The 144,179-nt window shown below is 43.5% G+C and overlaps 7 protein-coding genes, 1 long non-coding RNA gene and 1 pseudogene across 9 annotated transcripts; 5 read left to right on the top strand and 4 right to left on the bottom strand.

Annotated features, from left to right (window-relative positions):
- The first annotated feature begins 48,810 nt into the window (after positions 1–48,810).
- On the top strand, positions 48,811–59,306 carry LOC115105681 (NF-kappa-B inhibitor alpha-like). The gene is made up of 6 exons (XM_029627969.2): positions 48,811–49,725; positions 49,812–49,929; positions 56,825–57,026; positions 57,153–57,241; positions 57,431–57,676; positions 57,815–59,306. Exons 1-6 carry the CDS (start codon positions 49,235–49,237, stop codon positions 57,857–57,859), a joined length of 1,191 nt encoding a protein of 396 aa, XP_029483829.1. The 5' UTR covers positions 48,811–49,234; the 3' UTR covers positions 57,860–59,306.
- A 14,837-nt stretch (positions 59,307–74,143) lies between these two features.
- On the bottom strand, positions 74,144–77,005 carry LOC115105679 (zinc finger protein with KRAB and SCAN domains 8-like). The gene is made up of 3 exons (XM_029627967.2): positions 76,916–77,005; positions 75,807–76,498; positions 74,144–75,666 (listed from the first exon to the last, which is right to left on the bottom strand). Exons 2-3 carry the CDS (start codon positions 76,466–76,468, stop codon positions 74,622–74,624), a joined length of 1,707 nt encoding a protein of 568 aa, XP_029483827.1. The 5' UTR covers positions 76,469–76,498; positions 76,916–77,005; the 3' UTR covers positions 74,144–74,621.
- Positions 77,006–77,042: 37 nt separating this feature from the next.
- Positions 77,043–83,036, top strand: LOC115105680 (zinc finger and SCAN domain-containing protein 21-like). 2 transcript variants are annotated; one of them, XM_029627968.2, is made up of 3 exons: positions 77,043–77,151; positions 77,379–78,141; positions 78,280–83,036. In XM_029627968.2, exons 2-3 carry the CDS (start codon positions 77,471–77,473, stop codon positions 79,163–79,165), a joined length of 1,557 nt encoding a protein of 518 aa, XP_029483828.1. In that variant the 5' UTR covers positions 77,043–77,151; positions 77,379–77,470; the 3' UTR covers positions 79,166–83,036. The 2 variants fall into 2 exon arrangements, with proteins under 2 accessions (XP_029483828.1, XP_064863460.1); XM_065007388.1 differs by having other exon boundaries at positions 77,043–78,141.
- Positions 82,784–85,890, bottom strand: LOC115104702 (tripartite motif-containing protein 16-like). Its single transcript, XM_029626052.2, has 7 exons — positions 85,231–85,890; positions 84,975–85,070; positions 84,515–84,748; positions 84,228–84,384; positions 84,076–84,132; positions 83,919–83,972; positions 82,784–83,832 (listed from the first exon to the last, which is right to left on the bottom strand). The coding sequence occupies exons 1-7, from the start codon at positions 85,801–85,803 to the stop codon at positions 83,291–83,293; spliced, it is 1,713 nt and encodes a 570-aa protein (XP_029481912.1). The 5' UTR covers positions 85,804–85,890; the 3' UTR covers positions 82,784–83,290.
- A 1,578-nt stretch (positions 85,891–87,468) lies between these two features.
- LOC115104701 (tubulin polymerization-promoting protein family member 3-like) lies at positions 87,469–93,791 on the top strand. The gene is made up of 4 exons (XM_029626051.2): positions 87,469–87,629; positions 90,444–90,640; positions 90,785–90,938; positions 91,118–93,791. The coding sequence occupies exons 2-4, from the start codon at positions 90,450–90,452 to the stop codon at positions 91,307–91,309; spliced, it is 537 nt and encodes a 178-aa protein (XP_029481911.1). The 5' UTR covers positions 87,469–87,629; positions 90,444–90,449; the 3' UTR covers positions 91,310–93,791.
- A 9,433-nt stretch (positions 93,792–103,224) lies between these two features.
- LOC115105678 (transgelin-2-like) lies at positions 103,225–118,844 on the top strand. Its single transcript, XM_029627966.2, has 5 exons — positions 103,225–103,408; positions 117,293–117,480; positions 117,564–117,735; positions 117,976–118,078; positions 118,213–118,844. The coding sequence occupies exons 2-5, from the start codon at positions 117,301–117,303 to the stop codon at positions 118,364–118,366; spliced, it is 609 nt and encodes a 202-aa protein (XP_029483826.2). The 5' UTR covers positions 103,225–103,408; positions 117,293–117,300; the 3' UTR covers positions 118,367–118,844.
- A 1,806-nt stretch (positions 118,845–120,650) lies between these two features.
- On the bottom strand, positions 120,651–124,826 carry LOC115104699 (uncharacterized). Its single transcript, XR_003859797.2, has 8 exons — positions 124,219–124,826; positions 123,279–123,368; positions 123,004–123,131; positions 122,789–122,907; positions 122,581–122,710; positions 122,206–122,294; positions 121,757–122,088; positions 120,651–121,627 (listed from the first exon to the last, which is right to left on the bottom strand). It is a non-coding gene; the product is annotated as an uncharacterized LOC115104699 (long non-coding RNA).
- Positions 124,827–127,903: 3,077 nt separating this feature from the next.
- LOC115104698 (RING finger protein 214-like) lies at positions 127,904–135,370 on the top strand. The gene is given in 17 exon segments (XM_029626049.2): positions 127,904–127,990; positions 128,103–128,165; positions 128,300–128,465; positions 128,554–128,613; positions 128,814–128,954; positions 129,072–129,205; positions 129,358–129,402; positions 129,404–129,424; positions 129,556–129,652; positions 129,809–129,897; positions 130,005–130,092; positions 130,196–130,291; positions 130,396–130,727; positions 130,868–130,985; positions 131,085–131,255; positions 131,365–131,466; positions 131,738–135,370. Coding segments are annotated over 16 exon segments (1,761 nt in total). The 5' UTR covers positions 127,904–127,990; positions 128,103–128,127; the 3' UTR covers positions 131,801–135,370.
- An 89-nt stretch (positions 135,371–135,459) lies between these two features.
- On the bottom strand, positions 135,460–139,222 carry LOC115104697 (apolipoprotein A-I-like; annotated as a pseudogene).
- Between the last annotated feature and the right edge of the window lie 4,957 nt (positions 139,223–144,179).

Here is a 144,179-nt window from a genome sequence, read left to right as displayed (position 1 = left end):
TGGTGAAGCGTGAGAAAGCGTTTCCATTGCTCCAGAGTCCAATGGCAGTGAGCTTGACACCAATCCAGCCAACTGTTGGCATTGCGCATTTTGATCTTAGGCTTGTGTGCTGCTGTTCGGACATGGAAACCCATTTCATGAAGCCCCCCGACACACAGTTGTGGTGCTGACATTGCTTCCAGAAAAAGGTTGTAACTGAGGACATGATTTTTACGCACTACACGCTTCAGCACTTGCCGGTCCCATTCTGTGAGCTTGTGTGACCTACAACTTCTTGGCTGAGTCGTTGCTGCTCCTAGATGTTTACACTTCACAATAACCGCACTTACAGTTGCCCAGGGCAGCTCTAGCAGGGCAGAAATTTGACAAACTGACTTATTGGAAAGGTGACATCCTATGACGGTGCCACGTTGAAAGTCACTGAGCTCTTCACTAAGGCCATTCTACTGCATTGCTGTGTGCTCAATTTTATACACCTGTCAGCAACGTGTGTGACTGAAATAGCCGAATCCACAAAATGTAAGGGGTATCCACATACTTTTGGCCATGTAATGTATATACCAGGATTAGACAATGACTTCATAAATCTTTGACAAGTCATCTGCACTGGTAACCAAATTACTGAAACGATTGGAACAGTTGGCTCCCATGTACACGTGTCTCCTTGTTGATCTAATTTATGAATATCTATATTAAACCAAGGTCTCCTCTATGACTTCCTCTCTGCCTGTCCCTGGTTTATATCACTCTAACCAGCGGGATACAGCTGTATGGTTCAGCTGTGGCTGGGTGACTGCCTACGGTAGGGGATGAGCCTTCCCCAATGTACAGATGCTAATTGTATTGAAAACAGTACAGCGCCAAAAAGCACACACACACACCCACAGGCACGCGCACACAAAAACACACAAACATGCCCAAACACACACAAGCATGTGCTACAACCCCCCTTTGGGTTGTGCCATGGCGGAGATCTTTGTGGGCTATACTCAGCCTTGTCTCAGGATGGTAAGTTGGTGGTTGAAGATATCCCTCTAGTGGTGTGGGGGCTGTGCTTTGGCAAAGTGGGTAGGGTTATATCCTTCCTGTTTGGCCCTGTCCGGGGGTGTCCTCGGATGGGGCCACAGTGTCTCCTGACCCTTCCTGTCTCAGCCTCCAGTATTTATGCTGCAGTAGTTTATGTGTCGGGGGCTAGGGTCAGTTTGTTATATCTGGAGTACTTCACCTGTCCTGTGTGAATCTAAGTGTGCGTTCTCTAATTCTCTCCTTCTCTCTTTCTTTCTCTCTCTCGGAGGACCTGAGCCCTAGGACCATGCCCCAGGACTACCTGACATGATGACTCCTTGCTGTCCCCAGTCCACCTGGCCGTGCTGCTGCTCCAGTTTCAACTGTTCTGCCTTATTATTATTCGACCATGCTGGTCATTTATGAACATTTGAACATCTTGGCCATGTTCTGTTATAATCTCCACCCGGCACAGCCAGAAGAGGACTGGCCACCCCACATATGCTCTCTCTAATTCTCTCTCTCTCGGAAGACCTGAGCCCTAGGACCATGCCCCAGGACTACCTGACATGATGACTCCTTGCTGTCCCCAGTCCACCTGACCATGCTGCTGCTCCAGTTTCAACTGTTCTGCCTTATTATTATTCGACCATGCTGGTCATTTATGAACATTTGAACATCTTGGCCATGTTCTGTTATAATCTCCACCCGGCACAGCCAGAAGAGGACTGGCCACCCCACATAGCCTGGTTCCTCTCTAGGTTTCTTCCTAGGTTTTGGCCTTTCTAGGGAGTTTTTCCTAGCCACCGTGCTTCTACACCTGCATTGCTTTCTGTTTGCGGTTTTAGGCTGGGTTTCTGTGCAGCACTTTGAGATATCAGCTGATGTACGAAGGGCTATATAAATAAATTTGATTTTGATTTGATTTGACACACACACACATACAAACAGACAAATACATAATAAACACATACTGCAAAAGTGTACCTTAGAAGTCCATATTACTACTAGCTTACTCATTAAAGCATGTAAGTCAATTATTTCTCCCAGTGTGCAGCCAGTGTGTTTATGCAACTGAAATGAAACATGATGGAAATTGCCTCAGCCAGGGAGATGAACATTTTGATTGCCACAAATTCAATGAGGTAGCCCTCAACTTTCCTCAATCAGAAGATCAATGAAGGGAGAGCAGATGGCAAATGTGTAATCTATTTTCTGCGTCTGTAATCTAGTCATGCATCACAGCCTGTGGAATAAGTCATTAAATAATTATCGCACATTGTTAACCCTTCTTGGTAAGGGTGCTGTCGTGTTACAAAGAGATAGGCTTTTGGGTCTGAATTCTCTAGTGTAAGTGTAAGTGTTGGGCAATCAAATCACATTTGTTTACATGAAATTAGAGTACAAAATGAACCTGAGCATTTGGGCCTGGGGCATTGATGGGAAATAGATTGGCACTAGCGATGTTATCAGATCCCTTCGCGAGAGGAGGAGAAGTAGAGTGGGAAGAGGGAGCAAGAACAAACAGATCAGAAGAGGAGAGGAACAGACAGAGTGCTGGAGGAGAGAGAAACAAAGCAGCAGAGCAGACGGTCTGTTTTACTTGGCTGCTCATGTTGCCTCCACATGAGAGAGTACGCTAGACTCACTACATTACTACAGGTCAGTCTGTGTCTCTCACACTCACTAAATTAGTACAGGTCAGTCTGCGTTTTACTCTCACTACAGGTCAGTCTGCGTCTTACTCTCACTACATTACTACAGGTCAGTCTGTGTCTCTCACACTCACTACATTACTACAGGTCAGTCTGTGTCTTACTCTCACTACAGGTCAGTCTGCGTCTTACTCTCACTACATTACTACAGGTCAGTCTGTGTCTTACTCTCACTACAAGTCAGTCTGTCTTACTCTCACTACAAGTCAGTCTGTGTCTCTTACGCTCACTACATTACTACAGGTCAGTCTGTGTCTTACTCTCACTACAAGTCAGTCTGTCTTACTCTCACTACATTACTACAGGTCAGTCTGCGTCTTACACTCACTACATTACTACAGGTCAGTCTGCGTCTTACTCTCACTACAAGTCAGTCTGTCTTACTCTCACTACAAGTCAGTCTGTGTCTCTTACTCTCATTACATTACTACAGGTCAGTCTGCGTCTTACTCTCACTACATTACTACAGGTCAGTCTGTGTCTTACTCTCACTACAAGTCAGTCTGTCTTACTCTCACTACATTACTACAGGTCAGTCTGCGTCTTACTCTCACTACATTACTACAGGTCAGTCTGTGTCTTACTCTCACTACAAGTCAGTCTTTTGTCTCTTACTCTCATTACATTACTACAGGTCAGTCTGCGTCTTACTCTCACTACATTACTACAGGTCAGTCTGTGTCTTACTCTCACTACAAGTCAGTCTTTTGTCTCTTACTCTCATTACATTACTACAGGTCAGTCTGCGTCTTACTCTCACTACAAGTCAGTCTGTCTTACTCTCACTACATTACTACAGTTCAGTCTGCGTCTTACTCTCACTACATTACTACAGGTCAGTCTGTGTCTTACTCTCACTACAAGTCAGTCTTTTGTCTCTTACTCTCATTACATTACTACAGGTCAGTCTGCGTCTTACTCTCACTACATTACTACAGGTCAGTCTGCGTCTTACTCTCACTACATTACTACAGGTCAGTCTGCGTCTTACTCTCATTACATTACTACAGGTCAGTCTGCGTCTTACTCTCATTACATTACTACAGGTCAGTCTGCGTCTTACTCTCACTACAAGTCAGTCTGTGTCTCTTACTCTCACTACATTACTACAGGTCAGTCTGTGTCTTACTCTCACTACATTACTACAGGTCAGTCTGTGTCTTACTCTCACTACAAGTCAGACTGTCTTACTCTCACTACAAGTCAGTCTGTGTCTCTTACTCTCACTACATTACTACAGGTCAGTCTGTGTCTTACTCTCACTACATTACTACAGGTCAGTCTGTGTCTTACTCTCACTACAAGTCAGTCTGTCTTACTCTCACTACAAGTCAGTCTGTGTCTCTTACTCTCATTACATTACTACAGGTCAGTCTGCGTCTTACTCTCACTACATTACTACAGGTCAGTCTGCGTCTTACTCTCATTACATTACGACAGGTCAGTCTGCGTCTTACTCTCATTACATTACTACAGGTCAGTCTGCGTCTTACTCTCATTACATTACGACAGGTCAGTCTGTGTCTTACTCTCACTACATTACTACAGGTCAGTCTGTGTCTTACTCTCACTACAAGTCAGTCTGTCTTACTCTCACTACAAGTCAGTCTGTGTCTCTTACTCTCATTACATTACTACAGGTCAGTCTGCGTCTTACTCTCACTACATTACTACAGGTCAGTCTGCGTCTTACTCTCACTACATTACTACAGGTCAGTCTGCGTCTTACTCTCATTACATTACGACAGGTCAGTCTGCGTCTTACTCTCATTACATTACTACAGGTCAGTCTGCGTCTTACTCTCACTACATTACTACAGGTCAGTCTGCGTCTTACTCTCACTACATTACTACAGGTCAGTCTGCGTCTTACTCTCACTACATTACTACAGGTCAGTCTGTGTCTTACTCTCACTACATTACTACAGGTCAGTCTGTGTCTCTTACACTCTACTATATTACTAGCTACAGGTCTGCAATATAGTCTGTAATGTTGCATAACTCAAATTGTATTTGACATTCAGATGTTGGATCTTAATTTGAGCCTGTCTCCTACAGCAGGAAAATAATCCTTCAGCAATGGGAAAGGTGAATTATGTGGATTATAATTAATTGACATTTGTGTAGGGGGGGATACAATTTTTGTAAGGGAAAGTCAAGTCAATGTGGAAATTACAAACTTTAGAAGCCTTTTTAAACCTTTAAATACATTACAAGTGTAAAATGTCCTGCATTGCAGGAAACATCTCTTGCAACAAGGTGATCAAATTAAGATCCCACATCAGTACAAACTGAGCGTAAAGGGCACATTTCTGGAACTAAACAGAAGTCATACCAGCATTATACAGCCCTGAGACAAGACATACTGTGACTAGTGGAGTATCCAGCTACAAGGATATTGCGAAGTTGTTTTAACCAAGATCTCACATGACTGTACATGAACTATAAAATCTGATTAACAGTGAAAGGAAGACATACAAGAAAAACACACACCATCTTGCCTTGCATCTTGCAAAATCTCCATTATGAAACAGACGGGCGCACGGCATGCTGCCTGATAGAATATGCATGGGCATGCAATGGTGAAATAAAACTGAGGAACCATATGTTGGCTTCAGCTCAGATGATTTCCACTGGGGTGGATTACTTAGCGGAGAACTTCATTAGCTCCAACAGGCCATGGGAGGTCAGGCCACCACCACCGCAACTATCCACAATCTATAGTAAGGAATACTGACTCAATGTTCACTGCAGTGTTGCTTGCTGAACTGGTACAGATTACAATGTTTCAAACATTAAAGTCTTTACCAGGTTTAGTGCTGACCGCACATACCCATGTACAGTAAATGGAGTACATTCACCGCATATAGCCCACATTTCAACAGTGCTGTCATAGCGGGGTGGTGGGGGGGGCACCTTAATTGGGGAGAACGGGCTCGTGGTAATGGCTGGAGTGGAATGAGTGCAATGGTATCAAATACATCAAACACATGGTTCCTTGTGTTTGATGCCATTCCATTCGCTCTGTTCCAGCCATTACAGTGCTTTGAACAAGAGTACTGATGTGATGGCATTGATTGCAGAATTCCATTTCAGTTAGGGAATTAAATGTCTGTGATATAACTTCTGAAATTAAATAAGAATGCTGGGGGGCCTCCCGGGTGGCGCAGTGGTCTTACTCTCACTCCTTACTCCGCAAGCAGCCGCCACCAGAGGCTCTGGCTCTGGCTCTGGCTCTGGCTCTGGCTCTGGCTCTGGCTCGGGCCGCGACCGGGAGGTCCGTGGGGCGACACACAACTGGCCTAGCGTCGTCCGGGTTAGAGAGGGTTTGGCCGGTAGGGATATCCTTGTCTCATCACGCACTGTGGCGGGCCGGGCGCAGTGCGCGCTAACCAAGGTTGCCAGGTGCACATGTTTCCTCCGACACATTGGTGCGGCTGGCTTCCGGGTTGGATGCGCGCTGTGTTAAGAAGCAGTGCGGCTTGGTTGGGTTGTGTATCGGAGGACGCATGACTTTCAACCTTCGTCTCTGCCGAGCCCGTACGGGAGTTGTAGCGATGAGACAAGGTAGTAGCTACTAAACAATTGGATACCACGAAATTGGGGAGAAAAAGGGGTAAAAGAAAAAAGAAGAAATAAGAATGCTGGCATGTTTTCACACAACTGAGTGCATTATATCATGTCCATCATACCATGACTCAAAGATGCATTATCTAATCCAATGCTGATTTAACGATGATCATATTATCTAATCATCAGTTTTAGGGTGTGGTCCTAACAAAATTAATTTTATTTTATAAATCCCTTTTTACATCAGCAGTTGTCACAAAGTGCTATACAGATACCGAGCCTAAAACCCCAAAGAGCAAGCAATGCAGATGCAGAAGCACAGTGACTGTCACGTTCTGACCTTTATGTCCTTTGTTTTGTCTTTATTTAGTATGGTCAGGGCGTGAGTTGGGGTGGGCAGTCTATGTTTGTTTTTCTATGTTTGGTTTCTGTTTCGGCCTAGTATGGTTGTCAATCAGAGGCAGGTGTCGTTAGTTGTCTCTGATTGAGAATCATACTTGGGTAGCCTGGGTTTCACTGTTGGTTTCTGCGTGTTTGTTTCCGTGTGTGTGTTTGTCGCCACACGGTACAGTTTCGGTTTTTGTAGATTTCACGTTATCGTTTATTGTTTTTGTTTGAGTGTTCATTTTGTCTTTATTAAAATATTGTCATGAACACTTACCACGCTGCATCTTGGTCCGATCCTTACTCCTCTTCAGACAAAGAGGAAATTGGCTGTTACAGAAACACCCACCAACCAAGGACCAAGCAGCGTGGTAACAGGCAGCAGCAGCAGTAGCAGGAGAGGCAGCGATACCTGGATAACTGGACTTGTGAGGAGATTCTGGACGGTAAAGGACCCTGGGAATAGCCAGGGGAATATCGCCGCCCCAAAGCAGAGCTGGAGGCAGCGAAAGCAGAGAGGCGGCATTATGAGGAGCTAGCACGGCAAAGCGGCTGGAAGCTCGAGAGGCAGCCCCAAAAATTTCTTGGGGGGGCCACACAGGGAGTGTGGCGAGTTCAGGTAGGAGACCTGCGCCAACTTCCCATGCTTACCAGAGAGAGAGGGACCGGGCAGGCACCGTGTTATGCGGTGGAGCGCACAGTTTCCCCAGTGTGTGTGCATAGCCCGGTGTGGTACATTCCAGCTCCTCGTATCGGCCCGGGCTAGAGTGGGCATCGAGCCAGGTGCCATGAAGCCTCGGGCCGGCGTACATGGCACGAGCCTTACGCATGGTGTCCCCGGTTCGCCAGCACGGCCCAGTGCGGGCTATTCCACCTCGCCGCACTGGCCTGGCTACGGGGAGCATTCAACCAGGTAAGGTTGGGCAGGCTCGGTGCTCAAGAGCTCCACTGCGCCTGCACGGTCCGGTCCACGCACCAGCCCTTCCGGTGGCATCCCCCCGCACCAGGCTGTCTCTCCGTCTTCTGCCTACAGGTGTTCCCGTCTGTCATGAGCCGCCAGAGTCTCCCGTCTGTCCTGAGCCACCAGAGTCCCCCGTCTGTCCTGAGCCACCAGAGCCGCCAGTCTGTCCTGAGCCGCCAGAGCCACCAGTCTGTCCTGAGCCGCCAGAGCCACCAGTCTGTCCTGAGCCGCCAGAGCCACCAGTCTGTCCGGAGCCGCCAGGAGCCGCCAGAGCCGCCAGCCAGGAGCCGCCAGAGCCGCCAGCCAGCCAGGAGCCGCCAGAGCCGTCAGCCAGCCAGGAGACACCAGAGCCGTGGCTAGGGTCCCCAGTCGGAGGTCGGCGGCGAGGGTCGCCGCTCATAAGAGGCCACGGGGGAGGTTGAGGAGGCGGAAAAAAACTGTGGTGAAGTGGGGTCCACGTCCCGCACCAGAGCCGCCACCACGGACAGACGCCCACCCAGACCCTCCCCTATAGGTTCAGGTTTTGCGGCCGGAGTCCGCACCTTTGGGGGGAGGGGGGTACTGTCACGTTCTGACCTTTATTTCCTTTGTTTTGTCTTTATTTAGTATGGTCAGGGCGTGAGTTGTGGTGGGCAGTCTATGTTTGTTTTTCTATGTTTGGTTTCTGTTTCGGCCTCAATAAATGATAACGTGAAATCTACAAAAACCGAAACTGTACTATGTGGCGACAAACACACACACGGAAACAAACACCCACAAACCAACAGTGAAAACCAGGCTCCCTAAGTATGATTCTCAATCAGAGACAACTAACGACACCTGCCTCTGATTGAGAATCATACTTAGGGAGCTTGGGTTTCATTGTTGGTTTGTGGGTGTTTGTTTCCGTGTGTGTGTTTGTCGCCACACGGTACAGTTTCGGTTTTTGTAGATTTCACGTTATCAATTATTGTTTTTTTTCGAGTGTTCATTTTGTCTTTATTAAAATATCGTCATGAACACTTACCACGCTGCATCTTGGTCCGATCCTTACCCCTCTTCAGACGAAGAGGAAATCGGCTGTTACAGTGACTAGGAAAAACTCCATAGAAAAGGAAGGAACCAGATGTAGGATCTTATTTTGAAGATAAGAAATGGAAAATGCAAACTTGCCGTGTATTTGAGTTTTAAAAACGCTTCTAAAATGTGTAATTTCCACTCTGAAATGTCAGAATTGATTTCCCCTAACGAAAAATGCATCATCCCCTACAACGATGTCCATGAATTATAATCCACATAATAATTCATATTTTATGTTGCTGCAGGATCATTTTCCTGCTGTAGCAAACTGTCTCAAATTAAGATCCTACATACGTAGGACGAAACCGAGATAGGAACCAGGCTCTGAGGGGTGGCCAGTCCTCTTCTGGCTGAGAGAGGGTAGAGAGTGATGATCATGGTTGTCAGTAATACTTTAGACAGTGAAGTGTTATTATTAGCCAAGATGTGTGACATTTAAAAAATGAGTAACGTTTGATATTTGAAATGGTACAGTGCACCTCCCCTTCTTCAAAAGAGAAGAGATATTCTCCATGGACCGCGGGATCAGTGAGCTCTCGCTCACCTTGGAGGATAATTGGACTTTAAAGCCAGCCAAAGACTGCATATAAGACCTGTCATTAACATCTAATGAGAGAATGAGATGGGAAAGAAAAGGAAAAGGAAAGAAAACTATAGTTTCGGTTTAGAAGGAAGGAGAGATGGAGGCACAGGCAGGGCAGAGGAGGAGCACAAGGCTGGTGTTTGAGGGACAGAGAGAGGGAGATAAGTGGAGAAAAATATTGAGAGAGAGGGGGGAGAGAGAGGGAGTGTTACAGAGAATGGCAGAGAGTGCCAGGGGTGTATTTTAACATTCATCACAGTGATGGTCTGTAGGAGGGCTTATCTATATTTTGTTTTTATTTTTTATTTTTTAGGGGCTAGATCACCTTTAATATTGCAGATAGAGTGTGGCTTCTACCAGTGTAATTGTCTGCATAATTTAGAAATCCCCCATATTTTTGGGAAAATATATACAGTGGGGAGAACAAGTATTTGATACACTGCCGATTTTGCAGGTTTTCCCACTTACAAAGCATGTAGAGGTCTGTAATTTTTATCATAGGTACACTTCAACTGTGAGAGACGGAATCTAAAACAAAAATCCAGAAAATCACATTGTATGATTTTTAAGTAATTAATTTGCATTTTATTGCATGACATAATTATTTGATACATCAAAAAAGCAGAATTAATATTTGGTACAGAAACCTTTGTTTGCAATTACAGAGATCAAACGTTTCCTGTAGTTCTTGACCAGGTTTGCACACACTGCAGCAGGGATTTTGGCCCACTCCTCCATACAGACCTTCTCCAGATCCTTCAGGTTTCGGGGCTGTCGCTGGGCAATACGGACTTTCAGGTCCCTCCAAAGATGTTCTATCGGGTTCAGGTCTGGAGACTGGCTAGGCCACTCCATGACCTTGAGATGCTTCTTACGGAGCCACTCCGTAGTTGCCCTGGCTGTGTGTTTCGGGTCGTTGTCATGCTGGAAGACCCAGCCACGACCCATCTTCAATGCTCTTACTGAGGGAAGGAGGTTGTTGGCCAAGATCTCGATACATGGCCCCATCCATCCTCCCCTCAATACGGTGCAGTCATCCTGTCCCCTTTGCAGAAAAGCATCCCCAAAGAATGATTTTTCCACCTCCATGCTTCACGGTTGGGATGGTGTTCTTGGGGTTGTACTCATCCTTCTTCTTCCTCAAAACACGGCGAGTGGAGTTTAGACCAAAAAGCTCTATTTTTGTCTCATCAGACCACATGACCTTCTCCCATTCCTCCTCTGGATCATCCAGATGGTCATTGACAAACTTCAGACGGGCCTGGACATGCGCTGGCTTGAGCAGGGGGACCTTGTCTGCGCTGCAGGATTTTAATCCATGACGGCGTAGTGTGTTACTAATGGTATTCTTTTCTTTCTGTGGGCCCAGCTCTCTTCAGGTCATTGACCAGGTCCTGCCGTGTAGTTCTGGACTGATCCCTCACCTTCCTCATGATCATTGATGCCCCATGAGGTGAGATCTTGCATGGAGCCCCAGACCGAGGGTGATTGACCGTCATCTTGAACTTCTTCCATTTTCTAATAATTGCGCCAACAGTTGTTGCCTTCTCACCAAGCTGCTTGCCTATTGTCCTGTAGCCCATCCCAGCCTTGTGCAAGTCTACAATTTTTTCCCTGATGTCCTTACACAGCTCTCTGGTCTTGGCCATTGTGGAGAGGTTGGAGTCTGTTTGATTGAGTGTGTGGACAGGTGTCTTTTATACAGGTAACGAGTTCAAACAGGTGCAGTTAATACAGGTAATGAGTGGAGAACAGGAGGGCTTCTTAAAGAAAAACTAACAGGTCTGTGAGAGCCGGAATTGTTACTGGTTGGTAGGTGATCAAATACTTATGTCATGCAATAAAATACAAATGAATTACTTAAATATCATACAATGTGATTTTCTGGATTTTTGTTTTAGATTCCATCTCTCACAGTTGAAGTGTACCTATGATAAAAATTACAGACCTCTACATGCTTTGTAAGTAGGAAAACCTGCAAAATCGGCAGTGTATCAAATACTTGTTCTCCCCACTGTACAGTACCAGTCAAACGTTTGGACACACCTACTCATTCAAGGGTTTTTCTTAATTTTTTTTACTATTTCCTACATTGTAGAATAATAGTGAAGACATGAATGACTACCTCATGACGTCGGTTGAGAGAATGCCAAGAGTGTGCAAAGCTATCATGGCTACTTTGAAGAATCTCAAATCTCAAATATATTTTAATTTGTTTAACACTTTTTTGGTTGCTACATGATTCCATATGTGTTATTTAATAGTTTTGATGGCTTTACAGTTATTCTACAATATAGAAAATAGTAAAAAATAAAGAAAAACCCATGAATGAGTAGGTGTGTCCAAACCTTTGACTGGTACTGTATATATTTTAACAAATATTTATTTTCAAGGCCTCCCTTGTGGCGCAGTAGTCTAAGGCTAGCTGTGCCACCAGAGATTCTGGGTTCAAGTCCTGGGTTCTGTTGCAGCCGGTCGCGACCGGGAGACCCATGGGGGGGTGCACAATTGGCCCAGTGTCGTCTGGGTTAGGGGAGTGTTTGGCCAGCAGGAATGTCTTGTCCCATCATGCACTAGTGACTCCTGTGGTGGGCCAGGTGCAGTGCATACTGACATGGTCACTAGGTGTACAGTGTTTCCTCCAATACATTGGTGTGGCTGGCTTCTGGGTTAACTGGGCATTGTGTCAAGAAGCAGTGTGGCTTGGTTGGGTTGTGTTTCGGAGGATGCACGGCTCTCGACCTTTACCTGACCCAAGTCCATACGGGAGTTGAGGGATGAGACAATACTGTAACTACCAATTGGATACCACGAAAAAGGGGTAAACATTTATTTCTTTTTTTATTATTTCCCCTGCCACCCTCCCCTAATTGGAGTAAACTAATGGACAACAATATTTAGGCTTCTACTTCCAGCTTATACATACTATATACATTTCACAGACAGTATGTTTTACATTAGTTATCCTTTGTTTGCTTTTAGTCACAGCCTTCAGCTACCCTCAACCCCTCCCATCTATCTGTGAAGACCATCCAGTTCTAGCTGCCATATATATTTCTACTGTGCTGTTTCACAAACGTTGTGAACCTTTATATTCTCATAGTTTCTACAGGTTGTAAATTAAATATAAACACATTTGCTAAGAGTATTATTATATTATTGATTGATTGACTATGACTTTTCAAGTCACCCAGCAGTGCTATTTGCAGAGTTAGCTCCAAGTGTAACAGTATAACTCTACGTCTGTCCCCTCGCCCATACCCATGGTGTGAACCAGGGACCCTCTGCACACATCAACAACAGTCACCCTCAAAGCATCGTTACCCATCGCTCTACAAAAGCCGCGGCCCATGCAGAGCAAGGGGAACTACTACTTCAAGGTCTCAGAGCAAGTGACGTCACCGATTGAAACGCTATTTAGCGCGCACCGCTAACTAAGCTAGCCGTTTCACATCCGTTACACTAGTAAATGTTGCAATTTTTCAGCCATTCCTGAACCTGGGACCAAAAACAAACTACATATAGGAAGTACCAGAACAAGTGATCTAATGATTCTGTCTCTTCACAGCAAAATCTGCAGAGTTGGGATGGTTGTATCCCCTATATAACATTCTATTTGTTGCAAGAATTGTGTATAATAATTTGACTCATTTTGTATATCAATTTATAAACCATGAAGAGGGCTTATCTTTATCACATTGTCCTGCACCACCACCTGACTGCATGGCTTCACATCACAGGGACTTCTGGACAGGCATGGATGATTTAACCTTTACTTAACAAGTCATTTAAGAACACATTCTAATTTACAATGACAGCCTACACCGGCCAATTGTGCACCTCCCCATGGGAGTCTCAATCACAGCTGCTTGTGATACAGCCGGGGATTAAACCAGGGTCTGTAGTGACGTCTCTAGCACTGTGCTGCAGTGCCTTAGACCATTGCGCCACTCAGGAGCTGCACATCCTTACTGTACATCTTGATGTATGGACTCCATTTAGTAAAACACAGCCCTACAATCTCATTTTGTAAACAAGGGCACCCTCATAGACGTCATCCTGACCAACTGGCCCTCCAAATACACCTCCGCTGTCTTCAACCAGGATCTCAGCGATCACTGCCTCATTGCCTGTATCCGCCACGGAGCCGCAGTCAAACGACCACCCCTCATCACTGTCAAACGCTCCCTAAAACACTTCTGTGAGCAGGCCTTTCTAATCGACCTGGCCCGGGTATCCTGGAAGGACATTGACCTCATCCCGTCAGTTGAGGATGCCTGGTCATTCTTTAAAAGTAACTTCCTCACCATTTTAGATAAGCATGCTCCGTTCAAAAAATGCAGAACCAAGAACAGATACAGCCCTTGGTTCACTCCAGACCTGACTGCCCTCGACCAGCACAAAAACATCCTGTGGCGGACTGCAATAGCATCGAATAGCCCCGTGATATGCAACTGTTCAGGGAAGTCAGGAACCAATACACGCAGTCAGTCAGGAAAGCTAAGGCCAGCTTCTTCAGGCAGAAGTTTGCATCCTGTAGCTCCAACTCCAAAAAGTTCTGGGACACTGTGAAGTCCATGGAGAACAAGAGCACCTCCTCCCAGCTGCCCACTGCACTGAGGCTAGGTAACACGGTCTCCACCGATAAATCCACGATTATCGAAAGCTTCAATAAGCACTTCTCAACGGCTGGCCATGCCTTCCGCCTGGCTACTCCAACCTCGGCCAACAGCTCCGCCCCCCGCAGCTCCTCGCCCAAGCCTCTCCAGGTTCTCCTTTACCCAAATCCAGATAGCAGATGTTCTGAAAGAGCTGCAAAACCTAGACCCGTACAAATCAGCTGGGCTTGACAATCTGGACCTTCTATTTCTGAAACTATCTGCCGCCATTGTCGCAACCCCTATTACCAGCCTGTTCAACCTCTCTTTCATATCGTCTGAGATCCCCAAGGATTGGAAAGCTGCCACAGTCATCCCCCTCTTCAAAGGCGGAGACACCCTGGACCCAAACTGCTATAGACCTATATCCATCCTGCCCTGCCTATCTAAGGTCTTCGAAAGCCAAGTCAACAAACAGGTCACTGACCATCTCGAATCCCACCGTACCTTCTCCGCTGTGCAATCTGGTTTCCGAGCCGGTCACGGGTGCACCTCAGCCACGCTCAAGGTACTAAACGATATCATAACCGCCATCGATAAAAGACAGTACTGTGCAGCCGTCTTCATCGACCTCGCCAAGGCTTTCGACTCTGTCAATCACCATATTCTTATCGGCAGACTCAATAGCCTCGGTTTCTCGGATGACTGCCTTGCCTGGTTCACCAATTACTTTGCAGACAGAGTTCAGTGTGTCAAATCGGAGGGCATGCTGTCCGGTCCTCTGGCAGTCTCTATGGGGGTGCCACAGGGTTCAATTCTCGGGCCGACTCTTTTCTCTGTATATATCAATGATGTTGCTCTTGCTGCGGGCGATTCCTGATCCACCTCTACGCAGACGACACCATTCTATATACTTTCGGCCCGTCATTGGACACTGTGCTATCTAACCTCCAAACGAGCTTCAATGCCATACAGCACTCCTTCCGTGGCCTCCAACTGCTCTTAAACGCGAGTAAAACCAAATGCATGCATTTCAACCGATCGCTGCCTGCACCCGCATGCCCGACTAGCATCACCACCCTGGATGGTTCCGACCTTGAATATGTGGACATCTATAAGTACCTAGGTGTCTGGCTAGACTGCAAACTCTCCTTCCAGACTCACATCAAACATCTCCAATCGAAAATCAAATCAAGAGTCGGCTTTCTATTCCGCAACAAAGCCTCCTTCACTCATGCCGCCAAGCTTACCCTAGTAAAACTGACTATCCTACCGATCCTCGATTTCGGCGATGTCATCTACAAAATGGCTTCCAACACTCTACTCAGCAAACTGGATGCAGTCTATCATAGTGCCATCCGTTTTGTCACCAAAGCACCTTATACCACCCACCACTGCGACTTGTATGCTCTAGTCGGCTGGCCCTCGCTACATATTCGTCGCCAGACCCACTGGCTCCAGGTCATCTACAAGTCCATGCTAGGTAAAGCTCCGCCTTATCTCAGTTCACTGGTCACGATGGCAACACCCATCCGTAGCACACGCTCCAGCAGGTGTATCTCACTGATCATCCCTAAAGCCAACACCTCATTTGGCCGCCTTTCGTTCCAGTACTCTGCTGCCTGTGACTGGAACGAACTGCAAAATCGCTGAAGTTGGAGACTTTTATCTCCTCACCAACTTCAAACATCAGCTATCCGAGCAGCTAACCGATCGCTGCAGCTGTACATAGTCTATTGGTAAATAGCCCACCCATTTTCACCTACCTCATTCCCATACTGTTTTTATACTGTTTTTTATTTTATTTATTTATTTACTTTTCTGCTCTTTTGCACACCAATATCTCTACCTGTACATGACCATCTGATCATTTATCACCCCAGTGTTAATCTGCAAAATTGTATTATTCGCCTACCTCCTCATGCCTTTTGCACACATTGTATATAGACTGCCCATTTTTTTTTCTACTGTGTTATTGACTTGTTAATTGTTTACGCCATGTGTAACTCTGTGTTGTCTGTTCACACTGCTATGCTTTATCTTGGCCAGGTCGCAGTTGCAAATGAGAACTTGTTCTCAACTAGCCTACCTGGTTAAATAAAGGTGAAATAAATAAAATAAAATAAATTTTACAGTTGTCAGATCTTAATTTGACCAGTTTCGTCGCAGGAAAAAAAATATCATGCATCAGGAGGATTTGAATAGCTGAAGAAATATTTACAATTACCACCAGAGGGCAGCTGGAATCGGTGTTTGTATACAATGCAGTACCATAGCTACCTGCATTGTAATCTAGACTGCAGGTTCACTCGGCACCAGTTCAAGTAGCCTATGGCTGCGTTTAGACAGGCAGACCAATTCTGATCTTTTTTTCACTAATTGGTATTTTGACCATTCAGATCAGCTCTGAAACAGATCTGATGTGAAAAGATCTAATGCGATTGGTGAAAAGTCCAAAAATATCAGAATTGGGTTTCCTGTGTAAATGCAGCCTATGTAGAGTACACGCAGGCTACGTTTATGCTACAGTGCATCTTGTGTGAATTCTTATGTGGATTATAATAAATTGTAGGGGGTAGATGTTTTTTCATTAGGGATATTTTTTATTTGTATTATTATTATTATATGTTCAAGGCAAGCAATATGCAGAATAATGTATTGATGTCGTCAGTAGCTGTGTGGTCCAGGGGTTACACCTGCTGACTCTGGCACACATATGCCAGAGTTGGCATGGGTTCAAATCACAGCTTAATGAAATTGTCTTTGGATAGGCTCCAATGCATTGACAGCTTTACGAAATGAAATATTAAAGTCACACAATACAGGTTTTGAAATCACAAGAAGGATGACTTCAAATAATGAAATCAAAGTACAGTAGGCCTATACTATTGTACCTGTAATATAACAGCTTAGCAATGGAAATCTCACCTATGTAAGGGCCATCCACACCAAAGACCATAACTATATTAACAAATTATACATAGCCTAACTATAAAATGTGGGCGAGCATCCACACGGGAGGAAAGTTTATCGTTCTACAGTAGGCCTACATCTGTCAAGCACCTGATGACCCAAATCAGCCAGGAAAACAGAAACAACAGCCTATTATCAATTTTCACACCTTCCATTATGTGACAATGGCTAGGCTAACAGGTAGCATACAGAAGGTACTGCAATATAATCAAATAACAAGGGGCCTATTGAAACGATCGGTGGCACTAGATTATCGCAATCTGATGTCTTGTTAAACCATCAATATGCTGTAAATTCACCCGCACAGCTGATCAACCATTATTGGTCACTTCATTGCTGCTCCCTAAAAGATGATGTCGGTGTTACCTTAGTCCTGTTAAGTCTTTCAAAATATGTTCACACTCTGGTGGGTATTATCAGGATAACTTAGTCCTTTTTGAACAGACTAAGAGAGATGTCTCTATTTGACAAGCATTCTGTACAATGTTAATTAAGTATTTCCTCATTTACCAAGCATATCTACTGTGGCAATTTACCCGACACTTTGTATAAATGTATAAATGAAAGTAAATGTTGATGTAGCCTACTGTTATTATTCCATTTGTTCCTGTTTATTTGAAATACAACTGATTTCTTATCAAGATCAGGGCTAAAATATCGCTGAACTGTGTAACTAAATCAAGTCAATCAGGGGAATTTAGTTATTTGTGTCAGAAGGGCGTGGGTGCCGGAACAGTGACACAGTAGGCCTATACTGTATGTGCGCAATGACGGAAGCGCCCCTTACCAGCAAGACCACTCCAGGCCACTGTTGATCTCGATTTTGACAGTTGCTTCGTTACCTTTGGTTCGCTAGAAATCCTTAAAGTGCCACTTTCTGTTGCTCATTAGAAAAACGAGATCCTGACCGAAGAACGAGATGCCACCGAAGAACATGGCTGACGTTTTACATTCTCCCAACCAATTGTGCAATTTTGTTATTTTTTTTTCGTAACTTACATTTTTACTTATTGTGTACATAATGTTGCTGCTACCATCTCTTATTACCAAAAATATAATCAGAAAAGCGATTACTGACCGTGGACTGAAATAAACTTTTTCCGTTAATGAGTCCGACGAGAAGGATATCCTGCTTTCACTGGAACAAGCCCAGATCCACACCTTTTGCGTGAAGAAAAGACGCCGGAAAAGGGGACGCAGATCGGTGATCCTTCTGAGAATTTGGAGGCGAGTGAACAAACTCCCAATGCCTTCCATTCTCCTTGCTAACGTGCAATTGTTGGAAAATAAAATTGATGACCTACTATTAAGATTATCCTACCAACGGAACATTAAAAACTCTAACATCTTATGTTTCACTAAGATGTGGCTGAAAGAAGAAACGGAGAAAATAGAGCTGGCGGGATCACGCAGAACAGAGACGCTACCTCTGGTAAGACGAGGGGTGGGGGTGTGTGTCTTTTTGTCAATAACAGCTGGTGCGCAATGTCGAATATTAAAGAAGTCTCGAGGTATTGCTCGCCTGAGGTAGAGTACCTTATGATAAGCTGTTGACCACACTATCTACCAAGAGAGTCCTCATCTCTATTATTCTTAGCCATCTATTTACCATTACAAAGAGAATCTGGCACTAAGACAGCTCTCAACCAACTCTATAAGGCCATAAGCAAAGAAGAAAATGCTCACCCAGAAGTGGAGCTCCTAGTGGCCGGGGACTTTAAAGCAGGCAAACTTAAATCAGTTTTACCAAAATTTTACGTGCAACCAGGGAAAAATGTGCAACCATGGAAAAAACTGCACTGAAGTATGCACGAGAGCACCAGCTGTTCTGGATGACTGTGTGATAACGCTCGCGGCAGCCAATGTGAACAAAACCTTTAAACAGGTCAACATTCACAAAGCCGTTGGGCCAGACGGATTACCAGGATTTGTACTCAAAACATGTGCGGACCAACTGTCAAATATCTTCACTGACATTTTCAACCTCTCCTTGACCGAGTCTGTAATACCTACATGTTTCAAGCAGACCAACATAGTCCCTGTGCCCAAGGAAGCGAAGGTAACCTCCTAAATGATTACTGCCCCGTGGCACTCACGTCGGTAGCCATGAAGTGCTTTGAAAGGCTGGTCATGGCTCACATCAACAGCATCCTCCCGGACACCCTAGACCCACTCCAATTCGCATACCGCCCCAAAAGATCCACAGATGACGTAATCTCAATCGCACTCCACACTGCCCTTTCTCACCTGGACAAAATGAACACCTATGTGAGAATGCTGTTCATTGACTACAGCTCAGCGTTCAAAACATTAGTGTCCGTGAAGCTCATCACTAAGGTAAGGATTCTGGGACTAAACACCTCCCTCTGCAACTGGATCCTGGACATCCTGATGGGCCACCCCCAGGTGGTAAGAGTAGGCAACAACACGTCTGCCATGCTGATCCTTAATACTGGGGCTCCACAGGGGTGTGTACTTAGTCCCCTCCTGTATTCCCTGTTCACCCACGACTGTTTGGGCAAGCACGATTCCAACACCATCATTAAGTTTGCTGATGACACAACAGTGGTAGGCCTGATCACAGACAACGATGAGACGGCCTATAGGGAGGAGGTCAGAGAACTGGCAGTGTGGTGCCAGGACAACAACCTCTCCCTCAATGTGAGCAAGACAAAGGAGCTGATCGTGGATGTAGTGTCTTAACACTTAGTACTTATTTAGGTAATAAGAAAGACTCGGAATACAAGCAATTGAACTGGAGCTTCACATTTACTCAAACGAGTTAGTACCAGAATAACATAGAACAACACTGCGCATGACCAAGGGTGCTCCATCCTTAAAGGGGACATCAGTAATTAACAGAACATAACATTCCTTCTCTTATACAATCAGAGTTACTTTTACCAAACCACAACTGAAACATTTCCCAGAACTTGTTGTAGTTATTTTGCATATTTTAATTTGAACTTGAACAGTTAGTTTTTGTTTGTTTGTTTATAAGTCTAGTCTGTCTGGTGGACGGTGCCTTCGTTCTGGGTAGCGCCTCGGATTGTCTGGAGGCTCCTGAACATCCTCAGTGTGTGCTTGTTCCATTATAGCTTCTGCTATAGCAGCACCTTCATCAACACGTTCCCTTCTTTCAGCCTGGGGTCTCTTAACTGCCCCACCGTCCTCTACAGTTCCCTGTGTGTCACTCTCAGGATCTCTCTGTGCCTGTTCTCTCTCGATTGTTGTGCTGTTTTCCGTGGAATGCATTTGGTTAATGTGACGCCGCCAGATTATGTCTGGCCTCACTTGAACCTGGTAAGTTCTGCGTCCCGTTTGTGTGTGTACGGCCCCTCTTGTCCATTTCCCTCCTCTTCTGTAGTCTCGCACCATCACTTCCTGTCCTGTTTGGAGATGGCGCTCCCGGCCACCGGAGAGCATCTTGGCTTGTTTGTTCAGCACTTCATTACGCCTGTTTGGCTTCATGATGTCCAGCTGTGTGCGGAGAGGCCTCCCGAACATCAGTGCGGCTGGGCTTTCATTTGTCGTGGCATGTGGGGTGTTTCAGTAGGAGGCCAGGAACTTGGCCAGTTTTGTTTGCAAAGTCCCTTCGTCTCGTTTTGCTGCACGGAGTCCTTGCTTTAGGGTTTGCACAAAGCGTTCTGCCAGCCCATTGGTGGCAGGGTGGTATGGAGCTGAGGTTGAGTGTTTGATTCCATTTACTGACATGAATCTTGTAAACTCGTCACTTACAAAAGCTTGCGCATTGTCACTTACCAGCTGCAGTGGCAAACCGAAGCGTGCAAACGTTGTTCTGAGACACTCTATCGTCTGAGCTGAGGTGGAGGAGTCAGTGCAAAACACCTCTGACCATTTGGAATGGGCATCCACTATAACCAGAAACATGTGCTTTTCAAAGGGACCAGCGTAGTCCACATGAATTCTCTGCCATGGCTCTGCGGGCCATTCCCATGGGTGGACTGGGACAGGAGCAGGCATGTGAAGGGTTTCCAAACATCCGCTACAGTTCTTCGCCATGTTTTCTATCTGTTGATCCAGACCTGGCCACCAGAAGTGGCTCCTTGCGAGCAGCTTCATTTTGACAATTCCAACATGACCTTCATGTAATTGCTGCAAAACTAGATGTTGGCATTTCTGGGGTATCATGACTCTCATTCCCCACATCAAACATCCTTGGTACGTTGTAATTTCGTTTCTCCGCTGGAAATACGGAGTCAGCTCCTTTCTGCCAGTAGCTGGCCATCCTGACATGGTGTAGGTGTACACTTGTGACAAGGTCACATCTTTCCTTGTCTCCTGTTTGATAACTGTGCTTGTGACCGGTAGTGCCTCGAGCTGAGCGGTATGGAACATGTCCACTGCATCCACCCTCCTTTGTCTTTCTCTTGTACACGGCAGTCTGGATAATCCATCTGCATTTGTGTGGAGGGATGACGGCTTAAACTCAATGTCATACATATGACTGGCAAGGAACAAGGCATATCGCTGTAACCTGGCTGCTGTCATTGCCGGAATGCCTTTCTTTGGACTGAAAATGGAAAGCAACGGCTGGTGATCTGTAACCAGTGTGAAACGCTTGCCATATAGGTATGGGTGGAATTTCTTGACGCCCTACACTAGTGCCAGTGCTTCTTTGTCGATTTGTGAGTAGTTTTTCTCTGCATCATTCAATGTTCGTGACGCGAATGCAACTGGCCTCTCTGACCCATCTTTTAGTGTGTGTGAAAGGACTGCCCCTAATCCATAAGGGGACGCATCACAAGCCAACTTCACTGGCATTTCAGGGTCGTAATGCATCAGGACCTGTTCAGATGTTATGAGCCGTTTTGCCTCCAAAAATGCATTTTCACACTGCTCTGTCCACCGCTATGTCCTATTCTTTTCCAGGAGCTGATTTAGAGGCTGGAGTACTGCTGAAAGGTTTGGGAGGAATCTTCTGTAGTAATTGATCAGTCCCGTGAAAGATCTCACTTCTGTGATATTTTGTGGTCGTGGTGCCTGTACCACTGCCTCGATTTTGTCCTGTGTTTTGTGCAATCCATTACAGTCAATCTCATGTCCACAGAAGACAATCTTGTCTTTGAAGAACTCACACTTCTTTAAGTTTGCCTGTAGACCATACTCTTTCAGTCTTTTCAGGACCTCTTCCAGGTTAGCCAGGTGCTCTTTGTCGGTGCGTCCTGTTATGAACATGTCATCCAGGATACACTGGGTTCCTGGGATTCCTTGGAAAATCTGGTCAATAGTTTGTTGCCAAATGGTTGGGGCTGATGCAATGCCAAAAACCAGGCGGTTATACCTGTATAGATCTTTGTGTGTGTTTATTGTCAGGTACTGTTTGGAACTCTCTTCAACCGGTAGCTGCAGGTAAGCCTGTTTCAGATCGATTTTACTGAAGTGTTTCCCACCAGCTAGTGCAGCAAAGATGTCATCCAGGCGTGGTAGGGGGTATTGGTCCACATGCAACATTGAATTCACAGTTACCTTGAAGTCCCCACACATTCTAACAGACCCGTCTTTCTTCACAATAGGAACTATGGGTGTGGCCCATTCGCTTCTGTCCACTTTCGTCAGGATCCCTGTATCCTGCAAGCGATCGATTTCCGCTTCCACCTTTGGTCTCAGGGAGTATGGAACAGATCTGGCTTTGCAGAATTTGGGGGTTGCATCATCTCTTAGTACAAGTTTTGCTGTGAAGCCTTTTACTGTTCCCATCTGATCACTGAAAACTGTGTTGTATTTCTTCCGCAAGTGTTCCAGTGTTTGGTCTGTACCATTCTCTTTGGACTGGAACATGTGGAGCATTTTCAAGTCACACCAGTTCAGCTTTATTTTTGAAAGCCATTCCCTGCCAAATAATGGGGGGCCAGTTCCAGGCACCACATACAGCTGTAACTGCTGTGTTTGCCCCCCATAATGCACTCTGACCTGCAACGCCCCCATTGGGCTCAATCTCTCTCCTGAGTATGTCTTCAGCAACACATTTGTGTTCTTCAGCTTGATAGCCTTAAAGTGCTCATTGTAGACGGTAGTGGAAATTATAGACACTGCAGATCCTGTGTCCAGCTCCATTTTGAGGGGTTTGCCTTCGATATCTGGTGTCACCCATATTATGCTACTGCTGGGAGAAGTCACTGTGTTTAACTCCATTGTACCAATTAATCGTTCATCTGAATCACTGCCACTGTTCTCTGCTAGTGCATTCACAGACCCTTTAATTTTCTCAGTTTTCCTGTTGTGACTGAATTTTGCTTTGCATGCTCTTTGAATGTGCCCCCTTCTACTGCATTTGTGACAAATTTCGTCTTTGAAATGGCAGTCCTCTGCTCTGTGACCATCTCTGTCACACCTGTTGCATTTTTCGGCCACACGGGGGCGCTGTCGACTGCGTGAAAACTTGTGCAGGGAAATTTGTGACAGGTCAGTACTTCTTTTACTTTGCAACTCAAATGCATCTTTAGTCGCGATTTCCATAGCCACAGCAATTTCAACAGCCTTTGCAAACGTGAGCTCTGATTCTGTGAGCAAACGTTTTTGAATGTGTTCATGTTTCAGTCCACAAACAAATCTATCCCTTAATGTGTCATTTAGGTTCTCTCCAAACTGGCAATGTTCAGACAGTTTCTTCAACACTGCTACATATGTGCTAACACCCTCCCCCTCATTCTGATCTGAGTGGTTTAGTTGATAGGTGATTTTGCAATATCTCCACAATCTCTGTGAATCTTTTATTTGAGGGCTTCAGAGGGGCAGTCAGATCTCTTAGCAAACTGTATGTTTTTGGGCCAATTAAACTCAACAACGCTGGTACTCTTTTGTTATCAGCAATGTCGTTTGCAATGAAGTACTGTTCCAGTCGTTCAATGTAAGTTGCCCAGTTTTCTTGCGTGTTATCAAACACATCTATTTTCCCGATGCTAGCCATTCTCTTTACCTCCGGCTCCACGGGTCTTTGATCTGCCGCCTCGTTCTCGTCAGCTCTCCCCTCGTCTTCACTGCTTGCTAGCTGTTGTGCTACAGGGTCAAAATCTTCCTCTCTTCCTACGAACTCCATCTGTATTCGTGATGCACACTGCAGGTAATCATCCTCGTCGCCATTGTAGTGTCTTAACACTTAGTACTTATTTAGGTAATAAGAAAGACTCGGAATACAAGCAATTGAACTGGAGCTTCACATTTACTCAAACGAGTTAGTACCAGAATAACATAGAACAACACTGCGCATGACCAAGGGTGCTCCATCCTTAAAGGGGACATCAGTAATTAACAGAACATAACAGTGGACTACAGGAAAAGGCGGGCCGAACAGGCCCCCATTAACATCGACGGGGCTGTAGTGGAGCGGGTCGAGAGTTTCAAGTTCCTTTGTGTCCACATCACCAACAAACTATCATGGTCCAAACATACCAAGACAGTCGTGAAGAAGGCACAAAAAATATGTTCCCCCTCAGGAGCCTGAAAAGATTTGGCATGGGTCCCCAGATCCTGAAAAGGTTCTACAGCTGCACCATCAAGAGCGGTTGCATCACCGCCTGGTATGGCAACTGCCCGGCATCTGATCGTAAGGCGCTACAGAGGGTAGTGCAAACGGCCCAGTATATCACTGTAGCCAAGCTTCCTGCCATCCAGGACCTATATAATAGGCAGTGTCAGATGAAATTCCATAAAATTGTCAGAGACTCCAGTTACCCAAGTTACAGACTGTGTTCTCTGCTACCGCACTTCAAGTGGTACCGGAGCACCAAGTCTAAGACCAAAAGGCTCCTCAACAACTTCTACCCCAAAGCCATTAGACAGCTGAAGAAATCATAAAATTCGCCACAGGACAATTTACATTGACCCCCCCTTTGTACACTGCTGCTACTTGCTGTTTGTTTGTTACCTATGCAGTCACTTCGCCCCCACCTACATGTACATATTACCTCAACTAGCCTGTACCCCTGCACACTGACTCGGTACCGAAGCGCCCGGTACAGTCGTGGCCAAAAGTTTAGAGAATGACACAAATATTAATTTTCACAAAGTCTGCTGCTTCAGTGTCTTTAGATATTTTTGTCAGATGTTACTATGGAATACTGAAGTATAATTACAAGCATTTCATAAGTGTCAAAGACTTTTATTGACAATTACATGAAGTTGATGCAAATATTTGCGGTGTTGTCCCTTCTTTTTCAAGACCTCTGCAATACTCCCTGGCATGCTGTCAATTAACTTCTGGGCCACATCCTGACTGATGGCAGCCCATTCTTGCATAATCAATGCTTGGAGTTTGTCAGAATTTGTGGGGTTTTGTTTGTCCACCCGCCTCTTGAGGATTGACCACAAGTTCTCAATCGAATTAAGGTCTGGGGAGTTTCCTGGCCATGGACCCAAAATATCGATGTTTTGTTCCCCGAGCCACTTAGATATCACTTTTGCCTTATGGCAAGGTGCTCCATCATGCTGGAAAATGCATTGTTCGTCACCAAACTGTTCCTGGATGGTTGGGAGAAGTTGCTCTCGGAGGATGTGTTGGTACCATTCTTTATTCGTGGCTGTGTTCTTGGGCAAAATTGTGAGTGAGCCCACTCCCTTTGCTGAGAAGCAAACCCACTCCCTTTGCTGAGAAGCAAACCCACACATGAATGGTCTCAGGATGCTTTACTGTTGGCATGACACGGGACTGATGGTAGTGCTCACTTTGTCTTCTCCGGACAAGCTTTTTTTCCGGATGCCCCAAACAATCGGAAAGGGGATTCATCAGAGAAAATGACTTTACCCCAGTCCTCAGCAGTGCAATCCCTGTACCTTTTGCAGAATATCAGTCTGTCCCTGATGTTTTTCCTGGAGAGAAGTGGCTTCTTTGCTGCCCTTCTTGACACCAGGCCATCCTCCAAAAGTCTTCGCCTCACTGTGCGTGCAGATGCACTCACACCTGCCTGCTGCCATTCCTGAGCAAGCTCTGTACTGGTGGTGCCCTGATCCCGCAGCTGAATCAACTTTAGGAAACGGTCCTGGCGCTTGCTGGACTTTCTTTGGCGCCCTGAAGCCTTCTTCACAACAATTGAACCGCTCTCCTTGAAGTTCTTGATGATCCGATAAATGGTTAATTAAGGTGCAATCTTACTGGCAGCAATATCCTTGCCTGTGAAGCCCTTTTTGTGTTTTGTTTTTTGGGGATTCAGTCCATTTGCATGGCAAAAAGGGACTTTGCAATTAATTGCAATTCATCTGATCACTCTTCATAACATTCTAGAGTATATGCAAATTGCCATCATACAAACTGAGGCAGCAGACTTTGTGAAAATTAATATTTGTGTCATTCTCAAAACTTTTGGCCACGACTGTATATAGCCTCGTTATTGTTATTCTTATTGTGTTACTTATATTTTACTACTTATTTTAGCCTACTTCGTGAATATTTTCACTGTTGGTTAAGGGCTTGTAAGCATTTCACTTTAAAGTCTGCACTTATTGTTGTCGGCGCATGTGGCAAATAAAGTTTGATTCGATTTTTTTATTTGATTTGAATCTGCGATTGGTTAAGGATGTTTATCTCCCATCAGACTCTGTCAATGTGGAAGCCTATTTCACTTCCTCAAAACCCCCCCAAATGAATCTAAGATAACTCAAGATATCTGTAATACATTTTAACGTTTTGGCCGAGGATGTTTTAGTTGCGCAATTTTACCTCTAAGGTGTTTGGTGCAGTATTTTCACGTAAAGAAAATGTGCAACGTGTTGTCACACTGTCTATGCTATTGGATAGAGTCCAATCACTGCAGCTTTTCACCCCATGTTAGTGGGCAAATGGACATCGTCAAATCAAAACCCAACCGTCATTTACCTGGTGTGATGCATAGATGTTCCATTTTAGACCAGACTGACTTTATGACCAAAACACTTTGTAGTCAATTTTGACACCAGAATAACTTTTTCTGACTCATACAGTATCAATGCCACATAGGCCCTTTCAAAGGGATCAGTATCTTTTTAAATGTAGTTGCTCTTTATATTTTTCGATAATATATACTGCAGATCTCAAAAACCATGGGCTGCATTTTTTGGATTTAAAAACAGTCTGACGCTTTTAGCATTTGAACAGCATGTGGTAGAACTGGTCTGTTTGACTTGACTGCCCTTGCATGGAGAGAAAGAGAACTGCAGATTTTCAGTCTCATTTGACTTTGTGCAGGAAAATGTTCCACAACAAAAGAGTGATCAAATTAAGGTCTAACATCTGTATACCTGCAGCACCAGCCATGCATTAGTGACTTCAATAACACAAGAAAACATCCAGTTATCCTCTGTAGGCCTAAACCCTTAGATCATCATTTCTGCTAAGATAACATATGGAATTGTTTTAAGATGGTTATGAAAATGATCATTTAGCAATTTGATTTAGAATTGTAGGACCCCTGTAAGTATAAAAAAAGTACATAAGCTATACTTACTTAAACCCAAAATGGTTCTCCAGTAGATTATTAAGAATGGCACATCCTTTGTTTTAAAATGGCCTTTTTGCCTACAACTTCTCATTTCCGACTAATTGAAAATGAAATTGTTTAAAGTATCGGCATTTCTTAACAAGCCATACAAAGCTGGTTACAATTTCAGTTTTACACTCCAGAAAAGGAAAGGTAGAATGAATATTACAACAAATGTTATGGTTAAACTCAAATATATTGATTAATAAAAAAACATTCTTTATAGATAAAAAATATATATACCCAACCGTTCAAAAGTTTAGGGTCACGTAGAAATGTCCTTGTTTTTGAAAGAAAAGCACATTTTTTGTCCATTAAAATAACATCAAATTAATCACAAAATACAGTGTAGACATGGTTAATGTTGTAAATGACTACTGTAGCTGAAAACGTCAGATTCTTTTATGGAATATCTACATAGGCGTACAGAGGCCCATTATCGGCAACCATCACTCCTGTGTTCCAATGGCACGTTGTGTTAGCTAATCCAAGTTTATCATTTTAAAAAGCTAATTGATCATTAGAAAACCCTTTTGCAATTATATTAGCACAGCTGAAAACTTGGCTTGTCATCTTCCTGATTAAATAAGCAATAAAACTGGGATTCTTTAGACTCGTTAAGTATCTGGAGCATCAGCATTTGTGGGTTTGATTACAGGCTCAAAATGGCCAGAAACAAAGTACTTTCTTCTGAAACTCGTCAGTCTATTCTTGTTCTGAGAAATGAAGGCTATTCCATGCAAAAAATTGCCAAGAAACTGAAGATCTCGTACAACGCTGTGTACTACTCCCTTCACAGAACAGTGCAAACTGTCTCTAACCAGAATAGAAAGAGGAGTGGGAGGCCCTAGTGCACAATTGAGCAAGAGGACAAGTACATTAGAGTGTCTAGTTTGAGAAACAAGTCCTCAACTGGCAGCTTCATTAAATAGTACCCGCAAAACACCAGTCTCAACATCAACAGTGGAGAGGTGACTCTGGGATGCTGGCCTTCTAGCTAGAGTTGCAAAGAAAAAGCCATATCTCAGACTAGCCAATAAAAATAAAATATTAAGATGGGCAAAAGAACACAGACACTGGACAGAGAAACTCTGCCTAGAAGACCAGCATCCCGGAGTCGCCTCTTCACTGTTGATGTTGAGACTGGTGTTTGCAGGCGACACTACAGTGGTAGGCCTGATTAGCAACAACGACGAGACAGTCTACAGGGAGGAGGTGAGTGCCCTCGGAGTGTGGTGTCAGGAAAATAACATCTCACTCAAGGTCAACAAAACAAAGGAGATGATCGTGGACTTCAGGACACCTACAGCTCCCGATATCACAGGAAGGTCAAAAAGATCATCAAGGACAACAACCACCCGAGCCACTGCCTGTTCACCCCGCTATCATCCAGAAGGAAAGGTCAGTACAGGTGCATCAAAGCTGGGACCGAGAGACTGAAAACAGCTTCTATCTCAAGGCCATCAGACTGTTAAACAGCCATCACTAACATAGAGAGGCTGCTGCCAACATACAGACTCAAATCTCTGGCCACTTAAATAAACTGACTTAATAAAGGTATCACTAGTCACTTTAAATAACGGCACTTTAATAAAGTTTTAATAGAGGTATCACTAGTCACTTTAAATAATGCCACTATAATCATGTTTACATATCCTACATTACTCATCTCATATGTATATACTGTATTCTACACCATCTACTGCATCTTGCCTATGCCTCACACCATCGCACATCCATATATTTATATGTTCATATTCTTAGTCATCCCTTTACATTTGTGTGTATTTGTGTGTGTATAAGGTAGTTGTTGTAATTTGTTAGATTACTTGTGAGATTTAACTGCATGGTCGGAACTAGAAGCACAAGCATTTCGCTACACTCGCATTAACATCTGCTAACCATGTGTATGTGACCAATAAAATTGGACGTGATTTTAATTTGTTTTGATGAGACAAAATCTGTCGGGAGAGGTTCTCTTCTGCACTGTTCAACCAATCTAGTAAATGTGGAGGAGGAGTTAAGATGGAGTGTCGCCTTGTTAACATCCAAAAGCGCCACAGGCTCTCTTTCCATTTCCCCTGAAAACCGGGACGTCTGGTTGTTGAGGGAACTCTACAAAGGCTAGGGGGCTTTTGACAGGTTAGCTCTCCTTCAAACATTCATTGGTCAATTCATAAAATGAAGACATCCGGCTGTTAAAACTCATTGGTTGCTTCTTCCTGAGCAGACATTGACCATCAGGTCATCGACATCTTCATTCACCTACCATAAACACACACACCATTCTATTGCCTAAGAATCGGTCATTCTAACACATTGTATAGCTAGAAGAATCCTAGAGCAAGTATGATTTTTGTCTTTATTTGCTGTCTAGTACTGTTTTTTGCTAGCTATGGCCATCTACTTTAAGTGCTGCATGTCTTCCCAGTAGCCTACTTGGTGTGTGAACTGCTGACTGCTCATAACTTGCAGATGATTGTGGACACATCAACCAGGATTAAGAGGCAGGGAAATTTCTGACTGTTGTGGTTTTCATAATCAGTGGCTGTATTGGAGGGGGAGTGGTTTCTCCTCGGCAATCAGCAATTAGTACCGGGTGATGTGTTCTTCACCTTTGCAAGGAAATGATTGTTAGTACTTCAGTGTCCCCTGTTTTCTTAGCCGTAGCTGTGTTAGCAACGGTCTCGTCGGCATAACCAAGACCATCACCGAAACAAAGACGGTTCTGCTGGAGGAGGCAAGTAGAAAGGAGAGAAGGAACTTGTCTGCATTAAAGACCAAAATTGGTTAAAGAAAATTGTGATAAATAAAAAAAGTATACCAGTTCTATTTAAGGACCAAAAAATGTACAGCTCCGCCATACATGTTGCAAAATTGTTGGGAGGAGATTTTTGATGTACCGATTACATTTATGAACTGGTTTATGAACTGATACACAAAATGACACCAGATTCAAAACGTAGTTTTTCAATTTAAATGATTATACATAATTATTGCAACCAATAGAATGATATATACATATATATATACAACCTGAAGAGACAGAATCATTAGATCACTTGTTTTGGAACTGCCCATATGTAGCTTGTTTTTGGTCGCAGGTTCAGGAATGGAAAAAAAAATCAACATTTACTTGGAGCTAACTCTACAAATAGCACTGCTGGGTGATTTTGAAAAGTCATAATCAATCTATCAATAATATAATAATACTCTTAGCAAAACATTTTTTCTTTAATTTACAATATGTATACAATATGAGAATAGAAAAGTTCTGAACTTTTGTGAAACACCACAGCACAGCAGAAAAGTATATGGCGGTATATGGTCTGAAAACAAACAAAACATAACTAATGTAAAATATACTGTTTGTAAAATGTACAGTGCATTCGGAAAGTATTCAGACCCCCTCCCCTTTTCCACATTTTGTTATGTTACAGACTTTCTTAAATTGATGAAATAAATTAAAAATCCTCATCTACACACAATACCCCATCATGACAAAGCAAAAACAGGTTTTTGGCAATTGTATATACTGAAATACCTCATTTACATAAGTGCTCAGACCCTTTGCTATGAGACTCAATTGAGCTCAGGTGCATCCTGTTTCCATTGATCATCCTTGATGTTTCTACAACTTGATTGGAGTCCACCAGTGGTAACTTCAATTGATTGAACATGATTTGGAAAGGCACACACCTGTCTATATCAGTGGCGATTTTAGCATGTAAATCTTGGTGGGGCACAAATAAAATGGGGGGGATGCATGCCAGCCAAGCCACTACACTACACAACACAACACTAAACAATACATTAATTGCACTATAACAGTGACAAATGGTGCCCACAAACTTGTAGGGCCTACATAAAGCTGTCACAACAGCAGAGTCCCAACAGCAGTCCCAACACCTTACCACTGCTACACTTGGCTATCAGTGGAGCCATGTCTGGCAGCGAAACAGTTCATTCAGACTTTTTTACTGCCTTTTAAAAAAACAGAGCTGAGATGGCTGACTTGCTTAAACAAATGTGGTTTCTGCTGACAATTGAGATATACAAACTATGGCATAAGGGGACGACAAGCGGATAAGTGGCAATCCGTAATCTTGATTAAGACTTTATGAGCGACGGACTTGGTCAATATAACTATTTGTTCAGCACTTTTGAAATGTATAAGCAGACAATGAAAGCTCTTGGCAACATGTGCACCACCAAGTCAGAACAGTAGGTGAAATTAGACCAAATTATTAGGGTGAGGCACATGGGCTACTAACAGCTTACTACACAACATACACTTAAGTATTACTTTCTTACCTACAGTATACATATCTCCCTGGCATATTACATTATTTATGCAGCAGCATACAGAACATTTTTGGACTCACCTTGTTGTGCTGTGCTCACTTGAACAGGAAGGTGGCGCAGCGGTCCTTCGTGGGCAAATTTTGTCATCAAACTTTGTCATTAAAGTCTGGTACTCTCTGGATTTATGGTGTTTTCAAGACAACTGGGAACTCTAAAAAAATCTGGGTCGAATCAGATTGCCTTCGGTGATCTTCAGGTCGTAGCTCTAGAAAGAGGCCCAATTTCCCAATTTACAATTCCGAGTTGGATGAAAGTTCAAAACATATTTCCTAGTCGTAGCTTGTTTTTCCCAGAGTTCTCAGTTGTCCTGAACTCACTAAAGTCATATTTTGCAGTTCTGAGTTAAATTGTTTTGATCATGGCACAAATCATGCTTCATTGACAGCATGGCCATGTTGAATGTTTATCATTTTAAACTAGGAAAAAATAACCTTAATCTTAGACTTGGCTAATGATTGCTTTGCAATGCTTGCAGTTAGCCACTGGTTCCTTCCAAACCACTCATTGTTGAATTTGCGATTTCCAACTTGTTGTGCAATGTTTGTCCAATGGCCGATAAGCACCGATATGTTTTATCTATAATTTCTCTTCATATGACAAGTATTAAAAAAAGGATTTGCCAGTAGATTGTTGACTTGATACATGACTGCTAGCTTAGATTTTGAAAGTATAATGTTGACATGATCAGTCCAATCAAAGGGACTGTAGATAACGTAATTTGACGTGATTTTCTGTGGTCAATGACCTTGAGCCTTCTTGGATGGTCACTTCTAATGTAACTCTTATGGCAGCACCCAAGGGGCTAGAATTGTCAAGCTCTATGGTTGGACTTGGCGGTGACGTAGTGTCCCCATAAGTGACAGAAACTGAACCAATCACAGCGCAATGCGCCATATTTTCTACTGGCTTGCCCCATCATCACTGAGCTAGGCTTACTCAAGAAAACAAAAGAGACCATGTTTGTATGCAGCTTTATTAACTCAACATATTTTTTACATTGTTTGCACGTTGATATGTGACACGTATTAATGCCAAAATAACATGCAAAACAGGCAAGCTCAAATGTTGGTCTCAATGAACATAATGGGAGACAGAGGGCTGGTTTCAATCGCAGGGTGCAGCCGGTGTTTATTTGCAAAGGACCACAGGAGGAGGCAGATAACTGGGTCCAGGGGCAGGCAGAAGGTCATACACAGGGGGTCCAAAAAGGCAACTGTACAGGCAGGGAATAGGCAAATGGCATCGTTAGTTTTGGCCTGCCTCACTATCATACACGGGAGGATTAAGTCACAGGAAAAACAGCTCCGAATAGAAGTGTGTCACAAAACAAACAATACCTCACAATGATGGGGTGCAAAGAACTGAACTAAATATTGTGTGATAATGACATACAGGTGTGTGAACAGGTGATCAGATTTCAGGTGATTGGGATCTAGAGAGTGAGCTGCGTTCAGGGGATCTACATGTTTGAGAGTGTGAGTTGGAAGCAGATGTTACAGTAGAATAATAGTGAAGACATCAAAACTATGAAATAACATATGTGGAATCATGTAGTAACCAAAAAAAGTGTTAAACATGTCAATATATTTTGGATTGTTTAAAGTAGCCCCCCTTTGCCTCGATGACAGCTTTGCAGAATCTTGGCATTCTCTCAATGATCTTCATGAGGTAGTCACCTGGAATCCTTGAAAGAATTCACATATGCTGAGCACGTGTTGGCTAATTTTCCTTCACTCTGCGGTCCAATTAATCCAAAACCATCTCAATTGGGTTAAGGTAGCGGGATTGTGGAGGCCAGGTCATCTGACACAGCACTCATCACTCTCCTTCTTGGGAAAATAGCCCTTACACAGCCTAGAGGTGTGTTGGTCATTGGCCTGTTGAAAAACAAATGATAGTCCCACTAAGTGCTAACCAGATGCGATAGCATATCACTGCAGAATGCTGTGGTAGCCATGCTGGTTAAGTGTGCTTTGAATTCTAAATTAATCACAGATAGTGTCACCAGCATAGCACCCCATCACCATCACACCTCCTCCATGCTTCACGGTGGGAACCACACATGCGTAGATCATCCGTTCACCTATTCTGCATCTTACAAAGACATCTTACAAAGACATCAGACCAAAGGACAGATTTCCCCCTATTTCACCGATTTCCATCGAATGTCCATTGCTTGTGTTTCTTGGCCCAAGCAAGTCTCTTATTTTTATTGGTGTCCTTTTAGTAGTGGTCTCTTCACAGAAATTCAACAATGAAGGCCTGATTCACAGTCTCCTCTGAACAGTTGATGTTGAGACGTGTCTGTTACTTGAAGTCTGTGAAGCATTTATTTGGGCTGCAATTTCTGAGGCTGGTAACTCTAATGAACTTATCCTCTGTAGCAGAGGTAACTCTGGGTCTTCCATTCCTGTGGCGGTACTCATGAGAGCCAGTTTCTTCATAGCGCTTGATGGATTTTGCGACTGCACCCCCCCACCTTGTTACAACTGATTGGCTTAAATGCATTCAGAAGGAAAGATATTCCACAAATTAACTTTTAAGAAGGCACACCTGTTAGTAATTGAAATGTATTCCAGGTGACTACCTCATGAAGCTGGTTGAGAGAATACTAAGAGTGTGCAAAGCTGTCATAAAGGCAAAGGGTGGCTACTTTGAAGAATCTCAAATATAAAGTATATTTTGATTTGTTTAACACTTTTTTTGTTTACTACATGATTCCATTTGTTATTTCATAGTTTGATATCTTCACTATTATTCTACAATGTAGAAAATAGTAAAAATAATGACAAACCTTTGAATGAGTAGGTGTGTCCAAGCTTTGACTGGTACTGTACACTATCTTTTTTTGCCCCACCAAGGTTTACATGCTAATATCGCATGCTGTGTCACTGTCACTTGTACACTCAAGCTTAACATATCTGACAACAATCGGCCACCAGGTGCCCTTAGAGTTCTTCAATGGGCTCGACACCTTGATAAGACCATTTCCAGATGATGGCTCGTGCTCTTCGTACTTAACGACTTCAACCTCCTGACGTCTGCCTTCGATTAATTTCTTTTTCCCCCTCCTTGCCTATTGTGACCTAACCTTTTTCCAGTCCCCTCCCAATCACAAAGCAGGCAATACCCTTTTCCAGTCCCCTCTATTTGCCTACTAATCTTACTGCTAATGCCCCCTCCCAGGTCTTTGATCACTACTTTGTTTCCTTTTCTGTCTCCCTTTCCTCCAACCCTAGCCACTCAGCCCCTACCCCGCAATCTTCACTCGCTCTCTCTCCACTTCTATCCTGTCAGCACTACCTTCTGCTAAATCCTTCGCCTCCCGTCTCCTGAATTCCTCTTCAACCCTACTCTCCTCCCTTTCTGGATCCTATGACTTGCACTGTCCCCTTTCCTCCCGGCCGGCTCGGCCCTCCCGTCCTGCTCCGTGGCTGAGTGAATCATTCCAAGCTTACAGAACAAGGCTGTGGGCAGCTGAGCGAAAAGTTGTGGAAAACTACACTTCCAGAGGACCTATCATCCTTTCACTCCCTCCTCTCTACCTTCTCTTCCTCTATATCCACTGCTAAAGCCACTTTCTGTCACTTTAAATTTCAATCTTCTGCCTCTAACCCTAGGAAACTCTTTTCCACCTTCTCCTGCGTCCATAATCCTACACCCCCTTCGTCCTCCCTCTCTGCGGACGACTTTGTCAACCACTTTGAAAAGGTTGGCGACATCCGCTCCTCATTCACTCAGTCTATTGCGTTCACTGGTCCCACTCACACACAACTGCTCTACAACTTGCCTTTTTCTCCCCTCTCTCTCCAAATGAAATCCTGTGACTAGTGAGGTCCAGCCATCTGACAACCTGCCCGCCCGACCCCCGTCCCCTACTCCCTTCTCCAGACCATCTCTGGAGACCTTCTACCATTCCTCACTTCTCTCATCAACTCATCCCTGACCAGTGGCTGTGTCCCCTCTGACTTAAAAATGGCCAGAGTCACTCCCCTCAAGAAACTAGCACTGGAATCCTCTGATGTCAACTACAGACCGGTATCCCTTTTCTTTCCAAAATGCTTGAGCATGATGTCTCTGACCAAGTCTTTGGCTTTCTCTCTCAAAACAATCATCTTAACCCAGCCAGTCAGGCTTCAAGACGGGTCACTCAACTGACACTGCTCTTCTGTGTCACGGAGGCTCTCCGCACTGCCAAAGCTGACTCTCTCTCCTTTACATAGATAATTAAGATGTTTTATTTGCATAATATGCTTATGTGAGATACTTGTCATTAGAATGGACTATAGTGTTGGCAGTTGCACTTTTCCCTTAGCTGAGGCTCAGTCACTTGGGGCCCAGAGAGGGGAGAGGTCAGGCTTGTCTTTCACATGTCCCTGGTGCTATGCAGAATATCAGAAAGGGAAGAGGACAGAATGGAACATTGTCTTCATATGTGAATGTGTCTTTACCTATTCTTAAACCATGTGAAGGGATGGCGTGATTAATGGGGAACCAATTACTTGTCGCCACAATGTCTGTGTGCCAGTCACTCCCTCCTTTTCCCACTGGGGGGAGGTGTATGGCAGTGTCTGGAAACATTGTATGTCCTCTCTGATCTTACACTTATCCTGGGATAGTGTATGGCCTAGAGGCTCACTCCCCTCAGTGAGTTTGTCCAGGAGTGGGGTCAAGAGGGGGTTTACTTGAGATGGGAGTATCTAGAGTTGATAATTGATATATGCCATTGGATGAGTTGGTGTTTTTGTACTATGAAATACCAGGAACGAGATTAGAACCTCGTCTGAGAGACCAAACTGAATGATAATTTATAGCGATTGTTATCTGGCTAAGGGATACTCATTTCTCAAGAAAAAATTATTTATTTGTGAACAGTTCCTAAGATCTGTGGTTTGTCATGTAAGTTGAGAGGGGTGTATCTTGGCTATAAAATATCTTTGTATTTTTCTGACGTCTATTTTCAATGGTTCATTGGAGATAGCGCATCATTGAAAGTCAAAAAGGCTATTGCAAAGCTTATTATTAAAAAAATATGTAGTATAAGTATAACTCTGACTGGTGTGTGAAGTTTGTAACTCTCTCCTCATTTGGTAAAGCAGGAATATGCCACCACATACCTTGCACAACACCCTGTCGGTCTTTGCAAACATCAAAGTAGTGACTTGTTCATGCTTTACAACATCCGACCCTACCTCACACACAGGAAGCGGCACAGGTCCTAATCCAGGCACTTGTCATCTCTCGTTTGGACTACTGCAACTTGCTGTTGGCTGGGCTCCCCGTTTGTGCCATCAAACCCCTGCAACTTATCCAGAACGCTGCAGCCCACCTGGTGTTCAACCTTCCCATGTTCTCCAATGTTACCCCACTCCTCCACACAATCCACTGGCTTCCAGTTGAAGCTCGCATCGACTACAAGACCATGGTACTTGCCTACAGAGCAGCAAGATGAACTGCCCCTCCCTACCTTAAGGCTATACTCAAACCTTACACCCCAACCTAAGCACTCCATTCTGCCACCTCTGGTCTCTTGGCCCTCCCACCCCTACAGAGGGCAGCTCCTGCTCAGCCCAGTCCAAGCTCTTCTGTCCTGGCACCCTGTCACGACTTCCGGTGAAGTCGTCTCCTCTCCTTGTTCGGGCAGCGTTTAGCGGTCGACGTCACCGTCTTTCTAGCCATCGCCGCTCCATTTTTCATGTATCCATTTGTTTTGTCTTGTTCCCTGCACACCTGGATTTCATTCCCCATTCATATGTATTTATTCCTCTGTTCCCCATCATGTCTTTGTGTAGGATTGTTTGTGTTACGTGTATTTTGATATTGTGGATATTGTTACGCACATTACTTTTTGTCTATGTTCCGTGTTTTGGGCACGTTTTATGTTATTTTGTGCTGTCATTTTGTCCGGAATAAAAAGTGTGCCTGTTCACTACACTCTGCTCTCCTGCACCTGACTTCGCCTCCAATACACACTCCTAACAGAATCCTACACCAACCATGGAGTCAGCAGGAGCAGGTACCCCAGTCAGAGGAGTCGAGGAACGCGTCCAAGAACACGCGGCTATGCTACATCATCTCGGTGCCATGATGGATCGGGTTTGTCCAGACCATGGACCGCTGGGAGAGACAGGAAGTCTCTCCAGCGCCTAGACCAGCTCAACCGGGGTTATCTCTACCTGTCCCGTCCAGATCCAGCTCCAGTGGGATACGTGTCTCCCTTCCCAGGGAGTATGATGGGACGGCCGCACAGTGCCAGGGATTCCTTTTACAACTGGACCTATACCTGGCCACTGTTCACCCAGCTCCCTCAGGAAAGGAGGGAGTATCCGCCCTCGTCTCATGCCTCTCGGGGAGAGCTCTGGAGTGGGCAAACGCCGTGTGGGGAGAGGAACACGCGGTGTTGGACCACTTCGAGGAGTTTACCCGACGTTTCTGGGCCGTCTTTGACCATCCGCCCGAAGGTAGAGCATTTGAGGCAGGGGACGAGGAGCGCACAGGATTTCGCGCTGGAGTTCCGGACCTTGGCTGCCGGAGCAGGATGGAACGACAGGGCCCTCATCGACCACTATTGATGCAGCTTTACGCGAGGACGTCCGATGGGAGTTGGCCTGCAGGGATGCCACCACCACCTTTGACCAACTGGTGGATATGTCCATCCGGTTGGATGACCTGCTAGTCATCCGTGGACGTCCTGAGGGGGCTCTGTCGGTTCCATCTCCCAGCACTCTCACTCCGGTGCCCATGGAGTTGGGAGGGGCTTTACGTAGGGGGGCTGGAGGAGGGGCCTTCACGTGCACCATCTGTGGCTGCAGAGGGCACACTGCCGGTCGGTGCCGGGTTGGTCCCTCTGCGAGTCGAGGCAGCAGGGAGGGCACTCTGACGTCACCCCAGGTGAGTATGCACCACTCTCATCCATAGTCCTCTGTTGTCCACCTGATTGTTTCCCTGAGTTCTCCCCACATTCCCAGGTTAAGGCGCTCGTCGATTCAGGCGCAGCAGGGAATTGACAGAGTGTTAGCACTTACGTTAAGGATCCCCATTATTCCTGTGGATAGACCTTTTCCGGTTCACGCTCTGGATAGTCGACCATTAGGGTCCGGGCTAATCAGGGAGGCCACTCCCTGGCCATGAAGACACAGGGGGGACACAATGAGAGAATCCGTCTCTTTCTCATTGACTCTCCTGCATTTCCCATGGAACTAGGCCTTCCCTGGTTGGCTCGTCATAACCCCACCATTTCCTGGCAACAGAGGGCTGTCACGGGGTGGTCGCAAGAGTGCTCGGGGAAGTGTGTAGTGGTTTCTGTTGGTGCTACCACAGTGGAAAATCCAGACCAGGTCTCCACCGTGAGCATTCCCCCAGAATATGCCAATTTGGCTCTCGCCTTCTGTAAGATGAAGGCGACTCAATTACCACCCCATCAATGGGAGGATTGTGCGATAAATCTCCTGGTAGACACTGCACTTCCCAGGAGTCACTTGTATCCCCTGTCGCAAGTGGAGATGGTGGCTATGGAGACATATGTCTCCGAATCCCTGCGTCAGGGGTACATTCGGTCCTCCACTTCACCCGCCTCCTCGAGTTTCTTTTTTGTGAAGAAGAAGGATGGAGGTCTGCACCCGTGCATTGATTATAGAGGTCTCAATCAAATCACGGTGAGGTACAGTTACCCGTTAACTCTTATCGCCACGGCGATTGAGTCAATGCACAGGGCACGCTTCTTCACTAAACTGGATCTCAGGAGTGTGTACAATCTGGTGCGTATCCGAGAGGGAGACGAGTGGAAGACGGCGTTTAGTACCACCTCAGGGTATTATGAGTACTTCGTCTCGTCATGCCATACAGGTTGATGAATGCTCCATCGGTCTTCCAATCCTTCGTAGACAAGATTTTTAGGGACCTGCACGGGCAGGGTGTAGTGGTGTATATCGATGACATTCTGATATACTCTTCTACGTCAAGGCTGAGAAATGCCTGTTCTTTCAACAGTCCATCTCGATAGTTCCTAGGGTATCGCATTTCCACATCAGGGGTGGAGATGAAGAGTGACCGCATAGCAGCCTTGCGTAGTTGGCCGACTCCCACCACAGTAAAGGAGGTTTGCCAATTACTACCGGAGATTTATCCGGGGTTTTGGCCAGGTGGCTGCTCCCATTACCTCACTGCTGAAGGGGGGTCCTGTACGTCTGCAGTGGTCGGTTGAGGCGGACAGGGCTTTTGGGCAGCTGAGAGCTCTGTTTACCTCGGCTCCCGTGCTGGCCCATCCGGATCCCTCTTTGGCATTCATAGTGGAGGCGGACGTGTCAGTGGCTGGGATCGGAGCAGTGCTCTCTCAGTGCTCGGGCACGCCACCGAAGCTCCGCCCGGTGGAGCAGAACTATGATGTGGGGGACCGGGAGCTGTTGACTATGGTTAAGGCTTTGAAGGCATGGAGACATTGGCTTGAGGGGGCCAAACACCCTTTCCTCATCTGGACTGACCACCGCAACCTGGAGTACATCCGGGCAGCTAGGAGACTGAATCCTCGTCAGGCAAGGTGGGCCATGTTCTTTACCCGTTTTGTGTTTACCCTGTCCTACAGACCAGCTGCCCAGAATGTTAAGGCAGATGCACTGTCCTGGCTGTATGACACAGAGGAGCGGGCCATGGATCAGACTCCCATCCTCCCGACCTCCTGCCTGGTAGCGCCGGTCGTGTGGGAGCTGGACACGGACATTGAGCGGGCGTTGCGTACTGAACCCGCTCCACTCCAGTGTCCCGTCGGACTTCTGTACCTTCCATCTGCTGTCCGTGACCAGTGGATCTATTGGGCCCACACATCACCTTCCTCTGGTCATCCGGGGATTGGTCAGACGGTGCGCTGTCTGTCTGGCAAGTACTGGTGGCCCAGAAGAAAAAGAAACGCACACCTATTAAGACGAGGTGCTGGCTAGCGGAGTAGAAACTTGAAAATAAAAGAGAGCCGCACACTCTAGGAGCTCAGATGCACAAATGTAATACCAACGTTTCGACAGCCAAGCTGTCTTCATCGGGTATAAGTACTGGTACTGGTGGCCCACCTTGGCTCGGAACGTGAGGGTTTATGTTTCCTCCTACTCGGTGTGCGCCCAGTGTAAGGCTCCTAGACACCTGCCCAGAGGTTCCACAACGGCCTTGGTCACAACTGTCGTTTGGTTTTCTAACGGATCTTCCTTCCTCACAGGGGAACACCATGGTCTTGGTCGTTGTGGATCGTTTCTGTAAGTCCTATCGTCTCCTCCCTCTGCCCTGTCTCCCTACAAACTGCGGAGGCCCTGTTTACACACGTCTTCCGGCACTACGGGGTGCCTGAGGAGTGGGGAGAACAAGTATTTGATACACTGCCGATTTTGCAGGTTTTCCCTACTTACAAAGCATGTAGAGGTCTTTAATTTTTATCATAGGTACACTTCAACTGTGAGAGACGGAATCTAAAACAAAAATCTAGAAAATCTCATTGTATGATATTTAAGTAATTCATTTCCATTTTATTGCATGACATAAGTATTTGATCACCTACCAACCAGTAAGAATTCCAGCTCTCACAGACCTGTTAGTTGTTCTTTAAGAAGCCCTCCTGTTCTCCACTCATTACCTGTATTAACTGCACCTGTTTGAACTCATTACCTGTTTAAAAGACACCTGCCCACACACTCAATCAAACAGACTCCAACCTCTCCACAATGGCCAAGACCAGACAGCCGTGTAAGGACATCAGGGAAAAAATTGTAGACCTCCACAAGGCTGAGATGGCCTACAGGACAATAGGCAAGCAGCTTGGTGAGAAGACAACAACTGTTGGCGCAACAATTAGAAAATGGAAGAAGTTCAAGATGACGGTCAATCACCCTCGGTCTGGGGCTCCATGCAAGATCTCACCTTGTGGGGCATCAATGATCATGAGGAAGGTGAGGGATCAGCCCAAAACTACACGGCAGGACCTGGTCAATGACCTGAAGAGAGCTGGGACCACAGTCTCAAGGAAAACCATTAGTAACACACTACGCCGTCATGGATTAAAATCCTGCAGTGCACCCAAGGTCCCCCTGCTCAAGCCAGCGCATGTCCAGGCCCGTCTGAAGTTTGCCAATGACCATCTGGATGATCCAGAGGAGGAATGGGAGAAGGTCATGTGATCTGATGAGACAAAAATAGAGCTTTTTGGTCTAAACTCAACTCGCCGCGTTTTGAGGAAGAAGAAGGATGAGTACAACCCCAAGAACACCATCCCAACCGTGAAGCATGGAAGTGGATGCTTTTCTGCAAAGGGGACAGGATGACTGCACCGTATTGAGGGGAGGATGGATGGGGCCATGTATCGAGATCTTGGCCAACAACCTCCTTCCCTCAGTAAGAGCATTGAAGATGGGTCGTGGCTGGGTCTTCCAGCATGACAACGACCCAAAACACACAGCCAGGGCAACTAAGGAGTGGCTCCGTAAGAAACATCTCAAGGTCCTGGAGTGGCCTAGCCAGTCTCCAGACCTGAACCCAATAGAAAATCTTTGGAGGGAGCTGAAAGTCCGTATTGCCCAGTGACAGCCCCGAAACCTAAAGGATCTGGAGAAGGTCTGTATGGAGGAGTGGGCCAAAATCCCTGCTGCAGTGTGTACAAACCTGGTCAAGAACTACAGGAAACGTATGATCTCTTTAGTTGCAAACAAAGGTTTCTGTACCAAATATTAAGTTCTGCTTTTCTGATGTATCAAATACTTATGTCATGCAATAAAATGCAAATTAATTACTTAAAAATCATATAATGTGATTTTCTGGATTTTGTTTTCGATTCCGTCTCTCACAGTGGAAATGTACCTTTGATAAAAAATTACAGAGCTCTCTCTACATGCTTTGTAAGTAGGGAAACCTGCAAAATCATCAGTGTATCAAATACTTGTTCTCCCCACTGTATATTAAAGATGTGAAAAAGATTTTAGCATATGCCAACAGCTATACAAAGCTTGGATTAACCATTGAATTCCTGGACTGCCTCCGATTATGACATGTAGGAGACATCTGTCATGGTGCCTTAATCCAGGTCAACTCTCTGCTCCGTTTGGTGTGCTTGTGTGTCTAGTGGATGCAGAGAGCTACACAGTGCACACCCACCTCAGGCAGTCCATCTCCCAGGGCTGTGATTTACAGCCAGAAGAAAGAGTCATAGGCCGGTTTAAAACACTCTGTTAACAGACCAGCTTCCCAATGCCACATATAACTCAGCCTAGCAGTTATTCAATAAGACTCCTAACACACTACTGCCGTGACTCTCATAGATATTCTAAAGACTCCTACTGCTGTGACTTTCAGAAATATTCAATAATATCATTACTGCAGTGATGCTCATATTTTCAATAACAGCTATTTCCCCAGACTCCTGGTACATTATCTCTCAGAGGTGACATACAATAACATTGGCTCTCATAAATATTCTAAATAGTCCTACTTCTATGACTTTCAGAAATATTCAATAATATCATTACCGAAGAGACGCAGAGACGATCTTCAACAACATCAATTTCCTAGACTCCTGCTAGAGATACAATAACAGTTTCCAGTGGTGTAAAGTACTTAAGTAAAAATATGTTAAAGCACTACTTAAGTAGTTTTTGGGGGTATATGTACTTTACAGTACTATTTATATTTTTGCCTACTTTTACTTCACTACATTCCTAAAGATAATAATGTACAGTACTTTTTACTCCATACATTTTCCCTGACACCCAAAAGTACTCGTTACATTTTGGTCCAATTCACACATTTATCAAAAGAACATCCCTGGTCATCCCTACTGCCTCTGATCTGGCGGACTCACTAAACACACATGCTTCGTTTGTAAATGGTGTTGGAGTGTGCACCTGGCTAACCGTCAATAAAAATTCAATACAAATTGTGCCTTCTTGTTTGCTTAATATACGGAATTTGAAATGGTTTATGCTTTTACTTTTGATACTTAAGTACATTTTAGCAGTTCAATTTACTTTTGATACTTAAGTACATTTAAATCCAAATACTTAGACTTTTACTCAAATAGTATTTTACTGGGTGACTTTTACTTGAGCCATTTTCTATTAAGGTATAGTTACCTTTACTCAAGTATGACAATTGAGTATTTTTTCCACCACTGATCGTTTCTACTGTGACTCTTACAGATAATACACTCTACAGTAGTGTCGTTCATACACACATATATACTTGGTGATATTCAATAAGGGAGCACTTCGGGCCAACACAAATAGTCTCAAAGTTCTCACCTTGAAAAATTTGTTTTCGCAAGTAGTCTTGATTCCCAAAATACCCGTCTGTCTCCTGTCCTCCATGCTTGATTTAAGGCACATCTGGAGAGTTAATTTCAAGTCTGCTAGTGCCTAAATGAATCAAAACATAGAAGGCCTGAGCAGTGTAGAGTCAGTTACAGTAGGAGCACATACATGTATATCCTTCATCACATTCAGTTTCAGAGGAGAGGTCAAACAAAACCTCACAAGCACGCACGCACACACACATCATATTGGGTTAGAGCAGATGAGCACGCCTGTAGAACTCAGTCGTCTGTTAGTACTGCTGTTAAAATAGTAAGTGCTTACTTAAAGGAGAAGTTAACTTTATTTGAACAAAATGTCTATTATCGATATAAATGGCCTGTTTATAGAAGTGCCCAGACACTTGTTTTTGAGAAACGTACCTCATCAGCAATATACTTCATGCTTGTTCAGCAGTTGAAGGGGCACAGAAAAACACAAACAAAGGCTCCAAAAACACCAACATACATCATTTTAAGAAATGACAACGCTCTCAGTATAGTGGTGCAGGTCTTTATGAAATGTTGTACACATGAACTTGTGTAATGCTAACTTTATCAGCAACGTTATATTCCATTTTGTGCTGGAAAAGTATTGTGGGCTACACAGAGAAGTATCGCTCGAGTTGCACAAAATGGAATATAACTTACATTTACATCGCAAATAGATTTGGTTCAAATAAAGTCAACTTCTCCTTTAACCTCTCTATCTCTCTCCTGTATGATCTTCCACTGACTGTAAATGAGATCACCACAGTGATCTGGGGAAAAGGTGGTCGAGGTATGATGGATGGGTGGGGAGGGGATTGGGTGGGCGGGTGGGGTGGGGTGGGGGGGATTCTTGTGCTGCTGCCAGCACTGAAGAATGTCCACAGAAGTGCACAGGCCAGCACTTTTCAGAGAGCTGCTGTAGTGTTGATCGGTGATCTCTCCCTCCCCCATCAGCACCAAATCATGGGCTTCCCATGGGAAGCGCCTCCTCTCCCCTCACATACAGAGCAGGATGACCAGGCTGAGCTCAGCTCCCATGCTAATTATCCATATGTTAATCTGCAGCAGCAGTTCATCTTTGGCACGGCCACATGCTGCTGTGCTGTGCTGAACTAAACCCTGCTACCTCCAGCATCTCTACCCAGTACACACGCCTTTCCATGGGCCACTAGCTGGTTGAAATTCATTTACTTTGCCATTTTTTCTAAACCCTTTCCCTCCAATCACTAAAACCATCCCCCCACACCAGAGGAGGCTGGTGGGAGGAGCTATAGGAGGACAGACTCATTGTAATGGCTGAATTGGAATAAAGGGAAAGTATCAAACATATGGAAACGACATGTTTGACTCCATTACATTGATTCCATTCCAGCCATTACAATGAGCCCTTCCTCCAATAGCTCTTCCCACCAGCCTCCTCTGCCCCATACATTCACCTTCCAAATCAGTACATGGATGGAAGCTGGCTGCATAAATTAGATGCGGGCTAATCTTATTTCCTAATTTTCCCTGACAGCAGGTTGCTGCCACCCACCAGCCCTGTGCTACTGCTAGCAGTACCACTAGCACAGGCAGCAGACGGAGCAGCACAGAAGGACCTGCATGGTCCAGGTTATGGCAGTGGTTGGTCCTCTTTCTTCTTCAGACTGACACAATGTCCGTCAGACCATGTCATTTTTCTCTCTATCACTTCTTTCACCTCTGTTGGATGGTGATGCTGGAGGTGAGAATTCATTAAGGTGTTATGATTTGAGTGTCTCTCTCATTCATTCATATACACACAAATACACACACACACACACACACACACACACACACCCTACTCACCTTCATACAATCCTCTGCATTCTCTGACACGCAGTTATTCCTTAAGTTTCTTTGAACACCTTTTCAGACAAAATGAACCATGAAATACCATAATCATGTCTTGTAAAGCATCTTTCTTTGCTGAATTTCCTTATTTTCCTTTAGGCCTTTTTCTAAAATTGAATATTTCATACCGTTATTGCATTCAACAAATTAGTTGCAGTTAGTAATGAATCCTGAGAAATGATCTGCTTAAAGATTACAGTTTTTTTTGATTGCTTAAGCACGATTTTCAAAACAGGGCCCGTGTTTTCAAAACACTACACACAATTAGCACAACCACACACCCAATTAGCAAAACACTACAGATCCTTTGCAAAATTAAACACTCTTGTAAAAACTATACACTTCTTTTTAAAAACCACACTTTGTTACCATATGAAACACACACGTTTCACATTACTATACTCTGTTTGCACGAGTTACACTCTGCTGTGATAAACCTAAAACACTTTTAGCACTTCTACTTCCCTATGATTAGAGTAGGCTACTATCAACAAAGTACAAATATAATGTAAATTCACCAAACACTACACAAGACCAATGTTGCAGACTGAAGAAACTCATTTGTTTCTCAACACGCCCAAAATGTTGACATGGAGATTCATAATACTGTAACCAAACGTCACTTTACGTATTGTAAGTTTAAAAAATAAATAAATAAATAACTAGACATTGTCTCTTCGCCTAGCTGGATCTGGCCAGAGAATTTCATCAACATCGCGGGCAATGTTGTCATTAGCAAGACACCTTGGAAAGAAACGTCTTGAATGACGAATCCATCCTTGCATTGCTGCTACCTCCATCTGGTCACAGGCCTCCTCCATGGCTTGGATGAGGGGTACCTCAGCCTGGAGACGGAGATCATATACCTTCCACCGCCATACCGAGAAAAACTCTTCTATAGGGTTGAGGAATGGAGAGTATGGTGGAAGATATAGGACGGTGAAATGTGGATGTTGCTGAAACCAGTTCTGAACCAGAGCAGAGCGGTGGAAAGACACATTGTCCCAGACAACAATGTATTGCATATGATCGATTTGATTTGCTGCTGTTATGTTGTGCAATTGGTCCAAGAATGTAAGTATGAGTGCTGTGTTGTAAGGGCCCATATGGGCATGGCTTTGGAGGACCCCATTCTGTGTAATGGCTGCACAGTGTTATATTATCCCCACGTTGCCCTGGGACATTGACTATAGCCCTGTGGCCAATGATGTTTCTTCCCCTCCTTCGTGTTCTCGTCAGGTTGAACCCAGCCTCATCTACGTAAATGAACTCATGCTGAATCTCCTCTCCATCCATTCGTAAAACTCTCTGAAAAACAGTGTCAGGCAAAATTGTGTAGTTCAGTGTAGATCTAGTATACATATTACAGTACAGTAAAAGATTATGAGACAGTTTGCAAGATCACACTGCTAAAGTGAATACATACCTCTGCATAATCATGCCGCAGTCGTTTCACCCTTCAGAATTGCGCTCGAAAGGCACTCGATAAATTTGCTTCATTTGAATATGTTTTTTTTTTAGGATGCGTGCCAGTGTTGATGTTGAGACCTGATGGATATCGTTGAAAATGGCATGGTTATTGACAATGTTAGCTTGGAGCTGCTTGAGTGTTATAGCATTGTTGGCCAAAACCATGTTTACTATCTCCCCCTTGTCGTCCCTGACCCTCAATCCTGTGTAGAGAAAAACTCAGTATACAATAGTACAGTAATTTCACAGGAAAAGGTAACAGAAGTGCTGATAGTGCATAGAATACAGTACTGTAAGCAGTTACTGAAACCGTGCAGATGTTTTTGATATGATGATATTTTTACAATACCTATTTTCCAGTCTAAATGTTCTCATCACACTTGCCACTGTATATCGGCTTAGATTTGGCTGTACTCGCAGTCCAGCCTCCCTCAGCGTCAGGCCGTGGTTGACAATGTGGTCAACCAATGTTGCGCGGATCTCATTTGTCACATTCGGTCCTCTTTTGAGCACCTTCTTATCTTCCTCTTCCTCCCCTTCCTCCTCCTCCTCGTCTTCCTCGTCGTCCTCCTCAGTCTCCTCGTCGTCCCTCCTCCTTGTCCTCGTCTTACTCTTTCTCTGACTCTTTCCATTGTGTTTGAAGACCGATGAACTCACCTGCTGCTTTTTATAGTGCTTATACACCTGATTGGTGTGTCTACAATTAAGCAAACGAGTGTTTGCACACCTGATGACTGTGTTGAACCAATAGGTTGGAGGGTGTGGTAATCTGACAGTCAGTGCTTTGGTATTGCAAGGACGTGACTTCATGATAGATTTTTGTGTGTAATGTATGTTAAGTGTGTTTAGTGTTTTGAAAATCACTGTGTGTAGAGTTTTGCAACAAGTGTGAGGTTGACAATGTGCTTATAGTTGTGCAAATATGGGCCGATGTTTTACTTCTTGAGTGTAAGGTTCTGCTAATAGTGTACTACTTTTAATTTTAGTGTTTAAGCAATCCAAAAAAACTGTAAAAAGAGGAATTTAAACGTGGTTTTCGTGTACACCTCTGGCGCCATCCTGTGGATATGGATATGATATCCTTCTAAAATCCATCTGAGTTTTAGTGTTGTTGTTTTTTTACACCAGATCTTTGTTCATTCAGTGATTATAACAGTTAATACAATAAAATGAATTGATGGTGGTATCAAGTATTAAGATCATTTGGACTATTATCCGCATAAGAAGACACACACATGCAATTTAAAGCAGGCTTTCAGAGCAAACCCAGCAATTGTCTGTAAAGTAATATATTTATTGAGATGAATAAAGCCAAAAATGAAATGAATAATGTATTATCTGACTATCTCACTGTACATATGAAAAGGCCATGTACAGTATTTAGAGCTCTGCTGGTAACTAACCAGGTTTCCCTTTTTGTCTGTGGTAGTACAGTATTAAAGGACCAATCGGATATGCAATTACACGCATGCGCGCAGAACCTACTTTCACTGTATTTTGATCCTTCTAACATTAGACTGGAGTGGCTTGGGAATTCCCCAGGACAACTATTTTAGCAAGACGCCTTGACTTGAAACAGCTTAAGACGGTAACATTTATTTTACTCCTTAAATAACCTTTTAAAATATTAACTTTATCAGTTAGAGTTTAGGTGCAGCGCCCTGCGCTGTTTTCTTAGCCTGGTCCTAGCACTTTAGCTTGCAAGCTAGCCAACTGCTACTGTCAAACTGCCAGCTGGACAGCACAGCTAACGTTAGCTTGTTACTTTTCTTTAGACAGTTTGCTATCAGGCTAGCTACTAAAAGTAAATATACACCAATTTTAACCAGCTGTTATTGCCATTATTGCAGAGGAATCTTTTTTTTTTAAGTGCATAGCTAGTTAGCTAGCAACGGTATTCGTAATGGCTGGTATTCAGCCCAGGTGCGATTCGGGAAAGCCGCCTACACGGCCTGAACTTCACTTCGGGCTTGAAAAACACGACGCTCTGTGTACTTCTACACCGGAAGATTGGTGCGACAGTGGGCTAGATTGTCTGAGTGGAGCAGCGCTGAGTCTGGATGACCCCTTCAGCAACGAGGTATCCCAAACATGGGTGCCCGGGTCCCCTCCGTACACGACCTCCTACCCATCACTGGATGACACTGACAAGCGCCCCATGGACTGTAGTTCACCGGGGGGTGAAGAGAGGTTGGACTCGGCTATAGGGGACTCAATTACAGATGAGACTATGGGGAGTATATCACAGGGTCTGGGGACCATGCACCTGAATGAACCAGTTATCAGTGACACAGTGGATGACAGTGGGAGGCAAGCATCACTGATCCCAGAGGAGGAAAGACGGAGAAGAGAGATATTCAACACACTGAACTTTGTGTCTGAGGATGGAGACACGTGAGAAGCCTCTCCTTACTATTCACATGGTGAACAGCAGTTTGTTGGCTATTTGTACTTCTCTCAAACACCTCCTTTGCTCATAGGGCTCTTCACTTGGCTCTTATCCACGAGCACTGGGCCTTCGTACAGTACCTTCTGGGGGTGATAGCGCTGGACAGGAGCTGGGTGCCTTACCTGGACATCCAGAACCACTTGGGACAGGTAAGCACAAGGACACATAGCTGCATTTGCAACACTGGAGTATTTACAGGGAAATTTGTGACAAAATATCTAAAGAAACGTATTATTAAAGACTTTACAAATGTAGGTCTGTTGTAGACCCACTTCTTCTCTGCTAACCTCATGTCAAAATACAAGTCCTGCCAGTATGCCATATGTGGAGAAAAAAATCTAATAAAATTGTATTGGTCACATACACATGGTAAGCAGATGTTAATGCGAGTGTAGCGAAATGCTTGTGCTTCTAGTTCTGACAGTGCAGCAATATCTACAACAACTACCTAATACACACATCTAAGTAAAGTGATGGATTAAGAATATATAAATATATGGATGAGCAATGACTTAGCAGGCATAGGCAAGATGGTATAAAATACAGTATATACATATGGGATGAGTAATGCAAGATATGTAAACATCATTATTAAAGTGACTAGTGATCCATTTATGAAAGTGGCCAATGATTTAATGTCTGCATGTAGGTAGCAGCTGTCTGCATGTAGGCAGCAGCCTCTGTGTTAGTGATGGCTGTTTAAGTCTGATGGCCTTGAGAGAGAAGCTATTTTTCAGTCTCTCGGTCCCAGCTTTGATGCACCTATACTGACCTCGCCTTCTGGATGGTAGCGGGGTGAACAGGCAGTGGCTCGGGTGGTTGTTGTCCTTGATCATCTTTTTTTTGCCTTCCTGTGACATCAGGTGCTGTGTGTGTCCTGGAGGGCAGGTAGTTTGCCCATTGTGTTGCGTTTTGCAGACCGCACCACACTCTGGAGAGCCCTGTGGTTGTAGGCAGTGCAGTTGCCGTACCAGGCGGTGATACAGCCGACAGAATGCTCTCAATTGTGCATCTGTAAAAGTTTGAAAGGGTCTTAGGTGACAAGCCAAATTTCTTCAGCCTCCTGAGGTTGAAGAGGCCTTCCTCACCACACTGTCTGTGCGTGGACCATTTCCGTTTGTCTGTGACTTATACGCAGAGGAACTTAACTTTCCACCTTCTCCACTGCTGTCCTGTCGACGTGGATAGGGGGATGCTCCCTCTGCTGTTTCCTGAAGTCCACGATCAATGAATACCTTGTGGGGGATTTATTTTGACATGATGTAAGCAGAGAGGAAGTGGGTCTACAACAGACCCACATTTGGAAAGTCTGTTAAGTAATATGTTCCTTTCAGATGTTTTAACAAATTCCCCCCCTTTTAATGACCTGCCCACTAGCACAGTAAGTTGAAATGGAATTTTATTGAACTTCTGGCTTCCCAAAGACTGTTATTGTGCAACTCAATACAATAGGGAGCAACGCTGTAGGTTAAATCTATTTGAATTCAATCACTTGACAGCACTCCTTTTGATTTGAACAAAACCTTCTATACATATTTGCCCATTGTAGATGTGCTCAGAACACTGACTTTTTGGACCTGAATGTCAAAACATTCAAGAGACAAAGGTGTTTAAAGTTGACCCATTTTTGCATACCCCACCATACCATGAAACATCCATGTCTTCACCACTGTAATGGATAAACAGTTGAGATTCATATAATTTAAAAGCTTACAAACAGGGTTGTCAAATTATTTAAAAAACAATCTCTTACAAAATAATATACACACACTACTGGTCAAAAGTTTTGGAACACCTACTTAAGGGTTTTTATTTTTACTATTTAATACATTGTAGAACAATAGTGAAGACATCAAAACGATGAAATAACACGTATGGAATCATGTTGTAACCAATGAAGTATTAAACAAATCAAAATATATTTGAGATTCTTCAAATAGCCAAATAACGACAACAGTGTTAAACAATTTTAAATATATTTTATATTTGGGATTCTTCAAGTAGCCACCATTTGCTTTGATGATAGCTTTGCACACTGTTGGCATTCTCTCAACCAGCTTCATGAGGTAGTCACCTGGAATGCATTTCAATTAACAGGTGTGCCTTGTTAATTTGTGGAATTTATTTTCTTAATGCCTTGGATTCAATCAGTTGTTGTGACGTGGTGGTGGGGGGGCATACAGAAGATAGCCCTATTTGGTAAAAAAACAAGTTCGTATTATAGCAAGAACAACTCAAATAAGCAAAGAGGAAAGACAGTCCATTACTTTAAGACATGAAGGTCAGTCAATACACATTTCAACAAACTTTAAAGTTTCTTCAAGTGCAGTCACAAAAACCATCAAGAAACTGGCTCTCATGAGGACCGCCACAGGAATGGAAGACCCAGAGTTACCTCTGCTGCAGAGGATAAGTTCATTAAAGTTACCAGCCTCAGAAATTGCAGTCCAAATAAATGCTTCACAGAGTTCAAGTAACATACACGTCTCAACATCAACTGTTCAGAGGAGCCTGTGTGAATCAGGCCTTCGTGGTTGAATTGCTGTGACGAAACCACAACTAAAAAGACACCAATGAGAAGAAGAGACTTGCTTGGGCCAAGAAACACCAGCAATGGACATTAGATCGGTGGAAATTTGTCCTTTGGTCTGGAGTCCAAATGGGAGATTTTTGCTTCCAACAGCTGTGTCTTTGTGAGACGCTGTGTGGGTGAATGGATGATCTCTGCATGTGTATTTCCCACCGTGAAGCATGGAGGAGGTGGTGTTATGGTGTTGGGGTGCTTTGCTGGTGACACGGTCAGTGATTTATTTTGAATTCAAGGCACACTTAACCAGCACGGCTACCACAGCATTCTGCAGCGATACGCCATCCCATCTGGTTTGCGCTTAGTCCCACTATCATTTGTTTTTCAACAGGACAATGACTCAACACACCTCCATCCCTCTCCATCCCTCTCCTCCAAAGAAGGAGAGGGATGGAGTGCTGCATCAGATGACCTGGCCTCCACAATCCCCCAACCTCAACCAAGTTGAGATGGTTTGGGATGAGTCGGAGCGCAAATTGAAGGAAATGCATCCAACAAGTGCTCAGCGTATGTGGGAACTCCTTCAAGACTGTTGGAAAAGCATTCCAGGGGAAGCTGGTTGAGAGAATGCCAAGAGTGTGCAAAGCTGTCATCAAGGCAAAAGGTGGCTACTTTGAAGAATCTCCAATATATATTTTGATTGGTTTAACACTTTGTTACTTCATGATTCCATATGTTATTGTATAGTTTTGTCTTCACTATTATTCTAAAATGTAAAAATAAAGAAAAACCCTTGAATGAGTAGGTGTTCTAAAACTTTCGACAGGTAGTGTGTGTATACGCGCACACACACAGTGCATTCAGATAGGATTCAGACCCCTGGACTTTTCCCACATTTTGTTACATTACAGCCTTATTCTAAAATTGATTAATCGTTTTTTTCCCGACTTCAATCTACACACAATATACCATAATGACGAGCAAAAACATTTTTCTAAATTTGAGCAAATGTATAAAAAAATTAAAAAACTCAGTTACATAAGTGTTAAGACTCTTTACTCAGTACTTTGTTGAAGCACCGACCCTGACTAGTCTCCCAAGCACCTTCGGCAGTGATTACAGCCTAGAGTTTTATTGGGTATGACACGACAAAATTGGCACATCTGTATTTGGGGGGTTTCTCCCATTCTTCTCTTCTTTGCAGATCCTCTCAAGCTCTGTCAGGTTGGATGGGGAGCGTTGCTGCACATCTATTTTTCAGGTCTCTCCAGAGTTGTTCGATCGGGCTCAAGGACATTGAGACTTGTCTCGAAGCCACTCCTGTGTTGTCTTGGCTGTGTGCTTAGGGTTGTTGTCCTTTTGGAAGGTGAACTTTCACCCCAGTCTGAGGTCTTGAGCACTCTGGAGCAGGTTTTTATCAAGGATCTCTCTGTACTTCTTTGCCTCGACCCTGACTAGTCTCCCAGTCCCTGACACTGAAAAACATCCCCACAGCATGATGCTGCCACCACCATGCTTCACTGTAGGAATGGTGCCAAGTTTCCTCCAGGTGTGATGCTTGGCATTCAGGTCAAATAGTTCAATTTTGGTTTCATCAGTCCTTTAGGTGCCTTTCGGCCACTCCAAGCGAGCTGTCATGTGCCTTTTTTTTTTACTGAGGAGTGGCTTCCGTCTGGCCACTACTTTAAAGGCCTGACTGGTGGAGTGCTGCAGAGATGGTTGTCCTTCTGGAAGGTTCTCCCATCTCCACAGAGAACTCTAGAGCTCTGTCAGAGTGACTATTGGCTTTTTGGTCACCTCCCTGACCAAGGCCCTTCTCCCCCGATTGCTCAGATTGGCTGGGCGGCCAGCTCTCGGAAGAGTTTTGGTGGTTCCAAACTTCTTCCATTTTAAGAATGATGGAGGCCACTGTGTTCTTGGAGACCTTCAATGCTGCAGAAATGTTTTGGTACCCTTCCCCAGATCTGTGACTCGACACAATCCACTCTCGGATCTGTAAGGACAATTCCTTCGACCTCATGGCTTGGTCTGACATGCACTGTCAACTGTGGGACCTTATATAGACTGGTGTGTGCCTTTCCAAAACATGTCCAATCAAGTGAATTTACCACAGGTGGACTCCAAGTTGTAGAAAAATCTCATGGAAAATCAATGGAAACAGGATACATCTGAGCTCAATATCGAGTTTCATATCAATGGGTCTGAATGCATATGTAAATAAGGTATTTCTTTTCTTTTTTTTTCTTTATAAATTTCAAAACAGTTTTTGCTTTGTCAAGGGGTCTGAATACTTCAAAAGCACATTATATGTTTGAAAAGTACATTATTGCACCCACCCTGTATTCAAAAGTATGTTCTGTCTCAACTGATGGCGGTTACAACACAACCTCAGATGATGTAAACCAGGGTCTAAGTAAGCTAAAACATATGAAAAAAATCAGTTTGCAAATTTTTGGACAATTGATGTTAAAGGTTACTTTATTATTACAAAACATTTTACAACCCTGTTTGTAAGCATTTAGATATCAATCTCAACTGTTTATCTTTTCCAGTGATGAAGACATGGATGTTTCATGGTATGGTGGGGTATGCTAAACTTTGAGCACCTCTATCTCCTGAATACTTCGGCAATCAGGTCCAAAAAGTACATTTCTGAACATTTCTTCCATGGGCAAACGCATATGGAAAGTTTTTGTTTAAATCAAAAAGGATGCTGTGAAAAGTGATTGAATAAATACACCAGCATTGCTAATGGCTAAGGGTTACACTGCTCTACTGAGCCTAGATCTGCCACGCCAGCATATGGGGATTTCACAATGGGGGATTTATTACTGCTAAATAGCTAACAAAATGGCTATACGGACTATCTGCATTGATCCTCACACTGACACGCCAACACACACTCGTTGGCACACACTTAATTTGTTCACACACAACACTCTACACACACACACTATACACACATGCGCACACACTCACATACAATCATCATACTCTGCTGCTACTCTGTTGATCTTATATCCTGACGCCAAGTCACCTTACCCCTATACCAGCGGAGGCTGCTGACGGGAGGACGGTTCATAATAAATGCTGAAACCATGTGTTTGATGTATTTGATACCATTCCACTAATTCCTCTCCAGCCATTACCATGAGCCCATCCTCCCCAATTAAGGTGCCACCAACCTCTTGTGTCCTCTCCATATCTAGCCCTACCACGCCAGTATTCCTGCACATTGTAAATATGGTATTGGTACTGACCCTGTATATACAAAAGTATGTGGACACCCCTTCAAATATATGGATTTGGCTATTTCAACCACACCCATTGCTGACAGGTGTATAAAATAGAGAACACAGCCATGCAATCTCCGTAGACAAACATTGACCTTACTGAAGAGTTCAGTTACTTTCAACGTGGCACTGTCATAGGATGCCACCTTTCCAACAAGTCAATTTGTCAAGTTTCTGCCCTGCTAGAACTGCCCTGATCAACTGTAAGTGCTGTTGTTGTGAAGTGCAAACCTCTAGGAGCAACAACGGCTCAGCCACGAAGTGGTAGGCCACACAAGCTCACAAAACGGGACCGCCGAGTGCTATAGTGCGTAAAAATTCTGTCCTCGGTTTCAAAACTCACTACTGTGTTCCAAACTGCCTCTGGAAGCAACGTCAGCACAATAATTGTTTGTTGGGATCTTCATGAAATGGGTTTCCATGGCCGAGCAGCTGCACACAAGTCTAAGATCACCATGTGCAATGCCAAGCGTCGGCTGGAGTGGTGTAAAGCTCGCTGCTATTGGACTCTGGAGCAGTGGAAACGTGTTCTCTGCACTGATGAATCACACTTCACCATCTGATAGTCTGATGTATGAATCTGGGTTTGGCGGATGCCAGGAGAACACTACCTGCCCCAATACATAGTGCCAACTGTAAAGTTTGGAGGAGGAATAATGGTCTGGGGCTGTTTTTTCATGGTTCGGGCTAGGTCACTTTGTTCTAGTGAAGGGAAATCTTAATGCTACAGCAAACATTGACATTCTAGACGATTCTGTGCTTCCAACTTTGGCAACATTTGGGGAAGGACCTTTCCTGTTTCAGCATGACAATGCCCCCATGCAGAAAGCGAGGTCAATACAGAAATGGTTTGTTGAGATTGGTGTGGAAGAACTTTGACTGGCCTGCACAGAGCCCTGACCTCAACCCCATTGAACACCTTTGGGATGAATTGGAACGCGAGTCGGGCCTAATCGCCCAGCATCAGTGCCCACAGCAATGTTCCAACATCTAGTGGAAAGCCTTCCCAGAAGAGTGGATGTTGTTTTTAGCAGAAAAGGGGCGACCAACTCCATATTAATGTTCTTATTTATGTTTCTTGTATGTTCTTGTTCTACTTTATTTTATAGTATTTTTAAAAAAATTTTTACTACTGATATTGATTACTGCATTGTTGGGAACACGTCACCTTCCATTTTCTTGTCCCTCTCCTCCTTTCTTTGTCCACTTTTCTTCCTCTGTCAGACTGCCCTTCACCTGGCTGTCATAGTGGACCAGTCTCAGTTTGTGCGAGGGCTGCTGTGGGGTGCTGCAAGCGCTGAGCTCCAGGAGAGGGGAGGGAACACACCGCTGCACTTGGCTGTCAGGGAGCTGAGGCAGGACTGTGTACGAGAGATCACCTCCAACTGCCAGAGTACTGACTACCTGCATGTCACCAACTACTCGGGTACACGGATCACCCCGAGGACATGGAGCCAGTTATTTTAACGTTAGAAACTCTGCATCCCTGCTTACCTTTTGTTTCTCTATTTGTAATGTCAACTTCCCTTCTGCTCTCTCTCTTCTCTTTCAGGGGTGAGTGCACTGCATTTGGCAGTACAGAGGGGCAAAGAGGACATAATCAGCATGCTGATTGATGCAGGAGCCAATGTTAACCAGAGGGTGAGTAGCCCACATTAGTTACTGTATCAGACTGATGAAGACAGGGTGGGTCCTCTATGCCCGCTGGGTTCCAACATGCCTCAGTACTTCATTAATCAAACTCATTATTAAAGGTCCCCTTACCTAATGAGCAAGATAATTACACTTAAAGGTTATGATGATGCCTCTCTCCCCTCCTGCCCCCCCCAGGACCTGGGCTCAGGCCGCTCCCCTTTACACTGGGCCGTGGAGTCCCAGAGCCCCAGGCTGGTGCAGCTACTGCTGCAGGGGGGGGCCAATGTAGACCAGCCCTCCTATGCAGGCTACACGGCCCTCTACTGCGCCCTGCACAGGCCCAACAAGGAGGTACAGGCCCTGCTCAAGGCTAGAGGGGCCTCTGACACACAGGTCCGGGATGAAGAGGATGAGGAAGCAGAGGAGAGGGAGAGCGAAAATGTGAGGGTGGTCTGGGGCAGTTACAGTTAGCATTGTACATGTTTGATCACACATTGTCTATCATGGCTGTAAGTGTTATTATTGGGTTTATGACTCCATCATGAAGATTAACACTGCTGTTCTGTTTTCCTCCTGTAGGAAGAGTTTGATGACGTTGTTATCAATGGACAACGAGTGCACTAACCATGAACATGGACACTAAGCCACATGGAGTCATGGCGCTGCTGTTGGGCTAAGCTATAGATGTAGATTGTGTGTGTGGTTCGTGTATGTATGTGTGCCTGTAAATTGTATATATCAAGGCTGCTGGGGAACTCCAGTTCTCAACCCAGTCAGGAACTAAGTTGTTCGAATTAGCGGATCACAGTTGTTCCTGCTTCAAATTAGTTCCCTTAAATTGTGCAGGGGGCAAGCTAATATTAGTTGGATCACATGGGTTTTAATGTCTGTCTGGAGCTAAGCTTGCCAAGACTAGTGTTGCCTACTCTAAGCATGGGAGAATGATCCAACCATGGACTCAGCTGTGTGCTGTCAAACTCAAATCATGGCCCCGCCCACTAGTGGCCACATCTCTTGTTCATGTCCCACCCCACCGTTCGCTCACGTTCAACTCCACTGCTCAGATGGGCTGCTGATACCCATCTTCAGGGTAATCTATGGTGCAAAGTCCGAAAAGGTTTTGATGTCTCAGTACCCAGTAACACATTGATACTGCAGTGTGCTGTAAAACAGACCAGTTGGATTTTATTTTTTTATTTTTTTAAATGTCTCTATAAGCTAAAGAATTGCAGCTCGATTAAGTTCTCAAATAACCCATACTGTATGTTTTAAATTCAAGCTATTGCTAAGGGGCAGATATAGCTGGCATTTGGGGACTTAAAAAAAAGAATCCCCCTCTGTTTAAATAACCACTTGATCATGATTTTCTTGCCTCTGATGGTGATCTTTAGCTGCATGGATTTTTAAAATTTACATTTCCAATGCTAATCGTGAAATTAGGCTATAGATAAGAGATGTGGGTTTGGGATTAAAGTAGTTGGATTATCTGAGATATTTGCATTCTTAACAGTTCAGGGTTAAGGGAAGATGTGAATGTACATCAGGTAGAGGTTAATGTATGCCAAGGTAAGTAGTTCATTTGGGATGGAAAGAGAAAGGAGGGGCAAACTCAACACATTGGTACTAAATCATCCTTGCTTCCAGTTGAAAAATAAATTATAATTTCACGTATTCGAGAACCTCTGCAAATCCACATGAATTGATATTTGACCTATCACATGGGTGACGTGATCCAACTATTTCAGTAATGGATCAATTCCTGAATAGGAGTGCTCTAACCAGGGCCTGATTGTCCCTGGAGTGATGTTGTCATTTAGTCCATTTTATGTACAGTTCACCAATTAAAGACGGAACTACAAGAAGCAAACACAGGGACCCACCCAGAACAAGGGTTGGAGATCCCTGGTCTAAAAGAATCTGGTGTATATTCGCTTTGTGCATTTTGATTATTTTGAAGGATTGACTGTTGATTTGACAGGCTAGGATGCCTCTTGTGTTTGATCATCAGCAGGAGCATGGTGTCTACATGATTACTGTAATTAAAACTAAAATAAATACAGTATTAAGAGGCTATGCAGTGTCTGCTGTTTATTCTCACTAAACACACAAAAGTATAGATTCTGAATCAGTTGCAGTTTAACTTCCATGCACTACTTTGAAACAGTTACAGCATCCGGAAGCCGAGGCTACGTTATACATACTTTCATGGTTTAACTTGCAAAGAGTTTGACACAGTTTTGCAGGCTGTTGTACAATCCATTCGGCTGCTTCTGATCAGCTATCATCTACAATCTCATATGGTACCTGCACTCACATTTGTCACACTCGTCAGGGACCCTTTGTCAATGGATCAAAAATGGAGTCTGTGCTTATTAACATTTTAATTATGGGGAAGCTGCTGTTGTAACCCTGGCTCAAAATGTTGCTAGATTCATTTGGAGAATAAATCATGTGCACTCAAGTAAGCCTGATGTTTTTAAATGTTTATTGTTGAAATGTATTGTCATTTAGTTAGCTGAAAACTGCAACATTCAGAGTAAACCAGGCAAACACCCTATAACTTAAATTCATAATTTCACAATTTTTGTGAAAACGGCGTGTTTCGATGTTTTATAGTAAAAAAAGATGCACGCCAGATGATATCAGAAATACTTTTGAAATAATCTGGTGTGCATTGTGATTTTAACCAACTATGAGCAGGCAAAGGTTTGCAAAAAACTAAAAATGTTGTGTTTATAGCCAGATTTTTTTTTTGCACTGGCCCTACACACAATACCCCATAATGTCAGAGGAATTATGTTTTTCTTCTTTTTGTTTTTCAAATTAATTTCAAATGAAAAGCTGAAATGTCTTGAATCAATAAGTATTCATCCCCTTTTTCATGGCAAGCCTAAATAAATTCAGGTTAAGCAAATGCTTACTCAAGTCATGTAAGTTCCATGCACTCTGTGTGAAATAATAGTTTCACATTATTTTTGAATGATTACCTCATCTCTGTAACCCACACATACAATTATCTGGAAGGTCCCTCAATCGAGCAGTGCATTTCAGCCACAAAGATGAGGGAAATTATCCAATGTCTCGCAAAGAAGGTCACCTATTGGTAGATGGGTTAAAAATAAAAAAGCAGGCACTGAATAGAACTTTGTGCATGGTTAAATTAAAAATGACACTTCGGATGATCAATACACCCAGTCACTACACAGATACAGGCGTCATTGCTAACTCAATTGCCGGAGAGGAAGCAAACCGTTTAGGGATTTCACCATTAGCAACTTAAAAACAGAGTTTGACAGAGATTGAAGAATTTTTTAAAGAATAATGGGCAAATGTTGCACAATCCAGGTGGGGAAAGCTCTTAGAGACTTACCCAGAAAAACTGCTTCTGTGAAGCATTGACTCAGATGTGTGAATACTTATGTAAATGAGATATTTCTGCATTTATTTGCAAACATTTCTAAACTCATGTTTTCACTTTGTCATTATGGGTGTAGATGGGTGAAAATATACAGTGCCTTGCGAAAGTATTCGGCCCCCTTGAACTTTGCGACCTTTTGCCACATTTCAGGCTTAAAACATAAAGATATAAAACTATTTTTTTGTGAAGAATCAACAACAAGTGGGACACAATAATGAAGTGGAACGACATTTATTGGATATTTCAAACTTTTTTAACAAATCAAAAACTGAAAAATTGGGCGTGCAAAATTATTCAGCCCCTTTACTTTCAGTGCAGCAAACTCTCCAGAAGTTCAGTGAGGATCTCTGAATGATCCAATGTTGACCTAAATGACTAATGATGATAAATACAATCCACCTGTGTGTAATCAAGTCTCCGTATAAATGCACCTGCACTGTGATAGTCTCAGAGGTCCGTTAAAAGCGCAGAGAGCATCATGAAGAACAAGGAACACACCAGGCAGGTCCGAGATACTGTTGTGAAGAGGTTTAAAGCCGGATTTGGATACAAAAAGATTTCCCAAGCTTTAAACATCCCAAGGAGCACTGTGCAAGCGATAATATTGAAATGGAAGGAGTATCAGACCACTGCAAATCTACCAAGACCTGGCCGTCCCTCTAAACTTTCAGCTCATACAAGGAGAAGACTGATCAGAGATGCAGCCAAGAGGCCCATGATCACTCTGGATGAACTGCAGAGATCTACAGCTGAGGTGGGACACTCTGTCCATAGCACAACAATCAGTCGTATATTGCACAAATCTGGCCTTTATGGAAGAGTGGCAAGAAGAAAGCCATTTCTTAAAAATATCCATAAAAAGTGTTGTTTAATGTTTGCCACAAGCCACCTGGGAGACACACCAAACATGTGGAAGAATGTGCTCTGGTCAGATGAAACCAAAATTGAACTTTTTGGCAACAATGCAAAACGTTATGTTTGGCGTAAAAGCAACACAACTCATCACCCTGAACACACCATCCCCACTGTCAAACATGGTGGTGGCAGCATCATTGTTTGGGCCTGCTTTTCTTCAGCAGGGACAGGGAAGATGGTTAAAATTGATGGGAAGATGGATGGAGCCAAATACAGGACCATTCTGGAAGAAAACCTGATGGAGTCTGCAAAAGACCTGAGACGGACGGAGATTTGTCTTCCAACAAGACAATGATCCAAAACATAAAGCAAAATCTACAATGGAATGGTTAAAAAATAAACATATCCAGGTGTTAGAATGGCCAAGTCAAAGTCCAGACCTGAATCCAATCGAGAATCTGTGGAAAGAACTGAAAACTGCTGTTCACAAATGCTCTCCATCCAACCTCACTGAGCTCGAGCTGTTTTGCAAGGAGGAATGGGAAAAAATGTCAGTCTCTCGATGTGCAAAACTGATAGAGACATACCCCAAGCGACTTACAGCTGTAATCGCAGCAAAAGGTGGCGCTACAAAGTATTAACTTTGGGGTTGAATAATTTTGCACGCCCAATTTTTCAGTTTTTGATTTGTTAAAAAAGTTTGAAATATCCAATAAATGTCGTTCCACTTCATGATTGTGTCCCACTTGTTGTTCATTCTTCACAAAAAAATACAGTTTTATATCTTTATGTTTGAAGCCTGAAATGTGGCAAAAGGTCGCAAAGTTCAAGGGGGCCGAATACTTTCGCAAGGCACTGTATATACAGTGGGGCAAAAAAGTATTTAGTCAGCCACCAATTGTGCAAGTTCTCCCACTTAAAAAGATGAGAGGCCTGTAATTTTCATCACAGGTACACTTCAACTATGACAGACAAAATGAGAGAAAAAAAATCCAGAAAATCACATCGTAGGATTTTTAATTTATTTATTTGCAAATTATGGTGGAAAATAAGTATTTGGTCAATAACAAAGGTTTATCAGCAGTGCTTTAGCAGAGGAGAGGAGGGTTGAGGAGGCAGAATCAGGAGATAGGTTGGAGAAGGTTGGAGCAGAGGGAAGAGATGATAGGATGGAAGATGAGAGAGTAGCGGGGGAGAGAGAGCGAAGGTTGGGACGGCGCGATACCATCCGAGTAGGGGCAGTGTGGGAAGTGTTGGATGAGAGCGAGAGGGAAAAGGATACAAGGTAGTGGTCGGAGACTTGGAGGGGAGTTGCAATGAGGTTAGTGGAGGAACAGCATCTAGTAAAGATGAGGTCGAGCGTATTGCCTGCCTTGTGAGTAGGGGGGGAAGGTGAGAGGGTGAGGTCAAAAGAGGAGAGGAGTGGAAAGAAGGAGGCAGAGAGGAATGAGTCAAAGGTAGACGTGGGGAGGTTAAAGTCGCCCAGAACTGTGAGAGGTGAGCCGTCCTCAGGAAAGGAGCTTATCAAGGCATCAAGCTCATTGATGAACTCTCCGAGGGAACCTGGAGGGCGATAAATGATAAGGATGTTAAGCTTGAAAGGGCTGGTAACTGTGACAGCATGGAATTCAAAGGAGGCGATAGACAGATGGGTAAGGGGAGAAAGAGAGAATGACCACTTGGGAGAGATGAGGATCCCGGTGCCACCACCCCGCTGACCAGAAGCTCTCGGGGTGTGCGAGAGCACGTGGGCGGACGAAGAGAGAGCAGTAGGAGTAGCGGTGTTGTCTGTGGTGATCCATGTTTCCGTCAGAGCCAAGAAGTCGAGGGACTGGAGGGAGGCATAGGCTGAGATGAACTCTGCCTTGTTGGCCGCAGATCGGCAGTTCCAGAGGCTACCGGAGACCTGGAACTCCACGTGGGTCGTGCGCGCTGGGACCACCAGATTAGGGTGGCTGCGGCCATGCGGTGTGGAGCGTTTGTATGGTCTGTGCAGAGAGGAGAGAACAGGGATAGACAGACACATAGTTGACAGGCTAGAGAAGAGGCTACGCTAATGCAGAGGAGATTGGAATGACAAGTGGACTACACGTCTCGAATGTTCAGAAAGTTAAGCTTACGTAGCAAGAATCTAATTGACTAAAATGATTAAAATGATAGAGTACTGCTGGGGTAGGCTAGCTGCGTTGTTGACACTACCCTAATCAAGTCGTACCGTTGAGTGTGAAGTTTCTACAATGCTGCTTATCGGGAGCTAGCTGGCTAGCTAGCAGTGTTGGTTACGTTACGTTGCGTTAGGAGAACGACAATAGCTGGCTAGCTAACCTAGAAAATCGCTCTAGACTACACAATTATCTTTGAAACAAAGACGGCTATGTAGCTAGCTATGTAGCTAGCTACGATCAAACAAATCACACCGTTGGGACTGTAAAGAAATTAAATGAAAAAGTGATACTACCTGTGGAGCGACGCGGAATGCGACCGGAATGCGAAAGTTCTATTCAGTAGACGTTGGCTGGCTATTGGCTAGCTAGGAGTGTCTCCTACGTTAAGGACGACAAAATAGCTGGCTAGCTAACCTCGGTGAATTAAGATAATCACTCTAAGACTACACACTCTAAACTACACAATTATCTTGGATACGAAGACAGCAAAGACAACTATGTAGCTATCTAATACTACACTAATCAAGTCGTTCGGTTGAGTGTGATAGTTACTACAGTGCTACGGTAGCCGGTGAACGTATGCTAGCTGGCTAGCTGCTAGGCAGATAGGAGGGCGACGAATTACGATAATAACGCAATTATCACTCTAAGACTCCACACTCTAAGCTACACAATTATCTTGGATACGAAGACAGCAAAGACAACTATGTAGCTAGCTATGTAGCTAGCTAACACTACACTAATCAAGTCGTTCAGTTGAGTGTGATAGTTACTACAGTGCTACGGTAGCCGGTGAACGTATGCTAGCTGGCTAGCTGCTAGGCAGATAGGAGGGCGACGAAATACGATAATAACGCAATTATCACTCTAAGACTCCACACTCTAAGCTACACAATTATCTTGGATACGAAGACAGCAAAGACAACTATGTAGCTAGCTATGTAGCTAGCTAACACTACACTAATCAAGACGTTCAGTTGAGTGTGATAGTTACTACAGTGCTACGGTAGACGGTGAACGTGTCTATTAATATTACTAAAATATTACTAAAATGAAAATAGAAAATTATGCTTTCGCTGCTTCCTGTTGACAAGACATGATAAATAGACCAATGTCAAAACACAGCTTTAAAAAACTCTTAGATGTAAAGTCCCCTATTTAGGAGACCTGCGTGGGTTCTGGTACCGGTTCCATTCAACATTTTCACTTATAAATCGATCTGTGAACACCATCGATCAATAGCCCTGGTTCCCACGGACACAGTAGTACTGTATATTTTTTGTGCCTGAAATCTGAAACAACTTGACGCTGGGATGTCCTTCCTACCGTTTCATTTGCTCTTCCGACTCTCCTTCAACTCCTGGCTGATCCCTATGTCACAGCCACTGACAAAGCACATGCCTGCAATCCTTTATTGCAATTCATAGATTTTAAGACCCAAAAAACACATTCTGTTTGTCATAGATGGACAAGATTAATATGATATGAAAGGAACGTTCCTAACGAATTCAGGAAGCCACGCTATAGCTCTGTGTGACATTCACAGCGGTGGGGGCAGATGTTTTGATCAAGAGAGACCTTTAGAAAATATGTACATTTTCTCTAACACTAAATATATATGTATTTTACAGTTATAAGCATGGTGAAATCTTATAGTTATGAGTTTTATAATTGTATTATACTATATTTAGAAAGAATATGTCATTTTAAGCCTTATTCATACAGTTTTTTTTAAGGAAATGCATCATTTAAAAAAATCCTATTTTTATCATATTTGTACTGTGTACTTGAGCTTGTGTCCTCAAAAGTCACAACACCTCAGCAATTTATAACTATTTTTTACCGGAAAGGTGAGATTTTTTAACCTCTCTTGGAGTATGCAGCATTACTAGTTATTGTTCATAGTCCTCTCATTATAAGTAATTACTTTCGGGGGTAACGTAGATTACATTTTAAATTACATGTAGTTACAATTAAAAGGTTTTAACGTGTCCAAATCAATAACAAATATGCAGAAATGGTTTGTGATATATTGAAAACCTAAACATAAAATGTACTATCTATACAGACTGTACATGTGCAAAAGTAGTACTGTTGACCGATCACCGATGAAGGGGCATAGACTTTGGCTACCGAACTTCGACTTGCCTCAAGAAAAATGGTTGTGTGCTCAAACAGCCAGAAAAAAAACCTGCCGAAGACCAAAACGAAACAAAAATAAATACATGCTCAAACTGTTTAGTGTAGGATGCACACGGTAAAGCTTACTGTATGCCTACCATGCTCAAACTGTTTAGTGTAGGATGCACACGGTAAAGCTTACTGTATGCCTACCATGCTCAAACTGTTTAGTGTAGGATGCACACGGTAAAGCTTACTGTATGCCTACCATGCTCAAACTGTTTAGTGTAAGGATGCACACGGTAAAGCTTACTGTATGCCTACCATGCTCAAACTGTTTTGACTGGGAAGCATACGGTATGGTATGCTTCCCAGTCAAAATAGTTTGCGCAGATATTATGACAACATTTTGTGATGTTTTTGTTTGTTTTGGTCTAAAGCAGGTTTTTTTTTTTTTTACAACTGTTCGTGATTTATTTTTGAGGCAAGTCTAAGTTCGGTAGCCGAAGTCTACGTCCCTTTGTCATTATTGGTCAACAGTCCTACTCATAGCAGGAGTGGAAACATAATGAAGTGTTTGTTGTCATTCAACGAGAGACTAGTTTTCATTCATTTTTTCATGCTAGTAGATACCATAGACTTCCAGTCATTGCGCTAACTCTAGTTAGCATTGGCTCGCGAAACTACCTCTAACTCATGAATACATACAAACGGTATCCATGAGTTCATCTGACTCTGGAAAAGTAGATAAAGTGCTTCATTGACAAAATCCTTTAGTGTCCCTTTAATTAAAGGATGACAGTAAATGAAGCAAACAGACTTTTTTCAATAATCACATATTTCTTAATTGAACCATTTTTGAGATTTAAAAAATTATCTTTTGCACAATCTAACCAACCGGGCGCTCTAGAAAGAGCTCCCATAGTGACTGTGCATCCGCCCATTCATTCGACTTTCCTACTCTGAGGGTGGTACTGACTTTCTTTGCAACCAATTATTTTAACTAGATGGTAACTTTAGATGAAGTAAAGTTGTGGGACTTGTTTTAGCTCTTTAAAAGTATTTTTGTGGAATTGGAAGAAGTTTAAAAAAAAGTTTATTTAAAGCAAAGCAGTTACATATAGTCAGTTAAATTTAGTAAAATAATTGGTCTGAATACTTCGATAGACTACTACAGTATATCAGCCTTATAACTTAGGGTTGTGGGACAGTTAAATCGCCAAAATGTCTGAGTTACAGTTGTTGCGTGTGAAAATGGAAAGAAGAAAGACATACAGCTGGACAAAGCAAGCTTCTGTCAGAAGATGGGCGGCAATAAAAGGCAGGATCATGTGGACCACAGAAATAGAATGAATTCCATTTCTATAACACTTAGGAAAGCAAAGCAACTCTGAATCATTCATACTGTGGGTCTCATCTAAATAGATGCATGCTTCACTTTTTTTATTTTTATGTTTTAGGTAAATTAAGTTTGATTTTAGTTGAATGATGATGTAATGATCAAACAGTTTTGTTGGAAATTCATAGGTCTGCTGCTCAAGGTCAGATAGAAACTAACATTTTATTATAGTTTTTCAAGTTAAATTTTTAATGTAACATGCACAAGTACAGTGAAATGCATTTATTGCAAGCTCTAAACCCAACAATGCAGTAATCAATATCAATGTAGCACTAAAAATAACAGAAGGTAGAACAGAAAAACACAAATAAAAATAAGAACATGAGAAAGTAAGAAGCTAGATACAGGGTCAGTTCCAATACCATATTTACAATGTGCAGGAATACTGGAGTGATAGAGGTAGATACACTATATATACAAAAGTATGTGGACACCCCTTCAAATTAGTGGATTCGGTTATTTCAGCCACACCTGTTGCTGACAGGTGTATAAAATCGAGCACACGCCATGTAATCTCCATCGACAAACATTGGCAGTAGAATGGCCTACTGAAGAGCTCAGTGACATTCAACGTGGCACCGTCATAGGATGCCACCTTTCCAACAAGTCAGTTTGTCAAATTTCTGCCCTTCTAGAGCGGGGTTGAGTCAACTGTAAATGCTGTAATTATGAAGTGGAAACGTCTAGGAGCAACAACGGCTCAGCCGGGAAGTGGTAGGCCACACAAGCTTACAGAACGGGATCGCCGAGTGCGGAAATGCATAAAAATGGTCTGTCCTCGGTTGCAACACTTACAACTGTGTTCCAAACTGCCTCTGGAAGCAACATCAGCACAAGAACTGTTCGTCTGGAGCTTCATGAAATGGGTTTCCATGGCCGAGCAGCCGCACACAAGCCTAAGTTCACCATGCGCAATGCCAAGCGTCGGCTGGAGTGGTGTAAAGCTCGCCACCATTGGACTCTTGAGCAGTGGAAACGCGTTCTGTGGAGTGATGAATCACGGTTCACCATCTGGCACTCCAACGAACAAATCTGGGTTTGGCGGATGCCAGGAGAACGCTACCAGCCTGAATGCTGGGGCTGTTTTTCATGGTTCGGGCCCCTTAGTTCCAGGGAAGGGAAATCTTAACGCTACAGAATACAATAACATTCTAGACGATTGTGTGCTTCCAACTTGGGGAAGGCCCTTTCTTGTTTCAGCATGACAATGCCTCTGTGCACAAAGCAAGATCCATACAGAAATGGTTGTTGAGATCGGTGTGGAAGAACTTGACTAGCCTGCACAGAGCCCTAACCTCAACTCCATTGAACGCCTTTGGGATGAATTGAAACGCCGACTGTGAGTGAGGCCTAATCGCCCAAAATCAGTGCCCGACCTCACTAATGTTTGTGGCTGAATGGAAGCAAGTCCCCGCAGCAATGTTCCAGCATCTAGTGGAAAGACTTCCCAGAAGAGTGTAGGCTGTTATAATAGCAAGGGGGACCAACTCCATATTAATGATCTGATCTGGCAGACTCACTAAACACATGCTTTGTTTGTAAATTATGTCTGAGTGTTGGAGTGTGCCCTTGGCTATCCGTAAATAAAAAAAACGTGGCATCTGTTTTGCTTAATATAAGGAGTGTGCAATGATTTATACTTGTACTTTTGAAACATAAGTATATTTTAGCAATTACATTTACTTTTGATACTTAAGTATATTTAAAACCATATACTTTTAGACTTGTATTCAAGTAATATTTTACTGGGTAACTTTCACTTAAGTCATTTTCAATTAAGGTATTTTTACTTTTACTCAAGTATGACAAATGGGTACTTTTTCCACCACAAAAGTGTCCACATACTTTTGGTCCTATATAGAGTATGTATCAAGTAAGGTGACTAGGCATCATATGATAAACATAGTATCAGCATAAATTATGATTGTATGGGAGTGTGTGTGTGCATGTTATGTTTTGGACTGTCAGTGTGCATAACTGTGTAGAATCCTGTGAGTGCATAGAGACAACACAAATAAAATACAAGGGTCAACGCAGATAGTCCGTGTAACCATTCTGTAAGGTATTTAGCAGTATTATGTTTTCGGGATAGAAGCTGTTCAGGAGCCTGTTGGTGTCGGACTTAATTAACCGGTACCACTTGCTATGCAGAAGCAGAGAGAACAGTCTATGGCTTGGGTGGCTGGAGTCTTTAAAGATTTTCCGGGCCTTCCTTTCACACCGCCTGATATACAGGTCCTGGATGGCAGGGGGCTCGGCTCCAGTGAAGTACTGGGCTGTCCACAACACTCTCTGTAGCACCATTGCCATCCAGACAAAACATTTTGCTCATTAAAATTCCTAGAATGTCTCTTTATAATAATATGTAAACTACCTAAATATTGCTCACACATTATTATAAAGATACATTTTAGGAATTTTAATGAGCACATTTTTTCTGAGCTGGGGTTGAGTGACTTGGGGATTGTGTCAAATATCACTGATGTGGATCAGGCCCTTAACCCTTAATTTTTTTATTTCCCTGTTTAAGGGTAAAAGACTGATGTAATCCTTGGTTTACGCATGAATTGTCGGAGAAATTACAGGAAAGAAATGTAGCTTGGGCTAAGGTTAGATGGAATTATTCTACATCTGATTGGCAGTCCTTCAGAAATTTGAGAAACAGATGTCTATCCCTGGTTTCAAAAGCAAAATCATTATATTTCTTGAATTGTTTTTCAGAGTGGTGGCAATCCAGCCAACCTCTGGAAAGTGGTCAAATCCTTTAAACAAAACTCCACCCCCTCGTTGCCTCAGCAGGTTGACAGCCTCTGGTCCCATTCTAGACAAAAATGGACATTTATGATGCTTTTAATAACCATTTTGCTTCAACTGGCCAACTGTTTGAAAGGATCATCTCTGAAAATGAATCTCATCCCACTAGAGTCCTTTAGTCACCTCAGAACAGATTGTAGAGAATGATGCACGAACAGACTCAGACTTTATTTTCATTTCAACCCTTTGATGTCTATGATGTACTTTGCTAAAAAACATAGAGGCTGATTCACTTGATTTCTTCTTATTGCAGCTCTCTGCCCCACTTATTGCAGAACCACTGACCTATATGTTTTACTTGAAAATTGTTTCTGGTGTTATCTCGAAGATATGGCAAGCGGCAAACGTTCTCCCACTACATAAAGGAGGAGATCCTTCTGACTTAGTTAACTCCTGTCCAATTTCCAAATGATGTTGCCTTTCCAAAGTTTTAGAATCCCAGACTAACTTTCAGGAAAAACTTTTAACTTCTCCCTCTATTTTGAATCATTTAACATTTCATTTAAGTCATTTAGCAGACGCTCTTATCCAGAGCGACTTACAAATTGGTGCTTTCACCTTATGACATCCAGTGGAACAGCCACTTTACAATAGTGCATCTATGTCTTTTAAGGGGGGAGAAGGATTACTTTATCCTATCCTAGGTATTCCTTAAAGAGGTGGGGTTTCAGGTGTCTCCGGAAGGTGGTGATTGACTCCGCTGTCCTGGCGTCGTGAGGGAGTTTGTTCCACCATTGGGGGGCCAGAGCAGCGAACAGTTTTGACTGGGCTGAGCGGGAACTGTACTTCCTCAGTGGTAGGGAGGCGAGCAGGCCAGAGGTGGATGAACGCAGTGCCCTTGTTTGGGTGTAGGGCCTGATCAGAGCCTGGAGTTGGTGAGGTGCCGTTCCCCTCACAGCTCCGTAGGCAAGCACCATGGTCTTGTAGCGGATGCGAGCTTCAACTGGAAGCCAGTGGAGAGAGCGGAGGAGCGGGGTGACGTGAGAGAACTTGGGAAGGTTGAACACCAGACGGGCTGCGGCGTTCTGGATGAGTTGTAGGGGTTTAATGGCACAGGCAGGGAGCCCAGCCAACAGCGAGTTGCAGTAATCCAGACGGGAGATGACAAGTGCCTGGATTAGGACCTGCGCCGCTTCCTGTGTGAGGCAGGGTCTCATGTGAATGTGCACCAATCCTGTTTTAGATCTGGACATAGCAGTTTCAGCTGCTACAATTGTTTATGATGATGTGTTAAAATTGTTAAATCATTGTGCTGCCTTATTTATAGACCTTTCCAAGTCATTCAATACTGTTGACTATCACATTCTTATTCAAAGGTTGACTGAATAGGCCTGGATCAAGCTTCTTGCAAGTGGTTTGAAAACTTTCTGTCAGACAGGACTCAATGTGTGATCTCTGGTGGTGTTAAGTCTAGTTTTCTGGATATTACACAAGGTGAACCGCAGGGGTCCGTACTAAGACCTGTTATCTTTACTATTTATTTAAATAATAGTCTATCTGTTAAAACGTGTAATATTAATCTGTACGCAGATGACACTGTTATGTATGCCATTGCCCCAACTGTTGAACAGGCTATATTAGAGCTGCAATCTGACCTTGTTACCATTCAGAAAGCCCTGGTTGGTTTAAAACTTGTACTTAATGCGATCAAGATGAAATACATGTTGTTCTCTAGTTCTCGCAAGAATATTTCAGATGGACTACACATTTATTCATTGGATGTTTCTCCCATTGATCAGGTTCCCGCCTACAAATATCTGGATTGACAAAGTATTTCATGTTTAAAAAACATATGGATGACCTAGTTTAAAAGCTAAGATTTAATGTTCTTATCTAGGTGGGTGAGGGTAATGTGGAGCGCAATTGAGATTGCATCGTCTATGGATCTGTTGAGGCAGTATGTCTGGTGTCTGGGATGAATAACCTTTCAAAGCACTTCATGATTACAGATGTGAGTGCTATAGGGCGGTAGTCATTTTGGCATAAAGCTTTAAGAGTTCTTGGAAACAGGAATGGTAGTTATCTTAAGACATGTGTGAATTACAGACTGGGACAAGGAGAGGTTGAAAATTACAGTGAATATGCCTGCAAGCTGATCTGTGCATGCTCTGAGAACAGGCCCGTAAGCCCTGTGAGTGTTGACCTGAATAAAGACCTTCCTCACGTAAGCCTCGGAGAACAAGATCACCCAGTCCTCTGGGTTGGTGAGGGTCCTCAAGCACAGTGTTGTTATTGTCAAAGCATGCATAAAATCCATGGAGTTTGTCTGCAAGAGAGGCATTGTTGGGCAGATCACGGCTGTAGCCCCTGCCACCTGCGGTGGGCGTCGGAGCCTGTGTAGTATGATTCCACCGTATTACTATATCATTGAGGGACTTGAACTTGTTCCTGTCCTTAGCCATAGCCCCAGGGTTGTCTGCGATAGCCCTGTGTGTGGTAGCCCTGTCCTTTAGTATAGCACCAACCTCAGTGTTAATCCAGGGCTTTGATTGAGGAAGAATATTCACCGTGGGGACAACGTCACCGATGCATTTCCTTATGAAGCTAGTGACGGCGGTGCTTAACTCCATGTTATTGGCGGAGTCTGGGAACATATTAGAATAGCAGTGTAGAGGAAGATGTCATACACTAAGTGTCTGTCTAGCCTGATGGGAAAGTGATTAGAAGTTTGAAAGAAAAAAAAGCAGAAACCTACCCATGGCGTCGACGTTCAGGCCCTACCCTACCCTGGCCCGATTGCTCAACCCGAAATTAGAAATACAATAACTTTCTCCGCTAGTATCCATAGCAGAATTGTCTCTCTCTGTCCTTTGCTCCCTGCGCTGCCCCATGTGCTCCTCTGCATGTGTGAGTATCCATAGCAAAAGATGTCTCTAGCTTGAACGGTTCAACAATTACTGTTGGTGGGTTATTTTATGCAAATGTATATAGTTACAAAGATTTTAAATTTAGGATAGCCTGAACATGCGAAAGTTGGTTGTTCTCTCTAGCTTGAATGGTTCAATAGTTATTTCATGCAAATGAATAAAAATGTATGTAGTTAGACATTTCAAAGAATTTGAAGTTAGGATAGCCTGACTGTTTTAAAGTTGGTCTTGTAGCTTAATTGGCCAGAAGCGAAACCATTTTGAATATCTACCTCTGTATTCCTATGGTTCTCATTAAAACCCATGTAATTTATGCACATTTAATGGTTATAGTAAAAAAAAAAAAAAGTATGTATATAGTATAAAAAACATTTTGACAAGCAAATCTAAGTATGGTCAGACTGAACATCTCATCGTTGATTTGATGTTGACAGCTTAAACAGTGAAAGCGGATATATTTTTTCCATTGTAGTCTATGGCCCCTTTTCAGCCAATGAAATGCATTGGTATCCATAGCAACGGCTCTGTTTGGGCTGAGAGAGCTTTTAGCTGATGTTAGCTAGCTGGATAAGAGCGTCTGCTAAATGACTTAAATGTAAATGTACTTTGTCACTAAACTCTGACAAACTGCAGTAACTCAGTAACTATTGATTGGTAGAAGATCGTTCTGTTCTGATTCCAGATTTAAATAGCTGAGTCCAAGATGTTATACTCTCTACATTTTTGCGAGTATCCATAGCAATGGCTCCTTTTGGTCTGCTACATTTTTTAAATTTTACCTTTAGGGAGTCCCCAATGACCCCAGGGTCTCTTTCACAAGGGAGCCCTGCATATACAATTTGACATGGCATGAGACAGCTGTTAGTTGGCGTTAACTAGTTACTTTTCGCCACTCAACTCAGACAAACAACTGTAACTTTTGATTGGTAGAAGATAATAATGTTCCGATTCCAAATGTGAATAGCAGAGATGTAGACCAGATGTCATAACCTTTAAGTTTTTGCAAGTTTCCATTGCAATGGCTGTTTGGGCTGCTCAATGACGAAACAGAGAGCTGTTAGCTGGCTGCTTTTCATCACACTAAACTCAGACAGCTGTAACTTTTGATTAGTAGTAAATCATTTGTTCTGATTCCAGATTTGAATACCAAAGAAGTAGACAAAGATCTCATACGCTCTAACTTTTTGTCTAACTGGGAAAGTGGTCCAAATTTAGGTTGTTTATAAAAAGTTAATAGAAATGTAATTAATGCAGTTAGTAAAACAGCTGTATTGTTTGATCGGTATGATATTTTTGTTCCAATTTCAGATTTGAATAGCAAAGTAGAGGAAGATTTCCTATGCTCTAACTTTTTGTCAAAATGGTTGAGAAAGTGGCATCAGGTTTGTGTCAAAAGTTTCATTGTTCACAGTAAATGGAATGCTGGAGGTCTGGGAGTTGATGTCACAATGGGACATTTAGAATGTTGAAGAAATCACATGAAAGTGAAAAAGGACAAAAAAGCTTAATGGTTTAAAAATAATAAAATATATCAAAAAGTTGAATGCAAGCACACTGATCTTGACTGTTCTGCACGTTTTAAAGTTTGAATGATGTTTCTAGCTTAAACAATGTAAGAGACTGCTTCACAAGCCCCACTAATAATAATTATTATGACGAAGATTTAAACTGGGACGTTAGCGTCGCAAGTCTCACCAATAATAAGAAGTATGTTGAACATTTTAAGTGGGGACTTTTTTAAATAGAGTCAATTCCAATAGGGCCTAGGTGAAATGTCTCCATTCTTATGAAAACTCTGATCTCCATTGAGGTACATGCTTTCATCATGCACCGTCCTCAGATGCCTTAGCAAGTCGTCATTTAGTTTAAAACTCTTTCCACAGCGAGTACAGAGGAAAGACTCCTGGGAGTGAAGAAGCTTATGTTTTGTTAGGGTGTGGCTGTGGTGGAAGCCCTCCCCACACACACTGCAGCGGAATGGCCTTTCTTCTGTGTGGATGTACCTGTGCTCCTGCAGCCCTTTCAGCTGAGCAAAGACATCCCCGCAGTCTGTACAGGTATAAGGGGACTCACCTGTGTGGGTCCTCATGTGACATTTCAGATTATACTTGTCCCTAAACTGCTTTCCACACTCCGAGCAGCCTAGAGCCTTATTATGGCTCCTGCGGTGGTGGGTCAGGCATTTCTGAGAGGCAAAGACTTGGGCACAGTCAGGACAGATGAACTTAGGGAAGGCACTGCAACTGTGTTTGCTGAGAAAAGCAGCCCGTTTGTAGCTCTTACCACAGTCATGACAGCAGTGGCTTGGTCTATGGAAGGGATCTTCTTTGTTTTTCCGCTTCAGGCAGCAGGGTGTTCCTCCCTCTTTCTCGGCGGTGTTAGGGCTGGACGAGGAGATGACAGGAGCAGATACACCTCGGTTGGCCCTTCCAAAGACGGGCATCTGATTTGCTATGTTTCTAAACTGACTTCTCTCAACATTCTCAGTATTTCTATCCACATCAGTAGACTGTCCCATCTCAGAGGCTGACCTGATCTCATCCTCTACCTCAGCCTGGTTATTGTATTTTATCTCCTCCTTAATCCAGTCCTCATGTTCAGAAAAATTGTCTTCCTCAACCAAATCATCTTCTCCATCAAGTCTCCTCTCCTCACTGTAAATGTCCTCCAGATGTCTGGCATCTATATTGAAAGTACTGGACTGACAGACTTTAGAAAATTCTATCCTCTTCAGAAACAACCCTGGTCCTGTGACTTTCATCTTCTCACTGTTAACTTGATGTTCTGCAGGTCTGAAAATAAACGGAAATAGACAGCATATCAACAAATGCATTCCAATAAACACACACTATTTGTCGTCAAAATATTTAACACTTCCTTAATATCTTTGGATGTGCAAGAAAGAAACACTCAAAACATGATCTGGCCCTACCCTGCTTCTTCCTCTCTCAGTTGGTCTGCAGGGTATCCCTCTCCATCAGTGTGGTTGTCCATCTCACTGCACTTATCCCCAGGTGTGTTGTTCAGGTACTCCTCAGCCATGTAGATAGCCTCCTCCATGTCCTGGGGGCACTGTTTTAGCACACAGTCTCCAACGTGTGTGGGCAGGAGTGACACAAACCTCTGCAGGGCCACACACCTCACCACCTCCACAGCCGTTCTCCTCTCAGGCCGAAGCCAGTGCTGGGCAGCACTTTCCAGTCCCTGCCCCAACTCCCTGGGCCCTCTCTCAGGGTCGTACCTCAGATAGCTGAAGTCCTCCTGCCGTCGGCTCTCTTCTGCCCTGACTTGGCTCTGCAGGCTAGCCCTCAGTGTCTCGTAGTTTGGCTCTCCTGACCTGAGGCACTCCCCACCAAGGAGCCCCCACTTCACATTAGAAAGCCTGGAGTTGGAGTCTGCCTCCTCCAAAAGCAGCAGGTAGGCCTCAGGATCCTTCACCTCCTCCAGCTTCACATCTGGCTCCATTCTCCTGAGCTCCTCCTTCTCCAGTAACTGTGCCAGAGCCTCAGTCTGGATCTCCCCCTGTACAGCCAGAGCCTGTAGCTGCTGTCTGTGCACTGCTAGTAGGTTTGTAAATAACCGCACTACATCCATGGTTCCACTCTTGGAGTCTCTAGCAACGGCCTGTGAAATATTAAATTATTATAAAAGTATGGTAATGACAGTACCACTGGGCAATGACGATAGCAATTTGGGTGTATAATAAATCATGTGAAAACCAAATATGTTGATCGCCCAACTCTCAATGACGTTTCTAACACGTGCTCCACGAGGTAGTGTTTAATGTGTTTATAAGGCTGTACATGTAGCTATGATCTAAGTTATAGCGTCTAGCTAGCTTGTTAATCTGTCTGGCACCACATTCAGATGTGTGCCTCATTTTCTCTCTGGATGAGGGCTAGCTGGCTAGCTAACGTTTGGTCAGTTAGGTGGGCTAGCTAGCCACGTTAGCTGACAATCCAGGCAAAATAGTCAAATTCCACCATAAAATGTGATTATCAAGCTGACCAAAACCACAGGTAGAAAAATAACGTTACTTACCGAGCGACTGGGCGTCTTTTTGTCTTTTACTCGTATTGTATTTCTTGCAGGTTAGCTAGCTAGCTACGTACACAGTTTTTATTGTTGTTTCCAGGGGTACCATTTGATCGTGACAACGTCTGAGTCGGCTGTGTGTAACATGATAAGAATTCCCGTCGTCTATTGTCCAAACATTATATGTAGCTAGCTAACGTTAGCTAATTGAAACGTCCACGGCAAGTAATTAATCATCACAGGTAACTAGTAATTTATTCGTTATTTTCCATTCTTTGATAATCAATTTTGAGATAATATGTTCATTTTGATAGCGTTTTTTATTTTAAATCACCCACCCAGCTAACAACTGAGTCCTGGAACGTTTGTCCACCTTGCTAACGTTAGCTAGCTACTAGCTAAGTTTCAGTGATGGTACTGGGAATTTGACTCAAATAATTAGCTAACAATTATTTTTCGGTGGTATTAGATGCCTTTGTGATCGAGCTGGCCATTCTGACCCTGCCAGCTAGTGAAAAGTATTTGTTTTTACTGCCCTCGCCATTGGCACCTGCAATCATTATGGATGTGGTTGAGTTCCTGGTGTCCCTGCTGGATGTGCATAAACAACAGCTGAAAGCGCTGACCAGACAGGGGGAGATCCAGGCCAAGGTCCTCAGCCAGCTTGTCAAGGATGGTTTGACCAGAACCCTTGACCGGCCTTCACCCCAGGATGTTGAGGAACAGAGAAGGCATCTGTTGACACCAGGGAGAGATAAAGACCAAGAGGACTGGGGTGCTAGGCTTGATGGTCTGCTGCAAGAGGAGACACAGAAGAAGAATCAACTGATCAGACCCCAGGGGTTGTCTAATGCATTCCAGACCAGGGTACTGGGACAGATGTGGACTGTGGAGGACCAGAGCAGGCAGGACTTCTTGTCTCTGCGGTACGAACCCCAGAAGGGAGCCAGAGAGCTGGGGCAGAGGCTTGACTCAGCTGCTAAGCACTGGCTTAGGCCTGACCTAAGAACTGCTGCACAGGTAGAGCAGTGTGTTGCCATGGAGCAGTTTCTGTCCCTCTTACCAAAGGAGGCTGGTGCCTGGGTGCAGAAGCAGCAGCCCAGGGATATGGAGGAAGCAATCAGCATGGCTGAGCAGCGACTTGGGTCTGGTGCCTTCACCGTCTCCTCGCCTTCCCCTGACCGTACACAGACAAACACAGCACAGGGCTCAACAGAGACACAAGAACAAGGGTAGGTAAATGTGTGGCAGCTATTGAACTAATCATATCTGCAGTTATTCTATCATCCTCAGTGTCTTTAGTTTAATTGTTCAGTCACATGCAGATCCTAAGAACGATTCACTATGATTAATCTCATTTTAATTTACAGGAGTGTCAAGATGCAGAGCACCAGTGATCACCCAGATGCTTTGACCAAGTCATTTCTCAATCAGCTGGAGACTGTTAAGTCTGCCCATTTCAGTCTAGAGATTCCAGACATGGGAGTAGCCAGCTACCAGGAGGAAAAGGATGAGCATAAGGTGGTCCCAGAGGAAGGGTCCATCTTTGTGTGTAAGCAGGAAGTGGAGGATCCTGACTGGCATCAGGAGAGTGCTCCTCCAGAGCCTATCCAAATGTATGGGAGCACAACAGGACATGAGAGCATGTCAGTGGACACACCTTACATCTCCCCTCCCAGACACAACTCTCTCTCCTCCACCATGTACACTCATCCAACACACAGAGTGTCCAGTCAGATCCCCTCCCCACAGTCGCCTCCATCCCTTGCTCCTGATGTCTATCATCCACAAGTTCAGGACAGCCCATTGACAGACAGACTGCAGAGTAACAATCATTCTAGTGACGAGACAGAGCTTACTGCCAGGTACACAGGGCTTATCTCTGAAGATGGACAGCTGACCTGGGGGACCCTCCCGAGGGTTCCCTCACCCCCCTTCCATACTCGCCCGCCCTCCCCCTCACCCTCCCACCAGTGCCCAGACTGTGGCTGCTGCTTCACCCAGCAAAGGAGCCTGGAGGAGCACAGGAACATTCACACGGGGGCGAGGCCCTTCGTCTGTGGGGTGTGTGGCAAGGCCTTCTGCCACCGCCGCACTCTGAACAAACACACACGTATCCACTCCTGGGAGAGACCCTTTCAATGTACTGACTGTGGACAGACCTTTAAACTCAAAGACACCATGAAGAGGCACCAGGTGTCCCACAGCAGGCCAGGGACAGGGCCAGGGGCACGTCAGCTCTCTCACTCACCCTGATACTCTATCTAGCAGCTAGCTGCTCACGCAGCACTTCACCTGGCTGAGAGGAGGCCTCGTAGTAATCGGCACACAACAAGGACTTGAAGTAGGACTGGTCAGATGGCTTTCTCTGTAAATGTCCTAAATAGGCAGATTTGTGTGAGAACGCTAACAGTGTTTTCTGTTGGCGTGTTCCATAAACAGAGGACACTGCTTTGGATTTTGGTTGGTGGAACATCTCTCCCATGTTTCCATGTAAACAAGCTCAAATTACTTGTGCTTCATTGCTCCCTTTTTGTTTTTGTAGAATGCCCTGCCATGGTCCAAGTGAGAGGTGTTTCATGCATTTGGATATTGTGATAGTTACTCTTGAATAATTATTTGTTATGCAGAATCATTTTTTTGTATTTAATTTAATTCTTCAGAAGAGCAGAGATCAGAACATTGTGTAACAATGTACTGTACTGCTTTATGTATTTGTTGTTTTATGCATAGGATATATATATATATTACACACACACACAGTTGAAGTCAGAAGTTTACATACACTTAGGTTGGAGTCGTTAAAACTCGTTTTTCAACCACGCCAAAACTATAGTTTGTTAACAAGAAATTTGTGGAAAGTTGGTTAGGACATCTACTTTGTGCATGACACAAGTAATTTTTCCAACAATTGTTTACAGACAGATTATTTCACTTATAATTCATTGTACCGCAATTCCAGTGGGTCAGAAGTTTACATACACTAAGTTGACCGTGCCTTTAAACAGCTTGGAAAATTCCAGAAAATTATGTCATGGCTTTAGAAGCTTCTGATAGGCTAATTGACATCATTTGAGTCAATTAGAGGTGTACCTGTGGCTGTATTTCAAAGCCTACCTTCAAACTTAGTGTCTCTTTGCTTGACATCATGGGAAAATCAAAAGAAATCCGCCAAGACCTCAGAAAAAAACATGTAGACCTCCACAAGTCTGGTTCATCCTTCTGCGCAATTTCCAAACGCCTGAAGGTACCACGTTCATCTGTACAAACAATATTACGCAGGTATGAACACCATGGGACCGCGCAGCCGTCATACCGCTCAGGAAGGAGACGACTTTTGTCTCCTAGAGATGAACGTACTTCGGTGCGAAAAGTGCAACTCAATCCCAGAACAACAGCAAAGGACCTTGTGGAGAGGAAACGGGTACAAAAGTATCTATATCCAAAGTAAAACGAGACCTATATCGACATAACCTGAAAGGACGCTCAGCAAAGAAGAAGCCACTGCTCCAAAGCCGCCATAAAAAAAGCCAGACTACGGTTTGCAACTGCACATGGAGACAAAGATCGTACTTTTTAGAGACATGTCCTCTGGTCTGATGAAACAAAATAGAACTGTTTGGCCATAATGACCATCGTTATGTTTGGAGGAAAAAGGGGAAGGCTTGCAAGCCGAAGAGCACCATCCCAACAGTGAAGCACGGGGGTGGCAGCATCATGTTGTGGGGGTGCTTTGCTGCAGGAGGGACTGGTGCATTTCACAAAATAAATGGCATCATGAGGAAGGAACATTATGTGGATATATTGAAGCAACATCTCAAGACATCAGTCAGGAAGTTAAAGCTTGGTTGCAAATTGGTCTTCCAAATGGACAATGACCCCAAGCATACTTCCAAAGTTGTGGCAAAATGGCTTAAGGACAACAAAGTCAAGGTATTGGAGTGGCCATCACAAGCCCTGACCTCAATCCCATAGAGAATTTGTGGGCAGAACTGAAAAAGCGTATGTGAGCAAGGAGGCCTACAAACCTGACTCAGTTACACCAGCTCTGTCAGGAGGAATGGGCCAAAATTCACCCAACTCATTGTGGGAAGCTTGTGGAAGGCTACCTGAAATGTTTGACCCAAGTTAAACAATTTAAAGGCAATGCTTCCAAATACTAATTGAGTGTATGTAAACTTCTGACCCACTGGGAATGTGATGAAAGAAATAAAAGCTTAAATAAATAATTCTCTCTACTATTATTCTGACATTTCACATTCTTAAAATAAGGTGGTGATCCTAACTGACCTAAAACTGAATTTTTACTAGGATTAAATGTCAGGAATTGTGAAAAACTGAGTTTAATTGTATTTGGCTAAGGTGTATGTAAACCTACGACTTCAACTGTGTGTGTGTGTATATATATACTACCGTTCAATAGTTTGGGGTCACTTAGACATTTCCTTGTTTTCCATAAAAACATACCTGAAATGAGTTGCAAAATTAATAGGAAATATAGTCAAGATGTTGACATGGTTATAAATAATTATTTTTAATTGAAATAATAATTGTGTCCTTCAAACTTTGCCTTCGTCAAAGAATCCTTCATTTGCAGCAATTACAGGCTTGCAGACCTTTGGCATTCTAGTTGTCAATTTGTTAGGTAATCTGAAGAGATTTCACCCCATGCTTCCTGAAGCACCTACCACAAATTGGATTGGCTTGATGGGCACTTCTTACGTACCATACGGGCAAGCTACTCCCACAACAGCTCAATAGTGTTGACATCCGGTGACTGTGCTGGCCACTGAATTATAGACAGAATACCAGCTGACTGTTTCTTCCCTAAATAGTTATTGCGCTGGGCTTTAATTTGGTGCTGTGCTTTAGGTCATTGTCCTGTTGTAGGAGGAAATTGGCTCCAATTCAGCGCCATCCACAGGGTATGGCGTTGCGAAATGGAGTGATAGCCTTCCTTCTTCAAGAATCCTTTTACCCTGTACAAATCTCCCACTTTACCGCCACCAAAGCACCCACAGATCATCACATTGCCTCCACCATGCTTGACAGATGGTGTCAAGCACTCCTCCAGGATATTTTCATTTATTCTGTCTCTCACGTATGTTCTTATTTGTGATCCGAATACCTCAAACTTGGATTCGTCTGTCCAGTGTCTTGTGTTTTGCCCATCTTAATCTTTTATTTTTATTTGTAGGGCTTTTTCTTTACAACTCTGCCTAGAAGGCCAGCATCCCGGAATCGCCTCTTCATTGTTGACGTTGAGACTGGTGTTTTGAGGGGTACAGTTTAATGAAGCTGCCAGTTGAGGACTTGAGGTGTCTGTTTCTCAAACTAGACACTAATGTACTTGTCCTCTCGCTCAGTTGTGCACCGGGGCCTCCCACTCTTTCTGTTCTGGTTAGATGCAGTTTGCGCTGTTCTGTGAAGGGAGTTTACACAGCGTTGTACGAGATCTTCAGTTTCTTGGCAATTTCTCGCATGGAATAGCCTTCATTTCTCAGAACAAGAATAGACTGATGAGTTTCAGAAGAAAGTACTTTGTTCCTGGCCATTTTTATCCCGTAATCGAACCCAAAATGCTGATGCTCCAGATACTCAACTAGTCTAAAGAAGGCCAGTTTTATTATTTCTTTAATCTGCATAACAGTTTTCAGCTGTGCTAACATAATTGCAAAAGGGTTTTGTAATGATCAATTAGCCTTTTAAAATGATAAACTTGGATTAGCTATAACAACATGCCATTGGAACACAGGAGTGATGGTTGTTGATAATGGGCCTCTGTACGCCTATGTAGATATTCCATTAAAAATCATCCGTTTCCAGCTACAATAGTAATTTACAACATTAACAATGTCTACACTGTATTTCTGATCCGTTTGATGTTATTTTAATCGAGAAAAAAAATAGCTTTTCTTTTAAAAACAAGGACATTTTTAAGGGACCCCAAACTTTTGAACAGTAGTGTATATAGCAGATACTATAGCTGGAGGATATGCATATTTCTTAACTTGCACAGTTTTGAAAGAGAACCTTTGACAGATATTGTCTTGCAATGAACATGTCATGTTATAAAATTGTCTGGAGAGATGGATAATTCATCACAAATATATATTTTTTTCTCAGATTGGTCAAGATAATTTCTTGGACACATTTCCAACATAAGTAAACATTTTTACAAAAATCACATGTCACAGTACTGAAGTCAAAGGCATATTCTCATTATGAATCATTACTAACTTCACTCATGCAGTTTTATATTTTTATTGAAGTCTATTGAATTTAAATGATTCATAATGATTGTGTGCAACATTAGCATTGTGTAGTTTACATAGTCCTATTTACATTGAGTAGATTCCCCTCAGTCTGTTGTCACCGTGCTCAGTAAGGTTGGAGGTTCTCCTTTAGTTGGCAGAGGGACACAGAGGAGCCCACTCCAAAGCCTGCATACAGAGGCTCAGAGAACTGGGCCTTGAATTTGTGGATCAGCTCCATGGCCTCGGACACAGAGTAGAAGGCAACCGTGTTGGCAGCGTAGTCCAGGTACACTCCAATCCGTGTGGCCCGCGGGGCCTCTGGCAGGTCTTTGTCCATCTTGTTGTGCCATGCGGAGTAGCCCGAGTCAGAGCAGAGCAGGCTCCAGGACTTGTCGTTGTAGCCCAGCAGACTGTAAGAGTTCTTACCCTTGCGGCTGATGCTCTTATAGGCCACTCCGATGGAGAACTCCCCGCTCCACTCTGCTTCCCAGTAGTACCTGAACCCACCCAGGCACTCCTTGCATAGAACCTGGGAGAAGCCATCGAAGCGTTCGGGGTGATCCGGGTAAAACTTGACTGTCTTCTTCCGCATCACTTTGTGGTTCCCCTCAGACAGAACCAGCTCTTTGTAGGCTGTGTTGGGGTCAAAGGTGAGCGGACAAGTATCTGAAAAAAATTAATATTTATTGACATTATCAGAAAATGATATGATTTGAGTTGGTATAAAGAACAGACAAGAACAGACCACTCACATCTCAAGAAGTCTGCTCTAGTTTTGGGTTCCTGAAAATCTGCCCTGGTGGGAGCTGTATTAGAGAACAAAATATGGATTCTATCACCAGAGATATTTGGAATACAAACATATTTTTTCACAGATAATAAACCAATGTAAACTTCATAAATATGTACCTTTGAATCGTTTGTCGCCACCTCTTGGTGAAAGTATGTATACAGGGATATCACTTACTGTAAATGTAAAATTACAGTTGGTTATCGCAATACTAAACTCTTGCTGTACAAAAGCTATGTTGTAGGCATTTTAGTCACATTAATAGACTAACCTAACTTGGAGATTTTGCTCAGCTCCTTCTTACAGATGTCATCTAGATGCTCCTTCATGCCGGTGACAGTCTTGGTGACCTCTCCGAAGGAGAACTGAGGGTTGATTAGGACTTTGGGAACCATGGGCTCAGGAGGAACACACAGTGTGGGGAAGTTCTACACAGCACAAAATAAATGGATCAGTATCGTAATGCAAATGCTGGATTCATATTTCTACCAGTCTATTATCAGTACGGATCCTGGTTCTTGTCTCAGCCCAATGTCTCTCCCCCCTCCAGTCCAGTACCTGTAGGAAGTGGATGTTGTCCTCTGTGTCGAGGATCTGGCGCAGCTCGACGTCTCTGCGCTGCAGCTCCAGAATCTCCTGCTCCAGCCGCTCCACATATCCCTCGGCCTGTGACATGGCTGCCTGCATGTTGGCCTTTATCAGCTGGCTCACTTCAACATGCCAGCGCTCCACCGCCTGTAGCATCTCACTGAAGATCTTATCACTGTCTGACATCGCCCGCTGGGCATTGCTCTGAGGTTAGGGGAGGGAGATACTGCAAATTACACAATTATCATTGTGTTATTATATAATTAAAATCAAAACATTGCAAACACAATTGTAATGATTGATTTAGTGCGTCTATGGCAATATATGGTCCAAAAAATGTATAATGAATGATACTATGGTGCTAAATTGAAGGGATGTAGTCTCATAAAAAGTACCAGAAATTGACCTAGGAAATGGAAATGGACCTAACCTTGAGAACGTCAACATTGTGTCTCAACTCCTGCAGTTCCTTCATCCGCTCCTGAATGATGTGCTGGACCTCAGACTGGGTCACCAACAGGTTTTTCTGTTAAAGGAGAGGAAGAGATGGTTAGTAAACTGAGGGGCCATAATACCCCGTTGTCTTTAGAAGTTTCAAATGAGTTAAGCTGTATCATTGCAGTTGTCATGTACTGTTAGAGCGATTAGTGAGGGTAGGTTGTTCCAGTGTGTAAGAGCAGTCGTGCCTGTTTCTCAGCGCGCTCCTCCTCAGCAGAGATGATGTTGTGGCTGCGGTGCTCCCTGACGGTACACAGCACACAGATACACATCTGGTCAGAGCGACAAAACAGCTCCAGGCCCTTCTCGTGCTGCGGACAGATCTTCCTGTCCAGGTGACCCGTCTCATCCACCAGCTTGTGCCTCTTGAAGGTGGCCGACTCGTAGTGGGGCTTGATGTGTGTCTCGCAGTAGTAGGCCAGGCACATCAGGCAGGACTTGACAGCCTTACTGCGGCGTCCCACACAGAAGTCACACAGCGAATCCCTCTGGAGGTAAGGGAAGGGCTGTAGCTCGGGCAGCTGCCGGCGCACCTGGGTCACATTGGGCACGTTGCGCCTAAGGACGGGGCGAGGGGTGAAGGTGGCCCGGCATTGGGGGCAGTTGTACACCCCCAGGTGGTCATACTGGTCCCAGTAGACCTTGATGCACTCCAGGCAGTAGGTGTCTCCACAGGAGATGGTGACAGGGTCTCGCAGCACATCGGCACACAGAAGACAGGTGTAGCCATCTGGAGGCAGGGGGAAGTTCGGCTCAGCCATGGTCCTGCTGGGTCAGACTGAGACACAAGGAGATAACCAGTCAGTAGAAGTATAGAATCACACCCCACTGACCTGTATTAAACGGGAGTGAGACTAAAGCAAGAGTGCAGTCCCCTTCCACTGGTATTTAAAGGTGAGGCTGTGTTTTAGTGTAAACAGAAAAGACAACCTGCATGAAACTGGGAAGTGAATGTGACCATAGAGGAATGAACCCACATACCACCCAGCAACAGACACTCTTGGTTGGTTCTCTTGGTGAAATGTCTGTGATCATAGTCCTAGACTGTTCTCTCTGCTACCGGACAGCAAGCTGTACCGGAGCGCCAAGTCTAGGACCAAAAGGCTTTTTAACAGCTTCTAACCTCAAGCCATAAGACTCCTGAACATCTAATCAAATGGCTACCCAGACTATTTGCATTGCCCCCCCCCCCCCCCCCCCACGCTGTTGCTACTCACTGTTATTATCTATGCATACGGTAGTCACTTTAATAACACTACCTACATGTACATGTTACCTCAGTCATCTTGACTAACCGGTGCCTCCTGTATATAGCCTTGCAATTGTTATTTTACTGCTGTTCTCTAATTATTTTTTACTTTTTTATTTGTTACTTTTTTAGGTATTTTCTTAACTGCATTGTTGGTTAGGAGCTTGTAAGTAAGCATTTCACTGTAAGGTGAATACCAGCTGTATTCGGCGCATGTGACAAATATGATTTGAATTTGATTTGATCATCATGATGAACTTGCCATTCATTGAAAGCATGTAATGGAACATTGATTGTAAACCGGGATACAACTTAATATTGCAGTATATTCAAAAGGCAAGTTGGTACAGCATTTTTGTTGACACAGCAGTAGTAGGTTTCATGATGGCTGATGATGTCGAAACAGCCTGTCCTGCTTCTTCTCCGTATAAGAGATAAGACACTACACCACCATGTGTACACCATATACAGTCGTTGGTATATACCCACACAACATGGGGACAGGGCCTTACAGTAAACATATCCTAAAGGACAAAGTCAAATCCCTGCAAGTTCCTCTGGTGGGAAAACATGCCCTCTGTGTCACAATATCAGTTAAACACTCCATGTGTGGTTATCTTGTAAATTCTCTAGAATAGAACATTATTGACACAATATTAGTGGTGCTAGTACCAGATTAGCCACTACTGTGTTTCCATCAACATCCTTTCTTGTAGAACTGATGGGTTTCACTTCTTCAATGATTATGTCAATTTGTTTCTAAGATGTGTCACACATGAGGGAAGGGTTATGAATGAGTGAGTAAAAAAATGTACTATCCTTCATATTAAAGACATGCACAGAATATTAGACAAAAAATTATGTGGTCGCAAATAGATATAAACATGAAATCCATATCATGGAATTCTTTCAGATGTTAACTGTTCATGTATAATGCTGTCCTCATGTATGGGCTTTTCTTCATGTTCGTTAATACAAAAAGCCTTTAGTCTCTGGACAGACAGAGGATAGGGCGTTGCAGCACCAGCTGTGAGCCAATCATAAAGGATGGAGGGGGAAGGAGCCAAGAAGGAGAAAGGGAGGGGGTAGGGTTGAGAGAAAGGGGGGAGTAAACAAGAACGCATGCTCACGAGAGAGGCAGCAAATGATGTCATGGCTTGTGCTGGTCTGTGCTCGCTCTTTTCCTCCCCACCTTCTGCTGTCCATCTCCCACTCTTCTCTGTGCATCGCTATCATCATTGTGAAGGTGGTGTGAGTGGCAGGGCTAGGAGGAAGACACGCAGCATCAGCACAGGCATCCCCAACATCATCGTCACTCAGAATTCCTTCACCTAACAGGTAAATATGTCTACACTTAAAGTTATCCTGTACTTTAGTCTATGTATTGACCAGTAAGAAAGAGGTCAAAACACAATACATGACACCAAATCATAGAAATGAGCTAAGCCATCTATTTGACATAATTTATTACGCTCACTGTCCTCTTTTTGGTGTACTTTTATTTTGTGCTGCATCATACTATATTTGAATGTACTGTACATATATCATGGGGCACTATTGCATGATGTTTGTGTTTAACTTGTGGAATGTATGTTAAATATGAATTTACATATGTTAATGTTTCTTTACATTTTGAGTATCAGATGCTGCATGGCCCAGTGTCTTTCTCTGGTCTGTTAATAATTAATGCAAGTGTGCTGAATTAATCTATTTGATCCAAGCTTCATTACTTTATTGATCGATTCCTTTACTTGATTAATCTCACAGCACCCTCCTCCCCTCGCCCCCTCTTAAAAAGCAATAACAACTAACACCCTTGCCTTTCTTGAACTTTTTGTACTAGCACTGACTTTGCTGATAGCTACTTTTTGAGGACAAATGTACTGACTATAACTGAGATATGTGGTTGTCTCACCTAGCTACAGTATACAGTGCATTCAGAAAGTATTCAGACCTCTTAACTTTTTCCAGCCTTATTTTAAAAATGGATGAAATAAAACAATTTACTCATCAATCTACACACAGTACCCCATAAAGCCAAAGTGGAAACATGTTTTTAGAAAGTTTTGCACATTTATTTAAAATTAAAAACAGACCTTATTTACATAACTATTCAGACCATTTGCTATGACACTCGAAATTGAGCTCAGGTACATCCTGTTTCCATTGATGATTCTTGAGATGTTTCTACAACTTGAAGTCCACCTGTGGTAAATTCAATTGATTGGACATGATTTGGGAAGGCACACACCTATCTATATAAGGTCCAACAGTTGACAGTGCATGTCAGAGCAAAACCCAAGCCATGAGGTCGAAGGAATTGTCCTTAGAGCTATATATATATATATATATTTACAGTGGGGAGAACAAGCATTTGATACACTGCCGATTTTGCAGGTTTTCCTACTTACAAAGCATGTAGAGGTCTGTAATTTTATCATAGGTACACTTCAACTGTGAGAGATGGAATCTAAAACAAAAATCCAGAAAATCATATTGTATGATATTTAAGTAATTAATTTGCATTTTATTGCATGACATAAGTATTTGATCACCTACCAACCAGTAAGAATTCCGACTCTCACAGACCTGTTCGTTTTTCTTTAAGAATCCCTCCTGTTCTCCACTCATTACCTGTATTAACTGCACCTGTTTGAACTCGTTGCCTGTATAAAAGACACCTGTCCACACACTCAATCAAACAGACTCCAACCTCTCCACAATGGCCAAGACCAGACAGCTGTGTAAGGACATCAGAGATAAAATTGTAGACCTGCACAAGGCTGGGATGGGCTACAGGACAATAGGCAAGCAGCTTGGTGAGAAGGCAACAACTGTTGGTGCAATTATTAGAAAATGGAAGAAGTTCAAGATGACGGTCAATCACCCTCGGTCTGGGGCTCCATGCAAGATCTCACCTCGTGGGGCATCAATGATCATGTGGAAGGTGAGGGATCAGCCCAGAACTATACGGCATGACCTGGTCAATGACCTGAAGAGAGCTGGGACCACAGTCTCAAAGATAACCATTAGTAACACACTATGCTGTCATGGATTAAAATCCTGCAGTGCACGCAAGGTCCCCCTGCTCAAGCCAGCGCATGTCCAGGCCCGTCTGAAGTTTGCCAATGACCATCTGGATGATCCAGAGGAGGAATGGGAGAAAGTAATGTGGTCTGATGAGACAAAAATAGAGCTTTTTGGTCTGAACTCCACTCGCCATGTTAGGAGGAAGAAGAAGGATGAGTACAACCCCAAGAACACCATCCCAACCATGAAGCATGGAGGTGGAAACATCATTCTTTGGGGATGCTTTTCTGAAAAGGGGACAGGACGACTGCACCGTATTGAGGGGAGGATGGATGGGGCCATGTATCGCGAGATCTTGGCCAACAACCTCCTTCCCTCAGTAAGAGCATTGAAGATGGGTCGTGGCTGGGTCTTCCAGCATGACAACGACCCAAAACACACAGCCAGGGCAACTAAGGAGTGGCTCCGTAAGAAGCATCTCAAGGTCATGGAGTGGCCTAGCCAGTCTCCAGACCTGAACCCAATAGAAAATCTTTGGAGGGAGCTGAAAGTCCATATTGCCCAGCGACAGCCCCGAAACCTGAAGGATCTGGAGAAGGGCTGTATGGAGGAGTGGGCCAAAATCCCTGTTGCAGTGTGTGCAAACCTGGTCACGAACTACAGGAAACATATGATCTCTGTAATTGCAAACAAAGTTTCTGTACCAAATATTAAGTTCTGCTTTTCTGATGTATCAAATACTTATGTCATGCAATAAAATGCAAATGAATTACTTAAAAATCATACAATGTGATTTTCTGAAGTGTACCTATGATAAAAATTACAGACCTCTACATGCTTTGTAAGTAGGAACTCCTGCAAAATCGGCAGTGTATGAAATACTTGTTCTCCCCACTGTATATATATAAATAAAATGCCCAGAGGATGTGGTGTGCTGAATGTATCGCCTTAATGACCACATCTCTCCCAATACCTCCTCATTTCCTGTCTCCATGGACTCGGTGTTTCAACATTATGGCAGTGTAGTTTCAGAAACTACAGCAGTCTCGACTGTATGCCTTTCTCTTGCATCCCATCCTTAGTGTTTTACCTCTCTCTCTATCTCCATCTCTCTATCTATAGGGCAGAATGGCAGAGGGCTCCGTATCAGTAGCAGAGGTGGAGACGTCCTTCAAGAAGTTTGCCATTCATGGGGACACCAAAGCTACTGGGAAGGAGATGAACGGGAAGAACTTTGCCAAACTCTGCAAGGACTGCCGGGTCATCGACGGCAAGAACATCACTGCCACCGATGTGGACATTGTCTTCACTAAAGTCAAGTGAGACTCGGTCCAGTTTCAAACCTCCACACTGACAGATCCGCAGTCATCTTTCTAGGAAAGAGGGAATACGGCCAGAGGCCCTCAGAATACCATATCATGAGTAAAGGTAAAACTCTCAAAAAGTTTTTCTGTGTATTTTAGGGCGAAGACAGCTCGTGTGATCGCCTTTGAGCAGTTCAGCCAGGCCCTGTCAGAGTTGGCCCCGAAGCGTTTTAAAGGGAAGTGCCAGGAGGAGGCGCTGCAGCAGCTCTACGGCCTCATAGCAGGGAGGGAGCCTGCCAACGCTGGCGTCACTGTGAGTGTCTACCTGTCAGCAGCACACAGCCTGATAATATTACAGTCTCAGAGAGAGCGTGTGTTTGTGTGTCCGCTGTGTGTGTGCATATCTGTTTGGTGGGTAAGCTCTTACTTTGTATCCTCATCTCTCATTCTCCCTTTCCCTTTCTATTTCCCTCGCTCTTTTCCTGCTCATAGAAAGTGGCCAAGGCAGCGGCGGTGGACAGACTGACAGACACCACCAAATTCACAGGTGCACACAAGGAGCGGTTTGACGAGTCGGGCAAGGGGAAGGGCAAGGCCGGGCGAGTAGACATTCCAGATGCCAGTGGCTATGTGGGTGCCTACAAGGGCAAGGGCACCTATGAGGATAAGGTCAAGGAAGCATAGGCAGGACAGAGGGAGAGAGAGAGAGATATGCTCAGTCAGATCCCACTATTTAACCCAAAGACCCCCCCCACCCTAAATAGTGTAATTTAAGTGAGAACTTGTGTAAATGTATATTAATGCACATACTGCGCAGGTAGGATGGGCTGGTCAGTCACTGAGTCAAAGTATTATATATCCTTTAACGTTGCATGTTGGGGTGGTGGTTGTCAAGATGGAGAGGGGAGGTGTAAGGGTGAGGAGTAAACCTGGATAGAAAACAAAACAGTGACCAAATTCTATGTCAATAAAAACGTGAATAATATTTAGATATATTCACCTTCCCAAGCGCTCCAACCCCTGACCCTATCCCTCCCAGCTTCACTAGATGCCTCTGTATGAGTCGTTTTTACTTGTTTATGTGTTGTGTATAATATATACTGAACAGAAATATAAACGCATCATGCAACAATGTCAACAATGAGTTACAGTTCATATAAGGACATCAGTCAATTGAAATAAATTCATTAGGCCCTAATCTATGGACAGGGGCGCAGCTATGCAGCATTTCTCCTTTGCCAAGATAATCCATACACCTGACAGGTGTGGCATATCAATAAGCTTATTAAACAGCATGATCATTACACAGGTGGACCTTGTACTGGGGACAGTAAAAGGTCACTCTAAAATGTGCAGTTTTGTCACACAACACAATACCACAGATGTCTCAAGTTTTGAAAGAACATGCTCCAGAGCTGTAGCCCAGGGAATTTAATGTTCATTTCTCTGCCATAAGCCACCTTCAATGTCGTTTTAGAGAACTTGGCAGTACATCCAACCGGCCTCACAACCGCATACCATGTGTATGGGGTCGTGTGGGCGAGCCATTTTCTGATGTCAACTTTGTGAACAGAATGCCCCATGGCGGCAGTGGGGTTATGGTATGGTTAGGCATAAGCTACAGGTAACAAACACAATTGCATTTTATCGATGTCAATTTGAATGCACAGAGATACCGTGATGAGATCCTGAGGCCCATTGTCGTGCCATTTATCCGCTGCCATCACCTCATGTTTCAGCATGATGTCATAAGGATCTGTACACAATTCCTGGAAGTTGAAAATGTCCCAGTTCTTCCATGGCCTGCACACTCACCAGACATGTCACCCACTGAGCATGTTTGGGATGCTCTGGATCTACGTGTACAACAGTGTGTTCCAGTTCTCGCAAATATCCAGCAACTTTGCACAGCCATTGAAGAGGAGTGGGACAACATTCCACAGGCCACAATCAACATTCTGATCAACTCTATGTGAAGGAGATGTGTCGGGCGGCATGAAGCAAATGGTGGTCACACCAGATACTTACTGACCGGTTTTCTGATCCACGCCCCTACTTTTTTTAAAGGTGTCTGACCAACAGATGCATATCTATCAAATCAAATGTTATTTGTCACATGCGTCAAATACAACAGGTGTAGACCTTACCATGAAATGATTCATTACAAACCCTTAACCAACAATGCATTTAAGAAAAATAAGAGTTAAGAAAATATTTACCAAATAAACTAAAAGTTTAAAAAAGTTAACAGTAACAAGGCTCTATATACAGGGGGTACCGGTACCGAGTCAATGTGCAGGGATACAGGTTAGTCGAGGTAATTGAGGTATGTACATGTAGGTAGGTGTAAAGTATTCCCAAACATGTGAAATCCATAGATTAGGGCATAATGAATTTATTTAAATTAACTGATTTCTGTAATATTGTAACTCAGTAAAATCTTTGAAGTTGTTGCATGTTGCGTTTATATTTTTGTGACCAGTAACCCATGACCCAACATTTTGTGCCCTCTAGTGTACAAAACAAGTTAAAACATCCATAGACAGAACATATACAACACATGAAATGATATATAGGCAGGCCAAATGCCTCCTACAGCCTCAGTCATCACTCCTATTACTGCAGGAACTCACTTAGTTCTCTACTACTACTACCACACATTTTGCCTTATCATTGAGGTTGCTACTAACACTAATACCCTAGATTTATACACTGCTTTCACCCAGCCTTCTCTACTGATGTCCTTTCAGTCTGCTCTGCTATAATAACTGTATATTGTAAATAGAGATAGTTGAATGGATGAATGAATGAATAAACAAATGGATAGATGATGTAATAGATTAATGAATGGTGAATGAATGAGAAGAGATTTCCACTGTATCTGTACAGTGTAGTGCTTTGCCTGTGCTTTGCCTATGCTTTAGAAATGAAGAGAGAATAAGAGACCGATGAGGACATTCCTCCACTCCTCCAGTGAGGAATGACTAAATGAATTGTTCTGTTGGAGGACTGGGAGCCTCCTGACTGCACTGCATTGTCTCCTGTGTTGTTCTGTCCCTACTGATCACGGTCTGTTGTGTTTTGTATAGTTTAGCTGTGTCTCCCTCTATTCTGAAAAGCTATAAGAGTATGTACATGTTCAAATAAATAACTGAGCAGCAATTCAGACCATGTGAAAGAGTATTTTTCTCACACGCACGCACGCATGCATGCGCACACACACACACACATACACACACACATACTTTATCAAATGATATCAACGTAGCAGGGATTAGTAAAATTACATGGGATACTGCACACCCAAAAACACAGTATCTGTCCCTAATACCCTTACAAAGCCAGTCTGCCTCCTCTGCTAAGTCCCATACAATGGCAGGTGGGGTGCAGCAAGGCTATAAAGTGAAGTATAAAGTTCCATGTGACATTCTCAGCCATGTTCAGTGGAAGTGGAAGTGTGCTTTGGTGATGTTCAGAACAGTTCAATTCACTGTAGCGCTCTGAAAGCACATGACAGTGCCGTCCTTGTATGTGAGGGTGTATCTGTGTTGTGTTTTGTCCTTTCTCCCAGGTATCGTGCTGCTGTGTGTGTTTAGGACGGCCCTGGGACATGTGCGACCGGGGAAGTGGACCTACTCCTGGAACAGCCCAGGACAACCCTGCACCACCAGAACACTGTGAGAGAGAGACAGTACAGAGGAAGAGTCTATATTTCAGCGTTTGTAATAGTATGTTTGAGTCTCAATGAGGATGTGTGTGTATAGTGTGTATGACAGACCCAGTATCCTGTGGCTGCTGTGTGATGCAGAGACTGGTAGGGCAGCTGCATAAATATTTTGACACTACTCTGACCCAACTAGAGAAACACCTGGATACAGACCCGACTGCACTGATTGACATTAAAGGTTAGTCCTATCTGTGTGTTTTACTATCAGATTATTGATGATCCAAGTCCCTATAAATGTGACTAGACCCTATTGTAACTGCTCTAGTAGAATATAATAAACAACCCACTGGGCACAATTCAACGTCTATTCGACGTTGGTTCAACGTAATTGAGTTGAAATGACATAGAAACCATGTTGATTCAACCACTGTGTGCTCAGTAGGAACTTAACTACTGAAATATGACCCTTTAAAGTTTCTCAGATCCTACACAACTCATTCTTCCCTGTATATATCTGACCATTTTTCTACCCTCCTTCCTCTCCCTCCCTCTCTCTCTCTCCTGTCTAGAAAGCCGTACAGTGTTCTTGGTGGCGTTGACACACTGGCGTTGGTGCGTGGGTACAGTGAGGAAAAATCATAGTTGCATACGAGCACGTGTTCATCAACCTGGGCCACGCTCACAACGTGTCCTCAGGGGTGTTCACCGCACATCTCTCTGGGGTCTACAGTCTGGCCCTGATGGTGTGGAGCGATGCAGGCTCCCCGGGGGCCCTGCTGGCAGCCTGTAACTTAATGGCCAGAGCCTGGCCACCACTGCAGGAGAAGAACCACAAGGACCAGGAGGACACAGCCAGCACCGTGCTGGCCCTGGCCCAGCCTGGGGATATCGTGTCCGTCTGCCTGCCCCCTTGCTTCCTCTGTGATGACAGAGCCACTACAACAACTTCAGCAGCTTCCTGATCTACTCTCTCTCTCTCTCTCTCTCTCTCTCTCTCTCTCTCTCTCTCTCTCTCTCTCTAACTTTGTTCTTGTCCCACTCTCTCTAACTTTGTTCTTGTCCCAGATTCTGCTTGTATTAGCTCTATCACCTGCTCAACAAGGCCTGTGGGATTCAAAATATTGTTAACGGCATATTACTCTAATAATGTTCACCAGACTTGGGGTTTCAACTAATCATTGGTAAAATACACTGAGTACCGTATACAAAACACCTTCTCTTTCCATGACATAAACTGACCAGGTGAAAGCTACGATCACTTATTGATGTCATTTGTTAAATCCATTTCATTGAAGGGGAGAAGACCGGTTAAAGAATACTTTTTTAGCCTTGAGACAATTGAGACATGAATTGTGTGCCATTCAGAGGGTGAATGGGCAAGACAAAATATTTAAGTGTCTTTGAACAGGGTATGGTAGTAGCTTCCAGGTGCACCGGTTTGTGTCAAAAATGGTCTACCACCCAAAGGACATCCAGCCAACTTTACACAACTGTGGGAATCATTGGAGTCAACATGGGCCAGCATCCCTGTGGAATGCTTTCGACACCTTGTAGAGTCCATGCCCCGACGAATTGAGGCTGTTCTGAGGACAATGGGGGGTGCAACTCAATATTAGATAGGTGTTCCTAATGTGTGGTATACTCCGTATGAACACAGCCCTTCCCTTATAGACCCACAGTGGAGAAGTACATACAGGTTGCTGGCTGTGTGTGTCACAACTTCACATTGTTGTTACACCTTGATGACCTATACAGTGTGTCACAACCTCACATTGTTGTTACACCTTGATGACCTATACAGTGTGTCACAACTTCACATTGGTGTTACACCTTGATGACCTATACAGTGTGTCACAACCTCACATTGTTGTTACACCTTGATGACCTATACAGTGTGTCACAACCTCACATTGTTGTTACACCTTGATGACCTATACAGTGTGTCACAACCTCACATTGTTGTTACACCTTGATGACCTATACAGTGTGTCACAACTTCACATTGTTGTTACACCTTGATGACCTATACAGTGTGTCACAACTTCACATTGTTGTTACACCTTGATGACCTATACAGTGTGTCACAACCTCACATCGTTGTTACACCTTGATGACCTATACAGTGTGTCACAACCTCACATCGTTGTTACACCTTGAAAGGTGACACCAGCAAAGTCACTCTTGGGTTCACAGAGAACTATTTGACCTGTGGTCAGTGCCAGCAAGAAAGATCAGATATACAGATTAGTGATTGGAAAACCACAAGACTAAACCATGTAATAGAGGAATATTAACAATATGTACTGCCTTCTCAGGCTGAGATGAAGCTGATATTAAAGCTGTGTTGGAGCTTTTGCTCTGGTGGTTATAGAAGACATCACCAACCAACCTCCTGTGACTCAACTCTTCTGTCTGTCCTGTGTTCTCATTTAATGATAAGGGGATTATAGTGCAGAGAGCTTAGTGTCCATAACTTTGGATTTGCCCCAGAACAAGCACTCTTGTACTAGCGCAGGCTGTGCCAGCTTTCAGAAGATCCCAATCTCAGAACAATGTGTCACGCAGAACCGTTTTGATGTGAATCGGATGTGGTGACACTGATTACGACAATGGCCCATGAGAAAGGAGATGAAAAGCCAATGGAGAGATTACCTGCTCACACACACCATGACACCTTCACTGGCAGGTTCACTACCTACCGTATGTCACCAGACAATGACCGAGGAGGACAGGAAAGGGGGAAGGACAATCACCCAAACTAAGCCTCCCACTGATCAGGTATTATCAGTCTCCTATTGAATTCCAAGAGCACTGGGGCAGAGACACAACCAGGAAGAATAAACAACCTTACTGATGCCATCAGTCCACCTGACACCAGTGGCCTAATAATACACACGGATTGCTACAGTCGCTGTATGTACACATTACACACTTGGGTTGATAATCTGGGTGGACCCTGCAGGATCCTGCCTTCACACCTAGTGTGGGTGTCCTGCCCAGGGACCTGGAATTGGAATTGTGTGTGGGAGAGAGTTTGGGGAATTGTGCTGGCAGTGTCGGGGTGTGTCGGAGAAGATCCCCCTCTCCCTCCCCCCATAGGGTAGTCCACCTACAATAAAACTCACCTGGAAGAAGCTGAGTGTTGGCTTTGCTGGTACTGTACATCCTGTCTCTCTGTGTGTCTGTTAACGCTGGTTCCTGTTAGAGTTGGAGTGTTTGAGCACTGGAGTTTGCTGCTGCTGCCTATCTTTTACAGGGGTGAGGGCTAGAGCACTTGGGCGTGGACCAGATGATTGGTTTGTTCTTGCTGACACAGTCAGTACAGTGATGACAGACATATGAGATTGGGATCAAAACAGTATGTACAGTACTTAGAGCTGTTGTTTAGCTAGTTCATCTCTGTCACAGATATATCTATCTGGACTACTGATGTGGAGTGAGGAGATAAACTATGATTGCACAATACAATTATTAATACCCTTACAACACCAAATAAAAATGGACACTGGGTGAGTAAAATATATGAAATGATGGAAAGTAATGCCCATAATCAGAAGTGGATAATGTATGGTATAAATTAAATAGACTTTTACCGGTCTCAATTGATTCATTAAAATGTTGCTGAACATTACTTGTGATACTGTTTTTGTTGCGTTGTACATGTTAAATGGATGCTGTGTTAGTGGCTATTCTACTCTATATTATAAGGAAGTTCACATTGTATTCCAGGGCTATAAAATTGATATTTATCCCCTCAGATTTCCCAGTGCTGTCCGTCTCCTTCCGGTCTGGATCCTGCCTTCACACCTAGTTTGGGTGTCCACTCTGTTCCTCTTGGGGCACTGTATCTGTGTGACAGTCCATACCTCCTTCCTGAGGGAAGCAGCAGGTAGAGCATTCATCATCATCATCTTCATACCTATGAGAATCTCTGACCTCTAAGCCTTTACAATACACACTGTACAATATTAGTACTGAAATTGCTCGCAGTCTGACCTTTATTGTCATGAATCTTGCCCTGAAGGTAGAACTGAGCGATTTCTGTTAGATGGGCCAGTTGCAAAGTCTAAATTTGATATATCGCAAAAATTCCTGAAAACAAAAATGTTTGGTTAGGGTAGCAGTGTGGTTAAGGTTAGGGTTACGTTTTAAAAAGATTGTATGAATCTGTGGCTGTGCCAGCTAGTCACCACTCTGCAGAGCTGCCTCCAGGGCAAGATTCATGATAATAAATGCCAACCTGAATTGAAATCACTGTAACGTTAACAAAGGAGTACAAAACAACACATTTGTTAACATGAATGAGTCAGCTACGTTGCATCACTATACATGTCCTTAACCCTCCTCTCTCTACCCTTGTCCCCCGACCTCTCTCTCCTCTCCCTGCCTGTGGTCAATGGCATGGGAGGGTGTGCTGCCGTGCGGCCGCTGGGACTGTTAGTGTGCGTTTAAGCGCCAGCGGGGATGCTCCATGAACTGGAGGAGCAGGTGTCCACCAGGATGATGACCCTGTGGCACAGCCTGTCCCAGCTGGGCAATAGCATCCAGGAGGTCACAGGTACCAACATTATAGAAACATTATATCTGGTACACAGACAGACCAGGGAGGAGTGACCTCATTCTAATTCTATGGATAACCTCTCTGCTAACAGAGACCAGGGCTGCTAATAATATACGCCCCAAAACACATACTTCCCACTGTGCACAGATGTCAGTTTAATGTCTAATTTTGATTTACATTTGATTGAGCTCACACAGTTCAACGAGAACTCAATATGAAATTAACAAAACATTAACCATGTCATTGGAATGTAAAGTTGGGTGATAAAAAGACAAGCATTCCAGAAATTCCTTTCCACGTTGACTCAACATCACATAGCCTTTTTCTTTAGATGCCGTGGAATTAAAGTTGATACGACCAGTTTGTGCCCAAACTGTTATCTCTGTCTGACTGAAAAACGGACTCTCTCTCTCTCTTTCTCTCTCCAGGAGAAATGCGGGTGGCATTCACGGCCACCATGAGTCCCAAAAGCCACTGCTTCGGCCCCTTCACCAGTAACGTGCCGATTCCCTACACCGAGATCTCCCTCAACCACGGAAACTGCTAAAACCCTGCCCTGGGTATGCATACACACCAACCTTAAACCCACTACACATGTTCCACAGACAACACACTCAATAATAGTCCTATCCTGGACATGCAGTCATACATTTCATTAACTCCATCCCTCTGCTTCCTCTCACTCCATGTGTGCGGCGGACCAGAGGCTGAACCACAAGCTGCGGCTGATGAGGAACGGGGAGATGGTGGTGTCCACGTGGGAGGATAACGGGGAGGACTCGGAAGACAGACCGCCCTGGTCCTGCTGGACAGAGGCAGCCAGACGTACGTGGAGCTGCTCTCTGGAAGACAGCTTTGTGGAGGCGGAAACCCATAGACAGATATATTGTACATCCAATGAGACATACAACTGTACTGAACAGTTAAAAGCACATGAAAATTGTAGTCAACTCTGATCATTCTCCTTTTTTAAATAAAAAAGGTTTTCTCACTGAAGCAGAATCCGACTATTAATATTGTTTAGTTTCACAGTCATCACCAAAGCGATTACTGTGTTTTTAGGCTAAAAGGTTGTGGTGATTTATTATGATATACTGTGTAAAATGTTCATCATTAAACTGAATCATTAACTTGCAGAAACCCTCTTTTACCACCAGCTCAGAAGAACTGTGTGTGTGAAAGGACTGTTCACTATCTTCTCCCTGACTCAGGTCTCATACACACATCATATCGTCCGAGATCCCCAAGGATTGGAAAGCTGCCGCAGTCATCCCCCTCTTCAAAGGGGGAGACACCATGGACCCAAACTGCTACAGACCTATATCCATCCTGCCCTGCCTATCTAAGGTCTTCGAAAGCCAAGTCAACAAACAGGTCACTGACCATCTCGAATCCCACTGTACCTTCTCCGCTGTGCAATCTGGTTTCCGAGCCGGTCACGGGTGCACCTCAGCCACACTCAAGGTACTAAACGATATCATAACCGCCATCGATAAAAGACAGTACTGTGCAGCCGTCTTCATCGACCTTGCCAAGGCCTTCGACTCTGTCAATCACCATATTCTTATCGGCAGACTCAGTAGCCTCGGTTTTTCGGATGACTGCCTTGCCTGGTTCACCAATTACTTTGCAGACAGAGTTCAGTGTGTCAAATCGGAGAGCATGCTGTCCGGTCCTCTGGCAGTCTCTATGAGGGTGCCACAGGGTTCAATTCTCGGGCCGACTCTTTTCTCTGTATATATCAATGATGTTGCTCTTGCTGCGGGTGATTCCCTGATCCACCTCTACGCAGACGACACCATTCTATATACTTTCGGAACGTCATTGGACACTGTGCTATCTAACCTCCAAACGAGCTTCAATGCCATACAGCACTCCTTCTGTGGCCTCCAACTGCTCTTAAACGCGAGTAAAACCAAATGCATGCTTTTCAACCGATCGCTGCCTGCACCCGCATGCCCGACTAGCATCACCACCCTGGATGGTTCCGACCTTGAATATGTGGACATCTATAAGTACCTAGGTGTCTGGCTAGACTGCAAACTATCCTTCCAGACTCATATCAAACATCTCCAATCGAAAATCAAATCAAGAGTCGGCTTTCTATTCCGCAACAAAGCCTCCTTCACTCACGCCGCCAAGCTTACCCTAGTAAAACTGACTATCCTACCGATCCTCGACTTCGGCGATGTCATCTACAAAATGGCTTCCAACACTCTACTCAGCAAACTGGATGCAGTCTATCACAGTGCCATCCACTTTGTCACTAAAGCACCTTATACCACCCACCACTGCGACTTGTATGCTCTAGTCGGCTGGCCCTCGCTACATATTCGTCGCCAGACCCACTGGCTCCAGGTCATCTACAAGTCCATGCTAGGTAAAGCTCCGCCTTATCTCAGTTCACTGGTCACGATGGCAACACCCATCCGTAGCACGCGCTCCAGCAGGTGAATTTCATTGATCATCCCTAAAGCCAACACCTCATTCGGCCGCCTTTCGTTCCAGTACTCTGCTGCCTGTGACTGGAACGAACTGCAAAAATCGCTGAAGTTGGAGACTTTTATCTCCCTCACCAACTTCAAACATCAGCTATCTGAGCAGCTAACCGATCGCTGCAGCTGTACATAGTCTATTGGTAAATAGCCCACCCATTTTCACCTACCTCATCCCCATACTGGTTTTATTTATTTACTTTTCTGCTCTTTTGCACACCAATATCTCTACCTGTACATGACCATCTGATCATTTATCACTCCAGTGTTAATCTGCAAAATTGTAATTATTCGCCTACCTCATGCCTTTTGCACACATTGTATATAGACTCCCCCCTTTTTTTTCTTTCTACTGTGTTATTGACTTGTTAATTGTTTACTCCATGTGTAACTCTGTGTTGTCTGTTCACACTGCTATGCTTTATCTTGGCCAGGTCGCAGTTGCAAATGAGAACTTGTTCTCAACTAGCCTACCTGGTTAAATAAAGGTGAAATAAAAAATAAAAAATTTAAAAAAAATGGTATGCTCTGGGACCACACACAGTTTCACAGGTTAATTGACCATGTTCACACAAACTGGTTTGCTTCTCTCCTCTAGCTGGGCATTTTCATTGGACCAATTCAGTTTAGGACATTAAACCATGTTGTGCTTTAGTGGAGACTAAACCCTGCAGATTCAATAGCTATGTGTGTCTAAGGTTTACAAGTTCAGTAGCCCAAGGTCTGGTGGCTAAAGAGATATCCTTGTTGCCAGGGGTAACGAGTCCAGTCTGGTGCCCTTGGATGGAGAACAACTGACAATAAAGACACAACACAACCTGGCACCTATAAACAGAATAGCCTAGAGGCTAATATGACACTGACACATTACCCAATACCTTTCATTGGAACGACCTTTGGGGTCAGACAGTTACTTCATTCCAATGCTGACTCCTCTCAGTGATGTCATCTGTGATGTCAATGTTTAACCTCGATGGCCTCTCAAGCTATGGCATGCCCCGCTTTTGCTGTCAATGTAATGATGTCATGTACCATTAGCATGGGTGTGTTTATATGTGAGGGGGTGTATGTTCTTTAGAGCCAAGAGGAAAATGTAAAAAACTAAAAAGGATGAGGAATTTAACTGAACACCCAACAAAGCAAAACAAATCAGCATTACTTGCACTTTGGCTGACGCACTTGCATTCTACTTCCTCTCATTCACTCATGCCCTCACATACTTATCTTACTGTACTTATCTCATGGAACAAAAGTGATTTCATGGCTCCCAGACATTTCATTTTAATGTTTGTCAAACAAACAACGTAATAAATAACCAAAAACAGACAATTAATATAGAGGCAATAAAATCAACTTCCCTATAGCAGTGCCTCCTTCCTTATCCTCTCTAATTACTGAACGCATCTCCCTCCCCCTGGTCCCCTTAAACCATCGTACTCTCTACTTTCGCCCTTCCTCTCTCCCTCCCCACAGAGCACGCACTGGTTGAATCAACGTTCTTTCCACGTAATTTCAGTGAAATTACATTGAACCAACATGGAATAGACGTTGACTTGACGTCTGCGCCCAGTGGGTCCCTCCTTATGTTCTCTAGACAAAGTGGTAGAGGAAGATATTTGGAGAATTCCTGACCAAACCAAGCCCTTTGGCAGTGGTTCCTCATTCTCTCTGTCCTGCTCCCAAATAAGGAGGTACACTTACAGGGGGATAAAGAGAGAAAGAAAAAAAGGGTGTGTCATAGAATGAAATAAGAAGACTAGAAGCTCTAGAAAAATCGAGAGGAAAAAAGCTCATATCCTTTTAAGGCTGCGGTTTCCTCCCTCCCTCCCCTTCTTTCATTTCCTCTCCTCCCCTCTCTCTCTCTCACTTGCTTTTTCTCTTGTGGTGAAGTAATTTCAGAGAGCGTGTTTGTTCTTTTTAAGCTGGCACTCCCTGAGAGCAGACTCTGTACTCTGTTGTAAAGGGGAAGAGAGGAACTCTTTCACACCAGCTCACAGAACCACAGGTCCGAAGCCACCTGAACTCATCTCAACAACTACAGCTGCTCCCAACTAAACACTGTAAGTACATGCCTGGCTACTTCTTAACACCTTCATCTCTGTCGGAGTGTGTTACTATCAGGCTCTACCTGTTATTCATACGGTTGAATTTCCAGTGCCAAGTTTTTCAAAAGTTATATATCTGGAATTCGACTATCGGTTAGGATGAAACGTATAGAAATCTATTTAATATAATGGACAAATCATGGACTTGAATGGGGACTCTTGTTCTATTTATTTCTTTGCACTTAATCCTATCCAATAATCGATCCGAATAGATACTTTCTGAAAAACTGTGCCCTGGTGTGTCAGACAGTGTCTAAATGGTGTCTAGTAGTTTCTCTGGCATGCCTGGAAAGTTGCTACTGACAGTGTTCTATTGTTTAGAAAAGTATCTTTTAGGTTAACATGGATGAGTGAGGGCGAAAAGGGTGTAGACAAATTGACATGGGGGATAACCTGACCTATTTTATATTCAGTCTCTTAATTACACACACACACAAAAACACACACACACTAAACACACACACCTGCCCTCTCACACTCAGTCACTACATGGCATGTAACTAATTTATTAATTTCATAAAATGTTAAGAAGCCTCAATGAATGACGCTGTGGCTTTTAGGTTTTCCTAAAAGTCTCTCTGTAAGGCTCCGTTCTCTCTTCACTCTGCCCAGAGAGGCTCTATCAGATGGATCCTGTTCACTATCAGATCCTGCTTCTTATCAAGTCCTGCTCTCAGCGATCTCTCACACAAAAACTGTCTACACCCCTGTTTAAAACTGCTAGCTCCATGCAAGACAAATTCATGAAGTACTATAGGGGTACTTTCTTTCATCGTGCTGTATGTGCTGTGTCTTGGAGATGGAGATGGAGGTATCTCAACGTGCGGTCAGAGAGAGTTTTGTAATGCATGGTGCCTCCTCATTCCCTGTCCATCCTCTGGTATCAGTCTTGAGTGCAGCTATGGTGTCAAACTGTGTAGATGTGAGGGATTATATGACCTATGCTGGTATGTCCAGGGGTCAATATAACAGTGGATGTTACAGTGGACGCCCTGATAACTGTGACGTCACATTTACATGGACCATTTGCTTTCGGAACACTGCATGATGGATATTTTGTGAAGTAACCCCAGTAGCTATCACACGCTGTTTCACATCTCTGTAATAATGTAATCTGTAACAGTAGAAAATGAGTAATGTATTAGTGAGGGCACAGAGCACATATTGGGTAATAGGAAGTCAAGATGGCTTTACAGGCTGATTAAGGGAGATCTGGTCTGGACCTGTAGCAGCAGGCCTGATCCTCAGAAGAGCAGCTGTCGGGAGCCAACAGGTCTATCCTGCCCCACTCCTTCCCCTCCATGCACATCAAGAAGGTTCACTCCTATACATATCAGAGTTTTTGGATTGACAATAATTTGTCATGTAAAAACATAGGGATGTGCTAGCTAAGAAACTGAGATTAAAGTAGGCTTATTTTATAGAAATAGATCATGCCTCTTCCTAAACAGCAGGAAGCAGATTGTACAGTCAACTTTCCTACCAGTTCTTGACTATGGTGACATCATTTATCGGAATGCAGCAGAAACTACTCTTAAACCTTTGGATATCGTCTACCAAAGCGCCCTTTGCTTTATCACAGGTGACAGTTTTAATACGCATCACTGCCTCCTGTATCAAACAGTTGGCTGGTCCTCGTTGACGTCCCGTAGATCCCTTCACTACTCCCTTTTTGTTTACAAAGCTCTACTACACAAGCTTCCGACCTTCCTCACTTCACTGTTGAAATACAAAAATATGACATACCGAACCTGTTCACAGGGATGGTTAACTGCCTCTAGGGCAGTTTAGGACTTTAATGTTGAATGAAATTGAAGGAGAATTGCAACTGTTCGGATTTAATAAAAATAATTGTATTTGTGGTATTTGAAGCTGAAGTGTTGATTCTGGAACTTGCAGTTTATTTTATTTGTATTCCTCAGCGCACCATTGTAAATGAGACCCTGGTCTCAGTGGGATCCCCTGAATAACTACAAGCTTAATAAAACATTTAAATACAACAGTAGACTATGCTTATTCCCCCCCCCCTTCCTCTGTTCCATTCCTGGGGAAAAGGGCAGTAAACAGATCTATAAACTCTCAATCACACATGGATGTATTCAGGTTCTGTGACGCAGCACACAGACAGGTTTAACCTAAGTTTTTTCACAGTTTATCGAGCCCGTTAGACACTTGATATAAGGCTAGAGTGAGGTTGGGAAAGGTTAGTGTAATATATGTAGTGATCTTATGGCCCCTGTCCCTTGCTGACCCATAACAGTCCTCATATACCCAATCAAGAGCCTCCATGTTCAGATAAGGCCTGATCCAGCCAGTGATGTGCTCTGTACTGAGGTGGGGATTCTCTCTGGGCATGCTAACACAGTGCTTGGAGGCAGATCCTCAGATTATAAAACAGCCCTTCAGATTGGTTAGAGCAAAATCTGGTATTTATGATGGTATTTACAAGGGTTGTTGTTACAAACTGTTTCTGGTTGTGACAGAGGAGAGTGGGGTAAGTTGAGCCATTTTTTTTACATTCAGCATCACTCCTTCAAGGGAAATATAGTATTTTTTTCTAACCAAGATATCTACATATATTTCAGGATGTTGTGTAGCCCTGAAAATAATGAGAATTCATGTAAACATTACAATTTTGAAAACATAGTTTGTCCCCAAAAAACTGGTCACTTGGCACAACTTACACCGGTATGGGGTAATTTGAACTGCAGGACAGGGTAAGTTAAGGTGAACCGCAGGACAGGGTAAGTTAAGTTGAACCGCAGGACAGGGTAAGTTAAGTTGAACCGCAGGACAGGGTAAGTTAAGTTGAACCGCAGGACAGGGTAAGTTAAGTTGAACTGCAGGACAGGGTAAGTTAAGTTGAACTGCAGGACAGGGTAAGTTAAGTTGAACCGCAGGACAGGGTAAGTTAAGTTGAACTGCAGGACAGGGTAAGTTAAGTTGTACTGCAGGACAGGGTAAGTTAAGTTGAACCGCAGGACAGGGTAAGTTAAGTTGAACCGCAGGACAGGGTAAGTTAAGTTGAACCGCAGGACAGGGTAAGTTAAGTTGAACCGCAGGACAGGGTAAGTTAAGTTGAACCGCAGGACAGGGTAAGTTATGCCGCTTACAAATTTTTGTACTGAATGAAATATTATTGTTACCTTTTTAAACCCATGTATATCTTTATTTCCCAAAGACAATTCAACTCAATCCCAAATGCTTAAAATGAGAAACAGACAAAAGCAAATTTTAACACAGGCTTAACACCTAACAAACACTTTGTACTTTTTAAAACACTTTTCAAATAGGCTAAATCAAATCAAATGAATTTATAAAGCCCTTCGTACATCAGCTGATATCTCAAAGTGCTGTACAGAAACCCAGCCTAAAACCCCAAACAGCAAGCAATGCAGGTGTAGAAGCACGGTGGCTAGGAAAAACTCCCTAGAAAGGACAAAACCTAGGAAGAAACCTAGAGAGGAACCAGGCTATGAGGGGTGGCCAGTCCTCTTCTGGCTGTGCCGGGTGGAGATTATAACAGAACATGGCCAAGATGTTAAAATGTTCATAAATGACCAGCATGGTCAAATAATAATAATCACAGTAGTTGTCGAGGGTGCAGCAAGTCAGCACCTCAGGAGTAAATGTCAGTTGGCTTTTCATAGCCGATCATTAAGAGTATCTCTACCACTCCTGCTGTCTCTAGAGAGTTGAAAACAGCAGGTCTGGGACAGGTAGGACGTTCGGTGAACAGGTCAGGATTCCATAGCCGCAGGCAGAACAGTTTAAACTGGAGCAGCACCATGGCCAGGTGGACTGGGGACAGCAAGGAGTCATCATGCCAGGTAGTCCTGAGGCATGGTCCTAGGGCTCAGGTCCTCCGAGAGAGAGAAAGAAAGAGAAAATTAGAGAAAGCATACTTAAATTCACACAGGACACCGGATAAGACAGGAGAAGTACTCCAGATATAACAAACTGACCCTAGCCCCCCGACACATAAACTACTGCAGCATAGCCGGGCGGCAGGGTAGCCTAGTGGTTAGAGCGTTGGACTAGTAACTGAAAGGTTGCAAGTTCGAATCCCTGAGCTGACGAGGTACAAATCTGTCGTTCTGCCCCTGAACGGGCAGTTAACCCACTGTTCCTAGGCCGTCATTGAAAATAAGAATTTGTTCTTAACTGACTTGCCTAGTAAAATAAAGGTAAAATAAAAATAATAAAAAATACTGGAGGCTGAGACAGGAGGCATCAGGAGACACTGTGGCCCCATCCGATGATACCCCCGGACAGGGCCAAACAGGAAGGATATAACCCCACCCACTTTGCCAAAGCACAGCCCCCACACCACTAGAGGGATATCTTCAACCACCAACTTACCATGATGAGACAAGGCCGAGTATAGCCCACAAAGATCTCCGCCACAGCACAAGCCAAGGGGGGCGCCAACCCAGACAGGAAGATCACATCAGTGACTCAACCCACTCAAGTGACACCCCTTCCTAGGGACGGCATGAAAGAGCACCAGTAAGCCAGGGTAGCCTAGTGGTTAGCGCGTTGGACTAGTAACCGAAAGGTTGCAAGTTCATATCCCCGAGCTGACAAGGTACAAATCTGTTGTTCTGCCCCTGAACAGGCAGTTAACCCACTGTTCCTAGGCCGTCATTGAAAATAAGAATTTGTTCTTAACTGACTTGCCTAGTTAAAAAAAAATTAAACTCAGCCCCTGTAATAGGGTTAGAGGCAGAGAATCACAGTGGAACCGGCCAGGCAGAAACAGCATGGGCGGTTCGTCGCTCCAGAGACTTTCCGTTCACCTGCACACTCCTGGGCCAGACTACACTCAATCATATAGCCCACTGAAGAGATGAGTCTTCAGTAAAGACGTGGGTAGGCAGACCATTCCATAACAATTTAGCTCTATAGGAGAAAGCCCTACCTCCAGCTGTTTGCTGAGAAATTCTAGGGACAATTAGGAGGCCTGCGTCTTGTGACCGTAGCGTACGTCTAGGTATGTACGGCAGGACCAAATCAGAGAGATAGGTGGGAGCAAGCCCAAGTAATGCTTTGTAGCAAGCCCATGTAATGCTTTGTAGGTTAGCAGTAAAACCTTGAAATCAGCCCTTGCCTTAACAGGAAGACAGTGTAGGAAGGCTAGCACTGGAGTAATATGATCACATTTTTTGGTTCTAGTCAGGATTCTAGCAGCCGTATTTAGCACTAACTGAAGTTTATTTAGTGCTTTATCCGGGTAGCCGGAAAGTAGAGCTTTGCAGTAGTCTAACCTAGAAGTAACACAAATGAATTGTTCTGCATTATTTTCGGACAAAAAGTTTCTGATTTTTGCAACGTTACGTAGATGGAAAAAAGCTGTCCTTGAAACCTGTCTGTGATATGTTCGTCAAAAGAGAGATCAGGGTCCAGAGTAACGCCGAGGTCCTTCACAGTTTTATTTGAGACGACTGTACAACCATTAAGATTGATTGTCAGATTCAACAGAAGATCTCTTTATTTCTTGGGACCTAGAACAAGCATCTCTGTTTTGTCCGAGTTTAAAAGTAGAAAGTTTGCAGCCATCCACTTCCTTATGTCTGAAACACAGACTTCTAGCGAGGGCAATTTTGGGGCTTCACCATGTTTCATTGAAATGTACAGCTGTGTGTCATCCGCATAGCAGTGAAAGTTAACATTATGTTTTCGAATGACATCCCCAAGAGGTCAAATATATAGTGAAAACAATAGTGGTCCTAAAACGGAACCTTGAGGAACACCGACATTTATAGTTGATTTGTTAGAGGACAAACCATTCACAGAGACAAACTGATATCTTTCCGACAGTTAAGATCTAAACCAGGCGAGAACTTGTCCGTGTAGACCAATTTGGGTTTCCAATCTCTACAAAAGAATGTGGTGATCGATGGTATCAAAAGCAGCACTAAGGTCTAGGAGCACGAGGACAGATGCAGAGCCTTGATCTACTTTGGTTTAGATACAAGCATCATGAAACCTTTTAGCATAAATTCATTTGACTTGAAAATCAGTTTTTTTGGACCTAACTTGCTTTTTCCATGTGGTTTCTTAGTTCACAGACTCCATGAAATGATGACCTCTTCCTAAATATTTGGTCAAATGATTAATTTTGTGTTTGATTTCCTAGAAACACGGGTGACTCAACTTACCTCTTTGGCTCAACTTACCCCACTCTCCCCTACAATAACTTGGCTGGCAGATAGAGAACAACAGGTCCCTCCGCCACATTCCATATAACATATGTAGTAAGAACCGTAGTCTGCTCTGCTGTGGGTGAGGAAAGATACTGACATGGAACTATGATGTATTACAGTAGCTCTAATAGCTCTGGTCTAGGAGTCATTAACTACTGGATGACAGTTTACATTTACATTTAAGTCATTTAGCAGACGCTCTTATCCAGAGCGACTTACAAATTGGAGTTGATGTATTAGGTTTAGGAAGTAAAGCATTCTCTGTGTTAGAACTGAACAACATAAACAAGTGCTAACAACTGACACAAACATAGCAGTGCACACAACCATGCATATTGAGAAACATTGACAAAAACCCTCTGAGAAAGAATTGAAATACGTGTTGCCGGGTCAAAACAGAATTATAACACAATGGATCGCAAAAATACTATGCAAGCATGGCAAATCTGAATCTCCATCTTGGATTCTATTCTAGACACAATCTATCTGTCTGTGTGTGTGTGTCGCACGCGCAAGGTTGGGCAGTAACTGATTACATGTAATCTGATTACATTTTTTAAATGTAAATCAGTTACGTAACGTTACCAGCAAAATTATTGTAATCCGACACGAGACTTTTGAAAAACTCGATCAATATTACTTCTTGGATTACTTCTCGATTCAGAAAGGATGTTTGTGAAAAAATACATTGAGACCTTTCTATTTTCTCAATGACATTCAAAGGCTTTTTTTCTTTTTATGTTTACCTTTATTTAACTAGGCAAGTCAGTTAAGAACAAATTCTTATTTACAGTGACGGCCTACCAAAAGGCAAAAGTCCTCCTGAGGGGACGGGGGCTATGATTAAAAATAAAAAATAAATACAATGTAAATATAGGACAAAACACACATCACAACAAGAGAGACAACGCTACATAAAGAGAGACCTAAGACAACAACACAGCAAGGCAGCAACATATGACAACACAGCATGGTAGCAACATAACAACAACATGGTAGCACACAACATGGTAGCAGCACAAAACAGTGTACAAACATTATTGAGCACAGACAACAGCACAAAGGGCAAGAAGGTAGAAATAACAATACATCACACAAAGCAGCAACAACCGTCAGTAAGAGTGTCCATGGTTGAGTCTTTGAATGAAGAGATGGAGATAAAACTGTCCAGTTTGAGTGTATTTTGCAGCTCGTTCCAGACGCTAGCTGCAGTGAACTGAAAAGAGGAGCGACCCAGGGATATGTGTACTTTTGGGACCTTTAACAGAATGTGACTGTTGTATGTGGAGAATGAGGGCTGCAGTAGATATCTCAGAGAGGGGGGAGTGAGGCCTAAGAGGGTTTTATAAATAAAACATCATCAACCAGTGGGTTTTGCGACGAGTTTACAGAGATGACCAGTTTACAGAGGAGTATAGAGTGCAGTGATGTGTCCTATAAGGAGCATTGGTGGCAAACCTGATGTCTGAATGGTAAAGAACATCTAGCCGCTCGAGAGCACCCTTACCTGCCAATCTATAAATGATGTCTCCGTAATCTAGCATGGGTAGGATGGTCATCTGAATCAGGGTTAGTTTGGCAGCTGGGGTGAAAGAGGAGCGATTACGATAGAGAAAACCAAGTCGAGATTTAACTTTAGCCTGCAGCTTTGATATGTGCTGAGAGAAGGACAGAGAACCGTATAGCCATACTCCCAAGTACTTGTATGAGGTGACTACCTCAAGCTCTAAACCCTCAGAGGTAGTAATCACACCTGTGGGATGAAGGACATTCTTCTTACCAAACCACATTACCTTTGTTTTGGAGGTGTTCAGAACAAGGTTAAGGGTAGAGAAAGCTTGTTGGACACTAAGAAAGCTTTGTTGTAGAGCATTTAACACAAAATCTGAGGAGGGGCCAGCTGAGTATAAGAGTGTATCATCTGCATATAAATGGATGAGGGAGCTTCCTACTGCCTGAGCTATGTTGTTGATGTAAATTGAGAAGAGCTTGGGGATTGAGCCTTGGGGTACTCCCTTGGTGACAGGCAGTGGCTGAGACAGCAGATTTTCTGACTTTATACACTGCACTCTTTGAGAGAGGTAGTTAGAAAACCAGCCCAAAGACCTCTTAGAGACACCAATACTCCTTAGCCGACCCACAAGAATGGAATGGTCTACCGTATCAAAAGCTTTGGCCGAGTAAATAAAAATAGCTGCACAATATTGCTTAGAATCAAGGGCAATGGTGACATCATTGGTGACCTTGGTGACCTTTAAGGTTGCAATGGTGACCTTTAAGGTTGCAGTGACACATTCATAACCTAAACGGAAACCAGATTGCATACCCGAGAGAATACTATAGAGATCAAGAAAGCCAGACAGTTGATTATTGACAGGTTTTTCCAACACTTTTGATAAACAGGGCAAAATAGAAATAGGCCCAAAACAGTTAGGATCAGCTTAATCTCCCCTTTTAAATAAAGGACGAACCGTGGCTGCCTTCCAAGCAATGGGAACCTCCCCAGAAAGGAGAGACAGGTTAAAAAGGTCGGAGATAGGCTTGGTGATGATAAGGTCAGCAACCTTAAAGAAGAAAGGGTCTAAACCATCTCACCCAGATAGTTTTTTGGGGTCAGGTTTAAGGAGCTCCTTTCGCACCTCGAACTCAGTGAATGCCTGCAGGGAGAAACTTTGTAGCGGGGCTGGGGAAAAAGAGGGAGAAGCATCGGGGATAGTCGCATTAGAAGGGGTGGGAGATGAGGAAATGTTGGACGGCAAGGAGGCATGGCTGAGTCAAATAGGAATCCTGACTTAATGAAGTGGTGATTAAAGAGCTCAGCCATGTGCTTCTTGTCAGTAACAACCACATCCTAAACATTAAGAGACATGGGCAGCTGTGAGGAAGAAGGTTTATTCTCCTGGTCTTTAACCATTTTCCAGAATGTCTTGGGGTTAGACCCACAGAGAGAGAACTGCTCCTTAAATTAACTAACTTTGGCCTTCTGGATAGCCTGAGTGCACTTATTTCTCATTTACCTGAACGATAGCCAGTCAACCTGAGTATCCGTGTGCCGAGCCTTTCGTCAAATGCAATTCCTGAGGTGGAGTAACTCTGCTAGATCATGGTCGAACCAGGGGCTGAACCTGTTTTTAATTCTAATTTTCTTTGTAGGGGCGTGTTTGTTAACAATACCACTGAAAATATTTAAAAAAGTAGGTCCAAGCATCTTCCTTTTTGTCTTCTTCTAATGCCTCTTAAGGGGAAAGTAACTGGAAGTAATCAGATTACGTTACTGAGTTTTGGTAATCCAAAAATTACATTACAGATTACAACACCGACATTGACGCATGTACACAAGCAGTGCCTCCACCTCCTTTCCAAACACATTACTATTGCAATAGCATGAATCAATGTGGATTTTTAACTGATACCTGAATGTAGACTTTTGAGTCACGCGTAAAGAGGAGAGGAGCATGTTGCTGTTAATTCTAGCTCCTACTTATAATATTTTATCTTACTCACCATGCAGCAACATGGTATTTGGTATTTTATTAGTATCCCCATTAGCTGTTGCAAAAGCAGCAGCTACTTTTCCTAGGGTCCACACAAAACATAAAACATAATACAGAATGACATAATACAGAACATCAATAGACAAGAACAGCTCAAGGACTGAACTACATAAAAAAAAATGTAAAGGCACAAGTAGATATCAATGCATACACACAAACTATCTAGGTCAAAAAGGGGAGAGGCGTTGTGCCGCGAGGTGTTGCTTTATCAGTTTTTTAAAAACCGGGTTGACTGTTTATTTGAGCAATATGAGATGGAAGGAAGTTCCATGCAATAAGGGCTCTATATAATATTGTAAGTTTTCTTGAATTTGTTCTGGATTTGGGGACTGTGAAAGACCCCTGGTGGCATGTCTGGCGGAACAAGTGTGTGTGTCAGAGCTGTGTGTAAGTTGACTATGCAAACAATTTGGGATTTTCAACACAGGGTTTCTTATAAAAAGTAAAAGTGATGCCGTCAGTCTCTCCTCAACTCTAGCCAAGAGAGACTGGCATGCAAAGTATTTATGTCAGCCCTCTGATTACAATTAAGAGCAAAACGTGCCGCTCTGTTCTGGGCCAGTTGCGGCTTAACTCTTTCCTTGCAGCACTGGACCACAAGACTGGTCAACAATCAAGATTAGACAAAACTAGAGCCTGCAGAACTTACTTTTTGGAGTGTGGTGTCAAAAAAGCAGAGCACCTCTTTATTACGGCCAGACCTCTCCCCATCTTTACAACCATTGAATCTGTATGTTTTGACCATGACAGTTTACAAGCTAAGGTAATGCCAAGTAATTTAGTTTCCTCAACTTGTTCAACAACCACACCATTCATTACCAGATTCAGCTGAGGTCTAGAACCCAAGGAATCATTTGTACCAAATACAATGCTCTTAGTTTTAGAGATATTCAGGACCAGTTTATTACTGGCCACCCATTCAAAAACAGACTGCATTTCTTTGTTAAGGGTTTCAGTGACTTCATTAGCTGTGGTTGCTGATGCGTATATGGTTGAATCATCAGCATACATGGACACACATGCTTTGTTTAATGCCAGTGGCAGGTCATTGGTCAAAATAGAAAAGAGTAGAAGGCCTAGAGAGCTGCCCTGAGGTACACCACACTTTACATGTTTGACATTAGAAAAGCTTCCATTAAAGAAAACCCTCTGAGTTCCATCAGATTACCATATCGTGGATTCAGAGCTGAGGTTGAAAAACCACAACACGTTTTTTCAACAACCGGTTATGGTCAATAATATCAAAGGCTGCACTGAAATCTAACAGTACAGCTCCCACAATCTTATTATCATTTTTTTCAACCAACCATCAGTCATTTGTGTCAGTGCGGGACATGTTGAGTGGCTTCTGAGCAATGTCCTGTTATATTCACTATGCCAGACTTTGACTCATACAGTAAGATCATAAGGTAATTTTGGATGTATACATTTGTCCCAACAATCTCATCTAGCTAGCATAATTCCCTGTGCATTTACTTACATTGCATATTATACATTGGGCCATATGGTTTTCCACTTGCAGGGGACTTTGATGGGCTCTAATACACAGAAGAGTGTGAGCAGGTCTGTGAAAGTTTACTCTAACAGCTACCTCAGTGAGAAAGGAAGGACGTGACAGAGAGCCAGCTGGGAGGACTATGCCAAACAGGATGTAGACAGCAGAGTGTGGCTGTGGAGGAGGACAGGAAGCAGCTAGAAGTCAATGAGAGCAGCAGGCTCACAGAGAGATGACATCAACCTTTGACCCCCAGCTCTGAGAGGTTCTGTGATAGTTATGGTTCAAGATCGCAGCACAGGTGTTGAGACTTTTTGATTATACTGTGCAAGAATTGGGTCTAAATCTGAAGTCTCCATCTGGTGGTCCATTTGTCCATTTGTATGCTCTGATCTACATGTGCCCCCGTGGCAGTAGTGGAAAAAATACTCAATTGTCATGCTTGAGCAAAAGTAAAGATACCTTAATAGAAAATGACTCATGTAAAAGAATGTCACCCAGTAAAATACTACTTGAGTAAAAGTCTAAAAGTATTTGGTTTTAAATATACATAAGTACAAAAGTAAAAGTATAAATCATTTCAAATTTCTCATATTATGCCAACCAAACAGTTTAACGGATAGCCAGGGGCACACTCCAACACTCAGACATAATTTACAAACAAAGCATTTGTGTTTAGTGAGTCCGCCAGATCAGAGCCAGTAGCAATGACCAATGATGTTCTCTTGATAAGTGTGTGAATTGGACCATTTTCCTGTCAAAATGTAACGAGTACTTTTGGGTGTCAGGGAAAATGTATGGAGTAAAAAGTACATTGTTTTATTTATTGAACCATTATTTAACTAGGCAAGTCAGTTAAGATTTTTATTTTATTTTAACAATGACGGCCTACCCCAGGCCAAACCCCATCCCAGACATGTAGTGAAGGAAAGGTTGGCAAAAATATAAATAGTAAAGTAAAGTACAGATACCGCAAAAAACGACTTAAGTAGTACTTAAAGTATTTCTATTTAAGTACTTTACACCACTGCCCCCTGGCATAGTTTTCTTCAAGTTGGGAGGCATTTATGCTCTCTGTTATAAGTTCTGAACCCCAAACTCAAGATCAGATCAGAGTTCAGATCTATATCATAGGACTGCAGTCACATTTGCGGACCTACTGTACTTGTGTTGACGCATTGCCAGTTTGGAGGGCTTGGACAGGCCAGGGACATGAATGTGAGCACTGTTCCGTCTATTAAGTGGGTCTGTTGAGCCAAGACAAAACGAGAAAGAGTTAAGCTGCCGCTGTTACACATATAGACAATCTATCACAGTATTCATGGAATTTTCTATGTGAGGAAGAGGCTCCTCACCTACACCTACCTCATATTAACTCAAAGTATAGATTTTTTTGTGTTTTGTGTATTTATTAATTCAATCAGCCCAATTCTGATATTTTTTCCACTAAGGCTGCATTTACACAGGCAGCCCAATTTTGACCAATCACATCAGATATTTTTCAGAGCTGATCTGATTTGAGCCCAATAAGTGAAAAACATCATAATTGAGCTGCCTGTGTAAATGCAGCCTAACTGGTCTTTTGACCAATCACATCAGATCATTTCAAATCAGATCATTTTAGAGCTGATCTGATCGGTCAAAAGACCAATTAGTGGAAGAAATATCAGAATCCACATTGTGGTTGATAGTGAGGCATGAAACAGGTCTGTGTGATGAGTGTTTAGTGGAGGAAACGGTGGAGCATGTGTTGATATTTTGTTAGCTGTATGATGAAGATAGGGAGAGATTGTGTAAAAGGGTTAGAGAAGTTGGATGGGGCTGGGGTGGTGTAGTGGGGGGAGGGAAGTGGTGTCTAGTGTTCTATTTTACTTACTTAAACGAACAGGAGTAATGAAGAGAATTTCATGTACGTAGGCTATGACTGGCCTCACACTCCAGTATAGCAGGTGGCGGTGAATTCACCTTAAAAGTTGGATGTGATCCGCCTAACCCAATTACAAAGAAGAAAATATCAGAATTGAGCTGCCTAAGTAAACACCGTCCAACGGTTCTAAGTTTACTTATACATCATCTCAAACCTCTACAGTAAATTGTGTTTATGTGGGGTGTATTCATTAAGTCAATTATGTTGCAAAACGTTTCTTAAACAGAAGCAAATTGAACTAAACTGGGCGGGACCTACCTGAATTTGTCCATTAGAAACTCTTGGACTAATGATCACACCCGTGTTTAATTGTTTCTCTTAGCCAAACTCTAATTATGTGGCTAATTGACAGCTGATTTTTAACCCTGGTAATTAGGTCGCCTGCCATTTTAAATAGGTGTGCCCAAATATTTGTCAGTAGGATGTCCTTTAACCTAGGTGAGCCACAGTTTTAAGCTGCCAATGTAGTTATGGATAAAATAAATATGATGCCTTTTTAATTTTTTAAAGCCTTAAGGGTTAAGCCAGCTCTTTCACTGTTTTCTATACTTTGGTTAGCTTCTATGTAACTTAAATGTATAGATGGTCAATACAATATGCAATAGAACAAACCAATGTTTGCTTGCCTTATCTGAAACGATATCACTCTCCCTGTAGGAACAGCAATGGCAAACAAAGGTCCCTCCTACGGTCTGAGCCGTGAGGTACAGAGTAAAATCGATAAAAAGTATGACCAGGATCTGGAAGAGAGGTTGACTGAGTGGATCATTGCCCAGTGTGGCACTGGAGTGGGCCAACCTGAGGCAGGCAAGACCGGCTGGCAGAACTGGCTCAAGGACGGATGTGTGAGTGCCTGTGTGACTGGGAGACAAAATCTAAGACAGTCTTGCACAGGTAGTACATTTCTCACACCTCTCGCTCTCTTCAGGTGCTGTGTGAACTGATCAACAGCTTGTCCAGTGGGAACAAGCCCATCAGGAAGATCCAGAGCTCAGGCATGGCCTTCAAACAGATGGAGCAAATCTCACAATTCCTCAATGCGTCTGAGAAGTATGGTATCACCAAGACTGACATGTTCCAGACAGTTGACCTCTGGGAGGGTATGTCCAGCCAGCTGCGATCAGCTGTACACACACACACACACACACACACACATTCCATGTCATACACATCACTTCTCGGCTCAACTAGCATGCTATACAGATGGATATGTTTAAAAATGTTATTGTTGCTTAGTCACCCGGTCTAGTCATGAATGCTACATTCACTGTTCTGCTATACAGTAGCTGAACTTATTAAACATATCTGATGTGCAGTACTGTGTATTAATTGTCTGTCAGGGAAAGACCTGGCTGCTGTCCAGAGGACCCTGATGACCCTGGGAAGTCTGGCTGTCACCAGGGACGATGGGACTTACCGCGGCGACCCCAACTGGTTCCATAAGTAAGTTGGCGCCTCTGTCCTTTTCTCTGTAGAAACAGTACTGTCGTTTTCGGAGCTCGTAGTTCTCTGCATACTCCCATTTAGGTAAAGGGTAAAATTTGATTAAAATGATGGACATGACTTTGTCTGTGCAGGAAGTCAGTGGAGAACAAACGCGAGTTCTCAGAGGACCAGCTGAATGAGGGAAGGAGTGTCATCGGCCTGCAGATGGGCACCAACAAGGGGGCATCTCAGGCTGGCATGACTGGATACGGGCGACCTAGGCAGATCCTGAACAACAACTCCTAAAACATGACGACGCTCAGTCACCCTACACCTGAGTACGCTCCCTTTCTCAGCCAATCACTTAAGACTGAAACGCTACGTCTTAACTTGAACAAACAGGAGCGACCTGAACTTCCAAGACCGAACTGGACCAAAGAACTCCTACTCACTGCACAGATGCACACAATCATAATGAAACATGGTGACCAAAGAACTCCTACTCACTGCACAGATGCACACAATCATAATGAAACATGGTGACCAAAGTCTGTACAATCATGTTTTGTTAAAAATGTTGAACAATGGACACGGTGACATAGCAATGGGAAACGGTCCATTTAGATACTGCTTAAACTGCACTCCGTTTGGTAATGCGTTGGGAGAAGATGTTGCTAGAATATGCTGCGATAATGGGAAAGATGCAGTAAGATGTCCTTTCCAGAGCTCAGTATTTTTGTATCTTATATATTGATTATGAAATAAAGTTCAGTTTAATTTTAAATTCTTCTGTGTCTAATGTCTTATTGATATTGAGTGCCAGTATAAGGTTAGTTTAACAGGCAGGGACAGAACAAGAAACCTCCGAGGGATCCAGTGGAGGTGTGACACCTCTCTCGCCTGCCAACTGTTCATCTTGAGTGCCCACTGAACTGCTCAATATAAGGTTAGGCAGTAACTGGCTGGGGGGGGGACAATAGCTATGAGGAGACTTCTAGGGTGAGATGTAGGAGTGTGATAGTGCTCTCACCACTGGGGTACAGTGTCTGGAATCAGAACATTACCTGAAAAGGACTGCTCACACCAGGGAGAGGTATCACTTTTCATTCTTAGATGGCATACAGACAGTAACTCACGTGAGGAGAATGGTCTGACCAGCAAAACAAGTGATTCATCAACTCTGACATGGCTGGAGACCCACAAACAGTAACTGGATCAACTTGCAGCTAAAAATGGGGGAGCTGTCTGACTAAACTAATAATCCATTAATCACAATACAATGGTAAAGGATTTTTATTGTATTTCCCCTTTAACTAGGCAAGTCAGTCACGAACGTTCTTATTTACAATGACAGCCTACCCACTAAAACCATGTAACCGCTGAATGGAATGACACTATGCCCTCGTAGACACCTTGTTTTCAGCCAAAATATACACACTATGTTTTGACATGTTTACCATAGGAACACGAGGCATAACGGTCTGACTGATTTCCCTCTAGCTGTGGTTGAATGTAATGTTTGTGTGAACTAACGTAGCAGGGGTAAAAAGACACCTGAATGGAGTCCCCACATTTGTTTTTAATGGTAAACGAGCTAGTTTGAAAATACTGTATTCCTGAAAAACGGAAACATGTCCTGATGCTCTCTCTGACTGCGGCAAAGTTCTGAAGACTGTTTGGCTTCTCCTGGCTCTCTGTCAAGTCAGCAACATTTACACTGGCCTCACGCTCCTGCCTCAGTTCATACGGAGGGCACTATGGTGGGGTCCTGGGATGATAGGAGAGGTGGGATGGAGGTGGGGTCCTGTACAGCTGTAAGGAGTTAGGATTTTAAAAAGGTGGGAAGTGTATGTTGATAAGTCTGTACTTGAAGAGGGAGGGGTCTGGGTGGGGTGTAGGAAGCTTATATTATGACCTAGTTAAGGACAGTATTTACGATATCAGCGTCTCTCACACACCCTCGCAGCCATGACATCATCAGATATGGCTTGGTCACCAGGGAAACAGCAAACAACAGAAAGCAAAGCAGTCAGTGTCAGCTCCTCTACATCTCATATCTTCCTTCCTGCCTCCCCTCCTTCCTTTCTCCTCTCTGGTGATCACTAAACAGCATTTATTTTAGCCTATCACAGCAGAGCACCTATGAACCCCCCATGTATTTTAAACCATTGTATTGAAGGGGAACGGTTTTCAAATGTTGTTCAGGTCACATTTATGAACCAGCCGTCTCCTCCCTATTATGGTGTTGGTGTCTACCTACACAGTAAATGTGAAAGTGTTAAATCAACACTTTAAGTGTTCAATTTAACACTGTCAGCGAGTACATATGGTCCCACTCTACACAAGTGTTACATTTCTAGTGTTTTAACACAGAGTGCAGAAAGTTAACACTGCACTACACTGGCCGGTGTTGATCAAAATTAACACTGAGGTATTCAACACTTTAAGTGTTATAGTGACACTATTCGAGTATTAGAGTAAAAATGTGTTTACTCTATTCAGTGTTAATGTATTTACTCTTCCCCCATGTAAATGGAAATGAGATGTTATAAAGGCACTAGGAATTTCACAATAAACTCAATCAAAGCTGTTTCAAGATTCAAATATGTTCATTATGACCAAACCATAAGTCCCAGCCCTGGTTGAAACTGTTATCAAGTGAGAGTAGAATCTAGTCAAAAGAATCCCTTGCTCCATATGACATGAGCAAATCAATAGGTTTGTTGGAAAATGCTGACATTTACATTAAAAACAAACGTGTTTTTCACAACCTAACCATAAGTATCAGCCCTGGCTTAAACTGTTAATGTAGTCAAAACAATCCCTTGCTCCATTTGACATGAGCAAATCAAAAGGTTTGTGGTACATGATGTCATTTACATGAAATACCTTGCATGGTGGACTTGGCTTCAAAACAACTTCAAATGCATGCAAATGATCAACAAAACATAAGATTTCAAGAGCTGACCTAACCAAAAAAACATTTTCCTCTTTCAGAACAATAGCCTTCATTTTGTAAAATACTGGCACTTCAATGGCTACTTCACCACATATGGCCAAATCAAGACGATATTCTGTACCATGGTGCTTAACCCATTTAACTGACAAAACATTTGTGTGCACTGAGACATTCAACTTGGTAGCAATCTCATGGCTTTCATTCAGGTCATTGAGCCTTGACATCTTTCCTGGACCTATAGCTAGTCTACCCTGGCTGATAGCTAGTCTACCCTGGCTGAACGTTTCCCAATTATATGCCATGTCATTTTGTTGTTTCTTGGCTAAGGTCATAGTGAAATTCTTAAAACTCTTCAGTTGCTTTTTAAAGAAATTATGTTTTGCCTCGTAGCGCATACAACGAGGATAATGTATCATGAAGTGGTGTTTCGGTAACCATCAGCATTCGTGTCAGCTCCCTCATCCCTCAGCTCCCTCATCAACTGCAGATTCTGCCTTGCTTAGGTTTTTGCTTAGAAGGATGATCTTTTGCTTGAATGTAGTTGGCCACCTCTCCAAAAACTTGACTGATGTTCCCTCTCCAAACAGCAGCACAAAATCATGTTCAATCTGAAACAAATAAGACAAAAACATTCCACTTTAACCTCCAAAACAGAGTTTGAGTAAATCCCCAGCCTACACATTCATTGAACTACTATTACTGGTCAACCTGAACTGGCATCTGGACATTAAACTCACATCAAACCCTTCACATCAAGAAAGCGTGGAAATTCGGTTAGGATGGTGGAGCATTTACTCGGGTCGTAGGTCATCTTCCTGTACTCAAAGGTCAATTTCATCTTCTGTTTGACTGTTTCTTCATCAGAAGAATGCTTCATAAGATAAATGGCCTCTCTGCACTGGTCTTCCCTCAGGGTAGCCAAAGTGGATGGACTGGACTCCCTCTAAGCAGTTGGCCCTCCAGAGTATAGTTGAGTGGGCCGTTTCTCTGATGAAGCCAAATTCCTCTGAATGGTTTTGATTCTATACGAGAGGTACCCTTCTCCACTATTAGGGTCGTAGTAATGTTCCTTAAGAAAATTAACATGGTTACTAATCTTGAAAGAAAAAACAAATAATCAAGTCCCATTTGCTCACATAGACGAATTAAAAGCAGATGCCCTTTATCAGTTGTAATGTATACTTACATATCCATTTGTCGTGTAGGAATCCTTCAGGTATAGGAACAAGGAGATGATGCCTTGTACAAATGTTTCTCTCACGCGGTGGTGATGTCCTGACAAGAATATAATGTTATGTTTAGGCGGCAATCAGAATCTCCACAAGCAGCATTGGTCCCCAATGCTAGTCAGCTTAATATTAGGAGTGATTTTTTGAATCAGTATCATGCCCATCGAGTTTGATACAAGAAAAATATTCTACCAATAGCAGTGGATGGTCAGCAGTAGCCTAACCAATTATGTGACTGAGACACTAATACAGTAGTCATTTTTGACATTCAGCAGATATGGGAGCAAGTAATGCTCAACAATTTTCATTATGAATCCTTCCTTTAAACTTACCCATGAGTCGCCGTCATCGCCGAAACAAGAATGTTGATCATCTTTAGTCTGGTGCAGTCAGTCAGGCTTTTAGTTTTGGAGTATCCCTTGATGACAACCTCTCCACCAGGCTTTTTCTTCAGTATGCTCTCTATTAGTTGTAAAAAAAAAATAGCAATGAAAAATCCATTTGATGCCACTTGATTTGAAGAATGAATTACAAACGTACATGTTTTGCTTCGTCATCATATCTTTGACGCTTTCGTGAGGGGCTTCCATCCTCGCTCAATATGATCGTATCAACTGACTCATGGTCTGAACCACCCATCACAGTACTGCCAGAGACATCTTAAATACACAAAGATGTCAATACAGGCATGTCAAATGTATGGTTATATTGAAAGTGATGCCACAAGTAACCAAGACTTGAAAACCAGCACATACCTTTAGCATCATTGGTCAGCGTGAGCATGAAAACACCAAGGTCTGGCCGTGTCACCACCTCCTCATAATATAATATATAATATAATCAACTTCAGTTCCAGACCCATCACACAGCTTTGCCTCTGAAACTAGTAAATGGGATCTCAAATTTCAGGAAAACTGTGACAAACATTAAAACAACCTACAAATAGAACTGCAATCGTAATGGTAAGAGTAATCAGATTGACTGGTATGAAAACAATACATTTATTTCCAATCACAAATTAAAAGTATACCTCCAATCAAAAGATTTTCAAGTGTCAGGTCAATGATCTTCACATATTTTCGTTCACCATTGAATTTCACCCTGATCAGCATGACGAGGTCTGAAAGCAGTTAATGGTAGAAGATAAGGCCAACATGGATGAAAAAGCATTACATTTGTATTTCAATCATGACACATTATATAAGGATGACTACAAACATTTTCACCAACACTCCTGCAATGCTAATTTCAAAGTATATTATGAAAATATTGGATCATGACCACAACTTGTCTGATATTACTTGAAGCAGATCCCAAACTACAGCAGACTATTCAACTCAAATCCACTGTCCCGAAATATTGACAGCCTAATTAGTCCAGTAAAATACACTGAGAATTCCAGCTTGTTGTGTTGTCATGTTCTAGGAGCAGTCTTAAAAGCCCGCCAAAATCAACTGGTGATAAAGCGAGAAGGTCCACGACAATCTTCTCTCTTCAGGATGTTTATTGTATTTAAGCAATAATACCCAAGGGGATGTGGTATATGGCCAATATACCACGGCTACGGGCTGTTCTTATGCACGACGCATCTCTGAGTGCCTGGATACAGACCTTAGCAAGGATATATTGACCTTAAACCACAAACCCCCAAGGTGTCTTATTGCTATTATAAACTGGTTACCAACGTAATTAGAGCAATAAAAATACATGTTTTGTCAAATCAGTCAGCCAATCAGCATTCCCTGGAGCGGCAGGGTAGCCTAGTGGTTAGAGTGTTGGATTAGTAACCGGAAGGTTGCAAATTCAAACCCATGAGCTGACAAGATACAAATCTGTCGTTCTGCCCCTGAACAGGCAGTTAACCCACTCTTCCTAGGCCGTCATTGAAAATAAGAATTTGTTCTTAACTGACTTGCCTGGTTAAATAAGGGTCAAATACATTTTAAAAAATTAATTGTGCACGTATTTACATGGTTCTGCGCTTCCTTCGGGTGATCGAAATCTGGGGCAGACCCCAATTATTCGATTAGTTGGCTGTTGGTCGACCGAGATTGTTTTATTTGCAGTGCCACTAGAGATTCTGGGTTCGAGTCCAGGCTCTGTCGCAGCTGGCCGCGACCGGGAGACCCATGGGGCGGCACACAATTGGCCCAGCGTCGTCCGGGTTAGGGGAGGGTTTGGCAGGCAGGGATGTCCTTGTCCCATCGCGCACTAGCGACTCCTGTTGCGGGCCATGCGCAGTGCACGCTGACACGGTCGCCACTGTGCGTGTTTCCTCCGACACATTGGTACGGCTGGCTTCCGGGTTAAGTAGCCCTTGTGTCAAGTAGCAGCGCTGCTTGGTTGGGTTGTGTTTCGGAGGACGCATGGCTCTCGACCTTAAATATGAGTAGGTGTGTCCAAACTTTTGACTGGTACTGTATATTTGCGCCCATCTCAGTAAACTAATCCATTGCGGAGGCGTAAACTAGAATGTGGTCGGAGGCTCCATATGAAGGGTGTGAAGCCTCCAGAAACGTGTAGAGGACAAATCTAGCTCTGTACCACATCGCCATGTGCCTCCCAAATTTTGTAACAATGCAGAGTAGGGTTGCCAGGTCAAGCTAAAAACAAAATGTAACAATGACCATTCAAAACCCGCCCAAAAGGCCTGAAAACTAGCCCAATTAGTTTTTGTCTCAGCAAGAGAAGAGTTGCCGTATATATCCAATAAAGACTTTTTCCATAACGTTATCGAGCCAATTAAGAAGGAATATCATAGTAACGACGTTAGAAGCTAAATTCGAGTTTCCTCAAAATAATAATTATTGCAAGCTATTACATGGCGCCCTTATTAAACTCGCCAGAGCATTCAATTGGTGTCGATTTAACTTGTTTAAGCAATAAGGCTACAACAACAATAAACTGAACTTATAGGCTATTTATTAAATGACTTTGCCAGCTCCAGGTAGGCTACGCAAGTGGCACAAATTGATTTGCTATGACTCCAGTGATATCATTTCAACATATTTATTGTATCAAATGGTAGCCTACATATACATTAATAGGCTACTTGATCGCCAACAGAGGCAAATGTAAAATATTCCACATTTAGCCTAATGCCAGTGTCATTGAGGACTTAAAAAGAAAAAAAATAACCACGCGAGGGAGTTCCATAATTTCCATTTAAAATGTCCACTCGAAAGCCCTAGGACGCGAGAAATGAGCATGCATAAAGAACTTCGCTTGATACCGTTTTCTTTAAGCGGTCAACATTATAATGCAGTTTAAACCCCCATGGGGGGATTTATGTAATGTTCTCTGGTGGTGCGCCCAAAGTCGATTTCCACTGTTTTGTCTACATTATTTATTGATGTTTTATTTTATCTTAATTTAACTAGGCAAGTCAGTTAAGAACAAATTCTTATTGTCAATGACGGCCTAGGAACAGTGGGTTAACTGTGCCATTAAACCCCTACAACTCATCCAGAACGCCGCAGCCCGTCTGGTGTTCAACCTTCCCAAGTTCTCTCACGTCACCCCGCTCCTCCGCTCCCTCCACTGGCTTCCAGTTGAAGCTCGCATCCGCTACAAGACCATGGTGCTTGCCTACGGAGCTGTGAGGGGAACGGCACCTCAGTACCTCCAGGCTCTGATCAGGCCCTACACCCAAACAAGGGCACTGCGTTCATCCACCTCTGGCCTGCTCGCCTCCCTACCACTGAGGAAGTACAGTTCCCGCTCAGCCCAGTCAAAACTGTTCGCTGCTCTGGCCCCCCAATGGTGGAACAAACTCCCTCACGACGCCAGGACAGCGGAGTCAATCACCACCTTCCGGAGACACCTGAAACCCCACCTCTTTAAGGAATACCTAGGATAGGATAAAGTAATCCCTCTCACCCCCCCTCCCCCTGAAAAGATTTAGATGCACTACTGTTCCACTGGAGGTCATAAGGTGAATGCACCAATTTGTAAGTCGCTCTGGATAAGAGCGTCTGCTAAATGACTTAAATGTAAATGTTAAATGTTCAGGGGCAGGACGACAGATTTTGTACCTTGTCAGCTCCGTTACCTTTCGGTTACTAGTCCAACGCTCTAACCACTAGGCTACGCTGCCGCCCCAACTGTGCATCAGTTCTAGAGTATTAATATGTTTAATATAAATGTTTTAGGAAATAGGTGTCTCCATAATGACAATGTAAATAGCCTACCTACAAATGGTAAAAAGTAGCCAACGTGCGTGCTTGCTGCTCTCCTTCTTCTCGATCACGTGACTCAGCCAATAACTGTAGAACACACACACACACACACACACACACACACACACACACACACACACACACACACACACACACACACCTACCTTCCGGCCCTCCCTCCTACTCCACACCCTCAATTCAATTTAAGGGGCTTTATTGCCATGGGAAACATATGTTTACATTGCCAAAGTAAGTGAAATAGGTAATAAACAAAAGTGAAATAAACAATGAAACATTTACAGTAAACATTACAGTTCCAAAATAATAAATACATTTCAAATCTTATATTATGTCTATATACAGTGTTGTAATGATGTGCAGATAGTAGTATGAAAGGGGAAAAGTACAAAAGGGAAGATAAATCAAGATAAATATAGGTTATATTTACAATGGTGTTTGTTCTTCACTGGTTGCCCTTTTCCTTTGGCAACAGGTCACAAATCTTTCTGCTGTGATTGTACACTGTGGTATTTCACACAATAGATATGCAAATTTATCAAAATTGGATTTGTTTTCAAATTCTTTCTGGGTCTGTAATCTGAGGGAAATATGTGTCTCTAATAAGGTCATACATTTGGCTGTATGACCCCCCCCCCATCACTTTATTTTTACACCGCTGCTACACACGGTTTATTATCTATGCATAGTCACTTTACACATTACCTTGACTAACCTGTACCCCGGCACATTGACTCGGTACTGGTACCCCCTGTATACAGCTGTATATATCGATATTGTTATGTACATTTATTGTGTTACCTTTTGATTGATTGGATTTTTTTAAACTTTCGTTTATTTAATAAATATTTTATTAACTCTATTTCTTGAACTGTATTGTTGGTTAAGGGCTTGTAAGTAAGCATTTCATGGTAAGGTCTACATATTGTATTCGGCACATGTAACAAATACAATTTGATTTGATTTGTCTTCGGTGGCCTTTCTCAGTAGTCAAAGATTTCCTTCATTTTGGATTAGTCACAGTGGTCAGGTATTCTGCCACTGTGTACTCTCTGTTCAGGGCCAAATAGCTCCGTTTTTTTGTAAATTCTTTCCAATGTCTCACGTAATTATCTTTTTGTTTTCTCATGATTTGGTTGGGTCAAATTGGGTTGCTGTCCTGGGGCTCTGTGGGGTCTTTTTGTGTTTGTGGACAGAGCCCAGGACCAGCTTGCTTAGGGGGCTCCTCTCCAGGTTTGGGAATTGCTTCCAAACCTGGATTTTGATAATTAGCGGCCCTAATTCTTCTCTTGCATGCATTATTTTGTGTTTTACGTGAAATGTATAAATATATTTAAGAGAAATGCCTTGGCGGCCGCGGTGCAACTTTGAAATAGTCCAAAAACCCGCGACCAATACATTTTAACCCGCGACATTGTTTTCAAAGTTGTCCAATGACAGGAAAATCACGAACATGGCAACACTGCTGCGCTGCGTGAGCTTACCCGGAAGTGTATGTCAGCAAACGTGTAATGTTTATAATTTTCTAACGTGGTTTGTCGATGAGGTAACACACAACTCAACATCTTCATTTACCGTTTTTGATTACTAATAATGCACCTTGTCATTTAAGCTACAGTTTCCCAACACGTTTACCGCTGTTTAATTCCAATTTCTAGTCATAGAAACTAGCTAACTAACGTTATGGACTGGGGATTGGCGCTCGAGGAGGACATGGCGCGGTAAGACCGGTGACTGTTATTTTGGGAGCTTGTGTTTGTTATGTGGAGTGGGTGATTACCCGCTGTTATATTAGCTGAGTACGCCTACCTAACGAATTATTTACCCTAGCAAAAACAATTCTGTCCCCCCCCAGCGAAACCTCCGCCACGGGAAACCCTGAGCAGCAATACAACCCCTGGTCCAACCAGTCCAACCCATGGTCAGATCCAGGCTGCACCTCGGGATCTATAGGGGAGCTGGAAAAGCTGGCCTCAGGGGATGGACATCATGGCACTCACTCGAAGAAGCAAGGCGTCCAGGTAGAATGAGTTTGTATAGGACAGCAGTAATTTCCCAGACAATTGTGGGCATGTGACAGAAAGTCATCTTATGTGTTGTCTCTTGCAGACGGATGCGTGGACAGCAGACAAAGATGTTAACACAGATCAGGATTGGGAGTCACTGATGGTAATGTGTTCACTCTGGGGGCATGACTGGGGTATGGTGAATCAGTGTAGTAACTCACACACAATATATATATATATCTGTTCATGTGCATGACACAAGTTAACCTCTTTAATTCTTATTCTGTGGTTACATCTTCCCCTCTTTCTCCAACATTTCCTCCTCCCCTTCCTATTTCTTTCACTCTCTCTTTCTCTCTCTAGCGGTCAGTGGATGAGTACAGCACTCACCTGGCCCTGCAATATGAGGAACTGATGAAGCAGCAGCAGGAGGAGGAGGCTGATCATGGCAACCTCGTAGACAGCCTGGTTCAGAAAAAAGATGAGGGGATCCACCAGCAGCAGGTCTGTGTTCAAACACATCTCTGTGCTGTAGGCTACGTATAGGCCTACTTGTCTTTTCATCAGCTTGAGATGTTGTACATCTTTGCTTTAATTAACTGCTAGTGACAATATTTTCAGATGCTGATGGACAAAATCGAGTCTCTGCGTGTGAAGCTTCAGCTGAACTGCTGCAAGACCACCCGCAAGAACTTTGCAGTCAAGAAGCAAGACCTCAGCGCGGAGAAAATCAAAATGGAGGAGGAGAGGAACAGGTAGAGATATTGAGAAGAAGGTGGAAAAGGAGAAATTGGGGAAAAACCCTTTGAGGTGTAGGACAGACGGTAGGCTAGGTGGTGGGCACCAACAGAACTGTGACAAGATATCCTGTCAGTCAGCCATGTTCCTCTGTCTGTCCCTCTACCAGACTGTCTCAGGAGCTGAAGGAGACCACCAGGAAGCTGGCTTTGCTGAGAGGAGCAGAACCTGGAAAAGTAAGACTACTGAGCCACACTCCTACACTTCACCTAACCATAGACAACGTATCATATACATTATCATGCTACACAACACATCTTGTCCACAATATAATGCTATACAACACACCTACTGTGCTCATCTATAGGCTTATGTGGGAGCGGGAGCTCGCAGACTTGAACACTGAGATGGAGCGGCTACAGAAAGAGTCAGAGGAGGCCACCCAGACAGCTCTACGGGATGAGGTCAGTCTCTGTCCATATTTATCATCTCTACATCAGTCAACCATCACAACCCTATGACACTGAATGTTCACTCTGATTCACCTATCCACATGTCGCCATGGATTTGAAGACAATCGGGGATTAACCCTGATTTGTATTCTGATTTATGTTCAACAGATTGCAGCTCTGGAAATGCAGAGAGATGTGACCATGTCTGAGGTGGACGACTGGCTGAAAGAGGCTGACCAATACATCAACACACTTAGGTACTATACTGAGCATGACCCTATGACTGAAGCTGGATGTAGCCTACATATTGTAGCTTCTCCCATAAAGGCTGTGCTTCAGTGATTTGTGTTTCCTCTGTCTGTAGATTTGACCCCTCTCAGCAGCACATGCAACAAAGACTGGAGTGGGAGAACAATGTGGCTGTTGTTCACAGCAGTTTGGTGGGACTGCAGGTGAGGGACAAGAGGGATGGTAGAACACTGCTTCTCACTGGATAAATGTAGGCTTTAAGAACATGACTAGTGGGGATTTTATTATTGTCTCTCTCTCACTCAGAATCAGTTCAAGGAGCACCTTCACCTGCTGCAAAAGGGCCAACCGATGGAAAGCCTCCCTGGAGTCACATTACCACACTTACCCCAAGTACCCACGGTCTGTGTGTGATACATGTGTGTAGTTGATTCTGACGAAGACAGTCGATGCCAGTGATGAATGTGGATACAGTATCTGTTGTTAATGGAACCATTCCTCTGCAGGTGGACTTGGTGATGAGTACGATGATGTACGCTCCACCCCTCCCCCCTTTTCAAAATTTCCAGATGGGCCCTCCTAACGCCGTGGGGATGCCCTTCCAACCCCAGCAGCAGCACCCAGCTGCCTTCATAGCCCCAGCCAGATTAACTCCCCCACCTGTCCCCTCCTCTACTCACCCTACCTCCGCTCTACCGCTCCACCCAGCCACCCCACCTGTTTCCCTGCCCACCACAGTGGCCTCCGCCCAGCCCCTGCCTTTCAGTAACCCTCCTGCTGCTGGCAAACTGGACAACCTGCTGAAGAGACTGGGGGACACATTTCCACAGTGCAACAGGTGAGCTGTCTGTCACTTACTCTGAATTTACTAGTCAGTAAAAGATCTTGCAGACTACAATCAATAAATATTGATTCTAGTCTCATTCTTTCCATTTACCTTCGTCTCTTTCTACTCTCCGTCCCTCTCTCTCTCTCCAGAACTCAACTCATGTCAGTGCTGCAGCAGATTAAGAATTCCCGTGGCACCATGGCTGGCATGTCTATGGACGAGGTCACACAGCAGGTGGCACAGAGACTGGCACAGAGTGAGAAACCGGTAAAACAATCACACAAACTCACACTGAGACACATACACACTAAGTGTGCACACACACCAACACAGTCTAAACCTTAATCTAACCTTTATCCTCCACAGGCTCCAGGGCCCATAAGGCCTCTTTCTGCTGCCAGGGGCATTCCTGGTCTTCCAGGCCCAATCCATCGTCCTCCAGGCCCAATCCAGAGGCCTCCTGGCCCCATCCAGAGACCCACAAATCCCCCTCAGAGACCTGCAGTAACTCAAGTCTTCCAGACAAGGCCCCCACAGGTACAAACCACTACCAACCCGCAGAAGGCACAATTGAGAATTTTAGGCTTGGGTGACTATGTACATAATTAATGTATTTCTGAGGTGCTGCTTCTCTCTCTCTCTCCAGCCTGTGGCTCCCAGTAATCGTAAGCTGTGCTTGATGTGCCAGAACCACGTGGAAGTAGACAGCCAGCACCCCATGAGCTGCGCCCACACTGTTCATAAGGATGTAAGTCCTACACTGAATTAAAAACGTATAGATTACTGAAAACTGTATGGCTCAGTTGGTAGAGAATAGCGTTTACAACGCCAGGACTGTGAGTTAAATTCTCAGGGCCACCCATACGTAATATGTATGCACGCATGACTAAGTCGCTTTGGATAATAGCGTCTGCTAAATTGACACTATCAGATGATACTTTGCTATAACCCTAACTATGCTTAAACTAGTTAGGCACCGTTAGCTGATGTAAAGCTGATGATTTGCCTCTGTGTTTCAGTGCATCAGTGTATGGCTACAGTCCAGCAAGAACAACACCTGCCCCTTCTGCCCAGCCAAGTGAAAGGAGTAGCAAAAAAGACCGAAGGAGAAGACATGAAGGGAAAGAGGAGCTGAACACTGATAGTGTTCTGTTCAGCGTCACAGAATGGAAGAAAGAGATGGTGGAATATGATTCTCATCAACTATATACACAGAGCAGACATGGTGACGTATTACTATTCCCCTACAGTGCATTCAGAAAGTATTCAGATCCCTTGACTTTTTCAACATTTTGTTACGTTAAAATCTAAAATAGATTAAATTAAACAAGTTTCCTCATCAATTGACACACACCATAATGACAAAGTGAAAACAGGTTATTTAAGTATTCAGACCCTTTGCTATGAGACTCGAAATTGAGCTCAGGTGCATCCTGTTTCCATTGATCATCCTTAAAATGTTTCTACAACGTGATTGAAGTCCACCTGTGGTAAATTCAATTGATAGGAAATGATTTGGAAAGGCACACAACTGCCTACACAAGGTCCCACAGTTGTCAGTGCAAAAACCAAACCAGGAGGTTGAAGGAATTGTCCGTAGAGCTCTGAGACAGGATTGTGTTGAGGCACAGACCAGGGGAAGGGTACCAAAAAATTCCTAGAGCTGGCCGCCCGGGCAAGAGCACCCGATGGTCACTGTGAAAGAGCTCCAGATTTGAGAAAACCTTCCAGAAGGACAACCATCTCTGCAGCACTCTAACAATCAGGCCTTTATGGTAGAGTGGCCAGACGGAAGCCACTCCTCAGTAAAAGGCACATGACACCCCACTTGGAGTTTGACAAAAGGCACCTAAAGGACTCTCAGACCATGAGAAACAAGATTCTCTGGTCTAATGAAACCAAGACTGAACTCTTTGGCCTGAATGCCAAGCGTCATATCTGGAGGAAACCTGGCAACATCCCTACGGGGAAGCATGGCAGAGACTAGTCAGGATCGAGGGAAAGATGAACGGTGCAAAGGAGAGAGATCCTTGATGAAAACCTGCTCCTGAGCGCTCAGGACCTCAGACTGGGGCAAAGGTTCACCTTCCAACAGGACAACGACCCTAAGCACACAGCCAAGACAACGCAGGAGTGACTACGGGACAAGTCTCTGAATGTCCTTGAGGGGCCCAGCCAGAGGCCAGACTTGAACCCAATTGAACATCTCTGGAGATACCTGAAAATAGCTGTGCAGTGACACTCTCCATCCAACCTGACAGAGCTTGAAAGAAGAAATGGGAGAAACTCTCAAAACACAGGTGTGCCAAGCTTGTAGCTTTATACCAAGAAGACTTGAGGCTGTAATCGCTGCCAAAGGTGCTTCAACAAAGTACTGAGTAAAGGGTCTGAATACATATGTAGATGTGATATATCAGTTTATTTTAATATTTTTGTGCAAAAATAATCCATTTGCTTATGCTTTGTCATTGTGGGGTAGTGTGTAGATTGATGAGGAGAAAACAATAATTTTATCAATTTTAGAATAAGGTTGTAACGTAACAAAATGTTGAAGAAGTCAAGGGGTCTGACCTTTCCGAATGCACTGTATGTGACACAATAAACAGAAGTCTTTCATATTATGCATCCCTATATTGATACAGCTGACTAAATACTTTAATACCTTTTTAAAGGCTGACCAAAAGCACATCAGTTGTTAACTGCAATGATAATCTGGCACCATAACTTATTTTTAGTTTTCACATTACTGTTGTGTGTTAACCCATAGGGATATCATGTTTGTTATGTATGCCTTTTTATTTATTGTAAAATATACTTCTTATACCCTTTGACATAATTATAACAACTTTGACATGTTATTTTGTAAGTATGTTATTTCTCATTTCCATGCATTTGGTATGTTCATTTCTAATTTTCATGATTCTATGTTGAACATTTTATAATTTGTATGGCAAAAAAAATACACTAGTGTTATGTTAAGTGCCTTATTAAAAGTCACACTGAAGTATGACTCATTGAACTTAACTGCCCAATTTGAATGAGCAGAATGTTGAAATACTTAGTTGAAGTTGGAAGTTTACATACACCTTAGCCAAATACATTTAAACACAGTTTTTCACAATTCCTGACATTTAATCCTAGTAAAAATTCCCTGTCTTAGGTCAGTTAGGATCACCACTTTATTTTAAGAATGTGAAATGTCAGAATAATAGTAGAGTGATTTATTTCAGCTTTTTTTTCTTTCATCACATTCCCAGTGGGTCAGAAGTTTACACTCAATTAGTATTTGGTAGCATTGCCTTTAAATTGTTGAACTTGGGTCAAACGTTTCGGGTAGCCTTCCACAAGCTTCCCACAATGAGTTAGGTGAATTTTGGCCCATTTCTCCTGACAGAGCTGGTGTAACTGAGTCAGGTCTGTAGGCCTCCTTGCTTGCACACACTTTTTCAGTTCTGCCCACACATTTTCTTTAGAACTTAGGTCAGGGCTTTGTGATGGCCACTCCAATACCTTGACTTTGTTGTCCTTAAGCTGTTTTGCCACAACTTTGGAAGTAGGCTTGGGGTCATTGTTCATTTGGAAGACCCATTTGCCACCAAGCTTCAACTTCCTGACTGATGTCTTGAGATGTTGCTTTAATATATCCACATAATTTTCCTCCCTCATGATGCCATTTATTTTGTGATGTGCACCAGTCCCTCCTGCAGCAAAGCACCCCCACAACATGATGCTGCCACCCCCGTGCTTCACGGTTGGGATTGTGTCCTTCGTCTGCAAGCATCCCGCTTTTTCCTCCAAACATAACAATGGTCATTATGGCCAAACAGTTGTATTTTTGTTTCATCAGACCAGAGGACATTTCTCCAAAAAGTATGATCCATGTCCCCATGTGCAGTTAGTTGCAAACCGTAGTCTGGCTTTTTTTATGGCGGTTTTGGAGCAGTGGCTTCTTCTTTGCTGAGCGGCCTTTCAGGTTATGTCGATATAGGACTCGTTTTTACTGTGGATATAAATACCTTTGTAGCATCTTCACAAGGTCCTTTGCTGTTGTTCTGGGATTGATTTGCACTTTTCGCACCAAAGTACGTTCGTCTCTAGGAGACAGAACGCATCTCCTTCCTGAGCAGTATGACGGCTGCGTGGTCCCATGGTGTTTATGCTTGCATACTATTGTTTGTACAGATGAACATGGTACCTTCAGGCGTTTGGAAATTGCTCACAAGGATGAACCAGACTTGTGGAGGTCTACAAATTGTTTTCTGAGTTATTGGCTGATGTCAATTAGTCTACCAGAAGCTTCTAAAGCCATGACATCATTTTCTGGAATTTCCCAAGCTGTTTAAAGGCACAGTCAATTTAGTGTATGTAAACTTCTGACCCACTGGAATTGTGATACAGTGAATTATAAGTCAAATCTGTCTGTAAACAATTGTTGGAAAAATTACTTGTGTCATGCACAAAGTAGATGTCCTAACTGACTTGCCAAAACTATAGTTTGTTAACAAGAAATTTGTGGAGTGGTTGAAAAACAAGTTTTAATGACTCCAACCTAAGTGTATGTAAACTTCTGACTTAAACTGTATAGAGAAGTGAGATGGCATTAACTATTTGGACTGTTGTATTAACCTGACAATAAACATGTTTAATTACCATCTGTGATAAACGATCAAAGAAAACCATCACCGCAGTATTTTGGAGACCTTGTGCATTTTACTGACAGGATGTCATCTCTGGAGTAGAGAGCAAGATGTTAGGAACTCAGCAAAAAAAGAAACATCCTCTCACTGTCAACTGCATTTATTGTGAGCAAACTTAACAAATGTAAATATTTGTATGAACATAAGATTCAACAACTGAGACATAAACTGAACAAGTTCCACAGACGTGACAAACAGAAATGGAATAATGTGTCCTTCCACCGAGGCACCTGCAAGTTTCCGGACATTTCTGGGGGGAATGGCCCTAGCCCTCACCCTCCGATCCAACAGGTCCCAGACGTGCTCAATGGGATTGAGATCCGGGCTCTTCGCTGGCCATGGCTGAACACTGACATACATGTCTTGCAGGGAATCACGCACAGAACGAGCAGTATGGCTGGTGGCATTGTCATTCTGGAGGGTCATGACAGGATGAGCCTGCAGGAAGAGTACCACATGAGGGAGGAGGATGTCTTCCCTGTAACGCACAGCGTTGAGATTGCCTGCAATGACAACAAGCTCAGTCCGATGATGCTGTGACACACCGCCCCAGACCATGACGGACCCCCCCACCTCCAAATCGATCTCACTCCAGAGTACAGGCCTCAGTGTAACGCTCATTCCTTCTACGATAAGACCATAACCCCCAGTGAGACAAAACCGTGACTCGTCAGTGAAGAGCACTTTTTGCCAGTCCTGCCTGGTCCAGCGACGGTGGGTTTGTGCCCATAGGCAATGTTGTTGCCAGTAATGTCTGGTGAGGACCTGCCTTACAACAGGCCTACAAGCCCTCAGTCCAGCCTCTCTCAGCCTATTGTGGACAGTCTGAGCACTGATGGAGGAATTGTGCGTTCCTGGTGTAACTCGGGCAGTTGTTGTTGCCATCCTGTACCTGTCCCGTAGGTGTGATGTTCGGATGTACCGATCCTGTGCAGGTGTTGTTACACGTGGTCTGCCACTGCGAGGACGATCAACTGTCCATCCTGTCTCCCTGTAGTACTGTCTTAGGCGTCTCACAGTACGGACATTGCAATTTATTGCCCTGGCCACATCTGCAGTCCTCATGCCTCCTTACAGCATGCTTAAGCCACGTTCACACAGATGAGCAAGGACCCTGGGCATCTTTCTTTTGGTGTTTTTCAGAGTCAGTAGAAAGGCCTCTTCAGTGTCCTAAGTTTTCATAACTGTGACCTTAATTGCCTACCGTCTGTAAGCTGTTAGTGTCTTAACGACCGTTCCACAGGTGCATGTTCATTAGTTGTTTATGGTTCATTGAACAAGCATGGGAAACACTGTTTAAACCCTTTACAATGGAGATCTGTGAAGTTATTTGGATTTTTACTAATTATCTTTGAAAGACAGGGTCCTATGAGGTGTAATCATTACTCCAAACATTTGCAAAGCTAGCATTTCTATTGGACAGGTTCAGCAAACAGGGAAGGACCAACCTGAATCTGTCCAATAGAAATGCTACTTTTCATTTGGAGTAATTACACCCCAGGTACACCAAGTTTCTTTCACCAAGCAATAGCAAGCATGAAACTGAGACAGGCCATGTTCATGTGGATGGAATCACACAGTGAAGGTGGCCACTACATGGAGACATTCACCAGTTAGTGTATCTGTGCATGTCTCAGCCGTTCTTGTTGTAATGTGCTGTTGCGAGGAGGCTGCCAGTTAGTGTGTTACATAGTTGAGGAGAGGTGGAGTCCTAACTGACCAGGGTCACAGGTTATTATGCCTTTATGGCCGTGAAGACGGTATCTTAGAAGTCCATGACCCTGCTCTTTAGGACCTCTAAGTAGGGCTCCACCTTGCTTTGGAGGTCAGGAGGTCAGGGGTGTATGTGGACACCTCCTTCACTTCACAGATTGACTTCACAAGCTGCTCCTTGTACTCATCAGCGTAGGGGCGTCAGCTCCTCCAGTCACTCGGTCAGCTTGGTGCGGACAACCTCAACTATGGGGATCAGCTTGGACTTGGTCTCCTCAACCTTGGCGCGCATCTCATCAACCAGGGTCTGCAGCTTGGCCCTCAAGGTGTCCATATCCTCGCGGCGCTTGGAGACGTACTCCTGGAAGACGGGCTCCAGCTTCTTGCGGTACTCCTTAACGTGCTTCTGGAGGACCTGCTGCAGCTTGTTACGCTTGGGCTCTAGCTGGGTGTGGAGGTCCTCGACATCAGCCATCACCATCTGATGCACCTGCTTGGAGGTATCAAGGAACTGGGTGCTGAAGGCATCGCCGTAGGGGGCCAGGGTCTGGGAAGCAGTCTGGGCATACTCATGCAGCTTGTCGAAGCTCTTGGACAGCTTCATCCTGGGGGTACAGAGAAGTGGAGGGTAAAATGAGGGAGAGACCAGAGCAATCCATTGCTATTATGGAAAGGATGAGGGTTTGTAGGGAAGAGGACATGAAGACAGAATAATCTGATAGAAGTTAACTATGAGTGGAGATATTTTTGTCTCTTACTTGTACTCAGCTAGCTATAGAGTTGAGGCCTCTACACAAAACAATGTACTATTTCATATAACAGAGCTAATACTGACCTACTGCCAACATGAGAGTCAGTGCAAGAGCGACAAACTTTATGGTGAGGGACTGAGAGAGGAGATGAGATAAAAAGGGAGAGGGGGATGGGTCAGATAAAAATATTGAGAAGCAAGCAACTTAACATTCAATGTTTCACACAACCAAACACATTTGAATCTAACACCAAACATTCATCCTCAAACTTTAGAGTACAAAATGCCACTGTTAGACACATTAATAACCTTTAAATTACTTTTGATGAATATGATCCATATTTCAAATGGCAAACATTTAATTCTTACATTTCTTTCCAATAAATAATATCTGCTGTCTTTCAGCAACTTTACGCCTGGTCATTCAATTCCTCCATTTTCCAATGTTGGCTATATCCTATGCTTTCTTTATAAGCCCCATACCTCCCTTCGAGAGTTTCAGTGAGGCTAGATGTCTGTTAGCTGGGGTGGTGCTGCTCTTTAAGTGAGGCCGATGCACAGCACCAGGAAGCTTTTATAGGTCTCTGAGCAGGTGTGTGCGTGCTGTCTCAGATATGGACCTCCACCCCTTACAACTCAACTGGAGGAGCAAGTTCAAGGGTCAGAAACAAAGAGATTTTTTTTTAACGAAGTACAGTTAGATGAGCAAACAGACAAATATACCTACATGTACAGTACCAGTCAAAAGTTTGGACACCTACACACCTACTTAAAAATATTTAAATTTGCAAACATTTCTAAAAAGCGGTATTCACTTTGTCATTATGAGATATTGTGTGTAGTAGACTGATGAGGTAAAAAACATTGAATCAATTTTAGAATAAGGCTGTAATGTAACAAAATGTGGAACAAATCAAGAGGTCTGACTACTTTCTGAATGCTCTGTATATGCCATTGTAGACTGCCATTTAATACAATAAAGATGTTGAAATGACGATATCACTGGAGTTATTGTAAATCAATTTGTGCCACTTGTGTAGCTTACCTGGAGCTGGCAAACCAATTTAATAAATAGCCTATAAGTTTATTGTTGTAGTAGCCTTGTGTTATTATGCAATTATTAACGGCCATGTTTAGTAAATTCAATTGGAAATTCTCAAAGCTCTATTGCAATTGCCGATCAGTTGTTAGAATGCATTTGATTGATGATAACAGTAGTCAGATTAGGCTACAGGTAAAACAAATTCAAAAAATCTACAATGGTTGTTGTTGACTAGCATATTCAGTTAATATACAGTACCAGTCAAAAGTTTAGAAACACCTATTCATTCAAGGGTTTTTCTTTATTTTTTACTATTTTCTACATTGTAGAATAATAGGGAAGACATAAACTATGAAATAACACATGGAATCATGTAGTAACCAAAAAATACATATTTTGGATTCTTTAAAGTAGCCACCCTTTGCCTTGATGACAGCTTTGCACACTCTTGGAATTCTCTCAACCAGCTTCAACTGGAATGCTTTTCCAACAGTCTTAAAGGAGTTCCCATATATGCTGAGCACTTGTTGACTGCTTTTCCTTCATACTGCGGTCCAACTCATCTCAATTGGGTTGAGGTCAGGTGATTGTGGAAGCCAGGTCATCTGATGCAGCACTCCATCACTCTCCTTTTTGGTCAGCCTGGAAGTGTGTTGGATCATTGTCCTGTTGAAAAACAAATGATAGTCCCACTAAGCGCAAACCAGATGGGATGGTGTATAGTCGTGGCCAAAAGTTTTGAGAATGACACAAATATGAGTTTTCACAAAGTCTGCTGCCTCAGTTTGAATGATGGCAATTTGAATATACTCCAGAATGTTATGAAGAGTGATCCGATGAATTGCAATTAATTGCAAAGTCCCATTTTGCCATGCAAATGAACTGAATCCCCCCAAAACATTTACACTGAATTTCAGACATGCCAGAAAAGGACCAGCTGACATCATGTCAGTGATTCTCTCGTTAACACAGGTATGAGTGTTGACGAGGACAAGGCTGGAGATCACTCTGTCATGGTGATTGAATTTGAATAACAGACTGGAAGCTTCAAAAGGAGGGTGGTGCTTGGAATAATTGTTCTTCCTCTGTCAGCCATGGTTACCTGCAAGGAAACACGTGCCATCATCATTGCTTTGCACAAAAAGGGCTTCACATGCAAGGACATTGCTGCCAATAAGATTGCACCTAAATCAACCCTTTGGATCATCAAGAACTTCAAGGAGAGCGGTTCAATTGTTGTGAAGAAGGCTTCAGGGCGCCCAAGAAAGTCCAGCAAGCGCCAGGACCGTCTCCTAAAGTTGATTCAGCTGCGGGATCTGGGCACCACCAGTATAGAGCTTGCTCAAGAATGGCAGCAGGCAGTTGTGAGTGCATCTGCACGCACAGTGAGGTGAATACTTTTGGAGGATGGCCTGGTGTCAAGAAGGGCAGCAAAGAAGCCACTTCTCTCCAGGAAAAACTTCAGGGACAGACTGATATTCTGCAAAAGGTACAGGGATTGGACTGCTGAGGACTGGGGTAAAGTCATTTTCTCTGATGAATCCCCTTTCCGATTGTTTGGGGCATCCGGAAAAAAGCTTGTCCAGAAAAGACAAGGTGAGCGCTACCATCAGTCCTCTGTCATGCCAACAGTAAAGTATCCTGAGACCATTCATGTCTGGGGTTACTTCTCAGCCAAGGGAGTGGGCTCACTCACAATTTTGCCCAAGAACACAGCCATGAATAAAGAATGGTACCAACACGTCCTCCGAGAGTCACTTCTCTCAACCATCCAGGAACAGTTTGGTGATGAACAATGCCTTTTCCAGCATGATGGAGCACCTTGCCATAAGGCAAAAGTGATAACTAAATGGCTCGGGGAACAAAACATCAATATTTTGGGTCCATGGCCAGGAAACTCCCCAGACCTTAATCCCATTGAGAACTTGTGGTCAATCCTCAAGAGGCGGGTGGGCAAACAAAACCCCACAAATTCGGACAAACTCCAAGCATTGATTATGCAAGAATGGGCTGCCATCAGTCAGGATGTGGCCCAGAAGTTAATTAACAGCATGCCAAGGCGGATTGCCGAGGTCTTGAAAAAGAAGGGTCAACACTGCAAATATTGACTCTTTGCATCAACTTCATGTAATTGCCAATAAAAGCATTTGACACTTATGAAATGCTTGTAATTATACTTCAGTATTCCATAGTAACATCTGACAAAAATATCTAAAGACACTGAAGCAGCAGACTTTTGTAAAATTAATATTTGTGTCATTCTCAAAACTTTTGGCCACGACTGTATAGCTGCAGAATGCTGTGGTAGCCATGATGGTTAAGTGCACCTTGAATTCTAAAAAAATCACTGACAGTGTCACCAGCAAAGCACTCCCACACCATCACACCACCTCCTCCATGCTTCACGGTGAGGACTACACATGCTGAGATCATCCATTCACCTACTCCGTGTCTCACAAAGACACATCCTCTGCAGCAGAGGTAACTCTGGGTCTTCCTTTCCTGTGGCAGTCCTCATGAGAGCCAGTTTCTTCATAGCGCTTGATGGTTTTTGCGACTGTACTTTCAAAATGTTCCATATTGACTGACCATGTCTTAATAAGGATCGGCCCCTTTTTTTTCAATTTTCTCCTAAAATGACATACCCAAATCTAACTGCCTGTAGCTCTAACTGCCTGGCCCTGAAGCAAGGATATGCATATTCTTGGTACCATTTGAAAGGAACACTTGGAAGTTAGTGGAAATGTGAAAGGAATGTAGGAGAATATAACACATTAGATCTGGTAAAAGATAATACAAAGAAAAAAAAACAATGTTTAGGTATTTTTTGTACCATCATCTTTGAAATGCAAGAGAAAGGCCATCATGTATTATTCCAGCCCAGTTACAATTTAGATTTTGGCCACTAGATGTCCGTAGTGTATGTGCAAAATTTTAGACTGATCCAATGAACCATTGCATTGCTGTTCAGAATTTGGTATCAAGACTACCCAAATATGCCTAATTTGTTTATTAATAACTCTTCATGTTCAAAACTGTGCACTCTCCCCAAACAATAGCAACCATGTCACAACACAACTGATGGTCTCAAACGCATTAAGAAGGAAAGAAATTCCACACATTAACTTTTAACAAGGCACACCTGTTATTTGAAATGCATTCCACCTCATGAAGCGGGCGGCAGGGTAGCCTAGTGGTTAGAGTGTTGGACTAGTAACCGGAAGGTTGCAAGTTCAAACCCCTGAGCTGACAAGGCACAAATCTGTCATTCTGCCCCTGAACAGGCAGTTAACCCACTGTTCCTAGGCCGTCATTGAAAATAAGAATTTGTTCTTAACTGACTTGCCTAGTTAAATAAATATTTTGATTTGTTCAATACTTTTTTGGTTACTACATGATTCCCTATGTGTTATTTCATAGTTTTGATGTCTTTACTATTATTTTAAAATGTAGAAAATAGTAAAAATAAAAAATAAACCTTGAATGAGTAGGTATGTCCAAACTATTGACTGGTACTGTACATGCATGGGTTACTGGGTTTGCCTGATGTTATGTACTGGGGTTACTATCAATCCTCTGAATGTCAAAGTATTAACATTTTTCTGGAACGGCAGATGACACTTATCTATGTGTTGTTAATGACACGCAAAATCTTAGTAAATAAATTGTATACATTAATACTGACATACTTTACGTATGTAACTGGATATATTCAATATCACTAAACATGCCCTAGTGTTGGACGTCATGATGAACAATATTTGTTAGATCCATATACAGCAGGGGTATCAAACTAATTTTGCCCAGGGTGCCACATTCGTTCTTCAACGACGTCCGGAGGGCCGCACTGAATTTATAAAACATTTCCTTGCTGTCAAAACTTGCAAAAAAGAGTTCGATGCTCCCTGACTATCTAGCTTTCAATACGTGATTATTAGCGAGCTGGACACAGTCAATGAACGGTATGCACGTTGGTCCATTATAATTTCTACACAGTTTCAATTTGGTTTTAGTCATTTTAAATTATATTGAGTTTGTTTCCCCCAACAACATCAAAAAATATATATACAGTGCAATCGAAAAGTATTCAGGCCCCTTGACATTTCCCTACGTTAAAGCCTTATTCTTAAACATTTTTAAAAAAAAATCCCTCATCAATCTTCACACAATACCCCATAATGACAAAGCTAAAACAGGTTTTTAGACATTTGTACTTGTTCATAAAAAATAAAAAACATACCTTATTTACATAAGTATTCAGACCCTTTGCTTGGAGACTCGAAATTGAGCTCAGGTGCATCCTGTTTCCATTGATTATCCTTGAAATGTTTCTGCAACTTGATTGGAGTTCACCTGTGGTATATTCAATCGATAGGTGTGTGCCTTTCCAATTCATGTCCTGTCTATATAAGCTCCCACAGTTGACAGTGCATGTCAGAGCAAAAACCAAGCCATGAGGTCAGAGGAATTGTCCGGAGAGCTCCCAGACAGGATTGTGTCAAGGCACAGTTCTGGGGAAGGGTACCAAAACATTTCTGCAGCATTGAAGGTCCTTAAGAACACAGTGGCCTCCATCATTCTTAAATGGAAGAAGTTTGGAACCACCAAGACTCTTCCAAGAACTGTCCACCCGGCCAAACTGACCAATCGGAGGAGAAGGACGTGTTTGTGTTTGAAAAAAGGACACCTAAAAGACTCTCAGACCATGAGAAACAGGATTCTGTGGACTGATGAAACCAAGATTGAACTCTTTGGCCTGAATGCCAAGCGTCACATCTGGAGGAAACCTGGCACCATCCCTACGGTGAAGCATGGTGGTGGCAGCATCATGCTGTTGGGAAGTTTTTCAGCGGCAGGGACTGGGAGACTAGTCAGGATCAAGGGAAAGATGAATGGAGCAAGAGCGCTCAGGCCCTCAGACTGGGGCAAGGGTTAATGAGAAGGGTGTGCTTGAAAGGATGCACATAACTCTGCAATATTGGGTTGTATTGGGGAGAGTATTGGGGAGAATTCATTTTCCACACAGTCGGTGCCTGTATTTAGTTTTCATGCTAGGGAGGGCCGAGAATCCATTCTCACATAGGTACATGGTTGCAAAGGGCACCAGTGTCTTAACAGCGCAATTTGCCAAGGCAGGATACTCTGAGCGCAGCCCTATCCAGAAATCTGGCAGTTGCTTCTGATTAAATGACATTTTCATACAACCGCTTGTTACAATTTCAATGAGGCTTTCTTGTTCAGATACCTCCTTCACTGCA

This window comes from Oncorhynchus nerka, linkage group LG22, assembly GCF_034236695.1.
Source record: "Oncorhynchus nerka isolate Pitt River linkage group LG22, Oner_Uvic_2.0, whole genome shotgun sequence".
NCBI lineage: Eukaryota > Metazoa > Chordata > Actinopteri > Salmoniformes > Salmonidae > Oncorhynchus > Oncorhynchus nerka.
The sequence above is the reverse complement of the archived record's forward strand: the minus strand, read 5'-3'. Positions and strand labels throughout refer to the sequence as shown.

What these genes read in the sequence shown, in the direction of transcription:
- LOC115105681 (XM_029627969.2), top strand. Translation starts at nt 49,235, where the DNA reads ATGGCTGGTATTCAGCCCAGGTGCGATTCGGGAAAGCCGCCTACACGG. An exon ending in GTGTCTGAGGATGGAGACAC is followed by an intron (nt 49,726 to 49,811) that starts GTGAGAAGCCTC and finishes CTTTGCTCATAG; the next exon opens with GGCTCTTCACTTGGCTCTTA. An exon ending in GAGCCAATGTTAACCAGAGG is followed by an intron (nt 57,242 to 57,430) that starts GTGAGTAGCCCA and finishes TGCCCCCCCCAG; the next exon opens with GACCTGGGCTCAGGCCGCTC.
- LOC115105679 (XM_029627967.2), bottom strand. Translation starts at nt 76,468, where the DNA reads ATGGATGTAGTGCGGTTATTTACAAACCTACTAGCAGTGCACAGACAG. An exon ending in CTGAGAGAGGAAGAAGCAGG is followed by an intron (nt 75,667 to 75,806) that starts GTAGGGCCAGAT and finishes GTTTATTTTCAG; the next exon opens with ACCTGCAGAACATCAAGTTA.
- LOC115105680 (XM_029627968.2), top strand. Translation starts at nt 77,471, where the DNA reads ATGGATGTGGTTGAGTTCCTGGTGTCCCTGCTGGATGTGCATAAACAA. An exon ending in ACAGAGACACAAGAACAAGG is followed by an intron (nt 78,142 to 78,279) that starts GTAGGTAAATGT and finishes TTTAATTTACAG; the next exon opens with GAGTGTCAAGATGCAGAGCA.
- LOC115104702 (XM_029626052.2), bottom strand. Translation starts at nt 85,803, where the DNA reads ATGGCTGAGCCGAACTTCCCCCTGCCTCCAGATGGCTACACCTGTCTT. An exon ending in ACAATGTTGACGTTCTCAAG is followed by an intron (nt 84,749 to 84,974) that starts GTTAGGTCCATT and finishes CCCTAACCTCAG; the next exon opens with AGCAATGCCCAGCGGGCGAT. An exon ending in TGGCGACAAACGATTCAAAG is followed by an intron (nt 83,973 to 84,075) that starts GTACATATTTAT and finishes TCTCTAATACAG; the next exon opens with CTCCCACCAGGGCAGATTTT.
- LOC115104701 (XM_029626051.2), top strand. Translation starts at nt 90,450, where the DNA reads ATGGCAGAGGGCTCCGTATCAGTAGCAGAGGTGGAGACGTCCTTCAAG. An exon ending in ATTGTCTTCACTAAAGTCAA is followed by an intron (nt 90,641 to 90,784) that starts GTGAGACTCGGT and finishes TGTGTATTTTAG; the next exon opens with GGCGAAGACAGCTCGTGTGA. An exon ending in CTGCCAACGCTGGCGTCACT is followed by an intron (nt 90,939 to 91,117) that starts GTGAGTGTCTAC and finishes TCCTGCTCATAG; the next exon opens with AAAGTGGCCAAGGCAGCGGC.
- LOC115105678 (XM_029627966.2), top strand. Translation starts at nt 117,301, where the DNA reads ATGGCAAACAAAGGTCCCTCCTACGGTCTGAGCCGTGAGGTACAGAGT. An exon ending in GACAGTTGACCTCTGGGAGG is followed by an intron (nt 117,736 to 117,975) that starts GTATGTCCAGCC and finishes ATTGTCTGTCAG; the next exon opens with GGAAAGACCTGGCTGCTGTC. An exon ending in GACCCCAACTGGTTCCATAA is followed by an intron (nt 118,079 to 118,212) that starts GTAAGTTGGCGC and finishes TTGTCTGTGCAG; the next exon opens with GAAGTCAGTGGAGAACAAAC.